The 130178-nt window shown below is 38.4% G+C and overlaps 4 protein-coding genes across 4 annotated transcripts; 2 read left to right on the top strand and 2 right to left on the bottom strand.

Annotated features, from left to right (window-relative positions):
• Positions 1 to 33452: 33452 nt before the first annotated feature.
• Positions 33453 to 54147, top strand: OSGIN2 (oxidative stress induced growth inhibitor family member 2). The gene is made up of 6 exons (XM_040070416.1): positions 33453 to 33588; positions 36526 to 36680; positions 41411 to 41547; positions 43207 to 43398; positions 44034 to 44125; positions 46118 to 54147. The coding sequence occupies exons 1-6, from the start codon at positions 33545 to 33547 to the stop codon at positions 47163 to 47165; spliced, it is 1668 nt and encodes a 555-aa protein (XP_039926350.1). The 5' UTR covers positions 33453 to 33544; the 3' UTR covers positions 47166 to 54147.
• Positions 54148 to 54785: 638 nt separating this feature from the next.
• Positions 54786 to 79087, bottom strand: NBN (nibrin). Its single transcript, XM_040083534.2, has 16 exons — positions 78896 to 79087; positions 77207 to 77340; positions 75483 to 75628; positions 74048 to 74207; positions 73532 to 73635; positions 69148 to 69265; positions 68675 to 68865; positions 67153 to 67253; positions 65560 to 65695; positions 64852 to 65115; positions 64124 to 64592; positions 62236 to 62307; positions 60852 to 61007; positions 59747 to 59860; positions 58704 to 58753; positions 54786 to 57082 (listed from the first exon to the last, which is right to left on the bottom strand). The coding sequence occupies exons 1-16, from the start codon at positions 78924 to 78926 to the stop codon at positions 57052 to 57054; spliced, it is 2277 nt and encodes a 758-aa protein (XP_039939468.1). The 5' UTR covers positions 78927 to 79087; the 3' UTR covers positions 54786 to 57051.
• A 2770-nt stretch (positions 79088 to 81857) lies between these two features.
• Positions 81858 to 96527, top strand: DECR1 (2,4-dienoyl-CoA reductase 1). Its single transcript, XM_040064079.2, has 10 exons — positions 81858 to 81962; positions 85155 to 85357; positions 86280 to 86337; positions 86493 to 86579; positions 88876 to 89023; positions 92217 to 92316; positions 93562 to 93634; positions 95712 to 95858; positions 96175 to 96237; positions 96333 to 96527. The coding sequence occupies exons 1-10, from the start codon at positions 81897 to 81899 to the stop codon at positions 96390 to 96392; spliced, it is 1005 nt and encodes a 334-aa protein (XP_039920013.1). The 5' UTR covers positions 81858 to 81896; the 3' UTR covers positions 96393 to 96527.
• A 6296-nt stretch (positions 96528 to 102823) lies between these two features.
• On the bottom strand, positions 102824 to 121104 carry CALB1 (calbindin 1). The gene is made up of 11 exons (XM_040063141.1): positions 120925 to 121104; positions 120545 to 120621; positions 115988 to 116062; positions 111297 to 111380; positions 111152 to 111208; positions 108157 to 108234; positions 105710 to 105765; positions 105570 to 105609; positions 105429 to 105482; positions 105225 to 105296; positions 102824 to 104813 (listed from the first exon to the last, which is right to left on the bottom strand). The coding sequence occupies exons 1-11, from the start codon at positions 121004 to 121006 to the stop codon at positions 104700 to 104702; spliced, it is 789 nt and encodes a 262-aa protein (XP_039919075.1). The 5' UTR covers positions 121007 to 121104; the 3' UTR covers positions 102824 to 104699.
• Positions 121105 to 130178: the final 9074 nt, after the last annotated feature.

The following is a 130178-nucleotide window of genomic DNA, read 5'->3' as shown; positions in this document are numbered from 1 at the left end:
AAGGACAGAAAGAGTTTACGCTGGGAGAAAACCTGCTTGGTGATGTTTGAGAACATTCTACTTACATGCAGAGACCAGAAGCAGGGAGGGGGGAAATGAAAAAGGAAAAGAGCATGCACTGGTTTAAAACTGCAATAAATCCTTCCTCTATGTAGAAGTGGAAAGAGTCATTTAGAGACAGAAGTAAGGCAAATTTGATAGTCATGGTCATAACTTAAAGGACAAGCTGCTGAACCAGATGCTTGATGTGCAAAAGAATTTCAAAACTATTGCAATGCACAGTGTGTGTTCAGGTCAAAATATGATCTTCACAGAGATATTACCTTATTTCTGATTAGGCCTTCCTCTTGCCCATATTGTACCATTATATGAGGAATCCTGCAAACTACATTCACCTTCCTTTTGCTATCTTACGACTTAGGTCCTGTCTGTCTCTGAGACTGGGTGATCAAGGAGGCTGAATTTGAATTGCCAGTGGAGTTATATTGGACTCCACAAGAGGGAGAACTCCTCTGCCTGAAGTTCTCAGGAAAAAGAGCCTGCTTTTTTTTAGACTTTCTGCTCGGAGCAGTAAAACCAGAGCAATGTGTATATTCCTGTCTCCAGCAAAAGACCTGAGATGTACAAGCTTAACTCCCATGTAAAGTGTCAGCTACATTTTATGAATAATTTGTATGTACAATAACCTGCTGCAGTCCAATGAAGACGAGGTTAAAGTTCAAATATTCCTCTTCCTTTATAAGATTGCCTTGATGTCTGTAGCAGCAGGCAGATTTTTTTTCATTCTGGCTATTTCCAGTATATGACAGCATGAATGTAAAGGATCAAGGACATCCTTTTCACAATTTCCACATTAAGCATAAATAATAAATGAGCTAATCATCACTAATAGATAATAAATTAGCTATTTTATGAAATTTAAAAAAAAAAAAGTTCTGCTTGAATGTCTGAGTAGTTTTCCATCCTTATACTCCCCTTTTTTCTTCTCTCTCTTTTTGTCAGATAAAACTTGTGAAATATCCAAGTGTGTCTGCTATTTGGTAGTGAAAAAATATTTATATATACTCTTTAGAAAATACAATGTTGATATCAGTTGCCTGTTATCTGCTGCCAATGTGATGTCAGTAAATGGGGAGATATGGCCTTTGTTCTATAGTTGTTGTTTTTCCGTATCACTCTGTTGAATTCACTTCCACTTTAACTGCCTTCTAGAGTGATCCCCTAGCTCTGCTCACTTAGTGGAATACCAAACCACCCTTGCCTTCCATCTAAGCTTATGACATTCATCTGCTGCCCATAATTCTCTTGATCCATGAAGATACTCTTAATCAGCTCCTCCTAGTAATATCTGCAAGTAAACAGTAGGCACAAAGTGGGCAAGATACCTGTAAGAGGTAGGCAGCAAAAGGTAGCAAGTGGAGAAGGGTATGTAGATTTCATTTTCTTCTCTTCATTTTGCTTACTTTACTCTCAGCAGAATACCTGTATTAGTTGCAGTGCTTACTACAAATCCACATGGTAAAGAGATGGGAAGGGTACAGGGATGCTTCCCAGTTTTGTATGGGCAAGGTCAGGAAGGCTAAGATGCAGCTGAAGCTGAACTTAGCAAGGGATACAAAGAGAAATAAAAGGATTGCTGCAGGTGTGTGTGCCAGGAATGAAGTTAAAAGAAAGCTCTATCCTGGAAACATTGAAGAGCAGCTTGCATGGGGCTCTGAGCAATCTGTTCCAGTAGAAGATATCCCTGACCATGGCAGGGTGGTAGGAATCTTAAAAGGTCCTTTCCAACCCAAATTATTTTATGATTCTGTGAGTCTGAGTCCATGATTCTTCATTATGGCTGAAAGTGGAGCAGAGGGTGTGCTGAACTCCTGCACTGTAATTTTTTTGTCCTGTTGATATCCATGGTAATATATTATTAAGTTCCAGGTTAGAGAAAGGAAGAGGACTGACAGCTCAGCCTCCTTTGTGACTGGGAAGATGTTATCAGCACAGGCTAGGGTGGCATAGTGCAGTCTCCTGAATACAGCACAGGCAATCCATTTCTGCTAATGGTTCAGAGCAGGGTGCTTTTGCAAAATCAGTTGCCTGGAAACAGGACATAGGGCAAAAGATTGTGACAGTGAATCATCTTCATGGCTTCAACACCCTGGGCTCAAGCCGTGCTCGTTTTCAGCTGCTCTGTGGCTCTACCACATTGCTTTGGTAGAACAAAATAGGCTGTAACACAAACATGGGCACTAGGAAACAATCAGCAGGGAATGATAAGGATAAATGACAGCTGAAGATGACAGCCAGGTAGACAGGGCAATAGCATTTCTGAGAACATGAAGAGGGGCACAAGTAGCTTTCTACACAAATGGGAAAGACACTCAGCATCCTTCAGCCAGAAGAGGAATATTCACATTCTGACATCTACCAGGATATAAATAATCCTAATGAAGTGGCTGATGCATTTATAGACTGGAGGCAGTCAGCCTTTAAGCGCTGTGAGCTCAGTGCTTCTGCTGTTCTCTCTGCAAGAGCAAGCATGCCTGGGCAGTACCTGTGGGGAACAAGGGAGGACAGCATGGTATTCAGGCCCTCAAATTAATAAACCAAAATAAAAACCCCTGAGATCCTAATAGGGAAGTGTTGAATTCTTTTCTGTCAGGCCTTTTAGTTTCTCTGCTTATTTTTTAGTTGCATTTCAAACCTTCTGCTGCAATAATGAGGCATGGAAAGGGCTTTTATTCAAGTAGGTTTCTTCTTTCATTAGTTACTTTTTGGTTTTAAAAGGAGAAAGTACTATAGAATTCAAAGATTCAAGTTAGGGTTTAACCACAAATATGGAACAGTTTAAAGCAGAAATGCAATTAACAATTGCAGAATGCAGAGAGCTGATATGGAACAAGGGAAGAAATCAGCAACTGGTGTGGAAGGACAACATCAACCTTCCTGCAACAGCTATGACAGCAGACAGCCCACAACAATTTTAGAATGCCATATGCCTGTGGGTTTTTCTGTTGAGGTTTTTGGGGTTTTGTTTTGTTTGTTTGTTTGTTTGTTTGTTTGTTTGTTCTTTTCTCCTTTCATATACCAACAGTTTACTTGTGGGGTTTGTTTTGGTTTGTTTTGTTTTTGGTTTTTTGTGGTTTTGGTTGGTTGGTTAGTTTTTTGGGGTTTGTTTTGTTTTGGTTTTTTGGTTGTGGGGGTTTTTTTTGGGGGGGGGAGTGTGGGGGGGTGGTGTTGTTGTTTTTTTTCATTGCTTTTCCCCTATTCTTCCTTTCCTTACCATTTCACTGCCATAACTAGAGTTCACATGAGAGTGATTTTACTCTGTGTAGAAGTATTAAGGACAGCAATTTCTTCTCATTGCCTCCTTTTTCCCCTTCTCCCCCTCTAGATTTGCTTTAATGACTTGTCCTAATTAAGTTTGAAAAAATTCTTTATTATGTTCCCAGATTTTCTGTGGTGTGATCACTTAACCTGTAAATTATAATTGAAGATTTGGCCCCATGCAGACTGATCATTTTGATTGGCACCTGCTACCTCCCACCTCCCTTTTAGTTTTCATTATATCTTTGCACTCAAGGAAGATGACAGCTACATTTTATAAATAAACAGGATACAGAAAAAATAATATGGTTGTCTTTCAAGTGCTTATTGCTTTCATAGAATATCGTTAACTATTAAAAAGAGAATCTCTTGAGTACTATCTGGGTATGGTAGAGAACCAGACCACAGTTTAAAATAAAAATAATACTTCTGAGCACATTAGAAATGGACCAAAAATGAAACCAATGTTTATGGGGTCAGAACATAGCCATACCATCTATGTTACCTGAAAATTTGACCAGATGTATTTTCAAAAGCAGCTCTGCCTTGCTGTTGCGTTGATCAATCTAGTGCTTTTCACTGAAAAGATGAGTGATGCATGGTACAGGTCCCTTCTTTCAGTAACTTAGCTTCCTTGCAGTCTTCCATATAATGAAGAGAACTGTTTGAGATCTGAGCTAATGATTTTTTAGGAATTCCCTGCAAAGCAGAAAAAAATCAAAACAAATTGATCTGAGTTTGGTCTAACAAGGAAAGGATGAAAAGAAAAATGAAAGAACGCTCTGAAATAGTCAAAATAGGCTGGTTGGTAAACACCATTAAAATTGCCACTCCTTTAGCATAAAAATTATGCTTCTGTATAAAGTGTCAGACATGAAAAATTAATCAAATTCACAGAATTTGACTAAAGTTTTAATTGGTGAACATTTAAGATTCTTTTTCCTTTCATTCACTCTGAACTTGGATAAAAGGGTAGAAGAAAAGTTACTGAATTAGAAGAATATTTTAAGATGTGATATTTTTTTTAATTACCAGCACATCACCGATGCTGGGTAAAAATAGGAGCCCATTTTCATCTGCTATAAATGGCAGAAATTAATACTAATTGACATTAATCTCTTGCCACCTAATAGTCTGTAAAACCAAGCCACAAGGACTTAATTTATAACATTTTTGATTTTGTCTTTGATTGCTTGTTGTACCTCTTGTGCGTTACCTTTTCACTCAGAATAGCACTTAGTTACCGGCTTAAAGATTTTAAAAAGTTATTGACTTTGTATCTGTATCTTTATTGACTGATCTGATTTAATTCCAAACTCTTTTTTTTATAAGTCCTAGCCTGACAATTCTGCTCTTCATTCTCATTCCTGAGGGTGTTTTACATTTCTGTCTGTGTTCAATCTTAGGAGATGCAGATTTGTCAATGCAATGGAGAGCTGCAAAGGCCTTCTATGGCCCTTACCAACACATTGTTTCCAGCATCAAGTTTCTCTTACTTAGTTCTGTGCAGATTTGATTCATATGGGTCTTTTTTCCTTAGAATGAGAGAATCACAGAATCATTTCTGTTGGAAAACACCTTTAAGATCCTCAAGTCCAACTGTTAATCTGGCATTACCAAGTACACCGTTGAACCCTGTCCCTAAGAACAATGTCTACCATCTTTGAAACAACTCCAGGGATGGTGACTTCACCACGTCCCTGGGCAGCTTGTTCCATTTTCAACAAATTAAAATGCAATGCATAAAATACAGAAAAATGATAAAAGAAGATAAATGAGAACTATGCTACTATAGATATGTCGTGCAAATAAGTACTGTTTTTATAAAAGAGAGATATAAGATATAGAAATACATTTCAGCGGCTATTGAGCAAGCCATTTAATCCTACTGGTGAAATAGTTCTTGGTACCATCACTAGCTCTGCCCTGTCTTATGCAGTGTATTCACAGGCTAGTACAGCTTTCTCTGTGCAATCATAACAGAGACATTCTGCAATTCATCCAGCACAGCCCAGCAAAGCAGTACTGTGTTCTCCCTTCCACATTTCCTTTTCTATGCAGCTATTCTCCCTTCCGAGAGAGCTTGTAAGGAAGCTTTACCTGTTTCTCCTACCATTCCCATCTTTGTTTCCCAATTCCTCCTTGCCCTGATGCCTGTCAGCCATCACATCGTTCTTCATCCAGCTGTATTTCAGCCCTCTCCTTCCCTTTCACCTAGTCTTGTTTATAAGCTCTGTGGGATGTGGAATTTCAGGATTTGCACAAAGTATTGCACTCGTGATTGTCTGCATTATAAACAACAGACTTGCAACAGTCTTCTTAAGCTATTTGCAAATTCAAATATCACTATATTGTTGTATAGTCACAAACTTTCAGCTAAAAAGCATTCCTGACTGTTGTAAGCATCAACTCACACCACAGAAATAATAAATCACCTAGATGAAGCAAATGGTTTCCACTGGTGATCATGCTATTTTGAAAGGATAGAGACCTGTTCTATCACAGAATATAGACATATTATGGACACACTATCTAGATTAATTTCAAGCTGTGATAGTATAGACGGTGTCAAGCTTTTCACAATGGGTAATGTGCTAAAAATTAAGAATCAGAGTTAAAAATTTATTTCAGCTGTTTTTACCTAAGGGGCAACAGTGTCCTAAAAAAAGCAGTGCTGTGGAGGGGGTTTTCCTACAACATCTGGCAGAGAGCGGAACGTTCCCTTTGCAGCCCAGGGAGGGTGACTGCTGGGACCAGATGAAAGGGAAGTAATGGCAGCCTGAAGTGGTGGCAGGGGAAAACCCAACTTCCAGGGAAGAAGGAGACATGGGGCTAGCAGGTCCCCACAAGTGAGCCACAGAGCTATACCAGCCCTTGTTGGAAATGGGTGGCCATCCCAGTCCACATGAGAGTGTGGTGGTGCAGAAATGTTTTATTAGATTTTTGTAAGAAGTTTATGTTATGGTTCGTTTCACTGTATCCCCAATTCTGTATCCCTTTTGTGTTGTCTGTATAATAAGGTGTTTTGTGTCAATCATCCCATACCTCACATGACATGTAACATCCCTTCTGCCCCAACCCCCCTCTCTGGGGCAGCTTGTCAATCACTCCCGGGGTCCCTCCCGGATTGTGAAATCTCCGTGAGAGGGCTTCAGGTGATAGGTAGCCTCGGGGAAATTCCTTTGGCTCTGGATTTTAGTGGTCTGAAGCTTGGGGGTGGGCACACCTTGTTACCCCTGAAACCCCTGATTTGTGGTCTTTTTTGTATCCTCCCTGGGACCCTCCCCCGCTTATAGGGGGTGGGAGGGAGGAGCAAACGCTCTCAGCCGCTGGGTTCTCAGCCTGGAAGCTCTCAGCCGCTGGGTTCTCCACCTAGAAGCTCTCAGCCGCGGGGTTCTCAGCCTGGAAGCCCCGAGCCGCTCGCCTCGGAGCTTGGAGATCTCTGCTAATAAACATCCTTTAACCTGCTAAGCTGAGAGCCAGCCTTTTCTCTTCTGCTGCTGTTGACTGTCACCTTTGGGTCCAGCTGCCAAGCTGAGAAGCCAAAACGAACTGGAAACTTTGTGTCTGTGTTGACCCGAGCTAGCTGGGGGTCAGCTCCCACCCGGAGCGGGGACACAACCGGACATGAGAGCATTCAGAATGGCTGAGAAAGGCCTGATATCCACTTGTCTACAGTACAGTTTCCTTCTGAAAGAAGTAGGCTGCTAGGTCATGGAGCTTGGTTTACTGATTGTATTGATGCTGGCTTACTCAACTAATTAAAATCCTCATTAGTGATCTTAACTGAAAATCTGCTATTTTCAGGTCAGGCTTCTGCCTGCATTCATTTGTCTGATCCTGGGGTTAAAGCACATGGACTCAATAGCAGAAAATAGCTTTTCCTAGCTACCTCACTCTCTTCTGGTGCGTCCTTGACAAGACACTTGATCTGTTTGACTTTCTTTGCCAGGTTGTAAATGTGAAGGCAAGAACTTCCCATTTGTCAGACACGCAGAAGCTAATTTCTTAGCCTTTGAAAAATAAGTTGCCTGATAAAAAAGTATCAGTTGTATTTATTCAGTCACTGACATTAGTCTGAGCAGTGTGTGAGCACAAACAAGGTGATTGACTAAGTACCCTGAAGACTTTGTGTTGCTGCAGACCTTAAGCTGTTTACACACAAGTTGCAACAGCACTCTGCAAACTCGTGACAGAGATACCCAGCAGTAATGTTGTTGTGTGCAGGTAATACAGACTAGCTTGGTTAAACAGAGAGAGTGAAGGATTCGCACACAGCGGTGTACAAGATTGTATATGAGCACTGTTGAAAGTCAAGTACTGAGTCACCAACTGCCCCTAAAACACCCTGATAAAATAAGTTTTCCATGGCTTACTATGTCTTTAAAGGTCTGAACAGCTTTTAGTTCTTCAGGTAATCAGTTCATAGTACAGTGTGGCTGCAGTGCACTTCAGGATTCCTGCCTTTAAAGAGATTATTCTGAGCCACTAAATACAAGGGCCAAGATTCATGCCGATTGAAATAAATGAATGCCTGTTAAAGGTGAATGTAGCTACATAAAACAGAAACGGTACACTAGAGTTTATGCCCTCTACCACCTCCTCATTTTCTCATGAACAAAGATCAAACTGGGTCAAAGAATATTTGAAAAATTTGTTTCTGTGGTGAAAAATCTTACCCTGTTATCTTGTCACCAAGGATGTTTTGCAGTTTGTTTCACCAATATTTGAATGTGTAGTCCACAGTTGCAAACACAAAAAACAAAATAGTGAAGGAATATTTCCTTATTTTCTAAATACTGGATGTCTATAGTGTGCAACATCTCTTTAAACTTTGCTGATTAATACTGTAATAGACTATGAACACGAAGAAAAGTTCCAATAGGAATTTATTACATTACAGCAGGCAAAGCAAAGGCAAATACAGCGCTGGACGGCAGGGGAGTCTCGCTCCACCAACTGCCGTGAATTGGTAGATTTTTCAGTCTTGCTTTTATCTTGCTTCTTTCCTCCGATGATGTATGTGTGACGTGTTGCTGGGAGGGTCTCTTTCTGTCCCTCGGTGGTCGCAGAGATGAAGGCTGTAGTTGTAAGCTGGAATTCCTGAAACTTAAAGCTGATTAAGCAAGTAGAGAAGGAATGAGCAAGGGTCTGTTTGCCTATCAGCTTAGATAGTGACATAGTAACTTCTTGTTATCTTGAGTTATTTGATCTTCAGTGAACAAAAGTAGTTAATGTTTATCACAATTCCCCCATTTCTCTTGTTCTTACTTATTTTTGTTCACTGTATCTTTGCAGTTCTTGTCTAGCTAACTCTAAAGTTTTTAAATTTTCTTCTTCAGGTATCTGATCATACTTAGTCCTAAGAAGCATAAGATGTGCCGCTTCCAGCCGGCTTTTCACTATAGTAATCAGTTTATTAAATATACATGGTCTAAAGTCTGCTTGCAAATATTTATCATGCCCTCTCCTGGGTGTCTAGTCAGAGGCGATTGTTTCACAGCCCTAATATCTACAAAAATATTCCTCAGGATAATTACAATATCCTTTACTGTGATTTGAGCTTGGGCACATGTAAAATTCCGTTAGGTTCAGTACTTTTTTACAATGATTTATGTTGGTCAGATCACACAATCTTACTCTGAAACTGGGTGCTCTTACAGTAGTTACAGTTTGCAAAATCTCATTGTCATCCTATCGCTCTAGTGACTATTTAAAGGGTTGGTGTGGTAGATTGTCTAGGGCATTAATCCCTCTCAAGTATAACATCAGCAAAAGAAAAGTAATCGGCTGGGTCACGTGGTGAGCATCATTGGGGGCATAGGAATGGGAGTATATCTGAGGATTGTTCTATTTTATAGACTGCAACCTGTCTCTCTGCCCAGGGTCCTTGCTCTTATTCCTATTCCTGAGGCAATTCCTCAAATATTGTTTTGTTGTCCTACCCCTGGGGTTTCTTTCCTCCACAGCTTTTTATCTCTCTGCCTTTCCCGTCGACTCGGTTGCTTCGAGCCACAGGGGGTACCATCTTCTCGGCAGCAGGGATATTCTTCAGGAGGTCCCCGGGGGCGACTCTGTTGCCTCTTGACATAGGAATCCCAGTTCCGATACTTAACCGGGGGTGTATCACACCGGATTCCCTTTAGGCGTGTGCGGCAGGTGCAGTCAACAATTTCAGCTATGAACGGGATGGGTTCATTAGGGTGATAACAATAATATTTTGGTTTAATCCTTAATGCAAAATTTTCCACCACTCTTCTGATTCTTCTACTAATCCCTCATATTTAACTTTATATTCTAGAATCTAATCAGTTATGTTCCGCTGCAGTACCCAACAGGGGCTGCAAATTCTTCTAGGAGGGGTTCCTCGCCTACAATGACTCCACCACCTGTCCCCGCAGATTTTACAAATATAACAAACAAAAGGATAACAATTGCACTCTGGGTCTCTACACTTTATCTTAACATCAGAGTTACAAATTAATTTTTCCTCCGTGTAGTGTGGTTCTGGTGCATATTCTACACGGTGTCTATTCATTGATGATCTCTCCTCTGGATCCGTAACTTCAGGTCTCCAGGATTGCTTGTTACCTGCTACTCAGGAGTCAGTTTGCTCACTGGCCTTTTAATTCTGCTAGCATGGGTCCCTTTCTTTTCTGCTGTTCTGACTGCAGTATCTGTAGTAAGCAATACAAGGTAAGGGCCCTCCCATTGTGGGGCTAAGGTTGCTTCTTTTCAGGACTTTATCATTACTTAATCTCCTGGTTGCACCTGGTGCAGTTTCAAATCTAGTGGGGGTCTCTGAGCTAACCTTCCCTTATTCTATAGATTTTCTTTATATTTTATTAGGCTGGTAATGTATACATTTATATTTTGATCCCTCAACTTTGGATGATCTTGCGGTTCCTCTATATTGTAGGGCATTCCATACAACATTTTAAATGGAGATATTCCCATATCCGATCTAGGTTGTGTCCGGATATTAGCAATGCTAATGGTAGGCATTTTACCCATGACAGTTTGGTCTCAATCACAAGTTTGGTCAATTGTTTTTTAATTTCTCCATTCATTCTTTTTACTCTTCTTGAACTTTGGGGGTGCCAGGGGGTGTGATAATCCTATTGTATTCCCATTATTGCCATGGTTTCTTTAATTATTTTGGATGTAAAGTGGGGGCCTCTGTCCGAGTCAATGGTTTCCGTGACCCCATATCTGGGAATAATCTGCTCTAATAGGGTCTTGATCACTGTTTATGCCGTTGCCCTTGCCGTAGGGAATGCCTCTACATAATGGGTTAGGTGATCCACTATTACTAATAGATATTTATACCTCCCAGTCTTTGGTAACTCAGTAAAGTCTAGTTGGATGTTAGCAAATGGCCGGTATGCTGTAGGTCGTCCCCCCCTATTAAGGTTTTTCTTAAATTGGCTTTATTTACTTTTAGGCAGGTAACGCACCCCCTCACTACCTGCTTTGCTAAGTTATCTGCCCCAATACACATATGTTTGGTGGCAAATTGATCTACTAATGCTTGTGCCCCCCAATATGTTTTGCTATGTATTCTCCTCATAATATCCATAGTTATGGATTTAGGCAGTACAGTTCTATTATCCTCTGGAAGTCGCCATTCCCCTTCTGGGTCTTCTCTCAACCCCATTCTTTTCATCTTTTCTTTTTCCTGCATAGTAAAACTATATATCTTTTGCAAATTCCCTCTGCTAGTCTCACGCTCTTTTCTTTCAGCCTTCGGATCTTTCTGGGGGGTAGATTGTGACGTCTGCAAAGCAGCCCTTCTTGCTTCCTGATCTGCTGCTTTATTTCCCCTGCTTTTAAAATCCAATCCCTTTTGATGCCCTTTCAGGTGAACAACAGCAATTTTCCTAGGTCCCCTCAAGGCTTTCAGCAGTTTCCTGATTAGATCCTGGTGAACTAGGTTTTTTTCCCTGGGAGTTTATCAACCCCCGTTCTTCCCATATTTTCCCAAAAGTGTGTATAATCCCATAGGCATATTTTGAGTCAGTATAGATGGTACTTGATTTATCCTTCAACAACTGCAATGCCCGCAGTACAGCATAAAGTTCACAGGCCTGCGCCAACTAAGATCCACTTAGAGGGCCTGATTCGATAACTGCAAGTCCTTCTCCCCCAACTATTGCATAGCTAGAGACCCTTTTTCCATTAATTACTCACGATGAGCCATCTACAAACAACCTACCCCCCTCTGGGGAGATGGGGTACTGTTTAACCCTTATCGGTGTCTCTGGATCTTTAATGATTACCGAGAAGGGGGGTATATTCAACCTTCCTACACTATCAGGAGTGTATCATACTTCTGAGTTAATTTTTTCCTCATCCTCTACCCTCAAGGGACAGAGTTTTATTTTGATTTCCTCATTTACTACTTCTATATTAATACCCATTTCTATAATTAAGTCTCTCCCTAACAAATTATAATCTGCTTCTGGTACTAGCAGAAGGTTCCTATTCTTATTTTGGACTTCGATTCCACCAGTACATTCTTAATAACAGGGACTTCAAAGGGCTCCCCCTTCGCCCCTACCACTTGAGCAGTTTCTTTTGATATCTTACATCTCTTCGGTAGTACCTGGACTGTCGATTGCCCAGCTCCAGTATCTACTAAAAACTCAAATTCCTGCTGCTGAGGACCTATTTTTAATTTTATCAAGGGCTCCTGATGTTTCTGTGTCCCCAGCAAATGAAGCCCCTGACTCCTTCAGTCTTCTTTGAAGACTCTCTCATCCCTCAGCCGCTTCTTGCAGTTTCTCCGAAAGTGTCCTTCATTCCCACAGTAGAAACATACGCCTCCATTTTTTTCCTCTACCCGGAGAACCCCTCCCCCATTTCTCTGGGCCACTTGACTTGTTTTGGGAGGGGCATCAATTCTCCTAGTTTCTCTCACTGCTGCCACCATCATTCTTACTTGTCTCTTGTGACTCTCTTCATCTCTTCTCACACATACCTTCTGTGCTTCCCTCAATAGCTCATCCAGGTCTCTATCTTGCCAATTATCTAGTTTTTCTAACTTCTTTCTGATATCTTCCCACGATTTAGCCACAAATTGTGTTTTTAGTAGTGCTTGCCCTAACGGTGTCTCAGGATCTAAGCCTGAGTACATCTGCAGGTTTTTTCTCAAGCGTTCTAGCCAATCCGTAGGTGTCTCTTCCTTTTTCTGTCTCTCATTAAATGCTTTGTTGATGTTCTGCCCCCTAGGCACCGCTTCCCGGATCTCCTGTACTATTATCCCCCTCAGATCCTGCATATTGATTCTGTGATCCTGCTGCTGATGATTCCAATTGGGATCCTGCAAAGGCCACTTGGTGTCTGCTAAGGGTCCTTGTGCATGTTGCGAATCCCATAGCCGCATCCCTGCTCGTCTAATCATATTTCTTTCCTCGGCCGTGAAGAGAATATTCAATATGGCTTGCAACTCACTCCAAGTATAAATACTGGGTCTCAAAAATTGGTCCAGTCTCTCGGCCACCCCCAAAGGATCTTCCAGGAGGCTCCCCATCTCCCTCTTAAATTCCCGAACATCCCCAGAACTCAAAGGTACTGAAACAAACCCTATCGCTGGGTGAGGTCCCTGGCCCCCCCCCACAGGCATTTCTCCTAGGGGATATAGGTTATGCTGTCTAGCCCGACCTCGGGTTATGGGTCCCTGCACTTCCTCGGGGGGCTCGGGATTACTTCCTGCTTCCTGAGGCTCCACTGGAGGTGCATCCGGAATCTGGGGGTTCTGAGGGGGTATGTAAGGAGGTGGGATTAGTAAAGCTTTTTCTTCTTTACTCCTGTCTTTCTTTTGTCCTCCCTCTTTGAGGGGAAACAGGAGCACTTCACCCCCAGGTCTTGTAACCCATACATTAGCATATTCACTTTCTTCCTGACTAACAGGAATTTTAGTGTTTACTCACAAGTTGAGTTTTTGCCTCACCCAATCTTCTGATGATCTAAAAATAGGCAAAAAAATATTCCAGGAAATCTCCTTTCCACCCTATACTACTACACAATAATGGATCATTTTAGCTTTATCTTTACCCCCTGTGTTAGGGTAATGTTTCTAATTGTCTAATATGAACCTCAGTGGGCTATCTGTTTTATGGGAGTAGAGGGCCTGCTCTTCCCCTGTCCCATCTTCTGGAGTGCCCTCACACAAGCGTGGTGCGGAAATCACTCGCTTCCCCTTGTTCGTGGCTCACGCCCTCTCGGGCAATGAGAACCGCACTACTGAGGGTCCACAATCACTTGGAAAATCCGAGCTGCCGGTTCTCCTCTCACTCACACACACACTCGCAGCACTCCAGGATACCCGACCCAGACCGAACGGAATCTTCCACACAGATACTCACGCGTCTTGCGTCTTCGTCCGGACCTTTGTGCACAAAGTTTATAGGGTCTGCCGGCTTCCTTTGCCTAATGCTTTGAATTTAGGTTCGTCGGTCCAACCGAGACAGGAATCGGGTCTACCAGGGCCGCCGACTGATCGGCGGAGCGCCCCCCAGGCAGAACCAAAAGTCCTATCTCACAGGTGGATCCGAGTCACGGCACCAAATTGTAATAGACTATGAACACGAAGAAAAGTTCCAATAGGAATTTATTACATTACAGCAGGCAAAGCAAAGGCAAATACAGCGCTGGACGGCAGGGGAGTCTCGCTCCACCAACTGCCGTGCCTTGGCAGGTTTTTCAGTCTTGCTTTTATCTTGCTTCTTTCCTCCGATGATGTATGTGTGACGTGTTGCTGGGAGGGTCTCTTTCTGTCCCTCGGTGGTCGCAGAGATGAAGGCTGTAGTTGTAAGCTGGAATTCCTGAAACTTAAAGCTGATTAAGCAAGTAGAGAAGGAATGAGCAAGGGTCTGTTTGCCTATCAGCTTAGATAGTGACATAGTAACTTCTTGTTATCTTGAGTTATTTGATCTTCAGTGAACAAAAGTAGTTAATGTTTATCACAATACTTCAATACTTTCTACTTTAGAATTATTATTAATAATTATTAATTATTATTAATTATTATTAATAAATAATGGCAAAATGCTAGTGCAAATTGTACTTCTCTGGAAAATAATTTTTTAACAGTTGCTTTACTAGAGAATTGCATTGTACTTTCAGCTAATAACAAAGCTACATGCTTTCTGTTGTCTTCTAAACATGGCAAAAAAGCTCTTTTCCAGGGGACAAATCCTAATACTTTATAAGCTTAAAAGGGGTCATCTGGAATGAAACAACTTTTATGCATCCCATGTAGGATATAATAACCCAGACATATTCTGAAAAATTATTTCATGTTCTGAATGATGATTTCATAAACCAAAGAGAAATATCACTCAGGGAGGTGATGGCATTTGAGCATGGAGGTGAGTGGGAGCTAGTGAGAGGACCCTCAAAGGTGTCACCCTGGGAGGGATCGCCTCTGCACTTCTGCCCAATATTTTAAAATCAGACTATCAAGTACAGGTTACAAGAGCCTTTATCCTTAAATTAGTATTCTCTAAATGGTGAGAACACCAGCACACTATGCCATTATTAAAACCTCTAGTTTTTTCATGTTTCCTGTGATTTTTTAGGATGAAAAAAACCAAAAAAAAGTAAAGGCATTTTGGAAACATATTGTTTTAGCTGCAAATAAGACAGTTGTACAGTATGAAGTGCCTTGGAACAGCCTGGCTTCTCATGAGAAGGAGACAGAGAAACAAGTTCAAGTTCAGGAAGCACTGGAGATCAAGAAATGTTCCACACTCCTTTTTTACTATTATTATTTTATTTTCCCATTGAGAAGTGCTACCTTTATCTTCTCAAAACTCAGGGACTGCCTGAATGTCATCACTCCTTTCCACTCTTTACCAATGAACCCTTTGAAAAAATTCTGCCCCATCTGCAACTTCCTCTGATCCTTCTCCCAGATGGGACACAGTGAGAACATTTTCACTACCCTTTGCCAAATAATTACAAGTTCTTTTCTCTTGTGCTTCACTGAGAAATATGATGCTTTGTGGAAGTTTTCCTGAAAAGCACTGTCATCTCCAAACCCTGAAGAGTTACAAGTACTCATAGCACCACTTCAGTACATTTTCCAATGTTTAATACTAAATAATATTGCTGGTATTATTTACTGTAGTAGTCATGTTACAAACATCACAAAGACCAATTACCCACCTATACTATGTACTCGATGAAACTCTGGAAACTTCCTTCTTGTGGAACACTTGGTCATGTAGGGACAGAATATACAGCTGGAGCTTTGGGGAACAAGGATTTGAGGGAAGTACTTGGCTGAAAGAGAAGATATCATGAGACAGCTTTATGGGAAGCCGGGGTGAAGTGGATTGTAAATCATTACCTGAATAGAGGAGGCACAGCTGTCTGGTTATTTAGACACAGAGTGGATTCCCTACAGTGAACAGGAGGGTGTTGGCTGTTCGCTTGGACAGCATGGACACAGTATTTCATCACTGTCACCAAGAAAGACCATTGGTAGCAGATGTGAAAGAGGTTGATGAAGATGAGGTTAACTAATCTTAACAAGGCTCATACACACTGATCATCATGTTGGACTCCTTCTTAAACAAAAAAAATTAGGGAAAAGGTTAAATGTAACACTAGTAGCAAACCCGCCCCCACAGAGTGATTCATAAATGTTGTTTTAACTACAATGCAATCAACATTCTTGACACACAGTGACGCAGACTGTTCAAAAGCTAATCTTAACATCATTTATCCTCTTTTTTTGATGTTGGGACCTGTTTTTTAAAAAGGAAGGGCTTATTCTTTAGGTTTCTATTATTAATAATATATTTTATTAGGCTGATTGCTACAAGTAGAAAAACAGGTCCAACTGTTGGGTATGCACAATGTTGAAAGAGCACAATGGTAGCAGATCATCAAGCCCTTGTACATCCTTCCCAGTTGTAATTTCATGTGCTGGAACACACATATAAGCATTGAAAGATATGTTAGAAACAATCTTCTTTTGAAATAGGGCTCTCCAGATCCTCTCTTCCAATTGCACAGGCCCCAACCTCGCTAAACCCACTAGGAGAGGCGAGTTGCCTGTGGCCAAAATAAATGAAATGTATTTAGGCCCTTCACAAGTACAAAACTTAACCAACATCTCTCCACTACCAGCACAACAAATATGTCTTAACCCAGAACAATGAAATCTGATGCCTGTAATTCTGGGGACCTTTTATCAGGTGCATTTAATGTTCTCAGTGTAACTATGCAGGTGAAACTAAGCAACTACTGGGCACCAGAAAGAATGAACATACACAAGTAAAGGAGAGAAGTTCCCCATTTATCAGGGAGAGAGTATTCCTCAGGAGATAATCACTGCATTTTAAATATCTTAAGCCAGACCCTCGAGGATTCCTGCAATATTTTCCAAAGAAAAACTTGTGTGCTTTAACAAATCCGCTGGATACCAAAACCCATGAATTCAGAGACATTGTTTCTGTGAGAGAAAAACCTCCCCACCTTCTTCTTGGTGTATCTCTTCCTCAGACTCTTCTTTCTCTTACTGTTCCTTCCTTTAATTTTCCCTTTGAGATGGTCTCAACTTGGATTTAGCTTTGAAGACTTGTGCTTCTATTTCAGACCTGGGAAAGGACTCACATGCCCAAAAACTCATCTAATTTTGCCAGTGATACAAGCTGTCTAATAAAAGATACTGCTTTCAACAAGAAAATCTGTCTTGATTAAGTCTTTAGGCTGTCATAACAACAGTGCCACCGCCATTATTTTTCATGTGACACAGTCAATCAGTAGATATTTTTTGTCTTTCCATAAGTGATCCATAAAACTAAAATAAACTAGGCACTGCTTTTTTTTTTTTTTTTAGACTGATGGCTCAGAGAAAGAAGGAGAGAGAACTGCAAATAGTACTTCAACCAGCAGAGCCATAATTCAGACAGAAAGTGTGTGTGGGAAAGGGAGGGGCAGATGTGGGGGAACTTGCAGTTTCAGAAGACATATACAAACACCAGAAACAAAAAAAAAAAAAAAAATTCAGAACCACAGTATGGTAATAACAGACAGATATGTTCAACCATCTAAAGGTCAAATAAACTCATTAATTAAATCAATATTATTTGTGGGAAACTATAATGTTGAATTAAACTGATTGTTACTCTTAATGAAACACTGAGGTTGAATACTACCGCTTCCAGTTTTCTTTTTATTCCTTTTAAAGACTCACAACTATGAGGAGAGTCATTTTGAGAAGAAACAGAAGAAAAAAAACCCAAAAACAGATGTAACAAGAGAAGGAGATAATTTGCCAAACAAATACAGGGCTGAATACAAGCATAGAGTGGAAAAGGACATAAGCAAAATAGGGAGTCAGAAGTGTTTGAATAAGCACACTGAGGAAAAGGAAAATGGTACACAGCTTGATCCATAAGAGAGGAAGATGATTCCTGTGGCAGCATTGTAACCTCCACAAAAGATCATACAAAAAGAAATAGAACCAATAACTTTACTATTTATGCAGCAGAAACAGAAATTCAAGAAAGCTGATTTTTTGTCCAACGTTTTCACGTAATTTCTGTTATAAAGTGTTAAAATCTCATCTCAAACTACAGCATTTATTATAAAACTCAGCTTTAAATGTGATAACTGTTCCATAAATTCAGATTACTTTAATTTATTAAATGCCTAATCTGCTAAAGGTAAAGCACTGTCCCATCAAACTTTTTTCACTGACAACTGAATTGCTTTCAGGGAGTAACAACAACCTGTTTCCAAGTATGTATTTCCTTGAAAAATATGTCTATTTAAAGAAATGAGTGGGGTGATCCTCACATATATTTTCAGACTTTCAGCTTGGATTCATCAGAGTTTTCGTCATACAATCATTCTTTAGCCTTCTCTAAGGACAGTCATAACAACCAGACATCTGAATTTCAGCATAAGAATTTATCTTTGCTCAGCATCAACTTCTACCCAGGTGCAATTATACTCAATTGTCAATGTTCTAAAATGTGGAAAAGTCAAGAATGCCTGTTACAGTGCTCCACTCCATAAAGACATGGAACTCTCAACAAAAGCTTTGAGATGTGCATTACCTATTGTATTTAATTTGTGCTCTTCCTCAGGGCATTTGAGACATAAGTCCTGAGCTCCCCAACACCAGCTGAGCAGCAGAAAGGGTGTTTAGAAAAAGACACTGAGCTGAGCAGAGAGAACATAGTATGGTGACAAAATTTTCTGCATTAGTGTTCTTCTGCAAAATAAGGCACCTCAGCTACCCTGTTGGGGTTTCCTCTCACTGTTTCACAGTGACCATTTTCTTTGATCTTGTTCCTTCTCACATATTACTTTGAACTATGAGGCGCTTACTTTCTTTTCTCATTTATATTTCAAAATACAAATCATGCTTACTAACTCTGTTGTATCCCATTTACTTTTTAAAAGTTTACATTTTTCCTGTTAAACAAAACAAAACAAAAAAACATGCAAAATACCTCAGCCTTAATGTCATGACTCCAGTTCTCCTGGGACTTGGATAATCATCAGGAGATTTCCTGCTGAAATGTACAGAACTGACATAACCACACCAGTGGGTTAATACAAACTGCTCAGTATTTTTCTCAAGACTCAACAATAAGATGCAGACAGGCATGTTGCAGTAAAACAGCTAATTTCCTAAAATAATGCTGTTATTTCTTCCATTCTGGTCTTTCTCTACTAATAGTCTACTTATGCAAGTATTTTCCATAAGAATTCCTGTTGGATTTTCTGGTCATGCTTTTAATTTTCTGTTCATATAATCATATTAATGAATTACTTGGGCAGCAGCTTTCCTTCTGAAGAATGAGAAGTCAACTGAGTTCATTCATAATTTGAAATACATGCACCTAGCAACCAAGCTTAAAAAATGCTGTATTCAAATTCCAAACTGTGTATTCATTACTTCCAGAATTCAGCAATTGTATCAGCTAATACAGAAGTGGAAAGTTTGATGGCATGATGTCAACATAAAACAAAACTATTTTGGTAATTTTAGTATTCAAATCCAGACAATTTTTTTACAAAATTTTCACTTTAAGTACCCTCAAAAAAAAAAAAAAAAAAAAAAAAAAAAAAAAAAAAAAAAAAAAAAAAGGAAAAGAAAGAAAACAAAAAAGAAAATATCAATTATTTTATTGTTAATATCTCTGTAAATGTTGAACATCTACATGCTGGACAGTTTTGCAATTTAATATTTATAGAAATTAAAGTAAAATTTAATAGTTCTGCCAATATAGTAAACTTTGTGCTGTACAGCGTTCATTTTTATAATCATTTATATCTTTAAACTGTGACATATGACCTAAATAATTCAGGTCAGGCAACATGGTAAAATCCTTTATTACCTAAAATTTGTTTATGTATGAGCTCTTTCTTGACTGACACACATTAAAGCAATTAACGTACAAAAGAATTTCTCCTTCCTCATTGAGTTTCTCATTTGTAGTAAGACTACTGTGCTTAGGTAACCAAGCCTCAATAATGAATTCACTGTTTTTAACAAAAATCAGATGTAGGTTTGGGGTTTTTTTGCAAGTAGTGTCTGTTCAAACGGTAATAATGTGGCCTCTGATGATAAGACCATTACAATAAATCCGTGATTTGCAGTGGAAACCTACTGCAAATACAAGAGAAAAAAAACCAACAAAATGTACTCTGCCGTGGAGTGTGTCCTCACTCTCGAAATTCATCACTTTCTGTTCTAAACAAGTATTTAGTAATACTTGCAGAAGAGACTTCTAAGTTACAGCTTTCCTACCTTCATTTTGATGAATTTGTTGGCATGAACAGGAGTCTTACATAAAAATAAGGCTTGTGGACTAAAATTGGAAAACATTTGCACCACCAGCATATTTAGGTATTAGCATTTGCACAGTTGCCATCCCATTCCTATTTCTAACCTTAAGCAAACCTTGCAACAATGCTTTCACCAATTAGATTATATTTCTTATTTGAAATATAACTCATGATTAGGCTCTGTTGATGGGTGCACACAGTTCACTGTTATCAGGTTCCGACCTGGCTGTGTGCAACTTCTTCACGTAGAAGGGTGTTGTGCTTCTGCTAATAAAGGCTTCTGGAGAGCAGTGCTTAGACACAGTCATTTATCCAACTGTTCTGCTTTCAGACCAGAGAAAAATCAAAATCTCACCACACAGACTATGAGCAGAGCAAACACATACCAGTTACCACCTGCCTATCTGGAGATACCATTTTATTTTTCTACAGTGACAGGAGATGCTTTATGCAATATTCATGTTTGGGGGTTTCCCCCCCACATTTGGCAAAGAATTAAAACTTAGAAGCGGTAAAATAATATTTTAAAATATAGAAAAATAGTGGAAAAATAGGAGCATAGTCAAATAATATCATAACTTCGATAAGGACATCTTGTATAAGCATAGTAAAAAGTAAGACTCATGAGGCCAATAAAGATGATAAGACAGAGAATCCTTGCAAAAATGTAGTTCCTTGGACTAGTGAATCTGATATGGACTTAGTTTTTATAACACTGCTCAACTTTACACAAATAAATTAAGTTCTGGCAATATTTTTCACCTAGCCAAGGGTGACTTTCCACCTTCAGCCCACTCTTTGTATCATGTACCCTTACCATCTGATTGAAAAAACAGTTTGAGTTATATATTAGTGGTAGTAAGTTTTGGTATGAAGCTGCTATTTACCACTAAAATGAGCTTGAATGTAACTTTTTCCCCATTGATATCTGCTCCAATTTGATAGCTTTTTTCAGCAGATGGCATTTTTAGAAAACAACCAGATTCAAACAGTTTTTACCAAAAGAATGTCTGGATTCAAGGGGAAGAAAAAAAAAAAAAAAAAAAAAAAAGGTTTTGCTAAATGCCAGTTACTACCAGTTCCAGATCTGGTAATTTAAGCTGAACTCAGTTGACTTGGATGAAACAGCAAATTGATTTACAGGCAAGAAAGAATTCTCACAACTCCCTGCTCCCCAGCTGCCTGTTAGCTACTAAAATAGGGTCAAGTGCTTTGGTGAATGGTTCTCCAGAGGAGGGAAAGGGAAGTAAAATGAGAAAGAATTATATAATTTTTTAGCAAAAGCCTTCAAAAAAACCCCCCTGAAACTCAACATACAGAGGAATAATGGCTGGAGCAAAGTATGCTACAGCTTATTTGTGAATTACATCAGACAACAGTAATATGAACCTAGATTTCATAACAGTGTCTACACACTGAAAACACTGGTGTGCTGATTGTCACCAAGAAACTGAAGGACTTAACAGTGTTAATAAAAAGTACACAAAATATGGATGAGAATGTATGTTCTGCAGTAACAACTCCACTGCAAGTAAGATGCTTCAATATGTCCCAGAAGCCTTGGAAATTAACAGTGTCCTCTGCATAAAAAGTACCTATTAATCTTGTAATAAGTGTTTTGTGCTTATTTTGCTGAAGAAATTAATTAAGCATTTAATCAATTTTGTGAAGTGTTAAAATGTTACATTAAGAACACTCTGTATTGGCAATTTGGTTTTCTCTTTCTGGGCCAAACACTACTTACAAGGTGAATGAGTGGTACTTATGGACCCATCTGTTGAATAGCCCTGTGATCATAAGATCAGAGATTTTCCAGTTATTTGAGTCACATTAGTAACAGCTCAGCTAATTAGCAATTTTAAAAGGATCAACTCACTAACAAATTTTAAAAAGTATCTGTATACAAAGAGAGATTGTTCAATTTGGCTCCAGTCTTGATAGTAATAAATAAAAGCATCTATTGTGTGAAAGCGGGGAAATGTCTCATCTGTAGTGATAGGGATTCATTTTGGATGACACAGCCACAGTTTCTATTTTCTCAGTGTTTTGTGGGGTATGTTTTGGTTTCTGCTTATTGAGAGTGAAATTTAAGGTCAAAGGCCAAATGATGTCAAAATGCTTTCTGATCATTTGATGTGACAAAGTAGCTGAGCTGTTCAGGATGTGTCCCGAATGCCACAAATATGTGGCAATGTTTAAGGGAACACTGTTGGCGGCCTTAATGTTTCTGCTTGCAGATAATTTTTGAAAAGTAAAGTTAACAAAGACGTCTTTGAAAATATTGCCATATCCCTCTAAAAGTGGAAATGCTTTTATTCTAAAACAAAGAGATGGCAATAGAAAAAGTGATTCTAGAGGCATTGGCTGAATGCCCCATTGCCCCAAGCACTGTGATGTCTTTTATGGATGCTATGAAACATTTCACTTGCCTTGGATTAAGACACTGGCAATACAGAGCATGTGATCCCAGCCTCAGCAAAGCATTCTTTTGCTTTGGGATACAGCTATGGAGTGATTTTTCCTAGGAGATTAGATGAAACTAGCCTGGGCATCTGCAATACTTTTTTCTTTCACATAATGGAAAGCTTTTAATCAGAAGTGCGACACAAGCCAGTAACAGGAGCCCTCTTGGTTTTCGCAAAGCAAAAGCGAAGACATCAAACAAAATAAAAAACTCCAGTGACCTTAAACTAGTGCCCTAAATATGCATCAGAGGCTCTCTTATTCCTTAGAGAAAACAAGGAACCACAAGTTCCAAAAAGAGGTTGTTACTGCAAGTTTAGAAAGTATTCTAAAGCAAGCTACTTGCTGGCATAACATTGTCCTTGTATCATAACTGAAAAATATTTGTTAAAATTACTTCAGAATTGCTAGTCTGAACATATCAGGAGTACTGTGAACACAGTGCTCTGACTTCCAGGAGGCTGCTATCAGGCACTATGGAAAGAATAGATGGCCAAAGCCAGAGGGGTTTAGTCTGTGACTATGAAGTCAATAGATTTTGTAAGTGAACGCCAGGACGGGATGCATAGACTACAGCTCAGCAATTTCTGAGAGGAAGTTTATGAAAATACATTGCTTTTAATGTATTAAAAGCTCTGGTGATCTTTCATGCAAAAAACTCTGTCATGATCTGTCATCTCCTGACATGAAGCCTTTCTGCTGGGCAGAGTAGCCCACTGCTGCCATAAGTAACACCACACCAAAAAAAGGTAAAATTTTGGCTGGTGGATCTCCAAGGATTGATTTTAAACTGCCCAGAAAGAGTCTAATGATAAATTAAGAGTCCTGTAGGTTTTGATTGTAGTTGAAATCATACACAATTGAACATATTCTGCTAAGATAATTTCTTATGGGGATGGAGTTTTGTTGTTCTCAGTTGAAGCATTTCTAAACAATATGTTAGATTAATCACAACAAATAAAAGCAAATAAAGGAAAGGTATTAGCACAAAGCCCTGTAGGAAAAGTGAGAGTTTAATACAAACAACTAAACACTGATGTTCATGTGCTGGTGGTCTGAGGCATGAAATGTTGGAGAAAAGGTTTGGAGAAATTGATATGGTTTTAAGAGAGAAGAAGGAAAGTTTAAATGACATTTAAAATAAAAACAGTTTCATAAGTATCTTCAAGCATTTAACTCAAAGTCATGAACAGCTGAAGCTAAGTGGATTTTTTTAATAAAGAACATAATTGAAGATTAAAAGAAAATGAGTGTTTATCAGAAAAAGAAAAATCATATAATAACCATATAATAACCATGCAATCAAGAAACTAAAGGCAACCAGAAAAACATCTGGTTTTCATACTAAAAATTATCAAGAGGAATTGTTTTAATTGTAACTAGTGACCCACACTCAGGGGAAAAAAAATGACAAAAATTAAATTCAAAACATATAAAGCATTGCTTTTCTCTTTCCCTTGTCCCTAATTTATTTTACACCCCCTTTACAATGTAGAATTTGCAAGCATAAGCAGGCCAAGGACCCAAAAGGGCAAGTGCAAATAAACAGACTCTACACTATTTACATCACAATTTGCTAAAAATCCTTTGCCCAGAAGAGCTGCAGAGGTCAACAGCAAACAGGAAAGATGATGCTTTTCCTTAAACTGTCTGATACAACTGTGGCAAGCAGACCTGACTGGCTCCAGCTGATGCAGGCTGCACCTAAGTGGGCTCTGCAGGTGGCAGCTAGAAATCATTCCTGATTCCAGTTGGGTTACAGGAGTCTCATACCTTCCTTACCCTGCCAGATCAGTGTAAAATGAGCAAGCCTAAATTCTGTCCTAGAGTCCCTGGAGTTTCAGAAAATTTAAAACAATATCTTCACTTTCATCTGAACATGTGACAGCAAAATTGAAATGTATAAAACACAGTTTTCCAAAGACGAGATCCCCAATATTGATCACTTGGCAGTACGAGTGCATCAGGGCTGAGTATTCAGATCCCACATTCCCAAGCAGTTCGGCTGAATGTGTACTGAAACGCTAAATGCTTGCAGTTGTTTTCTGTAATATGCAAGGGCCAGTTGGCTGGCATGTAGAACAGTTAAGCCTTTATTGTTGCTAGACTTAACATTTTCAGCAAGGTTGAATAAAGCTATTATCAGTGAGACTTCCATCTGTTTTTTCAGGAATATAGCATGGGGCTTTTAATGCAAATACAGAGACCTATGCGCATTACTCAGGCTGAGCCCAAAACAAAGGTAGCAGAAACACTAAACCACTTAAGGACATGCAAAATTAAGGGTTTTATCTGCTTCTGTACCAATTGTTCACAGCAACCTGTCTCCATAGATTTTGATGCAATCCCAGCTAGGAGGTAGATTACTTTATTTCGGTCAGGCATTCATCAAAAAAATACTCCTTGAAGATGCAAATCAGTACATCTGGTCACCAAGAAAGTATATTTCACTACTGAGATAAATACTTCAGGGGGCGATAATAGCAGCTGCTTTTACCTGGTAATGAATACTGCTTATTTATATAAAATATAATTATAACTATTTATTGGCTATTATATATTGTAGTATTTCCAATGATTACAATCCAGACTAGAGTATAACAGCACTGCATGCTGTAGAAATAAAGAAAAAAAAAAAAAAATCACTCAGATTCATAGAATTCAGTACTGGAGTGTCAGAGAAAAAGGACAGAGTGATGAAGATCATCCTATAAGAAGTAGAAAAATAGAAAATTTTGTTATAAACATTTTAAAGCATTATTATTAAATAGCCCTTAGATTTCATCTCCCTTCTTTTCTCCTCAAAGTAATTGCTATTGTTTTCCTTCAGACATGACTTAGGTGAAGCATGTCTTACTGTTGAGTTTGGGTAATGTGTCACGGTTCATTTGGATGGTTTGGATTTTCCTATCTAATTTCACAATCACTCTGCATGTTACTCATGCAGATTCCATGAAAAATTCAGATGGTGGGGTTTGCTTATACCTCTTTCATTTTTCCATAGTGATTTGCTTTTCCACTGTTGAAGACTCCCCAACTCCATAAAAAGTACACACATTTTAGCTGTGAAATACGTAGGAGGTGGCCAAATGTTTAACTTTGTTTTATGGCTTGCTCAAAAAAAAAAAAAAAAATTACAGTGGTGAAGCTGCTAATTTTGTAAGACAGAAATGCTCTTTGATGAATTAAAGCATATATAATAAAAAGCCTTATATAATAAAAATTATTATATAGTACCGACCTTAAAGCATCTAAGGAGCAGTTTCTTTTAAGCTCTCATTTTTGGAATTCATCACAGCTATTACAGGTGGTCTGTGACGTGATCAATCATCTGTTTCAGAATCAGGTGAGCTTAGCAAATATTTCCTACTATTCTACTATATTGAGGAGTTTGGCTCAATGATCCTAATGGGTTCCTTCCAACTCAGTATATCTATCTTCTTGTCTTCAACATATGGGTTCTTAAGCTTAAAAGCATGTGCTGCTCCTCACCTTTGATATTAAATGCCCTTTGGTATAAAAAACCATAACAATATTGGGTCAGGTAATTTGCTTAGCTTTTAACAGCTGTTGTAGAACATGAAGACTTTAAAATAAAGATAATAATAAAGATAAGATTTTATAAAGTTAAATTATTTCAAAAACATATATATATCACATCACATCAGATGTACTCATTACTTAAACACATACACACACATATATATATGACTTCTCTTTTAGAAATTGTGATGGAAATTTTTACTATGTAAATCTAAGAAGGGAAACTGACAATATTTGGATCCAAATCTTGATATTTCCTAAGGAGCAAAACCACATGAAAAAATTATGTCTCTTCACATTTCACGCCAAGAGGTCTGTGTTTACTCTCAAAATGTGTCCTTGAAGTTGTAATTCATTCTGCATTTTCTCTAACATAAAGAGGAACAACCACACACAATCCATCACATCTTATGCAAACTGCAGCAATGAGAGAGGAATAATCATAGATTCAGGCAAATCATCCTTTAGCCCATGTACAAGGAAATCAGAGAGAGAGAGAGACAAAGAAAAAAAAATTGTGGAGTAGTCCATTTACTCTCAGACAGGAAAACATATAGTAAGTTCTTATTTATTTATGTGCCTCTAATTGGTCCTTAAAAATGCCCATCTAGTACAATACATACTTTCTTTAGAAAAACAATCTATGAGTACAGTTATTACTGGCAAATACTTCCAAAAATTTTGCCAAGACAAAATGCCATTCTATCCTCAAGCTCATGTAAAACCAAATACAAGCTGCACACCATTCCTGTGGTCTGCACAAACAAGACAGAATGCAAAACAAAATACTGGGTTACAAAAGAATGAGAAAAAGTATGGTTAGGCAGGCTTACAAGAGGCTTGATAATATATTTAGTACAGAGCAGAAAATCCTGTTGTTGTTTTTAGAGCTTTCTGCAGTATTTGTGAATGGGTTGGTTTGCTTTTTGGGCTGGATTTTGTTATTCTTTTAGCACACATATGTGTAGTTAAAGCACACAGGCACATGTACGATAATAACACCTTTTGGTTCCCTCTCCTGTAACCTGCAGTCTCTGCTTTCCACCTACTCACCTTGTTACAGACTGATCACATTTTCTTTCACTCTTTTAAGTTCCAAGGTCTGTGCAGTCTCTTGCCTTTCACAGACAGGAAGCGGTTAATAGATGTGACAATTAAAACAGTGTGACTTAAAATAATGAGACGTTCATATGAACTGCAAAGTGTGGTTCAAGTGCTATTCCTACAGAGGTGCAGCTATAACCAAGCTGTCAATGGGTACTGAGCTCCTAGAATACAGAAATCTAGCATTTAAAGAGAGAAATTTTTTTGTGTGGCTGTTCTTTTGTCTCTTTTGGCACCTAATAAAAGGAAAGGCAGAAAGATTGAAATAAGCATATGGTGGGTGTTGGATACTGTGAGAAGACTTCCCTTAATTTTCAGCAGTTGCATCTCCCATTCTGTGACAAAGCTGCAAATCACTGGCAATAGAGGGAAAAAAATCCAACATTTGTCACTTTTAATTATTATAGGTCAACTTTAGGAAATGAGAATATTAGAAAAAAAAAAAAAAGACTAGCATTTTGATCATCTTGCAGCAGAATCATAGAAGTACTGCCTTAACTATACAAAAAGTGAGATTAAGTATTACATAAAGTTTAGTGAAATTCCAAATCAGTTGTAACTGTCATTTTCACCAAAATATTTTTTTTAATCTCATATTTTGTGGGGTTTTTTTTCTTTTTTTCTTTTTTTTTTTTTTTTTTTTTTTTTTCATTCTCACTTGTTGAATTTTGTTTACTGCACAAGTTGAAAGGCCTAATCAGAAACAAGGCTCCGGGACAGCAGTGCCCACCCAAACACACTTTGCTCTCCTAAGGACACAATCAGAAATAAAAGATTACAGAGAGACATGGCAGATAATAGGAGAAGCAGGAAAGAAAAAAAAAAGGCTGTTATTCTAAGACCTAGTAAGTAATTGCATTGTCCAGTTCAGTAAATTGAAGCCTTTATTTTCCTTTTTAATTAAATATCTTTAAGAGCTATTTTTGAATGTTCTCTCACTACTTGATATCCTCTTTCCCATAATCTTCTTCATTCCCAACTTGGAAAATACAACCCAAGTGTGATTTAAAGAAATGCGTGAAGTAGAAAAAGCAATAGGATATTTATGACAGCTGGATTTTGAATAGATTAAAAGAGGGAAGTATGCAGAAGCCACAACAAAAACCCTTCAGTCGACAGGAGTGCAATAAATTTCAGCCTACAGTAACTGAATAATTTCTGCTCTTTCAACCCCTGGGGGTTTGTCCTTGTTTTGAAAACTATTGTTATCATTCTTTATAATATTCTTCAAATTCCTTGGGCCTTTGTATATGCCAGCCTTGACCAGTTTGCTTGGCACACAATCTTCTCTTCATGCTTTTCAAACATCCAAGCGAGTACACAAAGCTTCCCCATGGATTTGGCTCTATCCCTAAGAGATGCAACCTGACTTTTATAAAAGGCAGCTTGAGCAGTGGCTGGGAACAATCTGTGCTTCAAAACAGAAGAACCGAGACACATGAAATTAACAGGAATTCAATTGCAATTTTGACACTCTTAGAACTGTGTTACCCTTTTTCCAACATCTCCTTTGACATCTCAGTGCCCTACACCGTGTGCTCCACTGGCTAGGAAGGCAGCACAACACATCCACTGGATACTGTCAGGAACAAGCTGTGCATTCTTACGTTTATAAAAAATGCTGTTAGTAACACAGCTGAACATTTAAAAGAAAGCAAAGCAACACAAGCGATAGGCCCATTTCTTTAAGAAATTACAAGTCAGACTTACAAAAATATGGATTTGAAATTAATTTATAGTTACCTTTGATGAGGTTTTTGCATAATCAGAAATATGATTGAGATACATTTTGCAGGGTTTTGGGAGATAAGAGGATAAAATGTAGCCTATATTATTATTTCTAGGAGCTGTACTTTGGCAAAATAACAAGCAAAAAAAATATCTTTCAGCAATTGGGAGGGGAAAATTCTCTTCTTTTAAAAAAGTACTTTTTATAAATACAAAACTCTGAGGTAATAGGAAGTCTTTCCTAATTAAAGATTGCAAATTGCTTCCGTAAAAATGATTGTGCTTCTTGATAGTTACCTGTGGTGTAAAGTAGAATTATTAGTTGCTAGCATCAATATCATCAGTGATCTTAGATGGGATTATTTACAGAATAAAACATTGGGCCACTGCTTGGGAACTGGCTTGGTATTGGAGAGCAATGGCAAACTTTTTTATATTGTTTTATAGTTATTATTATTATTGTTATTATTATTATTATTGTTGTTATTATTATTTTTTTTCTTTCCTTTTCTGTCCTGTGAAAGCATACTTAACTCAGCCTGAATTTCTTTACCTTTTCTGCTGATTCTCTGTCCTATTCCACTGGGGGCAGTGTGCAGGTGGTTATGTGGCGTTTTAGCTTCTGGACCGACTTCAGGCAATGGCTTTGTCTCTTCTTTGATCACAGAATATTGCATAGACACCTTTTGGGACGTTCAGGCAAATTGCACCCGGAGGTGCAAAAGGCCCATAAAACTGTCTTGTCAAAACTTCTATACAGGAAAGATAATTCTTTGACACAGAAATATCTGAATCTTTATTCTCAAGCAGGTATTATTTCATTAGCACTTAGTAACACCTGGAAAGGACCACTGAAAATAATTTTATTCACAAATGATAAAAATATCCCAAGAACCTTACAGACATGCTCCATTGGTCCCCCTTGACAAGCATCTTGACTTTCTGGCGGGATCTGTTACAACTGCAACAGAACTTCTTCATTGAGATTCCCCCATTTTTACTTTTTTTTTTTTTTTTTAACTTGGCTAGGGAGAGAGTTGTTTTGCAGCTAGACTGCCTAGTTGCCATCTTGCTTAACAGTATTGAGAGCAAATAAATTCAAACCTTCTTAATCTCTCCTGGCCTTTATTCAGCACCTCGTGCTTCTGGCTGAGTGCCACAGGCTTGTGGCAAACTTTCTATTTGTTCATCTCAAAAAGTGTTTCACTACACTGTCACTTGCTGGCCCTTGCAGTTCACACATCTTTTGAAGTCTTTTGATGTCACAGGGAGCAAGTTTGCTCTTGATGAGACATCTGTCCTGGGTAAGCTCCAGAACTGAGATGCTGCATTATTCATTCAGAGTTGACAATAATCCTGTAGTGACATTTGATGCCTTGCAGGTCTGTTTTCTACTTAGCTTGTACTTTAAGCTCATACTGCAGCAGGTGGGGGCCTGGGAACCTTACCAGAATGTTGCAGTCACTTCCCTTTTTTCCCATGCTCTGTTACAAGGTGCAGGTTGTGTTCAGCATACAGTTGGACTCATTCTTCGGCTACTCACTGACCGTGTCACTTCTACAGAAGAGGATGAAGTCCTTTATTTCCATGCTGTGTACCGTGATTTGACACAGCAGTCTCCTCTTCTCGTGCTCTCACCTCAGGCAGGATTTTTAAGAATTCTGCAGTGTCAAGTACTACACATATTTAGTTACCAGCCAGTTGATCAGGAGAAGCTACAAATTTTGATAGAAATACCCTTTCACTTAATAAAAGCTGTTTAGTGCATTTTCCAACATCATTAGTTGAGATAATGACTTACTGAATATTTGGGGAAAACTATTCTCAAATTAAATTGATTTTGAAAAAAGATTATTCTTGAACAAATGTGCAATTTTATTACCTAAATTAGTATAGTGAGTGCTAGCAAAAGAAAGGAGATTTAAATTAGCTAACTGGCTAGCATGATTTAAAAAGTAAAGATTTGGAATAACACTAACAGCCAATAACTTCCCGATTCTCTTTACAAAAATGAGCTCAACAGGAAATTATATCCCTTTAAAATGTGAGGAAATGTTTGCTTTGGCTTGACGTGTTTTAGTCTCTTCCTATTTCTTCCAACCTTAGTGAAAAAAAACTAATACAAAGGTACATCTAAAGAAAATTAATTTTATTCTGAGACATGGAATTGAAATAAATCCCAACCACAAAACTAAGACATTTGAAAAATCCCGGTTAACATGTAGAATTTAAAGGCAACAGAAAATTTTACTTCTGGGAGAAACATATAATTCATTGAAAATCAGGACATCTATGCAGAACATTATTTCCAGGGAAGCCCATTAGTACTTTTTCCAAACTACCTCTTTATGTCACAAACATAAGATCCAATATCATCTTAATTTTAAATGTGAAAACACACTGGGGAAAGACATGTCCTGATCTTAGACATGACACAAGTGTTTTTGCTTTCCTTCTCAAGTGTATATATACATAAAGATAAGAACACTAATAATAGTACCAGTATAGCTGAGGTTCTGTATTATACTCTAGATAGCCAGATTTGTTTATGGGAGGAAATAAGGGCAGTAATTAAAGCCAAATACATCCTTAATACATTGATTTTGAAGTCAATGTCATCTGATGCTGATACCAAGTAACTCGCAAAACCCCCAAAACTTTTGCTTGGTTATAGCTAGTTTCCTTGAAATGTGAGGTCTTGAAGACATGGAGTTTTGTATCTGGGAGGAGGTTGTCCTGACTCATATGAGCAAACTATTAGGTGAAAAAATATTAAATTTTTTTTTTTTCAATTTCTGCTGGATTTTTCTGCAACTCATGGAAAAGCAGAACACAACTTTAATAAAACAGTATGAATAATCAAATAGTATGTTATCTGGTCAACAACAACAAAAAAATCATTCATATAGTTTCCTAGACTAAAGGCAGTATTTTTGAGGACAGAGAAAGCTAAATGCAGCTTCATGTTGTTAATTCTGGTCTAAAGACATATTAGACCTGGTGCTGCACTTGAAGAACAATGTGTTTAACTGAATATGTTTCATCCTTTCAAAATACACATTTTATATCAATATTCTGTATTTCTTCAGTGGTTAAGTCAGATCCTGTGCTCTTTTACCTTAAGGTTTTACAGAGCATATATCTAATAAAGTCATCCTTTGTACTGAAACCAGACCAGATGTATTGAACAGTGATTATTCTCTGACTACAGACGTGGCAGTCTGTTGAATGAGCAATCTTGAGGTGAACTGGACTGTCGGCTACCAACAGCTGCTTCAGACACAGCAGCTCCACAGCTTTATAAGATCGTGGTATTGTGGATTTATAAACAGATTCACGATGAAGACATTTCTAATGGTCAAGTTTAACTCTGTGAGGAAGGCTGTAATTGTTTAATAAACAGTCCTAGATTTATTGGCATTCACTCTTACTGTTTGGTAGACTTTGAGAGAGAAAAGCAGTGTAAGACATGGATGTCTCAGATAGCAGCCTGACTACTATGAGCAGAGCCTCAGAAAGCTGGGACTGTTCAGCCTGTGGAAGAGAAGGGTTGGAGAGATCCTTAATCCATAAATACCCAACAGGAGGGAATGAAGAAGACTACATCAGAAGATGGGAGGGAACTCAGTGGCTCCCTGGGAAAGGATGAGAGACAATGGGCATAAACTGAAGAACAAGAAAACCCATGCAAACATAAGGAAGTACGTTTTCATTGTGAGTGGTCAAACACCTGAGCAGGTTGCTCAGGGAGGTCATGAATTCTCCATCCTTGGAGATACTCAAAGCTCACCTGGCCTTGGTTTTGGGCAGCTGGCTGAGGGTAGACCTGCCTGGGCAGGAGTTTGGACTGGGTGACCTCTGAGGCCCTGGCAACCAAAGCCACTGAGATGGGTGTGACTAGGGAAGGAATGCTTTCTCCCCAAATAAGCACTCCTGGAAAATATTTATGGTAAGACACAATTCGAAGCCACTAACTGATCCTATACGAAGCAGTGCTCCCGAAGAATAGGTGGCTGTTAGTCAAAAGGTGCGTCGAAAAATTTTTAATTGTTTGATTTCTTCCAGTTTCTCCCTGCGCGTCTCACGAGAAACCCGATGGGGCACAGCAGGAGGCTGCGGGCCGGGAGCCTCCCGCGACGGCCCCGCGGCGCGGTCAGTCCCCTCAGGAGCGGCAGCTCCCTCACGGGGCCGCGGAGCTGCCTGGCGCCCGCGCCCGCGCTCCCGGCCCTCGCCGGGGGAGGCGGCGGCGCCGCCCGCACCCCGCACCCCGCATCCTCCTGCGGGAGCGGGGGCGCGGGGCCGCGGCAGCGCCGGGAGGAGGAAGCGGCGATCTCCTCCCCGCTCTCCTCCGGTCTTCTCCTCTCCTCCTCTCCGCTCACCCCGCTCGTCCCTCCTCCCTGCCGGTGCTGGCGGCGGCTCCTCCTCCCGCGTGTGACCCGGTGCCGCATGTGAGCGAGGAGGAGGGACCGTGCGGCACGGGCTCCGCTGTAGCGGCGGCCGGAGGAGGAGCGGGAGCCGGCGTGCGGTGCCCCCCCCGCAGCCTCAGCGCTGGGCCCCGCCAGCGCTCCCTATGCCCGTGTGGTGCTGCCGCTGCTCCCTGGCCGGCCACTTCAGGTGAGGGGGCGGTGGGGCGGCGCGGGAGCCGGGCCGTGGGGCGGCAGGCGGCGGCGGTGCGGGCAGGACGGGGACGCCGGCGGGGCCGCGGCCTCCGCGGGGCTGCGGCGGCGAGCGAGGCGCTGCCCGGTCCCGCACGGCCCTGCCGGGGAAGGGATGGCGGCGGCGGGGCCCGGGAGGGCTCGCCGTGACCTTGGGCAGCGGCGAGGCGCAGCCGGGCCGGGGGCAGCCCGGGCCCGCTGATGCTCGGTGTTGCTCCGGGGTTCGCGGCGCCGCAGCGCCCGGGATGCCGGCCCGAGCGGCATCGCTCCGCCCGCTTACCTGAACGAAATCCAACAGTCTGGCGGTGGTAAATTCTCTTCTCCAAGTGTCAGCTTGAGACCAAATTCAGATTCCTTTTATATAACGAGTTTTCTGTTAACCGCCCACCACAGACCGACCCACCGTTTCTTTCTTTCCTTTTTTTTTTTTTTTTTTTTTTTTTTCTGAAAGCACGCAGCGTTTTCTAGCATCTTTCAAAACGGCTACCTGGAAAAGGTACCATTTATTTTAATAATCTGCAGAAAATTACGACTGTTTATCAAATTATTATTATTATTATCTTTTTCAAACGGGAGAAAAACTATTCTACATTTTTGCTCTTAATGGGTTTAAAAAAAAATAAAAAAGCAAAACCATGGATGCACATGTTTGTACATGTTTAGAATCTGGGCGATTGACAGAATGTAATCCCCCAGGTTATTTGAGTGACCAGTATAAGACAAATTAGGCACTAGTGTTGGAACTGACTCGTCTTGTGCCCACTTGGCTGTCTGCAGGTCTAGAGCCATAGGTAATTGCACCAAGTCCCTACCACTGCAAAGCTGTCTACTGAGTTTTATCAGTATAAAAACTGCTGGTACTTGGTGGCTTTCAGTGTTGTTCAGAGGTTAGGAAGGTGGTGGCCCCTAACTTCAGATCTTGCTGGGTTCTAGGATGATGTTTTTGCAAAGGAAGAACATGCTGCTGACAACAGTCCTTCCTATGCACTGCATTTTGAGTGCAGGTGTTCCCGTACAAGGAACGAGAAACTGCACATTGTGTGCAGATGTTCTTGTGCAAAATTACCAGTTTGGTAGTTTGTGGTACACTAAGCTACACAGAAGCAACATTTTGATTGTTAAAATATTCTTTTGTAGCTTACAGCATTGTGCATATATCTCTTAAAAGAAGTTTTGAAATGTTTCTTTTGGGTTTATGTTCCATCGAGCACAGCCAGTGTAATAATGACACATTAAAACATGCATGCTCCCCTTAAGGCTATCTTTTGCAAAACATAAGATAATATTGCCTTAGTCAACTTTGAGCAAAGGCTAGCTAATAAAATAGTCTACCTGCTCCTTTCTAGAAGCAGAGGTGAAAAAATCAGTATGATAATTAAATATCCCCTCTCTGACTCCTTGTCTTCATCTAACTCATACTGTTTAGATGTTAGGTGTCTGCAAGAGCTAATGCGCAGCTGTAATCAAACAGTAAACAAGTAATTTGCTTTTTTTTTTTTCTGTTGTACTGCAGAAAATAGTGATACCAAGTACTTTCCAAAATAAATGTAACCTCAGAATAGCTCTGCACCCTTTTTAACAATGCCATTAGAGAGATGTGTTACTGAGTGTGCTACTGCTGTTGTTACTGCATGGCTCTGTCTCCAGTTTACACCAGACTTCCCCATTGAGGAAGGGCTTTTGAAACAGAATCTTGGGTGCTGTGGGGGTTGAGGCAGTACATATTGTACGTGGCTTCTTGAAGGCCCTGCTAATTGGATCAGTATCTTACAGTTTTCCTGTGTAGAAAATTATTGCTGAAACACTAGAATAGCTTTAAGATATACAAAGTCTTAGGAAATAGATAAGACTACTTTTATTTATTATAGATAATTAACCATGTTTATAATGAGAAAATTTTTTAGAATTTTTTTCTAAAAAATACCCCCCTGTTGATAGGGGTATTTTAAATTAAAAGTTAGTTGTCCGTATTTTACAAAAGACTTGACAAAATAACTGCAGTAACAAACTATTTTTGACTCTGTCTTTCTAGCTAGACTGATGGTTTGTGTGCTTCTTCAATGACCTGGAAAGGTTTCTGAAAGGACTCCTAAATAATTAAACAGAAAACATTGTAAGACAAGTCTTTGTATTCTAGAGGCACATCTAGACAGTAAAGAGTTACAAGAGAAACTTAAGTGTATTCTTCAGAGAAAGAGCTGAGAAATCTAGGAAAATGGCTAGTGGTGAAAGCAGTCTGTTGTGCAGAGCCTGACCTGACTACATGGCAATTCCTTCTGTAAAAACTTTGAACAGTGGTAGGATGGGTTATGTCTAGGGCTTAAGTGGGCCACTTCCCAAGGATCCATCCTCACACCACTGCCAACTTTAACCAGCCTCACTTCTCTCTGGATGGAAGTTTGTTGAGGTGAAGTCCTGTGTGCTGCTCAGCCAGCAGGAAGGGATATGAATGCTGCTGTTGTACCTTAGCTGCTCCTTCAGGCTTTGTCTGGCCTTGATGTTAATTGGCTAGGCAGTGTGTATCTCCTCATTTGGTAAGGATAATGAGGAATGAGTTCTACTGTGTGTGGGATCAAAATAATATTTGTGGTTATACTTTGGCTTTGTATAAACTGAGATAAGAAATCTACACTTCTGCAGAGCCATCTGTGCCTTTTTGTTATCCTTCTGTAGACTTGCTAGGAGAAAGTGGACTTTTAAGAAATCTTCTGTTAGAAAAGCTGTGCTGAAGAGTAAAATTGTGTAGATTTAATAAAACATATCTGTTTTGGTCTCGATTTTGCCAGTTTTGTGGCTTTTAAAGTAAAACATCAAAAGCAACTATTTTTTAAGAGATTGTTCTGACAACAGTTCACTGTTTCATTTTAGTTTTCTCCCATCTGTCCTCCTTAATTAGAACTTACAGCGGCACTGAAACCGAAGGACAGCTTTTGAATTCCTTTGTTCAGTACTTTGGTGACAGCCTTGGGAGGAAGATTAAAAGAATGCCTTTAATTGAAGAAACTGTTCTGCCTGGGGACTCCCTTCTTACCCTGCCTGTAGTAATAATAGGTGAGGTTTTTTTCACTGTTTTAAAGATTCACCGTCACTGCCATTGCCTTTATAGACCTGCTGCATGAAATAATTTATCATTAAATAATTAATGCTTAAGACCCTTACAGTGAAGATGTTTATTAGAGTGATACAGTTATAATTAACAACAGTAGTATTATATTATATTTTATATTATATTATATTATATTATATTATATTATATTATATTATATTATATTACTTGTTGGACTATATTTGAATTTAATTTGTGCTTTGAAAAAATGAGCTGTGTTATTTGGCAGCAGATATGGGTGTATTAAAGGAAGAACTGTATTGATTCTGATGTTGATAACATAGGTTTTGATTAATGTGATATGTCTTTTTCTGTATGCATGGAGGTTGTCCATGGTACACCAGTAGGAGTCTGTGGGGTCATGTGGGAGAGTGAAAAGCATAATGTAAAGTGTGTGGTGTATATTTGGTTAGGTGCTAACCTCTCATTAATTGTCTTTTTCTCTTTGCATCCATCACTAATGTCTAAATATTCTACCATCCTTTCCAAAATTAATCCAACTCAATTTGGCTAGTTTAAAATAATAAATTGTAGTCTTGATTGAACACTTAAGGGCTTGTACATGTAAAATGATAGGATAATAGAGGGAGGAGGCTCCATATGTACACAACTTAATTGAGAGTGCCAGCCTAATGTGTATTGGGCCAAGGTTTTTCGACAACAGCTGGTCACCAGCTCAATATTGCCGTGACTTCATGAGGGGATAAAGAAAGGCTTGAAGTAAAGAAGGTTTTCAATAATCTAGTCCAAAGCTGTTGGGACAAGCAGAGATTTTGGAGATTGATATTGCAACATAATTGTGTTCACACTAAGTCGCCTCAACTTTGAAAGACTGGTGTTTGTACAGTGCCTGTTCTCAAAGCTCGCTTTATGATAGTTTAAAATAGTTCTCATGTAGCAGACTCACATGTATGTGACAGACACGAATCACTTGATGAGTTCTGCATCACAGTAGAAGAGAACATGTCCTGGCATTTTGTCAGCCTTAGTGTAGTTTTGTCATATGGTTTATGACTCAGTTTCCACTGTTTAGTTTTGCAAATATGTGTTATGCAAATACCTGTGCTCAATACTTATTTTGTCTAGTGCACCTTTCTAGGTGCTGACACCAAACACAGCTGCCTTGACCACTTCTCCATCATCCAAATTCTTCTTCACAGATATATTTGAGACCTTGCAAGCTGATCTTCTCCACTGAGAACCTGTTATCACTGAGGAGCCTTCAAAGGGATCTAATATGACTTGATAATATAGTAGAGGAGTATGAAAATAGTTGTCATCCCCCCTGCCCCCCCATATTTAAATACACTCTGTACTGGTTTAATAACTTCTGTGTAGTACCTGTGTTGGGAAGAAACAGATACATTCCATTGAGGTTGAACAATTTCCTGCTGAAACTCTTAAGTTTAGAATGAGTTCTGAGCTAAACATTTTCATCTTCTGCTCTAGTTTTGATCATTACTATGTAGAATGTTGTTACTTCTCATCCAAATAACAAGATTATGATACTTGAGGTTGAATATTTGCTTTGAATTTAGACACGTAATGTAAAGGTGAGTGTACTATAGTTTGCTGTGGATCAAAATAAGATTTTGCTGATATTCAAATTTCTAACCACTTCTTAAGTGAGCAGGGCCATGGCGTTTTTGATTATATTGATTGTACAGCTAAAGTTTGTGTAATAGTACTATCTCGTAATTGCAATCAGAGGTCTTATTTGGGGCAGTGTGTGTAAATAAAGAACAAAACCCTTGGGTATTAATTTGTCAGTTCAAAAAGATTTTTTTTCTCTTTTTCCCAAGAATTTCCTGAGAAAAATCATAGCAAGTCTAATTGCAGACCTTGCAGCTGAACCTTCATCCTGTGTGTTCTGGACAGCATATCCTCAAGAGATTTCCTTTCCCTTGGATTCAGTCTGCTTAAAGAATAGGAACTGGGTTTGAATCAGCTCTTTGGATGGTCCCAGAAAAGTTCAGGGAGCTCAGTGACAGTAATTCACCTTAACATCACAGAATCACAGAATCACTAGGTTGGAAGAGGCATTAAAGATCATCGAGTCCACTCCATGCCCCAACACCTCAACTAGATCATGGCACTGAGTGCCACATCCAGTCTTTTTTTAAACACGTCCAGGGATGGTGACTCCACCACTTCCCCAGGCAAACCATTCCAGTACTTTATCACTATTTCAGTAAAAACCTTTTTCCTAATATCCATCCTCTATTTCCCTTGGTGCAGCTTAACACTGTCCTGTTGTTCTGTCAGTTGGTGCCTGGAGAAAGAGACCAACCCCCAGCTGTCTACAACCACCCTTCAGGAAGTTGTAGAGAGTGATAAGGTCACCTCTGAGTCTCCTTTTCTCCAGGCTAAACAACCCCAGCTCCCTCAGTCGTTCCTCACAAGGTTTGTGTTCCAAGTCCCTCACCAGCCTCGTTGCCTCCTCTGGATGCACTCAAACATCTCAACGTCTTTCCTAAACTGAGGGGCCCAGAACTGGACACAGCACTCAAGGTGTGGCCTCACCAGTGTGGAGTACAGGGGAAGAATGACCTCCCTGCTCCTGCTGGTCGCACTCTTGCTGATCAAGGCGAGGATGCTGTTGGCCTTCTTGGCCACCTGAGCATACTGCTGGACTTCACTTCAACAAATTTCCATTCAGAGAAGTGAGGCTGGTTAAAGTTGGCAGTGGTGTGAGGATGGATCCTTGTGAAGTGATCCCTTTAAACCCTAGACATAACCCATCCATCCCATCCTCAGTAATCTCCTTGGCCCTTTCCAGTCTTTGTTTGGGCAACATTTGTTTTCCATTTAATTCTTTTAGCCTTATCCAGTAGGGAATGATCTTTAGTATGTCATCCTTGGCTATGGCACACATTTTTCTCTTTCCATTGTGGATGAGCTTTGTTTCCCATCAGGAAAATAAAGCTAGTCGTGCAATTGTAAAAGGATAAAAAATTCTTTACTGCATTCAAGTTAGAATTTTATGAACAGTTAAGAATTTACTCAGCCAGGGAAATGCTTGTAAACTGCTGGTATGATTAAAGTGTTTCCATAATTACATTTGATTTTGTTACAGATAGTTTCTCTGTGTTACTACAGTTCTCTCTCACATATATCTCATGGCAAATGGATGACAGGAGGGGCGTGCATCTTTAAGCTTTAAATTCCTGGACTGAAGCATATCCTGCTATCTTATGTTGATCTGTTTGTGGGAGAGCAGAACAGTGTGAGAGTAAGGAAGAACTTTTTTGCTGTCTTGACATGCTTTAGATGATCTTCTTGTAGCCTATGGCTGTGACCAGTCTATGTGCACAGCATTGTAATAAAGTATGGGATGTTCTGCCACTGGTGAGTATAGCCTGGTGAAAGAAGAGAAAGAGATCCAATGTATGAAGAGACAGGGAGTGAACAGGGCCTCGATGAAGTAATGAGGGATTTAGGACTGAGGAATCAGAAAAGGGAGAAGAGACAGGCATTGGAGAAGTGGGATTGTTAACAGGTGATGAAGATAGTGTGTGCAAAGGAGATGGGGTAAAGTAAATGACTTGTGAACTCTTGACATCAAGAGATGAAATGGTTAGAAGTAAGAGCAAACATCCAACAATGCCTGCTTTATTAAAGTACGAATAAATTAGTAACTTTAAACCAGAATTTGCATAGAGTGTGCTAAATACCATGTGTGCAAACAAAAACAAGTACTGACAAGTGTCTCATTCAGAGAACACTGTGCTTTTCATTCAGTTAATGAGTAAGAGGAGCTGTAGAAATAACAATACATAGCCACATATTAAAATTCTGTGTCATAGTACATACTTTCCTGATTTAGTTTTCCGTAACTTTTGATATCTGACTTTGCAACATGAATGTTACTTCTGGTTTTGCATGTGATAAGTATGGTCCCCCACTTTGTTTAATACTTGTCAAATAAATAGAAATGTTTACCTTATGGTAATGTTTTGGTGCCATCTATCTTATACCTTTAATAACATTTTAAAAATAACTGTCTATTAAAATTGCAGCAATACACATATACAAATTGAAAATGCTACAAAGCTCGTAAAAGTGTTTGACTTGATATTCTTCCTGAACAATGAATGAAGTCTTACATGAGTTTCCTGTACTATACCACTTACCTGCGGGAAGTCTGTGTTCACTTAGCTTTTATGTTGCTGTTTTGCTGTGTCTGTAACTTCTCATCTGACTTTCAGTCTTAAGCTTTCTGCTTGTCACTTTCTTCCTTTTATTTTATGGACAGACCTGAAGAGCTTACGGCCCAGATTTTCTGTCTGCTCTGTGCCAGTGAGAATACAAAGTTGTAAGATGTCAATAATATTCAGCTATCACTGTGACTGACAGGCAGACCATTATCTGTCAGGCCATTTTCACACAAGAATAGTGAATTTGATATACTAAATTTGGGAACTTCTTTATATTCATTTTGCTTCCTGGTGTAAAACTCACACATTTGTTTCTCTTTAACTGAAAAAAAAATTGCTCTGTTAATTTGGAGGATGGTCCTATAAAAAGCTCTATTTTACTGCAAAATCTATAAGCTGCTCTGAATCAAGATAGTCTGGCACTATACTATGTATTATTTTGTTGCTGTATATTTAGTGATTAGCAAACTGTAGATTATAAACATTTTTACTAAAGCAATGAATTTTTTCATTAATAGGAAATGGACCTTCAGGGATTTGCCTTTCTTATCTGCTCTCTGGATACAGGCCATATTTGTCTCCTGAAGCTATACACCCAAACCCCATCCTACATACAAAATTAGAAGAAGCTCGACATCTTTCCATTGTTGATCAAGTAAGCTTTGGTTGCCATCTTGTCTAGCTCTTTTCTACTGCGAGCATTAGTGCATTAATAAGTTATTTTGTTATCTGTTAATTTAAATAGAATCAACTCATGACCCTCAGATCCAAACCTGGGCTGTGTAGTGTTGCTTGTGGTTCTTGAAGGCTTTAAGTTTGTGTTGTTTTTAGGTTTTTCAGTCTGCTCTTTGTTGTATTCTTACTACTTGCCAGGAGCATCTAAAACATGACTTGGTCAGTGGCTGGTGCAGGAATTCCAGTTGTCATTGTCTTAGGAGGTTTGGGCACTATCACCAAGGAACCCATGCTACGAACATACATAAAGTATATGTAGTTCAAGTTAAAATATTCTTAAATATTACAGTGCTTTCTAAGATTTCATTTTTAGTTATATGGGGGACATATAGCCTCTATAAACACAATTGATTTTTCTTTTTGGAACGGTGTGCATCCTTCAGTGTTTGTGTTGTACTGAAAGTTGCTCTTGTGCTGTAGTTGTTACCTATATATACATCCAATTTTTCTGTCTGATTTGATTAGTTAAATCTCCTCCAGCATTTTTCTTTCCACTTGTCTGTTGGTTTGCCATGTTAACACTGTTTTCCACGCATCTCACTGTACTCCTCATGGATTACTGACAACGCTATCACTGTATTGCCTTTGTGACTAATTTATTTGAAATACAAACATGGATTTATGTTTGTAGGGGGTAATCAGGGGTTTGTTTGGTTTTGAATTTTGGAGGGTGTTTTTGTTTCAGTGCTATGCTATTTGCATGTAATGTTTACCCTAGTTTTCAAGGTCTTTTTCTTTTGCAGGAGTGTAAATTGCCTAAGTTTTGGCTTGAGATGTTTCATGTTCTTCATCTTCTCCCAGCCCTCTGATATTTTGCCTAATTAGGGAGCTAAGCTTGCTACTGACTTTGACAGCAAAAATTGGTCTTATGTCCAGTTCTTCCTTCAAATCTCTATTTTCTCTTCAAATATTTGCTATTGCATATTTTTTGCAATTATTGCAATTTTTAGAACAAGACTGGTTAATAGATGCTGAAATGTGAACATTTTACAAAGTTCTAGAAATTTTTCTCAACATTAACTGCTGAGTAAAATCATCCTAGTTTCTTTTTAAAAAATAATGCTTATATGATCTCTATTATTTTAAGATACAATACAGTTAGTGTTGGAACTAGCTAAGAGCTGTCAAAAGAACATTTTCTACTTGATGTTAAAAACAATGTTTTTGGATTCCAACTTTGCTTTATCAAAATGGAGCTCCTAGAAATATTAGCAGTCCTTTGTTAAAAGCAGTCTGCTGTCTATAAATATAGATATTACTAAGTTGCTCTGATCTCTGACTATTTTTCCCCGTATTTCTTGTTCTACAATGAATATCAAATACTGACTTGCCCCAGAATTACTGTAATTAACATGTAATTTTTAAATGAGTGAGATGTATTATTCAGAGTTACAAAGAACTGAATCATAGCAGTTATTTCTGAAAAGTGTTTTGATTGAATCTCTACATTAAATACCTTTACCTAAAATGCAGCTTGAATTAATTGTGTTTTCTGTTGCAATTCAACTTCTGTACATCAGGATAGCATGATGAACATTAAAAGTTGCACAAACATTTTTCAAAATTTGTCATCCTTCAGGATCTGGAGTACTTGTCAGAAGGCCTGGAAGGACGCTCCTCAAACCCAGTTGCGGTGCTTTTTGATACTTTGCTTCACCCTGATGCTGACTTTGGCTATGACTACCCGCCCGTTCTGCACTGGAAGTTGGAACAACATAATTATATTCCCCACATAGTGCTTGGAAAAGGACCACCTGGTGGGGCTTGGCATGTGAGTAAAAATTTCATCTCGCTCCTAGGATAACTTGATAACTCTGTGTTTTGGGATTTTTATTACTGCCTTACTCTAGGGCTGTTTCAGATGACAGTGCCAGTTGCAGTTTCAACTGCTCATTACCAAAACCCGGGTGGGGGATATGAGAAAGGAAGGAAGAAGTTGCCCTTTACTTGGGTGTTTGTGACCATGAGTGCTGTCTTATACTGCTAGGTTTTTTGTTTTATTATAAATTAGATATAATTTAATGAATTATAATGAAGAGTATTTTCTATAACTTTTTTTTTTTCCTTGTCTGCATTGTTTCCAGGTGCTTTCATATAAAATCTTAAATCTTGGTGTCTTTATATAATGCTGCTTTCACATGTTTTTCTTCCTCTTTTGTATTTTAAATAACTTGCTTTTAGTTTCCCTTTCACAGCCTCTCTCTTTGCCTTCTTTATTAGCTCATGTGGCTGCTTATTATCTAAGTGTAACACAGAAATAGTTCTTCAGTTCTTCATGTAATGTCCTGGTTTTATGTTGTGTTCTGGTATTTTCTTGCTCTAAATAAGTACGATAAGAAGAACTTCACTGGTTCTTACATGAATTTGAAATGTGTCTGATTGTACATCTTCATGTTTTCTCCATAGTCCATGGAGGGCTCTATGTTAACCATCAGTTTTGGAGACTGGATGGAATTGCCTGGCCTCAGCTTTAAGGAGTGGGCAGCCAGCAAACGCAGGTAAAGATACTGCAGAATCTATATGGGAATCCTAGTGGCTATAAAAGTCCAGATAACTGGAAAATATTCAGACTTCACTGTTCACAGGAGGGCTTCTTGTTTAGTTTTTTTTTATTGTCTGATGGCGCTGGAAATTCTTCCGCCGTGTGTATTCTGATGGAAAAACTGGACAATGGTCAGGCAGAATAATTGCTCGTGGGTGCACCGAAAGCAAACTTAGAGGCAGCAATGTGTTCCGGCAGCAATGTGTTCCAGCAGCATTCCAGAAAGAGGCACTTACTGAAAGCAGTTCTCATCAGAGGTGAGGGAAGACTGGGGAAGGAGTTTCAAATCCACTGGAGGAAGTATTGCAAGTTCCTCTTTCAATACTCATGCAGCTGAAGTTGCTGCGCACACCATCTTTCTTGCCATTCAGGAAGTTATATATTTCAGCATTTGCTTTTACAGGCAAAGCTGCAGCATCTGAAATCTATGAATTTTAATTTTAAGAGAATAATTCAGGATTTCAGGGTTACTTTTCAGGGTTACTTTGTAGCAATAAGTTTCTTGAAAAAACTTGAGCAGTTACTCTTGTGCAAGCTCACTGGTTTTACTTCAGTTCATAAAGGTCTGTGTCCGCAGAGGAGTCTAGGAACACTCTACCTGAGCTTTTTCTAATTTTTTTTTTTTTTTTTTTTTTTTTTTTTTTTACTTTGTTCTATCAAAATTAAAGGAAGCTGGGTTTGTACCATGTATGGGAAAGAAGAAGTAGAGTTGGTTGAGGATATCTCTTTAAGGGCAGACTATTACTCATTTCAGGACAACCCTTGCAGTGAGGGAACTGTAGCTTTGTTCTTTAATCCCTTTCTTAGATAAGCACAGCAATCTTGCCTCCTTATTAACTGAAATCCCATAAGCTGCTTATTATCTGAAGCTATGTATTATAGTTTTCAACAATGCTAAAACCAGAAGTGCTGACCTGTTATACTACAATTAAAAAAGCTTATTTAAAAAGATTGATGATAATGTAAAATTCTAGTTATGTAGAATAGTTTCCTAAGTTTCCTTGGAAGAGGTGTCTCACTGTCACATTATTCTCTTCCAATAAATATCTCATGAGGATTTTCAGAGTAGTAACCTGAGCATTTAAAAGAACGTATGCTATTATCTTGTTAGTCTAAGAAAATGAGTAGATTACTTGTAAATATGATTTTAAGTGCAATTTATTGGCAATCCTGTTGTTCACTGGAGTTTGTCTTCTTCCTAGAGCTTACTTCTAAAGAAGCAGCAAAATTCATGCAACTGTTCCAAATAATTACACTGTCAGCTATTTTTCGTATAAATGAGACTGCAATAATAACGAGAAAAGCGCAGATGTAATAGCAGGGTTGCAGTGCAAAAATGTTTTTTATTGAACACTTGAACCTCACAATCCTGTTTACATAGTTGCATTAACACTGTGTCATGTTTGCTTTTCTCATTCATGTGACAAGGAACTACTTCATTTGATACTTTGTGAACTTAACCCAAGGGAGAGCTCTTTTGTGAAGTATAATGAATGCTTGGTTCCAGTAATATATTGGACCTAGAGTTTCAAAATTAGCACTTAACATTAAACTATGACATTTAATTAATTAGTTCGTATGTAAACTGGGTACAAGTTTAGCCAATACTGTGTTGTTGATAGTTGTGATGCTAAACTTTGTAAAACATTTCCATATTGAGCTGCTGTGATACTCCAGAGCTTTGTTACACCTAATTTGTTAATCACCATAGCAATTTACATTGTATAAAGACTTAAAAGTATATTAAAAAAAGTTAGCCAGTCTTGTGTGTCAGGAAACAAGAAAACTAATAAATCAAATGCCTTTAAAGATGCTGAAGTCAGAGTCATTTACACTGAAAGGATTCAGTCCTCATAAATTTAACCTGTCATGTCATATATGTCATATATGATATTCAAATTACCAATAAGATCTATTTATTAACTGGAACCATTCAATTTTCTTTCAGAAATATAAAGAGTGATCGAGTAATGCCAGAGGAAATAGCTTGTTATTATAAACACTATGTTAAAGTCATGGGCCTCCAAAAGAATTTCAGAGACAATGTTTACATAACTTCAGTGTCCAGGCTTTACCGAGAAAAGGATGATGAAGGTAGAAGTCACCAAAATGAAGATATTTCAACACAGCATTTGGAAATGAAAGATGGACAGAAATCACTTATTAAGAGAAACTGGGAAGTCAGAGGTTATCAGAGAGCAGCAGATGGTTCTCATGTGCCCTTCTGCCTCTTTGCTGAGAATGTGGCTCTTGCAACTGGAACCTTTGATTCTCCTGGCCGACTGCAAGTTGAAGGAGAAGACTTTCCTTTTGTCCTCCACTCCATGTCTGACTTTGGAGCTGCAATCAGCAAAGGAAAGTTACGTGGGAAAGCAGACCCTGTGTTGATTGTGGGTGCTGGACTAACAGCAGCTGATGCAGTACTGTGTGCCTATAACAATAACATCCCAGTAGTCCATGTGTTTCGTAGAAGAGTTACCGATACAAGCCTCATTTTCAAACAGTTACCTAAAAAGCTTTACCCTGAATACCATAAGGTCTATCATATGATGTGTACTCAGTCTCACACCATGGACTCTAATCAACATTCTGCTTACACTAGTTTCCCTGAGCACAATGTACTTTCCTTCAAGCCTGAAATGAAATGTGTTCTTCAGAGTGCCTCCGGACTGAAGAAAATTTTGAAGTTTTCTGTAGCCTTAGTTCTGATAGGTTCTCACCCAAATCTTTTCTTTTTAAAGGACCAAGGCCACAGCATAGGTCATCACTCAAATCAGCCCATCTCATGCAAGGGCAATCCTATAGAGATTGATCCATACACTTACGAATGCACTAAAGAAGCCAACCTCTTTGCTTTAGGGCCTCTGGTGGGAGACAACTTTGTACGGTTTTTGAAAGGAGGTGCACTGGGCATTGCACGATGCTTGGCAATAAGACAAAAGAAGAAACATGAATTGATTGAAAGTGGGGATGGAGGAGGTGATGGGGTACCATAAACAAGACATTAGAACTCTAATATCCAGGATTACAGATGTAGTCTTAACAGAAAACTTACTGGCAGCAAAAGTTGATAGCAGTCACATTTCTGTTGTGTACAAGTAACCTGCGCTTGTATTGCTTGGTAAAGGATGCTGATATTACAATACTTCACTCTTTAAAAATACAAAAAATTGATCTGCTATTTCAACTGATGTCAACTGGAATTGCTTCCAGATAAACAGAAAATGAGACTAACTTATCTTGGCCTGCCTGTCTGTCATCTCTTGCTCAACTACAAGAGCAGACTTTGTCTGTGAAAGGCAATGCCTACCAGAGTGGCTTTACATTTTAGTGTCAAATGTGACAAAAATAATCTTACCATTAAATTGAAATAACTTCTAAAAGCAGAAAGCTAGTTTAGTACAAAGTGGTTCTTTGTCCCAAAGCAAATTTGGAGCCTTCTGCTTGAAACAAGGATTTTATATGCCACAGTAATACTTGGAATGAGCACTTAGTAAAATGATTTCTACTATAAGAAGGACTTTTGTAAGCAAGAAGTATTCCTCAGCAGTTTTAAATTATCCTGGTAATTGGAATAAAAGAATCAGCATTCCCATTTAATATTTAACGATTTGACACAATCCATTAATGTTTCTTCACACTATGCCTAGAGTTGGGTGAGTGCACAAAGACTAACATGAGATATTCCCCTACAGTGATATGTACATTTCTGAGAATACTCATTAACATAAACAATAAAGTACTGATGCAAGTGCTCTTATTACAGTGTCAATATCATGAATATCTAGTGTACTACTGAAAAATTAGGTACATGAGAAAATTAAGGGGGTTTTGCTTCCAAGTTCAGGAAGATGGAATGGGACTTGACTGATGAAGGTGGGGTGAGTGATAGATATTCTCATCTCCCATTTGACAAAAAATCGGTTCTTTTTTTTTTTTCTAGAGCAGCATATGATAGTAAAATATTTTAGCCTGCAGTTTTTGAAACTTAAGAAAGGTATATATCTTACAGCCAGCTAAAAAATAAACCAATCTCAAAATAAACATGCAATAGTTCCTTTAAATCTTAAAGCTTCTAATGAAAGACAAAGACTTAACTTGTACCTACCTCTGAATCCAAGTTTCATCTTTCTGCTCCATAATGTAAGACCTAGATTTCATTTGCTGGGTTTTACAGTAGTTAGTTTACCTAAACACACTCATAGGTTAAGTTAGGAAAGTGAACTCCCAGAACTCTTAATAGACAAAAATGATTGGTTTTAACTGGTGTTTTTTTAATAAAATGTTTTAATTCAGGTCCAATGTGATGGAAAATATGTTATTTTTCTGTTTGGGGGTTTTTTTTGTGTTAAAGAATGCTGTGTTAGTTCCAAGCATTCTGTTTCCATGATCAAGAATCTCCATATTAGAACTTCAACAGATTTTAAAAAGGAAGTTAGGCTTTGTGAAACAGTGAGTGGTTTCTGGTTTCCCCACTATCTTAACTTTCATAAGTAGTTCATAAATAGCTATATTCAATACATGCCTGTTTTCTGTGCCTACCAAATTACAGGGTTCTGTGGCTACTGCAGGCCTTTATGCATCTGAGTAAGTTACTCGGACTTCGGACATAGAAATTGAAAAGGTAAAAGATGCAAGGATGACTTAAAATTACTATTTTCAGTGGAAGTCCAAAATAATTTATGAAATTAAGTTACTACCAATAAAACATTTCACTCTAGAGCCACTTAACAGCATAAACACAAACAAAGGCGCATTTCTATCAATTTCTGCATTGCCCACATGGTTGGCTTTAGCCATGCATTGTCAGTACTAGTTAATGTACCTTTTTATACAGATATTAAGCTGATTTTAAGTCCCCTAAAATCCAGGCTTCTTTTCTTCATATTTTAATTGAGATTCTACAATTTGCCTTCTCTGGCAGAAACTGTGTATATAGAAACCAATTCTAAACCTGTGATACCTAATAATTTTAACTGTTGTAAGTGCTAAATATTTGATTATAGAACTTTATTGCAGTTAAGTTTTTCTGGAATACATCTGCACTGTGATTAAATTCCTGCAGTTTTGTATCAATATAAATGTCCAAATACAACATATGGCATGTTACTGCTTTTTCATTTGTCACAGGAGACATTTGAAATGCCAGCCAAAAAAAAAAAAAAAAAAAAAAAAAATTACTTAGCAGTTATTTTGCAAAAAGCGGAAAAAACCTTCAGCCTCTTTTCTAGCCTCAGCTGCTGCAGCTACTCACAAGCTGTGTGTTGTAATGACAATTTTGTAGCAGAGATCTTTGACCTATTATTACACAAATATCTTTCACTGCAATCTTGCAGCACCTTGAGGTTTAACTGGTTTTTTTGGGACGGGTTTTGTTTGTTTGTTTGTTTTGGGTTTTTTTTGGGGTTGTTTGTTTGTTTGTTTGTTTGTTTTTGTTTGGTTGGTTTTTCATCTGTCTTGCCAGTATTTTTGAGATAAAAAGTTGCATGTGAGACCCCCTAGCTGGACAGAGAAATCTCAGTGGTCATGTTCATTAAGCCAGTATAAAAATACTTTTTTCCTTTTTTCAACCAAAGCTTTGCTAAAAGATCTAGGAATTGTCTTCTAGGAATTGCTAGATTTAGAGTAGCTAGACTTCTTCATTTTCTAGGAATTACTAGATTTAGAGTTGTAGCTAGACTTTTTCATTTTCATCTTTTTGATTCTGAGAGAAATTTGTTTCTCTCCTCTTTAGTATTTTGAGGAACTAGGTGATAGAAGAGTTTGGGCTTTGCCTACAGCATTACATTTATTGTGTTCGATGTTGACACTGAATAGTTCTCTTTTGGGGAAACACCTTGTTTCTCAGATTAAAACAAAACTCAAGCATTTGAATTTCCTGTGTAATATAATAATTTGCAGAAGGGAGACTCTTTCAGCTCTTCTTTCAGTGTGAGGGATAATCTTTTAAACACTGTGGATTTTAAAAGGATACTTAAGATTTATCATGAAAATGCAGACAGGAAGAACATAATTTTTAGCTGAAGTAAGTTAATTTGGATTTACAGAATTCGTAAAGCTGTGTTAACCCATACTGTGGATTTTCTAACAGGCTAGTGGAAAAACAGCTTTTACATTTGGATTTGGTTCTTAATGCTGTGAATATGTCTCCTAATTAAATTATTGCTAAGAGTATTTCAAGTAGTATCCAGATGCTGAACTGGGAGTAAGATTTCTCCTACTAGATTTTCCTAACAATCTGCCTGTTTCCAGTGCCTCTTCTGACTGAATTGTACTTAAAAGTTTTTCCACAAAGGAGTAAGCCTAACTTTCACCCAAGTGAGTAAACATAAGAATCCTTCCTGCAAGCAATCCAGAGAGAGTGATGACAACACTACAGGTTTCTTCTCTCTTAGGAAAGTGCTTTGTCTTGGACTAACAGCCTGGGCTTGCCAGTGACTGCTTGAAAAGAGTATGGCTCCCAGAAACAGTGGTTACACAGAGAAAGGGACATCAAATTGCATCCCACAGTTCCAGGTCCCTAGTCCTCTTGGTGGAGTCTTCTTGTATTTTACTTCTGGCCTGGTGGATGTAGGCAACTTTTTTTTTAATAATTTCATAGAGTGATGTTTGCATAATGAAAAATACTAATTTTGTAGGAGGAGGTGGCCGTAACTTCTTTGACAACTTAAGAACTGAAAAGAAGGCTAGAGCCAGAAATCCAGAGTTATTTACTCAAAGCTGGAAGGAATCACACTAAAACTTCAACTTTAAGACAGGCCTCACCTGCATACCCAGTTGAAAGAAAAGGTGATTTTTAGGCCAAATGCTCTTAAAAGAGAATGAAGGGGAGTAAAATTTTCAAACCTGTAGTGAGTCTTTGCTGCTGACAAGGGATGACCAGCGAGGGATGATGGGAGGAAAGGTGTGAAGAACATGTGCAGGCGTACGGGCGCTGACGTGCCTCTGTGCAGCGTCACTAGGCCAGGGTGCCCCATCCTGGGTCGAGATCTGGGTCTGTGACAAGAGCTCTGCATGGCAGCTGTTCATCCAGCACCCTGCTGGGTGTTTGGAACTGGCCATTAACTCAATGCACAGAATGCAACACGTAGGAGAAATGGTCTTTGCTGACTGAGCTGTAGGACTGGATCAGGTGGTTTGCCAAGAGATAAGGCTGTGTTACTCCGCTACTGTATTTTCAACTTCGGAAAAGCAAGCAAGCATCTTCGTGTAACAGCAGGATCTGGGCTGTACAGTGCTCCCAGACATTTCTAAACAGGAAGAGGTAGCACATGTATGCCTTAAAGTCAGCTGATTTTATTATCGTCCATATAGTAATGATTTGAGTAAGTTAGGGGTACAAAAATGCCAGAAGGTTTATACTGTTATATCTTAATTTAGAAAATGCATTAGAACCTTACAATAACAATGTTCTGTCATAATTTTTGGACTCTTATTTTAGGGTGAGAGCTAGACAGGAGCATTCAATGGATGTGAGAGCTTTTTGTACAGATATTTCCCTCATTTCCTGTTGCCCAACCTGAAAGTTTTGTTTTGTTTGAAATAAGTGTAACATTTGATTTTACTTAGCAGAAAGGATGGAAATAGAAGCATCTTTGACAGAAAAAGGAAGGCTTTGGTGACATTAGGAGTACAAACCTGAAGTGAAGAATTATAAACAGCTCTTTTTCTGAAACAGAGTGTATTTTTGAGAATATGGTACACTGGGAGTTTCAGTTCAATTAATTTTTGAAGCTTGAATTACACAGAATTGTGTGGTCAATGAATTTGGTGTAAGGAAAAAGGATTATGTGCAGGGGCATTTCTAGTGTTACTTAGTAGCTACACTGAATCTAAGTGCTGTTTTAAAGATGGTTTTGTCTTTGTAGACACTGGAACATTTCAGCTCAAGCACACTTCGAACTTTAGTTCATATTTTACCTGTCTGCATGTTAGGTCATTTTCTGACTGGTGATTTTGTACTTTCAGGGCGTCATAAACCGACTCTTAAAACCTAGGTGTAATCAGTAGTCACAGGAAGCAACTTGTTCTGGAGACTATGTAACTCTAATTTGCACCTTCCTCCTTCATCTCTTTATTCTGAGATCACTGGCAATGTGTCAATACCAGCCTACAGCCTACAGTGGATGCTTCAATAAACAAAAATTCAGCTTTATGTCCCTCTGTAGACTTATATGCCAGTGTAAAGAAAATTAACAACTAGGTTTGCAATGTATTCACAAAATACTATAGAATCCTGGCATTTTTCGGTTGTTTTTTTAACTAGATATACAAATATTTTTCATCAGTTTGGATGCTAGGACCAGCTGCTATGTGAACAGTGAGCTATTGTTCAAGAACTGATTCTGCTACCTTACATCCCCTTGGCCCAATTTACTGAGTCAACACTCTGACCTTGCCCATTTCTGTTAGACCTTGTATGCTGGTTGTATGCTGGAATTCCAGTTTGAAATTACAATAAAGGACTATATTCATCTACCTATATGTTTGTTCACCCACGATGCACCTGGTCTTGGAGAAACTGTGTAAATATTATTTCTTTGTGTGTGGCAGTGCCTGTTTTCATCTTTCGCTGGAGTATGCTTGCATCATACTTCTTTTGTAAGATGAGCAATGTAAACACGTACAGAACATTTTCTGTAAGCAGCTTGTGAGCAAAGCCTCTCTTTTGATTAGGTAATAAATATTCCTGAGGTTTGCATGCTAGGATTGTTTTCTATTAATGTGTAAAAACATAACAGACTGAAGGCAAAAAATTTAAAATCGTGTCACTTAGAAGTCAGTTATTTTGATTTTGAGAAGTAGGGAATGCAAGTCAAATGAAAGCTCAAACTGCAGAGGAAAAGGCATTCAGAGAGCTGCAGTGTTCAGAATGAGGGAGAAGGTGTTGTTTTGCATGGGTCTGGTGCTGAAACCAATGACTGACAGAGATCCAGTACAAACCTGCAGCAGAGCAGTAGGGGCAGAGTGCTAAAGCAAGTGGTAGAGAGAGTTGCTAGTTAGGGATATCTGATAGTGTGTAGCATTTTTGTAACTATCTCACAGCGATCAAAGATTGCAAGAGGAAGAGGGAGGAAAAATGATAAGTCAGAGGACTAATTTTTTTGGCACACTGGGCTTGAATCCTAAGGAGATACCAGAACAACCTGAACACAAATGGAATTTGAAAATCAAGCAAAAAATCAATTTGTGAATTTGTGACTCAAACCAGATGTGGTCAAATGTGACAGGATTGAGTCCAGAAATGGAAAAGAGCAAGAGAAGAGGGTGCAAGACTCTCTCCAGTTTTATGGGAGAGGGAAAGACAGGAAAAAATACAGAATGAGAAATCATTTGTGTAACATGGACTGGAACAAGACAGGTGAGTGGGTTAGAGGTAGGTCTACAGTAGAAGCTTCAGTACTGTCTCAGTTAGGAATTAGCTAATTCTGGAATCAAATGATCCTAATTATGGAATAGAGCATATCACAAATCAGGAATGAAGGCAAGGAAGGGACTTGGCATTTCAGAGGAAGTTGATGGGGAGGTGGCTGGATGGAGGAACTCAAGCTGACTGCAAACACACTTTCTGCATGTAGCAACTGGTGCCATGACAAAGGAGAGGCCAGCCCTGATGCACAACCGCCACCATTCTGGGAGAAGATGGGGGACTAAGGGTAGTAGGAAAAAGGACAGGCTTAGAGGTGTGAATGGACAGAAATAACAATCACACTTCAAAGTGAGAATATCGTGTTAGTCTTCTCAAAAAAACCCCAAACTGTGGCTTCCCCAGCTGATGTAGAGAATGGGAAGTCAGCTGAAATTGGTGTGAGTTAAACTGAAAATTAAACATATTTTCATGCAGGGGTACAGCACCTATACATGGTTTTAGTAGTATGTGGAGTAATTCAATCTGCTTTAAACTGTTTTCATCAGCTAAGCTGCTGAATGCAAGACTGTATGTGAAGAACCTTGCTAATAAAAAGTATATTTACTTTATAGATTGTGTGTATCTCCTTCCTGTAAGCAGTGTGAACCAAGGTAACAAATGGTTACAAAAAAAAGCATCCCAAACAAACTCTCAAACTGTGTTACACATAAAAAATGCAAGAAAAAAGATCTGAAGTTTCTGCTTAGATGTATTCTTAAGGTGAAGAGCACAATTTTGTCAAAAAGGTGGGTATACTTGCAGAATGTGAGTGGGGCAGATGAAAAAAACCTTAGATATCTTCTCTGATTTACTGAACTTTTTTTAACCTTCTAAAGAAAATCAGCACCATACAAGCTCTCCCAGAAAATGAAGGGTCGAAACCATTCAACAAGCTGCACAGTGAAAACAGAGCACACAGCAAAATTTCTGAACTGCAGAATGCAAAGCTGATTGCCCTTGCTTGTGCTCACAGCTTTTGCTTTACCTATAAAAATGTCCCAACCCATAAGCTTTCTTTCTTTTCTGATTCTATAATTCTCCCATCCTGTTGGGGAAGAATGTGTGAGTGGCTGCATGGTGCATAGCTGCCTAATAGTTAGCCTACAACAGTATGTACTATACCATAAAGAAAATACCAGGTGAAGTTAATGCACTAGCTCCAGGGATAAGGCAGATACTGATGTAATTTACTGGATATTCAAATTTATTGAATCATGTAATCGTCCTTTATCATCTACCTCAGAAACTTCAGTAACAGAAGGCCAAACCAGTAAGTCAACAAGAATGTTACCTCTAATGTCCTCAGGTGAAAATCATGCCAAAAATAACTTAAAATGGAAGGAAGACTTCAGAATAATGAACAGGACTTCTTGTATGAGTTTGGTGTTACAATTCAAGCCATGGTTAAGGGGTTTGTGTGTCTAAGCTTTTTAATGCAGTCTAATTTCATACTGAAGTAGCAGAAGCTCAGGTGCACTAACGTGCAGGGTTTTCATCAACTGGACAGCAGCTAAAACTGAATTACAAACCAAACTATATCACCTACTAGGCATCCTCAAGGTGGAATCCTAGAATATTCTGAGCTGAAAAGGACCCACAACTCTTACATACTAAATTTGAAAAAAAAAAGTATCAAAACTGATAAAGTCGGCTGCCTGGGAAACTGGATTTGATGAGCCCTAAATCATAAAACATGAACAAAAAGAGCGCTTTCAGCTATACAGCCAGGGTTGCTTGAGCCCCTAGCAGATTGCAGTCTGAGCAGCAAAGAATTTAGCCTTTACTTTCTTGTAGAAGGCCCCCTTACATTGTGTGTTTTGTCCCTTCACCTCAGAAATTCTCCAGCTGTTTTTAACAACTGTAAATACAACCTTTTTGAAGAATCTTGAAGAATCTTGTCCATTGATACTCTACTATCCAACTTATTTTCTCGAATTTAGTAACAACAATCAAAAACCTTAGCAATCTACAAGAACTCTGTCGAACCAGTAGAACCAGCCAGAAAACCTGGTAATTCTCAGTGATAGCAGAAAAACTCAGCTGCGGGTGGAACAGTCAGTACCCCTCCTCCAAAAAGAATTTCAACTGCTCAAGAACAGTCTTTTTAAAGGTGTTTGGTGGATTAGAGTTGATGTGCCCTGATGCAAACACTCTCACAGCTTTTGCAGAGCTCTGAAGTATTGGGCTGCACTTTGTGTATCACAATGGACATTGCTGACCAGCAAGAAGATGCCAAGACAGACCTAAGAAAACACTGGCTTTGGAAGGCCAAATATTTTCTGCATGTTGTAACCATGATTGACTTCAGCACATCTGCTACCCTGACACACACAGATCTTGCAATGCTGTTCTTTAGATCTGATACACAACGGAGCAGCTTCAAATGGTGCAGCCCATCTTGCTCATACGCTCAGAGCTCTTGGCAGAGGGGTACTTTTGTGTCAATTCAATTATATAAACCAGATTACTTCCTCACATGAGGAAGGAGATCCTCCCTCTTGAAATAGGATGCAAGAGAGCTACTGTCCATCTTCATCTGTATGTGATGGCTTCATACAGCTGAGCAGGAAGTCTGGAAAGTTTTTAACACTGTACTCCCAGGGGAATTTCACAAATTGCAAGTTCTCAGATCATTAAGATGAGCTCTCCTAATCCACAAACAGGTAATTGTTTCATAGCTTTCTTTTCCTGTTAATTGAACTATTTTGAAGGCCACATTTTTACACAGTGATTGCAAAGAGTAAAGGCACGAGAGAAAGAAATGTGTCATATAATTTAAAATTCCAAATTGGAATGCAACAGCTCTTTAAGACTTGGTCTGGCTTGGAAGTAGGTTTTAACAAATGAGCACTCGACCACACTGATTTAAAGGTGTAAATGAAAATATGTTTAAGCAAGAGAAAAAGAAGCTGGGTTTTTTTTTCAGTTCCAAGATACTCTGTACCAGTAACAATAGTATATGCTTTATACAACAAACCACAGAGACGTGGTTCATTATGAATCAAATCAAGTTCATATCATATCATCATATCATGATCAATTACCAGTTGCATCTCAGCCTCAATAGATTTTCAGTTCTTAAGACAACACCCTTGAAAACACCTAATTAATAAAGCCTTTCTGAAAAAAGAAAAAATATCCTGATGCTAACTTCCTTTTTCCCCCCAAAAATAGTACCAATAACCAAACATTAGAAATAGTCTAAAATGAAATCCTAAGTATCTACAGTATTTTACTGAACACTACTCTGAAGTCAATAATGGGAAGGTCTTGACAATGACACAATCTGTAAATACCAAACAGTGAAAAGAACTTTTCTTTTTCTTTAATAAAAGCAAGACTTGGAAATCATGTCTTACAATAAGAGATATTCAAATGGTTATATATAGGAACATCTTAGACACTGTAACCAGGAAACCCAAGGAACAGAAAGCAGGTTTTGCCAGAGAAACACTGTAAATCCAGGTCACAATTTATCTTCTTCTTTTCACATTCGGATCATATCTGCAACAACATCAACAACAAATTTGTCACAAATAAGTAAAACGATGATATTCAAAGTTTATACAGATATATAATGAGATGCAAACACCTTTATTATATATTCATAACAAGGGAATGGCCAGTGTTCAGTCCTTTCCCTGACTACACTCCTATAATTACTACTATTTGACTGAAGGATGCATAAGGTAGAACCCGTGTATGAACTAAAAATAACCTTTAGTGAAATTTTCAGATTTCTTAACTACTTACAACCTTTGAATCTGATGCATGAACAAGCTTCTCCAAGCCTTAATGTCCCAACACTAAGCTCTTTACTGGAAAAGGACACCAAGAAACAAAAGAGGAGTGAGGGAAAAGGGGTCCTGTATGTTTACATTGATGTACATTTGGGCACAACTCATTCAGACAAAACCATTCTGCTGCTTCCTACTCCTATATAAAGCAGATCCTTGCCCTACCTTGTCCTTTATATAGCTTCTGATTGACTGTTAGAAATGAAGAGCTACTTTCTGGATATACTAGTTACCTGATTTACTGCAATATGCTTATAGTTTGACTCTACTTGACATTGCTATCCCTTGGCCTTCTCCATTTGCGCTTCACTTCCCAAAATCCTGTAATTTCTTTGAAATGCTGATGTGTTTCTTATTCATGCATGAATAACTTACAAGCAAATGACCAGGCAATTACTTCCACTAATTCTGCTTTCTCTCATCAAGACTTTTGCTTAGAGAGGAAAATGTGAACCAGATTACATCCCCACATAGCGAGAGAGGTATTAGAAGTCACTGTTGTTGCTATACAACTCAGACTTCAAAAATGAAATTCTACCCTTTGAAAGAAATGCTCCTTTATTAACTGTTAATGAACAGAGCAAGTTGATAATGCAGTAAGATTTTCTGAGTGGCTCTAACATGTATTGCTGTGTAGTATCATGTTTGTTTGATAATGATTCAGAGAAACAATCCTTCTTCACCATATACATTTTTCTACCTAAATGCACAACTTTTGCTGTTAGTCGAATTCATGACAGGTGAGAAGTCAAACAACTGGTCACTTGTTGCTTCACATAAAAAACACAGAAAGTAATAAAGTTTCTGCTAAACAAAATGAGCTCCCTACATTAACTCTCAAAATACTTATTTGATTTTATTGACATAGCATTTTAACATTTGTTCTAATGCTTAAATGTCTTTTGGACAGCAAATTCTATGGAAGATTCTATGGACTGGATATGGATTCTAGGGGCGGGGGGGAGTGGGGAGATAAAGCAGATAGAATTAAGAGATGATACATGATGGAAACCTTGTATCAGAACAACAGCAGCTTCAACCCTGTCAGTGACTGCCTACAGAGATGCTGACAGACAGTCATGAACGTCTTCTCATGTTATCTCCTCCACCTCGCCTCCTCCCATTTTCCAAGTTAAATGAAGCCTGAATAGTGCAGAGTTTTTTCAGAGAAATTGCTGAATCACTTTGACTATATTCTATACATGGGAATACACGAAATTTTGAAAAGAATAGTTCAAAGTAGTCTTTTCCAAAATGAAAATTTGTCCAAAAAAAAGATGTTATGCAAAAAATACACATTTTTTTAAGTACAAACATAAAACTCTTACCTAAAGAGATCATCAGCAAGTGATTCTTCTCTTGCTTGTCGGTCCTGTTCCTGAAAAAGTTTATTTAATATTTGATTGTTAAGGATAATTCTAAAGAACCATCTAGAAAAACAATATTCATGCACTAACACAGTTTTTCCCAAAGAAGTAAGTTTTCTCTAAGTACTCCATTTAGTGCATATTCACATTAAACAAGTTATTTCACTACCCAAATTTAGCCACTGCTACCAACCAATGAAATGGAATGGTTTGTGAAAGGTGTCAGTTTTGGTCAGAAATGTGTTTTTTGTGTTTTAAGCACCATTATAGAAATATAATTTTTTAATCTGGTTATTTGTGTAAAAAGGGAATTTTAATTAGCATTATCTATATTCAGATAATGAGATAAGAAGTGTTGATGCAACTGGATCTCAATCAGGCTGTGCAAACAATATGACTCATCAGCAGGTACTTTTAAGGAAACTATCAGAAAACATTAAGTGCTAGAGAACTGCCACGTATTTTCTTAAGAATTTTATATCTAAATATGCGCACAAAAGAAAAAATATTAAATTTATTCTTACTACATCGCTAGTATACTCCAACAGAGTTTTGCTCATGCATTTTCTGTTCAAGAGTAGAATATCAACTGTTCTGTACAACCATTTGGGCGCAGTTAGCCAAACAGAAATTCTTTCTAGCTCCCTGTCACATTTTTACAAGTCACATAGAGCTTATTTTACTCATCAAAATACTGTCCTCATTTAGGTTACTGATTTTGCTTTATATAAATATTTCTGATTATATGAATGTTGTATGCAAAATGAATTTAAATAACCAGAAACAGATGAGTGTTACCACTGACCTCTGGCATTCAGTAACCTGACTACTGCACATGCTCCCATGACCATGTGTGAACAACTAACCAGCTGAGGTTAGTTATTTATTTATACTTTTATTTAAAAAATAAAATCCCGAAGTATTCCAGTAATGATCACAGGTTGGTATGACCAGTTACATTAGTCAAGTTTTTATCTGATCATGTTTAAAAAATAATTTCTTACCTCCACTTCTTGCCTTAACCAGTCTTCTAGCTCTGAATTCTTTTTAGCATGGTGAGCAATCAAATCTGATCCTCCAATAATGTGTGGAAGTTGTCCTGCCCCAGGGTAAGCTACCTGTTGGACAATAAATTCTTACAACTATAAGGCAAGCATAGTGCAAGTAAAAGATCTATTTTAACAAATTCAGAAAGCCCATTCAGATATCACAGAAGAAAGTTAGGCAGTCTCTCTTTGAATAACATTCAAAGATCATATTTAAAATTGACTGGAGTCAAAAAAGCATTTACCGAAAGCTGTTAACTCCTTCCTTTTACCAAAAGAAACAAACAAAAATACATCCGGTAAATTAAATATGCTATATAAATTTCATAGTGCATTAAGTGGAGTTTGATAAAAATCAATTTATATTTTTTTATCAGACTGCATAAGGACCTGTTACAAAATGGTGGAAAAAAAAATATTACCAGAAAATTAAAACATTATCCAAAAATGAGAGCATACTCCTAGGAAACAGTATTATGTAACCACAGTCCATACATAGTTATTTTACTGAAACGCCTTTCTAGTCATCTTATACCATATGATATTATTAATTATTTTATTTTTAATATAGGCTGAAGTGGTACTTTTACATTGAACACTAGGAATAATTTTGCAACTGTCTTCTGGACCCAAGCAAGTAATCATCTTTACTTTTGTATGCTGTAGATTTAGTTCGATTTAGAAATCTAAGATTTATTAGTTAAAACGGAAAATTCTGAATATACTGTCTATACAGTCTTTGGAGAAGTGGAATTGCTAGCTTTTGGAAGTACAACCAGAAGTTATGGTAGCTATCACTTAATAACTTATTCCAAGTAACAGCTTGGAACAGGGAGTACAAATGTCTAATCTGGCACGAGGTTAGCCTTTGTCAACCTGGTACTTCTTCAGTCAATTAACAAAATATCTGTTTACAGTATAATATGGTATTTAAATTGTGTCTTTCTTTAGTTCTTATCAATTTATAAAAAATCTTTAGTAACATATTTGTACAATCTGAAGGCAACACTTTTTGGTATTTTTAAATAGTGCCATCTTGTGAGCATTTAAAAAACACACTAACCTTTTTGAACATTTTGAAATTTTTCTTTCCCCCATAGCTGGTATTTCCAGGAATATGACTGTTCTGTCTTGGATGGCTGACAACCAAGGATCTAAACTCTGTCAACAGAAGCCTGCTAGGAAGATTGCTGGAGTCATCTTGCAGATTGCTGTGGTTCTTATGTGGGAAGAAAAAGGAAGAAGCATCCAAGAGTGTGAACAGACGTACAGCATATCTAACAGTACAAACTGTAGAGAAATAATTGCGAGCAGAGCTAAGCAAAAGTTAGGATTACAAAACAGTGAGTGGAAGCAGCAGCAGTACTACAAGCTAAGAAGCTGTATGAACTTCTCAGCCTTCTTATATACCATGAATAGGGTAAATTTGTTTCTCTTGTGTTTAAATATGAATTTAAATACTCCATGGTAGATAAAGTTGAACATCTTCAGCTCAATTCTAGCCCACGGACATATACCCAGCTGTAGGGTTTTAAGTTGAATTTGATCAATGCATCAAATCTTTCTTGTCCATGAGAATGCTCATATGCCAGCAAGTCTGCATGCACACTTTGGTACCTGGGGCTACATCTATGTGGATTCCAAAGGATGTCTGGGAGGAGGAGGACAAGTTCACAGTAACATTAAACTATGTTCAAGGACAGCTCCAGCCCAGATGTAGTACGGTTTTATACTAAAATATAACTAAAAGTCCTGTAATCTGAGCTAACCCTGCACTTTGGTATACCTGCTCAGCATTCCCTATTCTGGGGCTGTTTTTTGTATGTAGGTAAAAAGGTATTATTCTGTCCCTTGTTGACTGGCTACACTCTCTCTCTTCAGAACTTATTTCAGTTTCATTCAGCCCAGTCTCCTATTCCTCTGCCTCAATGCCACTCCTAGCAATTCTCCTCTCCTTCCTTCATCTCACCCACAAAAAATCAGCACACTAGCTACTGTTAATCAATGTACAGTACATCTATTCTCCCAAAGCTCCATCTCTTCCACTCTAGTTATGGTCTTAGAGCAGACAAGATTATATCCTTGGCAGGTCTTTAAGTAGTAATCTAAGAAAAACATCACTACAAGTATTAAGCACATCGAAGGCTTAATACAATTAAATACAATTACATGTAGTTTCAGTCACCTTAAGTATCCACCCAAATGCCAAGCGGCTTCATTACAGAAGCACACAGATGAACTACAAGTTCTCTTTTTTTCATAGTCCACAAGCTGGACTGTACAACTCAAATCTACATATAATTATGTTAAGGAATACAATCTTCCAAACCTCCTTTACCCTGAAAAAAGTTCAAAAAATACTGTGTTTTTAAGAGCAAAATTTTGATGTGCTTTTGTAATGCTTCTTAAAGTTTGCTGTTCAAACTTAAAATTAGCTGGCTCCTTACCAAGACTGGTGACTCTTGCTTGATATCACTTTTCATTTCTGAAGTTAGAACTGATCCAAGTTCCTCTTCTTTCTGTTTGATTAAAAAATATTTTAAATATAAAACTGAAATGAAATGAGAATTTAATTACATAAAATTGTTTTCTGCTCTTTATGACAGAATAAACATATTCAAATCAATATAGATTTTTAGACAGAAAAGAAACTGCCCTGTGTTTTATGATTTTATGCACACTGTAACAATTGTTGGAGGTCTTCTCTATTAAAAAAATCACTATTATTTGTTCACTTGGGTTTTTTTCTTTCTTTATTATACACTAGGAAGTTTTGCCCATCTGTACAATCTTCAACGTCCTGACAAGTTCTGGAAAACCGTAAAAGCTTTTGAATATAAAAAGTAGCATTTTCAATTTCATATTTCAAGTGTACATGTGTGCAGAAAGGACATTTCATTACCAAGACAAGAAAGTATTCTGCACATTGATTATGTCCTGTAGTTTAAAACCAGATTTGCATTACATAAATTATTTTCAATGGTTGATAAAATACCAAATCTGTAAGTTTTGAGTCAATTACTCACATTCTTTGTCTTGCCAGATACACAAGATGCATTTATACTTACAGAAAATAGTTATCAAATTTGCCTGAGGAGCTTTGTCATGAAATCTTCCTAGTCCACTGGAGATATATTTTGCATTAATAAAGTAGGTCATTATAAAATGATGAGAATATTTCTTTTCTGCAAAAATCTTTAAGTGTGTATCTGCTGAAGTACCAGTTTAATTGCACATAAGATTTTTTTTTTCCTTCAGAATCCTGACAAGGAGTTAGACTAGAAAAACTTTCCAAGCACCAAGCAACAAAATTCAATAGACTATTCCAAGCACCAATTTTAGCCTGTAAGTATGGTCAGACCTAATAAAAAGTACCTACTTGCTGATGGTATAAAAAGCAAGAAAATAAATTCTCTAAATTATAGGACTTGTCTTTTAAAGTTTGCCTGTTAATAATACACACACACAAAAAAAGAATTATCATGAAGTTCACACTTTGCCAGCAGCACAAGGTGTCAAGCTGCTTTGACCTAAGGATGCACAGGCTACTACTAATTCTTACATGGTCCAAGGAATCTTGCAAATTCCAGTTAATCATGCATTCAAACTTTTAAATACTTAAACACTGCCTACACTGTAAATGGACTGGACAGTAAGCATTAAAATATATATTTTAAATAAATCAACTTGTTGTTTTCTTTATATCTCTTAGAAAATTTCCTTAGTGTCAAGAACAAAACCAGAAAAATAACCATGATGACACAAACTGCATTTTGGTTTTCCTGTTGTTTTTGTTGGTTTTGTTTTAAAATTACTCATACAGGAATTTTAATAATCTTTCACTCTATATCAAAATACTTTGACTTAAAAGATGTTGAACACTACTGCAGTATTCAACAGGGCAACTAGAATTTTCTTTAGAAAATTAATTACATAATGATGATTGAGTATTATCTTAGAATAAATAACAACATTATAATTAACACAGCAGCAAGTAATATGAGAAGATTTTCTTGGAACAGGAATATATTCTCCTATACTACATACAGTATATGAAGTTTAAAAAAAAAGAGAAAAGTTCAGAATACAAGTAGCTTTCAATTCACAAAGAAAAAAATGCCCAGAAGAATGAAAAAACCATTTAGGTACATGTAAAACCGTAATGTTAACATGTAAAACATGAATCATTCTGAACTCTGATGTACGAGATTTAAGCAAATTTTACAAAGCCACTTCCTGTATGCAGGCAGCCTTCTCCTTAAAGGAACTAACTGCATCCTTCTAACAAAGTCAAAAATTTCAAGATTAGGCACATGAGAAGAATATAAACCTTACCAACACTTTATTCTCCTCTCTCTGATTTACATTCACTTCTTGAATCCTGCTTCCTTTGGCTTCTAAACATAGTTTTTTTCGTGTATTTCCTTGAGCTTCCTGGTCATGATCTGCCATTTGATCTTCCCAGTCTGTATCTCTGCTTTCAAACACAATTTCTAATGCTTCTGTATCTTCAGATAAATCATCTAATTCCTTTCTCTTTTTTGTTGTATGATTTTCACTAGAGGTGGTTTTAGTGTCTGTTCTATCACTTGATAGTTTGACACTTTCTCTCATAAGCTCTATACCCATGTCTTCTGCAAAATTTGGGTTTGGGTCCAGGATATTATTTTTCTTTTGATACTGTTTAGTTTCACTGTTGCAGATCAACAAAGCTGTGGATTCAGTGCACTTGGGAAGAGGTGATGACCTTTCCTCCAATTTTGCTAGTTTGGGTACAGATGTTTCTTCTTCTTCAGATCTTTCCCTACAAAAGAGAGAAATTACAAAAACATTTTTGAGTATGATTAACTGTACCGACAACGTAACAGCTTCTGGGATTTTAGGGAATGCATTGTGAAATTTAAAGTACCCTTGAGGAAAAACCTTCCATTCTAGGAATTTGATCCAAAAATTACCTTTTTAAGTTTGTGTCAAATTTAAAGTACATTGCTTGAGTTAAAATTTTCCAGAAATGGCATGAACATACCAATAAGGGAAGTAATGTCAAGAACATTTCAATGTACCTTTTTCTAGAAACCTGGAAGTAATTTGTAATTGAGTTTGACTGGTGACGTGAAGCACTCTCACGAGGTTTGCCAGCTTCTGAAATTTTAGGTGGTGAGACAGGCTGACTTCTTTGGCTGAAACCAGATGTTCTGTTCCCTCTAGGTACTGATGTTCCTGCACTTACACTGCCACTTGTGCCACTGGGTTTTTTTATGGCAGTTGCATCCTGGAAAGCCATTTTCCTTTGTCTATGCACCTGGGAAGTATTCTCTATCTCCATACTAGATTAGAGAGAAAAGAAATACTAAATGACACACAGGAGGTTACCAGAGACACACCGAATCAGAGATTCACTTGTTTAAAAGCTATGCCTGTACTTACAATAAATTTATAAACAATGTGCTAAAAGCGAACTGTAAAATCTGCTACGATCAATAAAATTTTATAATTGTGAAATGGCTTGAAAATTTTTAATACTTCAGACAGTCAAGACAGATATGCAGTATCTACATGTGCATTTGAAAGTCATCTAAATCCTACGGGATGCTTTCTGTAATCTAGTACTCAGAAGCAGAAATTATCTCACTGCAGACAAGTGACAGTAATTTAGTGAATGGCATTTCTAACCCTGTATATCTTTCCCCATGGCAATGATACAGTTCCTCCGCCACAAAAGACTGCTTTATCTGCAAGTACTAGCTTTGAAATTTCCATGAATACTTTACCATGTGTGCTCTTCCGTATCAGCTACGTACAAGCTGTTGCTATCTGCAGCAGTTGGCATTATGGTTTCATCCACAGCCAGACTCTGGGAAATGGCTCCGCCTACGGCAGCTGATGTGGGAGAACTTTCACCTACAGCTGCAAGACACCAACACAAGAGAAGAATTAGAAGGTTAATATCAAATCTCTGTTTCTTTGCATATGCTATCACACATTACTACCAGATCATGTGAGATCTTTGTAAAATTATCTTAAAGCAGTTTTAATTAAAAAATAGGCAGATTTATTAATAAAAAAACCTGACAGAAATAGTTCTAAAGGACCATATTCTGGAATTCAGATTTAAATATTCTACTAATGAAGTAATGTTATTCTGCTTAAATAAAAATGAAGCATAATGGGAAATCATATACCAGCATGTACATAACCTACTTAAAAAATCATGTGGTATATATTTTAAGCAAAAAATAAAATATGTATCACGCAATGTAAAAATTCTTTATATTTACTCCTTTATGATGACCTCTATAGATGACCTTATATAGATACAAGTTTTTCAATTTTAAACACTGCTCCCTTTAAACTCTGCTGTAGAGTCTGTTTTCACAATTTCAGACAACTTTTATCCAGTTGAATCATTCAGAATGGAAACAAGAATCACCATCTCTACCAGTACTGCATATATGTCATTCTCTACTCAAATATATTTTCAAGTAAGTAATGTTCCTACATGTAAAGACAAATTTGTGAGGTTTTTTTTCTTTGATTTTTTAAATAATGGTAGGGTTTTCCACCTGATACAACATTTTGTAGAACAAAGCAGAATCTCTAAAACATAATTTGAAAATTACAGAGCAACAAATATAGAATAACATGAAGAGGCATGAAGAAAGAATTAGACAAACAAAACCTCCCTCTGTCTCTCAAAGACATTAATTATTACTGCATTAGCAAATACAAGCTTCAAGTCAAGACTTGGAACAACTACTCCCAAACTACTACTTCAGCAAATGTGGCAATCATCTCTTATTGTCTTAATTTATGGAAAGATTATTTTCAGTTTTGAATTATGTGGGAGGCGATTGTATTTTCCTAAAGCAAATTCTGTTTTGTGTAAAGGGCAAACAAGAAAAAAAAAAGCAAGCCTTAACAAATTATTTCCATTCTTAATTCTCTTGATTTCTGAGATTCATCTTTTACTTCCCCATTATCCCAGTCTTTTATAAAAGACAGAATAGCATGGAATTCAAACAGCCATATACATATGAATTCAGTGGTCACTAAAAAAGATAACTTCAGTGTTTTTAAGTACCTTTCCTTTCAAGGTCACTGTTCCATGTGTTTGCCTTTTAGGCTAGTTTTAGATCTACTTTTTTATTTACATCTAAGAGTCATATAATTTTCATTGCAATTTACTGCACAACCATTAAAAACCAATTACCTCTGGAGTCATATACATTTTTCATAGAAAGTCACTCTTTTTTAGTGGTCTTGCAAAACAGAACAAGTAGAAACATCATAACTGATGCTCCTACATAAAAAGAAATACTGCCTCTTTGAGGCTGTTAACTTATTACTACCCTTCATCCAATTACCTTTGGAAGCAGGCTGCTTTTGAGGATTGCAGTATTTTTCCGTGGACATGAAGATAACTGCCAATCCAATTTCTGCCTCGGGAATAGCCCTAAGATTCTTGCTGTTAATATAAAAATTAAAAACAAAAATAAATTCAGTACAGATTCAAAGACAAACAAGCAAATGTGCACAGGTAGAGCAAAGTACAAAATATTCCATTCCTCAAAAAAAAAAATCAGTCTACACTACAGTTTTTCCCAACAGACTAAGTCAGCACAATTATCCTTGATTTTAGCCCTGTCGTACAGGTATTAACTCCCCTGTTTCCTGCTGCTGTACCCACTGGCCAATACATCTCTCCTTTCCTGAGCTTCAGGCGCTTAAACAATTATGCCCTACCTCTGATTCAAAAACGTGTGAAAAGAGACTTGAAAGATTTGACCACTGCTTACAAGTTAGGCACCCTTCCCTTTGCAATCTTCAAAGTCATAAGGAGAGATTGATTACTGCCTTCTCTACTTAGCAGGAAAAATTAGGGGAACTAGGTTTACGTGTTAAGGATTGAGATTTTGTTTCGTTGTTTTAATAAAATGACATCATGATAATACTAACATCTATAATGTTATAATGCAGTCTGCCCTCTCAAACAAAACCTACCAGCAAGACAAAAACTAATTTTTATTAAACAGAAGCTGTTCTTCAAAACTCCTCTATACAAAAAATTACACAACAATGAACCACATGACCTAAAGGTGCCATCTCATCTCCTTTTGATGAAATACATATAATCAGTGAAATATCATAAATTATCTATTTTGAATTCTTAGAATATATTCATTTTAACTTCTTTTAAATAGTAGAAGAGAAACTACTTGCTCTCTGTAATTTTAAAGCAGCTTCATTACAATGAACTTCTGTAGAAATGAGTTTTACTAAAAATAAAAAAAAGAGAAGAAAACAAAATTCCATCAAATCCTCACTGTCAAGTTCTTTCTTTACTGCTTCAAGAAGTTTTAGTAACTCTGCTAAATACAGAATTACGGAATCACAGAATCACTAGGTTGGAAGAGACAATAAAGATCATCGAGTCCAACCCATGCCCAACACCTCAACTAAACCATGGCACCGAGTGCCACATCCAGTCTGTTTTTACACACATCCAGAGATGGTGACTCCACCACTTCCCCGGGCAAACCATTCCAGTACCTTATCACCCTTTCTGTAAAAAACTTTTTCCTATCCAACATTGGCGCAGATTGAGACTGTGTCCTCTCGTTCTGTCAGTTGCTGCCTGGAGAAAGAGACCAACCCCCACCTCGCTGCAACCACCCTTCAGAAAGTTGTAGAGAGTGATAAGGTCACCTCTGAGTCTCCTTTTCTCCAGGCTAAACGACCCCAGCTCCCAGCTCCTAAATACTTAGAACAATAAAAAAATGCCCTCTTTATAAGCAACCTCCTTGAATATGTATGTAAACACCATGACCAAGTCTCTGTAGAAGTTCTGAGATTACCCTACCGCTGTACAAGAGAACAATGCTGCACCTTTCCAAGACAGGCAGAATGGAATCAGTCCGGTTTGTCATAGAGTCAGATCCTGAGATCTGAGAGTTTGTCAAACCCACATCAACTACACAAACTTCAGGAGACAGTAGTAAAGGCATTTCTTTTCTTCCTTCTGTCATCAACTTTACTTCCCCTCCTCCAAGAACAACTGCTGGACCCAGTTTCTTGTGCTAAAAAGAGAATGCAAATAATAAAAAAAATCTTAGAATGCAGTTAGTTTATAGGTATCAGAATATAGAACTATCAGCATAGTGCTTCTCACTGATGCACTACTGCAGATGTACTATCTTCTGTTCTTCCTCTACATTTTATCTTGCTTAGGTCACTGCACTGTAGGATAAATATATAGGAATCCTTCTTTCCGGGTGAACCCAGAACGAGTGTGGTTTCAGAGAGAACAAATCCATACTTAGTTACCCCTGCAATATTTTTGCAATGTAAAGCCTAATTACCTGCCTGGCAGTTAGAAATACAAAAGTTTTTCCACTGAATATTTTTTTCCTTTCATGACGCTCAGATAAATCCAGGTTTTCACTGACAATGGAAGGCTCATCAACGGGAGGATAAAAGCTGCAAGAACAGAAAATGAAAGTAAAAATTCAGATTAGCTTATCAGTACTGACTCATAGTCCTTTCTGTTTTAGAGTAAAGTTCTGAAGTTAAAATCCTGCATTTTTCTATTAAAACTATTTATATAAATAATTTTTAAGAGACTGTTAAACAGAGCCCCTAATTTCTTGACATCAAAGATCAGACCAACACTTTCTACTTCAGTAACTAAGAAAACACTTTTAGGAATGCATTCAACCAAACTGCTTCACACATATCCACATTCTTACTAACAATACTGACAAAAGGGACTGCAACTTTATTCTGCATTTACTCTACCTAATAGTAAAACTCCACACAAAATTAGTCCTCCTGCTTCCTCTACCCTCAGTGTGGGGACAGTCACCCCTCATTCTCTTCTACTGTGTCAAGAAACTGTGTACCACCACACTCAAGAACAGCCTGTAATATGACAGCAGACAAGTACACTTCCCTTGCTGGTGTGATAGAGAATTGAAGGGATTCACTCTGTAGATTCTCTATTATTTTGTCCAGTACAGGTAAAGTGAGCAGGAGTTTAGCTGGGAAATATATTAAGCAAAAATAAAATCCTACCCTGAAGCCCTAAATTTTGTCACAGCCTGTGACTTCAGCTCCAGTTAATGATGGCCTGCCCAGAGCAAAAAAAGCCTCTGGAGTTAGGACGTGCATCTAACGAATAATTTCAGGATACTTACAAGATCTTTGAGCCACATATTCACTGCTACAGCAGTTCTGACAGAGCAAGGTGAAGGCACATGTCAGAAAGAAGGGAAACTGTAAGTCAATTTTAGCCAAACTATATCACATCTGTACCCAAACAGCTGTTTATGTGCATAGTTTGGCTGATCACAGAACTATTTATCTTTAGTCTGACTGCTGATTATGTATCCTTTTCTTACTACTATGCAGGAAAAATAAGATGCTGAAATGCACCAACAAATTCAGTTCAACAGCAATGATTGGCAGATTCTAAGGAAAAAACATAAAAAATGCTGAAATATTGATGTTTTGGGAAAAAATCAAGCACCTGTAAACAGAAAAACATCCCTCAAACACTGTGAACATTCGTATATTTCAAGCTGAATATAAAAAGAAGATCATAAATATTCTACTTCACCCAAATAAGCAATTCAATTATGATAGGCTAAAATGTGCTATATAGTTACAGGTGCTTTTATATAATCTCCATTCTTATGTGTTCTTCACAATCAATTCTTCCAACTTTATGTATACAAGGAAAATTAAGGAACCTAAATCACACCAGTTTTGAGAGGTATTTGATCTATTTCAGCAGCCTGTTCAAGTCTGTTTACAAAAGTATTGTTGCAATGAAACTGAATAGATATGATAACGCCTACTAATTTGAAGTCAAAATAGGGTCATTCAGACTTTAGTTATTATGCCAGAAGACTTCTGATAGCAGTTCCCATACAGACAGTTATTAACCTACGATAAATATAACAGACTAAGTAATCTTTAAATATGAAAGGATAAGCAAAAGCCAAACAGTTTTCGCTACTTTGAAACTGGGTTATAGGTTCTTCATAAATATATTTAAAAATCTCTATTTTTTAATTTCAGCAAACAACTTTAATGGATGATTGGCTCAAAAACCCACCCCCCACCCCCTCCAAAAAACCACCAATGCCTCCTCCCCAAACCAAAAAAACCCGAACAAACAAACAAACAAACAAAAACCCCACACAAAAAACAACCATTGATTTTCCTTAGAAACTCTTATCCAGTGGTGATCTAGGCTCAAAAAGCAACAGTATTTTGCAGTCAGGATTCTTAAGTGTTCCTCATATTTGGCCTCATAAGCTTTTAATAGTAACACCATTATCCAGAAAAGATCCTCTACAGCTTTGAATCTCTCAAGAAATAGATTTTGATTCTTGGTGAGCTTCTGTTAAAAACTCTATTACTTTTCTTCCTTTTAAAGCCCTGCATTATTCACACTGGACTGCAGTAATAAAACAAATTATTTCATAAAGAACTGCACTCATACAGCCATTTGTGAAATCTTTGGTTATTGTTCTTCCTTGCATAGGTTGTCAGAGAATACCAGAGGACTGGGGTAACACCATAAAAAGACTCAAGTCTGAACTCACACATTCATATGGGAACTGCAGGTTTGCCATGACATGAAGTCTTACTATCAACAAAAAAACCCCCACGCTTTAATTATTTTTTTTTTTTAACTTTAAGACAATGTATCCCTAGATTTTTTGCAAGGCACCAGCTCTACAATAAGAGTAAAGATTTAATTAACAGTATCATACAGTATTGCCATCTCTGTTTCCTGTTTCATACCCAAACCAGTATTAACCCAAGTTGTCTGGTATCCTGTGGCTATACCAGCTCAGGTCAGCTCTATCTGCAATGCACAATATAGAGATTCCCAGTCAGAGTTAGAAATATTTCTGGAAATTTAATGAAAATAGCTGCTAAGTAAATTTTCAGCATGTTCCCACAAGCTACATCTCAAAAACATGGCCTATTTAAAATACAGCAATTATTTTAAACATAGATCTGTGTATTACATCAGCTGTTTCATTTAGCTTGATGCAGAACACTCTTTGAAAGCTACATAATGTGTATACTGCTAGTGACACCACCTTTTAGCCAGTTCAGGTCCTCTCAGCATCTTAAAATTGAGCAAAAATATTTCAGAAAGGTAAACATATCCATCTGCTTCTTTTTCAGGGAGCACTTAAAAGCCAATTATACTGTCACTTTTGTATTAAATGGACACACACCCTGTTTGCAAGACAAAGACACTTTTTACTTGTTCCTGTAACAGACAGGAACAGCAGCATTACCACCAGGTAATACTCAACCAAACAAATTTCAAGTTGCACAACCAATCACTAGCTTTTGATGGCTTGTATGATCTGTACTACAAAAGAAAAAAAAAAATCTTCCAGAATTCCAGAAAAGTATTTCAGAGAGTTCTAAATAGTTTGTTTAGTTTTCTTACATCCTCAGAAAGCAATGCAGAAGTTTAAGTAGAAAGGAAAATTACAATTCATTCAGATTCTCCTTTTCTTCTGAAACTGAAGAACAAATGAGTTCTCCACTCACAGATGACAGATTTGAGATTTTACATAAATCCTGCTAATGTAATGCAGTGTCTAGAAACCAAGGAGTAACTCCTACCAATTGCTCCAGACTGGTATCAGTATTCTTCTGTATTTTTCTAACTAAGTAGTGTCATGTTCTGTGAAATATATTTTGCCACATATCAAGCACTGCCCATTGTGAATCTGCTCGGGTTTTTTTTTTTCTATTTCCATGTGTGCACCAGAAGTTTTTTTAGTATCAACCCAGCTTCAGTGTTCAAACTATTCTCCCAACGCTACTACCATATTCTACTACACCTACTAAAGAAAATAAATTGCCATTTCCTAAGATATATGCATATTTATGCACATATGAATGTATATACACAGTGGGAATTTCCCACCTGTAGAAACCATGTGTTCATACAATAAAAAAGCAACAACGACCACCCCAAAACAGAACACAAAAGTCTCCCTTTTCAAGGAAAAATGAGTAGCAATATGGGCTCAGATGAAATTATCACATACAATATTCGGACTATTTTACATTTTCTCACATCAAGAAAATAGCCAGAAGAGCTATTCTGCAGCAATTATTTATTCCAAATTAAGAATTCCCTTTTGAAGTTAATTTAACCATGAAAACAATGAATATTTTATTCTCATTTAGTGAAGGCCAATGCACATTAGTCTCGTTTCATCTCTCAAAAGATAATTAAAAACCTCTTCTATTTCAGAGAATTCAATGGTCAGTTTAACTCTGTTCTGACCAAAGTTTACCGTAAACTCAGTAACTAACAGCACACTGGGAAAAAACATAATGAAATAAACTTGATACAATTTCTTTTATAAAAGTGTAACTTCTTTATTTTTATGTGTCAATTCCCAGAAGTGTACGAAGCAACATATAAATATCAACAAAAAAAGTTCCTTTTTAGGGACAGTAACACCTCTAAGCATAGAGTCAATTCCAGAGCTCATTTTATAACTCTAGGGATGAGAACAATATAATTGCTGGAATACTAAACTGTTAATCATAATATTAAGCATTCTTCCACAAATAAAATTACTGTGAATTGCATATTATGTCAAAAATTATCATATAAATGTGTAGTTATTTGATAATCTAACTCCCATAAATTTCATTCTGCAACACAGTAAACACGATGATTTGGCAACTTACCTTTCATGATTTGGCAACTGTTGCCTGGACTGAATAGCTCTGATTAATTCAGAAAAAAACTCTGGTTTTATAATTGGTCGAGCACAAATCAAAGCACATATAGTCTGAAAAAACAGAAAGTACATATTTACTGCATAGAAAAAGTTCAAATAGAATATGGTTCAACTGAGATTAGCTTTTTAAGATCTAAGATGTGTAAAATACCAAACAAATAAAACAATACTGATTCGTGTTTCTAGGATTGTTTTGCTTCTAACAGCCTAGCTTTTAATTAGTGTCTTGATTAAAATTATGAAAATGTAGAAGGCAACTGATAAAAATCACTAAGTCTTCAAAACTGGCTTTTTTTGTTTTCTTTCCCTTCAACCTCCTGTTGACATACACATCTTGACTTGGAAAAAAAAGAGTTGACTACAGTTTTGTAGAGAAGAAAAATCTTGAATGGGTTTAGAATTTAATTAGCATTTATGGGAAAACTGCAAAGCAATGCTGTCAACAGGCAAAAGCTCAACATACCTTAACAGTAACTTTTACTGATACCATTACAAGGTGGGTACACTCTTTTGTCCATTCATTCACTACAAGGCCTCCTAGTTGCTGGATGGCTTGATTTAAAGCATTTTTCTGAGTTACATCTAAACATGAGGAACAGACAACCAAAGGCTCATATTCCACTCTGCAAAGAACAAGTAAAAGAGAGTTGCTTAAGTTAATTCAGCCAATCATTATGATGACCAGAGCTGATTTAACTATCACATTTGTATCTCACAGAAATCTGAAGGAAAAAAAATAAAAAACCCACACTCTAATCTAGATCAAAGTAAAATCCTCCTGCTTTAAAATTTCCTGAAGAAACAACATACTAATTTTTATTCAGAAAAATTACTGACAACTTGACCTGATGTCTGAAATATTTCTATGGACCTGTGGCTCTTTTACAGACATCACACAGAATTAGTGCTTCAAGAATAGTGCAAGATATGGGATTATCAAAAGAAATTTGAGTGAGTGCCTCCAAAAACAAAAGTATGTTCAACATGGGAGGCCACCAACAGACCAATACTTAAAAATACAACTGTCATAAAGTGAAATTTCAAGTAACAGTTTCCTAACATTTCCATTATCTTTGATCATAAGCCTTTATATGTATTTTAGATCCTCCATATCAAATGATATTATTTCATTTTTAGATTAAATTTCTTTCTACTTTGTAGACTTTCTAGTAGAACAGCCATTATGTATACAGTCTCGTGATGATTCCTGTATCATGGGTCAGGTATGTTTACCTAAAATATAAAAAAATAATTTGTTGTAGCCATTGGAGGAGAACGCCAAGCTTTTCCTAACAATAAATAATACCAGCAGTACTGATAAAACTGAATAAAATTTTAAGGCACAAAGCCACCTTCTGGCTACTTTAACATTGATTTTAATGGTCACAAGACTTTCTATTTATCTGCTACTTCATTTCCAATGCTTCCATTTCCAAGTGCTTCCAATAAATAAACAGCACTGGCTACCATGTTAAATTTGGAAAAAAGTATCAAGCTGGGTTCACATCCTCCTGCAACCTGAGTTCTTTTCTCATTACATTATGAACAGCTAACAAGGGCTCTGACAAACTCTAAATCCTTCTCCCTTCTTCTCATTTGGTGTAGGATTTTGTTCTTTGCCTAAGAGAGCCTGAAAATACTCACTGCACGACATGTCTTCTAAAATGCCAATGCCTTCTTATCTACAATTTTAATCTCCTAGTGTCAAAATAAAATATGTAAAAATATAATGGAAACTATTTCAGAAGCAGGTGTGGAACACAGGCAAAATAATACTCACCTCCTTTGCTTTCTAAAAACTCATAATTGCTGTATCACTTGCAAAGTAGTATGATGTGCTTAAATACTCTTCTAAAAAATTAATTTTCTACTTGATATGTTATAATCAAATCACTTACCTAAACTTGCTCTCAAAGACTCCAAAGTTGATTCTGTCACCAGATTGTAAAGACACAGAAGCACCATTGAGTTTTGATCCATTAACGAAGGTACCATACTTAGATGTATCTCTTACTGTTAAGATAGGTACAGAGTGAGATTGACTCTGAAAATAAACATAAATAAGCCATTATAGTTTATCAGAATGAGACAGCTTTATCAGAAACAAGTTACTATCATTGTGGATCAAAGCAATGGATAAATGAGAAGCAAAACACCATCTTAAATAAAGACTTTGGACAATGAGGCTTGCTATATGCAATTATTTATCTTCTGTTTTTCACTATAAAGAAAATATACATGTTTTTAGCTTTAGAACTTTTGTACTTCTTACACTCAGTCTTTTTGGAGATTACACTTCATTTTTCTGGAGACTGCATGGCAGTCATTTCTTGGCCCATAGCCTGAGCTACTGCAATTTAGCAAGGCTCTGAGATTTATTATGTTTTGACCTACAACTCAGTTCTATCCTGGGCATTGGGCTGAATAGTAAGTAAAAGCCTAAGGTCACTTGAGGGCACTTTCTTGCACTCCCTTCCATGATGAATGCTAGTCTTCCCCAAACTGCAGGACATGGGAAACACCAGCATCTCCTGAGAAGAGGTTAGATACTGTCAGATTTCCAGAGTGGTTCACAAGCCAATGAGAACACTGACAGCTTATTTTTATGAAAGTCTGCCATGCAGTTATATGCGATTTCACAGAATGGGTAAGGTTGGGAAGGACCACTGGAAGTGATCTAATCCAACCTGCCTGTTGAAGCAGGTTTCCTCATAGCACGCTACTCAGGATTGTCTCCAGGCTCCTTTGGACTATCTCCAGAGACAGAGACTCCACAGCCTCTCTGGGCACTCTGTTCCAGTGCTGAGTCACTCTCACAGTAAAGTTCTTATTCACGTTCAGGCGAAACTTTCTGTGTTTCAGTTTCTGTCATTGTCTTTTGTCCTATTGTTTGGCAGCACCAAGAAGAGCCTGGCTCCATCCTCCTGACACCCTCCCACCTACTGATAGACATTGATGAGGTCCTTCTCAGTCATCTTCTCTTGAAGCTCAGCAAGCCCAGATCCCTCAGCCTTTCCTCACAACAGAGGTGCTCCAGTCCCCTCATTATGTTCATAGCCCTCCACTGGACTCACTCAATAGTCGCAGTATTAAAAGGATAAATATATTTTACATATTTTATTTTAACACTACATAAGGTTACAAAAATGAAATTTCTGCTGACTGGCTTCAAAACATTCAGAGATGTCACAACACTTAGTCACAGTAAATAGCTGATTGCTAATTCTCCTTGGTACATTTTTCTTTTCTGTGCCCTAAGCAAATACAGAATTAATGATGTGAAACGAAACAGAAACTAAGTCTGCAGTAAAACAACTAAAGCACTTCCCAGAACCTAAAATTTGTCTGTGTAATGAAACTTAATTGCATAATTTTCCTGCTATGATTATTTTAATACAAATTTCTACTGAATCTTTGCTCTGAGATAAAAAGAAACTTGGACTATTAAACATAGCCACTAAATTCCTCAACAAAAGCAAACAAACCTAAAAAAAAGACAGGCTGTCAGTGGTTCTACTCCAAGCATAAAACTGGTGGGAGCAAAATGAGAGTGGGCATGGCCATGGCAGCCTGAATTATGCCCACAGTGCACTGATAAAGCAGTAAAATGCTGGTTACTTACAGGACTTGTTTCAGGCCGACTAACGGTCAGAACTGCATGACTGCGGCTGATAGACTGATCATCCTGAATTAAAATTGTGCAGTTTTTCCGTCCAACAACATATTCTACACCACTTAAAAGCCGATATGGCTCTCCTGGAAATAAACAAGAGACAGAAAAATACCAATTTAGAAAAAAACACCAAAATACCTGAAGCACATAGGAGAGACACTGTTTATAGTACCTCTACATCTCAGCTTTGCCATGCATCATTTATGGTCAGAGCATGATACTAATAATGCCAAGGTTGTGGGTTCTATCCCCAGTGTGCCATTCACTTAAGAACTGGACTCAATGATCCTTGTGGATCCCTTCCAACACAGAATATTCTGTGTCTCGGAATTCTGTGATTCTGATTAGGCTGATTAGAATTATGCATTAAGCTTACAGACAAAACCTCTTTCTTTCTTGCTTGCTCTCTTACTCTATTACAAAAGGATACACTTTACGATAAACAAAGCAGTTTCAAAAGTGGTGGCATGCTTTTGTCAAGGACAATATATTTTTACTTTCCTAAAGATTAAATGTAAAATTTGAAGGAAAAAAAAATCACAATGTAAGACAGGTTTTCTAAAACATCTTCATAAGCGTACATAATTTTTTGAGGTTACATTATTTATTCCCATAACTGATTAAGAGGTTCAGAGGAAAATGTCCTCCTAACAAATGTAAGGAGATCTTCATGTAAATCAAATTAATACTAAGTAAGTTCAGCCTCTGACCAATGCTTATGCTTTAGCTTGTGCTTTCTACCTGTCACCTGGACCCCATGGTAGTTTCTCAGTGAATGGCTTGACTCTCTCCCAAACAAAGGTGTGCTACCACTGGTCAACAGAGCCAAAAATGTTTCTTGATGAATATAAGTAAGTACAGATATACTCCTGTTATCAACCCTGGAAAATAATTTTCCAAATATGAACTGTGCAGAAATTATCATTTTGAATAGAATGAAGAGTGTTTTGATTCACTCAAGAGCTCTCCAGGCAGTAAGAGGAAAACCAGTTCATTTCAATGGGATTAGGTGCTGTATCCACCAGGAAATAAATCAAACATCCAAAATTTCCTCCCAGTGAACCAGGAAATAGAGAGCAGATGCAATTGTTGTTAGTTCTGTTCCTTTTAAGTACTCAGGAAGAAATGTATGTTTATTATGTGATATCTATTACTAAAGCTCCTATGGACAAGAAAACGAAGAAAAGTACAGGGGCGATTTAGTTTCAAAACTCTGCATGCAAGAGATACCATGACGTTCAACACTTGGTCCTTGTAACATCAACACAATATTTAAACATCGTTGCTGAGGTTGCTGCCTCAGAGTTCAACTCTCAGGTATTCAAAGCAGGACTCTAACCTGCAGCACCCTAAGACATGCCACACAGGCTCGAAGAGAAGCCCTGCTAGATTTAACAGGCGCTGTAGTCGGCAGTGTTCCAGAGAAATACCGAGGCTGCGCCGTGGATGACCGCCCAGAGCGACGAGGACCTAGACCATCACGGTTCCGAAGCAGCACGGGCACGCCAGCCCGGCCCTATGGAAGCCAACGCGCCTGCACGCCCGGGACATGCGTAGGCGCCGGTCGGGGCGGGGAGGGGGCCCGCGGCTCCCGGGCCCAGCCCGACAGAACGGCAGCGGCGTCTGGCGCTCCCTCACCTTTTCCCGAGGCGGGCACCAGCCTCCACATCCTGGAGGTCCGCCCGGCAGCCGCTGGAGAGCTGGGATAAGGACGGGCCGAAGAGCGAATATGCAGAGATCCGCCGCCGCGATCCCGCGCGCTGGGCCGGAATGAGGGGAGGGCGGCGACCGGCAGCACCGCCTACCGGCCTCGGGCAACCTCGGCAGCGGTGGAGCGGCGCGCCTGCGCGGGGTGGGGCGGGGCCGCGAAAGGGGCGCGGCTGGGCCGGGCAGGGGCGGAGGCGGGGCGCAGGCGGGGCCGGGCCGGGCCGGGCAGGGGCGGAGGCGGGGCCGGGCAGGGGCAAAAGCGGAGCTGCGCAAGGGCCCGGGCGGAGCCAGGCAAGAGCAGAGGCGGGGCCGCCCAGGGGCAGGGGCGTGGCCGGGCAAGGGCGGGGCCGGGCAGGAACTGAGGCGGGGTCGCGCAGGGGTCCGGGCGTGGCCGGGCAGGGGGCGGAGGCGGGCAGGGGCGGGGGCGGGGCCGGACAAGGACCGAGGCGGGGCCGGGCAGGGGCCGAGGCCGGGCAGAGGCGCGGCCGGGAAGCGGTAGGGGCGGGGGCGGGGGCCGGGCAGGGGCGGAGGCCGGGCCGGGCAAGGACTGAGGCGGGGCCCAGCAGAGGCAGGGGCGGAGCCGGGCAAGGACAGAGGCGGGGCCCGGCGGAGGCAGGGGCGGGGCAAGGGCTGGGGTGGGATCGGGCAGGGGCGGAGGCCGGGCCGGGCAAGGACCGAGGCGGGGAAGGGCAGAGGCAGGGGCGGGGTCGAGCAAGGGCGGGGGGGGCCGGACAGGGGCGGAGGCGGGGCTGGGCAAGGGCAGAGGCGGGGCCGGGAAGAGCCGGGGCCGGGCGGAGGCAGGGGCGGGGGCGGGGCCGGGCAAGGGCCGGGGCCGAGAAGAAGCAGAGGTGGGGCCCGGCAGAGGCAGAGGCGGGGCCGGGCAGGGGCGGGAGCCGGGCAGGGGCGAAACTGGGGCGGGGCCGGGCAGAGGCAGAGACGGGGCCGGGAAGGGTCAGAGGCGGGGCCAAGCGGAGGCAGAGGCGGGGCCGGGCCCGAGCAGGGGCGGGGGCGTGGCCGGTAAGGGGCAGAGGCGGGGCCGGGCGGAGGGGGGGCCGGGCAGGGGCGGGGTTGGTCAAGGGCTGAGGCGGGTCCGGGCAGAGGCAGGGGCGGGCTCGAGCAGGGGCGGGGGCGGGGGCGGGGTTGGTCAAGGGCAGAGGCGGGGGCCGGGCAGGGGCAGAGATGCGGCCGGGCAGGGGCAGGGGCGTGGCCGGGCAAGGGCAGAGGCGGGGCTGGGCGGAGGTGGGGCCGGGCAGGGGCAGAGGCGGGGCCGGGCAGGGGCTGAGATGGGGCCGGGCAGGGGCAGAGACGGGGCCGGGCAGGGGCAGAGATGGGGCCGGGCAGGGGCGTGGCCGGGCAAGGGCAGAGGCGGGGCTGGGCGGAGGTGGGGCCGGGCAGGGGCAGAGGCGGGGCCGGGCAGGGGCTGAGGCGGGTCCGGGCAGAGGCAGGGACCGGTCCGGGCAAGGACCGGGGCGGGTCCGGGCAGAGGTAGGGGCGGGGCCGGGCAGAGGCAGAGGCGGGACCGGGGCCGGGCAAGGGCAGAGGAGGAGGCCGGTTCGAATCTTCCGGGGTCTCTGACTCCGGGAGCGGCTTCTCACAGGAGTCATCCGGTACCAAAATCCAGGCCGTGCAAAACCATTACATTCAGTCATTTCATCTTGTTCACTTAAATTAAGACTCCTGATCTTTCTGGTAAACTTTGTTTCACACAGCAGTCAGCCAGTGCTGATGTGAGCAGAGGAGACAGAATGGAGCCTCTCTCTGCTGCTCAGGAATGATCTGTGAATGCACAACGTCACCTCAAATCAGGCCCTAGGTTACCCACTCCATTTCAATTCCTAATTGGCAGACAGCTAATATTCGCAGCTACATTTTTTCTCATATTTCTTTAATCAACAATTCCTCTCCCCCCAAAACACATGACAAGAACTGGCCACCATACTATGGGTAAAGGGCACAGCAATTCCTTTAGATACCACAACAAAAACCTAACCCCCCACCAAACAAGATAGTTATATAGTGTCCTTTAAATAGCATTTAGTAAGACATTTGCAATAAAATTCCAGCCCAGTGAAGCAGATAGACTGAACCAAGTCTTCTCCAACTCCCACAGCCGGAACTGGAGGCACCGGGGTGGCGGGAGTGGCTGAGAAGGTGCCCCTGTGTTGTTCCAATATAGATTCTTTCACCTGGTGTGCAAGAGGCCAATCCACATTTGACTTACAGTTCTCTGCAGAAAGGGGTGTTGGGTGACGAATCCACAAAGCCGGCACAAGGACTACCAAAACTTTTTAGTATTTAAACATTTTAGCAAACATGGGCATTCATATCCATTGGCTACCAGTTACCTAGTTCTCTTAATTAGTATTCTATCTTCTATTGGTTAATGATTCTCTCCTCATGCTGTTTAGTCCATATGCTCAGTCTTTCTCTTCTTTTGGGTCAGCAGGCAATTCCCCCCCCCCCCCATCAGAAATACCTTTTACCCAGTCAGAGCTGACTTGAGCAAAGTTGCTGAGTTGCCTTTATTATTTTTTCCTTATCTTGGGGATTCTGCCAAATGCCCTTGTACCCCGTAAATTTTGCATTCTTTGTGTCCAATGTCAGTGGTACATCCTTCTTGCCAAGTTTTGTTAATAACCATCTAGGTCTGAGATCATGGAAACCTGTCAAGCCCTAAGCCTTAACAGGGCAATTAACAGCGACAAATAATTTGTCTTTCACCTGGACATCGCTTAGCGCTTGTTTGCTCCTTTCTCGTTGGTTAGGCTTGAAAGTATGCAAAGATCAAACATCAAAGAACGTCCTTTTTTAAGGTTCTTTTTTACATTTTCTGTGTTTTGGAACACCTTGGGCGGGGGCGGTCTCGCCGGCTCCCCGATCCCGGCGGCCGCCGCTCCTCCCCCGCGGAGCAGGCGCAGAGCGCGGCGGGAAGATGGCGGCGGCGGCGCGGCTGTGGCGGTGCGGGTTGCGCGGGCCCCGTGTGTCCGGCGCCGGGCGGGTAAGGCGCTCCCTGTGCTGCCGGGGTGAGGGCGGACGGATGGCGCTGCGGAGGAGTTCCGCCACCTCCTGCCCCGCCGCCCCGCCTCTGCCCAGGCGCCGTTGTCCCGTTAGGAGAGGGAACGGCGGGGCTCTGCGGTTCTGGCTGCCGGGTTGGGAAAACAGCCGGAAAGGGAGCATCCCTCGGTTCTCCTCACTCCCGAGCCTGTCCGCCGCGGAGCCCCCGCAGAGACGCGGTGGAGCTCCCGGCATACGGCCTGCTGCCCCACTGCCGGGCGCTGCCCTGTCTCCTGCTAGAATGGTGTCGCCCTTTGGCCCCGATAGCGCAGCTGTGCGGGGCCATTTAGGTGAGCGGCTGGAATGTTGCTGTCCGAGCCGTGGCTTGGCTTGACCTTTGACCGAGTTGGCCTGGAGCCTGCAGGAAATCTGGAGGAGAACTTTTTGGAAAGGGCACGTAGTGACAGGACAAGGGGGGATGGATTCAGATTGAAAGAGGGTGCTTTAGGTTAGATTATGGACACATTGCCCAGAAAAGCTGTGGAAGCCCCATCTGTGGAGGTGTTCAAGGCCAGGCTGGATGGATCTCTGGGCAACCTGTTACAGTGGAAGGTGTCCCTGCCCGTGGCAGGGGAGTTGGAACAAGATGATCTTTAAGGTCCTTTCCGATCCAAACCATTCTGTGATTCTGTGACTCTGTGGATGTTGCTGGAGGCCATTTCTAATGAGTTTTCCATGAGCATGGTGCTTCTTTCCCATGACTACTTGTGTGTTTCTGAGATAGCTTGCTGCAGTAATTTCACAATTCACTTCCACCCCTTAGGTGAGGGTTGTTTTGGGGTTTGTCAGTGATTTGTGTGTTTGATGTTTTGATTTTTTTTAAGCTGTTTACGGGCTTCTTTATATCTTTGTTTACACCTGAGATTTAATTTAAAACTTCAGCCTTAAGTAGTGGAATGATTAAATTGGATGGATGCTGTCATAAAAGCCTCTTGTGCAAGCCAAGAAGGAAGGAGACAATAGCGGTCTGACTAAAAGATTGCTCAATTATACCAACTTTACTGGCTGGTTATCATTACCATACTTTATTAGTCTTGGTGCAGTCATCTGCTTTCCTCTGGCATGGCATGTCCTAATCTTCCCCCCTCGAGCAGAGGGAAAAGCTGCTTGCAGTGTTCCTTTCATGTAGATTGAGAAGACTGGACTGTGTTTGTCACTAACAGAGCACCTGATCAGGAAGTCTCAGGAGTTATCTCAATATCCTGAAGGAAGGGGGAGCCCAAATGCCATCTTGATATGCAGTCTCTGCTGTGAGCTGAAATTCTCCAGAGGGAGCTTTTTTTTTCTGAAGAGAGATGAGTAGGGTACTACTAAGAAAGTCCCAGAAGAGAACCTTCACATTTCCCTTTCCTGGAGGCTTAAGACAATTCTGGTACTCTGTTAAAGCACGCAAATTTTATTTTCAGTGGGAGAATTAAAAAACAGTAGTGTTTTACAAATGTGATAGTTCTAGCTTTGGTTCACACTTCGCTTTCTGAATTTGTCCTTTGTAGTGGCTCCATCTCTTCAATTCAACTCAATTTTAGTTTTTCACAGAACATTCTGGACATTGTAAAACAGAGGGGTCAAGTCCAGCTCCTAAGTGAACATCCCGTACAGGGATGGAGCCTGTGACCCTGGTGTTATTAGCACCATGCTTTAAGTTGCATTAAATTGTCTGTGTAATTCCATGATTTTTCTGTCTGCTTTCACCGGAGTTACTTACTCATATGTATTACCACACAGAAAGATCCATGTGCACACTTCTGTGGGCCAGCTTCAAGCTCTGTGGAATCCCTGATGCATTGTAACTGTGGGAAGTACAAAGTATTCATCCACCACTAAATACATTGTCTCTTAAATTTAGTGTTCAAAATGTGAATTAGTAAACAGAATAATAAGTCGTAATACTTTCACTATTTTAAAACTACCCTTCTTCTTCAGTCTGTTGAACAATTGCATGGTTTTATTAACGGGATCATACAAGACTAACCATTCAGTCTTCTTCCACAAAATTGTATTAGATTTTTTTTTTTTTTGTATGAAAATAAACGCATTAGAGGCTCAAGTAGAGGGTAAAACCAGAGAAAATAAGTATCACTTAGTCTTCTAATTGTTTTGCACATGAAAAATAAAGTAAATCTAGATTTGTCATACTTGAAAGCATTTGCAGCTTCAGGTTAAGGTAACTTTTATATTTTAAATAATAAGGGAATTTTTGAATTATTACTGTAATGCTGCTGCCCCAGGGCATTGAATTCAATATTTGGATTAGGGCTTGTGTTAGTTTAGCATATTAGGATGCTAGAAATATCCTATTGGCTATTTTTACTGCAACTTTCTTAGTGACATCACAAATTTCTTATTACATTAGTGGGGTATTTTCTTACTAGCATGGTTTTCTACATGTAACACTGAATTTTCTTATTTTTTCATGTCTGTTTTTGAATGTGTTCCAGCTATGTGTCTTTATGCAGGGACCAATCCTTCCAAGGCTAATTTTCTGTAGATGGTATTTCTGCTGGGACAGAGTGTGATGCTGATAACCTAACCCTGCCCAGTTTTGTCTGAGAGGTGGCATTGGTTTCCTTAGCAGCTCCAATTAGGGCAGGTCTTGTGATGTTTGGTGTTGTCCTGTTCTCCAGTAAAGAAGAAGGTTTGGTTGGATGCAGTAGTAAAGGATCAAAATCATGAGTCTGTTACTGAAGATTTTAAGTTTGCAAATACATACGTATGTAACCTAAAATCACAAGGATTTGTTTATGCATAAATTACAGTGCATATATCAATCTGAAGCCCAAGTCCTTTTGTACTTAGTTGTTAATGGTTTGCCACATGCTTTAGTAAAAGTGATAGATACAAAAATGCATGAAGTAGCAAGAAGCATGAATGAAGTATTTTTCAGTAGCTCTCTAGTTGCACTAGAATGTATAAAAATAGCTCAGGTGCTTTCCTAGTCTAGTGATAGCATTTAAGTAAAGGCCCGTGTGTGTTGCTATAATGCAGTCTAGTCATTCTTATAGTCATATATATATATTTACTTACAATAAGGGAGTTATGATTATTACCTCCACTGCCATAGGAAAACCTGATCTTGCATAACAATCCTGCATACAGAAAGGAGAAAAAGCTAACTTTTCTGGGTTTTTTCTTTCAGTTTTTCAGCTGTGGGCCAAATGTACTGTATCAAGACAGCAGTGCACCACAAGCTGCATTCTTCTCACCTCTTCAAAAAGTGATGTTGCCACCAAATACCTTCCAGGGGAAAGTGGCCTTTATAACTGGTGGAGGTACTGGGCTTGGCAAAGGGATGACAGCAGCTTTGTCCAGTTTAGGTGCCAAGTGTGTTATAGCAAGCCGGTAAATATTAATGAAGGTGTTTTAAAACTTGTATTTAGTACTGACTACTGAATAGATCTGTTTTCTTCTTTACAAACCAGAAAAAATATTTTATTTATTCTGTTGCAGTACATTTTTAAATTACAATGTCATATTGTGGATTCTAGAAACTTGCAGATTTATCTGCAAATGTTTGATGGTATAGAAAATCAGTAGGAAGAAATAAACTAAGCACATTTTCATGAAATGTAGCAGCAAAATAAACAGCCTCAAATAGTAGGCATAAATTCAACTAAAACCTTAAAGAGAACAAATCTTTGTGGACAGTATTGAACAGTAATAAATATTATTACAGGTGCTCTTAATACAGATTTAAATTACAATAAAGAATTAAATACATTCCATTTCTTCAACAAGAGCCCTGATTTTCCTTTGATTATGATTTTTTTACAGTTCTCTTAAGTACTGCAGCAGTCTAGAAGCACTTCAGTAGTCTAGAAAAACAATCTCAGTTTAAATCAAAATAAAGAGAAGTGTTGTGCCATTCATCCTAACAGTAATTTAATTGTTTAGTTTTAAATGTGAATATGTATGTCTCTTATAATACTAGTAGAGTAGTAATTAAAACTAAGTTTGTTATGATCATGTATGTTTTTCTGGCTTGCCACATGTTGATTTGCTTTAGAGTCTCTTACCATTGTCACTTCTGAGTTGCTGTAAAGTAGCACTAACCATAAATTACTTAAAGTTTTTTTCTCAGAAAGTTAGTGGTTAAACATAGTCTTAATCTTAAAGCTCCATTTTCCTGAAAATCAGAAACTTGCATGTGCACATGCATATTTTAAGTTTTAGTTCATATTTGCCCACGAAGAAAAGAAGTTTTAGTAATCTGAATTGTAATTGCATTTTAACTGACATAAGGGATGTTAATACTTCTTTTTAGGAAGCTGGATGTTTTGAAAGGAACAGCAGACGAAATTTCCTCTAAAACAGGGAATAAGGTACGTTTTTGCAGAATTATGAATATGTTACGTATTATACTCTAGATTTTATTGATTTTTTTTTTTTTTTTGTATTTGTGTGCTTCTATCGACTTGTTTAATTTAACATTGATACAGTTTTTAAGTCTTACAACTGCCTTTCCATTATTCTCTAGGTTCATGCCGTCCAATGTGATGTGAGAGATCCAGTTTCAGTTAAGAATGCTGTTGCTGAAACAATCCAAGTGGCAGGACATCCTGATGTAAGTCTTCTAGGAAAGGAAAGAACTCATTCTTCCTTACTGAAAATACTTTGCAGAGTAGGTATGAAGAAAGTTACTGAGACAGAAAGTTAATGGTATGTAAAAAGGCACTAGACAGAACAATGGCAGTACTTCAAGGTAAAGCTAACATTCATAGTTACTCTATACCTCATACCAGTTACTCTCTTCCTGTGGTTCTTAAAATATTTAGTGGCCAAGTAGACAAAACATTTTTATCCTTACTCTGAGGACTAACATCTTGTTTTAAATGATGGGACAATTCTGGAGGGATTCTTTGAATTAAGGAAATGGAGTGTTGCCCTTAAATCCTCGCGAAAAGGTGATTTACCGGTGTGTACTGAATTGTATCTTAACAATGCCTACAAATTAGGAATGGAAGTAACCATAAATGTCTTCTTTGGTCCTTGCTTAGCTTATTAATGTACACAAAGAAAGTTCCAGCTTGGAGATTACTTCTCATAAAATGGAGAAAAATGTCTTCAGTCAAACCAAGCATCTATTTTTTAATAGTTTGGCACAAAGCAGCAGAGCTCTTTATATCAGATTGTGAGGAGGGTGATGTAGTGGAGTCTGAAGGGTGATAATCACCAAATTCTGATTTGCTTGTGAGATAACTTGAATTCTGCTGGCTGTTAGAAAGTGATGATGTAGCATCATTGTAAAGGATAATCAGATTTAAAACTCTTTACTGTAAATTTAAAACTGTTGTATGTGTGTTGTAGACAATTTGCACTCACAAGGAGCTTCCTATAGATGTGGTAGAGAACCTACTGAATTTTAAATGTTGTAAGAAGTAGAGAAATTTATGCTATATAGCTGTATAGCTGTATGCTGTAATAGTGCTAGAAATAAGGCAACTCACTGTCCTGATTTGTAGACAAGATTCTCTGGATGTTATTTTGACTACTAGTTAATGTAGTTTTTTTGGCCAAAGTCAAAATTATGATCTTCAGGTTTTACGTGTGTGTACAGAGGGAGGAGATTTCTTCTGGTATAGTACATTTTCAGAGCACAAATAATTTTCTGAATAAATGCTTCCCATGACTTTTTCTTTACAAGCATTTACCTTGTCTTTAATTTAATGTATTTTGTGTGTTTAAGATAGACTGCAGAGTAAATTGAATATTCAGTTTTTCTCTTAGTTGCAGACATGAGATGTCGGTTTATGAGTCCTGGGTATCACTCACTGCCATACTGCGTGTGAGGTGAGATTGCAAAGACAGAAGTTAATGGCAGTAACTTGAAAGTCCTTCCAGCTTTGTTTTGTTCATTCCATTCCCAATAGTGTTACTCCCAATTAGAAAGCAATCATTCTTGTGTCATGGTTTATTTTGGCAGTCCTACATACCTCAAAGATCATATTGTACATATTGTTTGCTAGTTTTATTATTGTGTCTCTCCTGTATTTATTCAGTGATTCGAGTAACCTCCTCAGTATCTCAAGGTGTTTGGATTTTTCTTTTTTTTCCCTTCAAATTTCAAGGAGGCCTTTAAATTGAATTTGCTGTCCATATGTATAATTTATGGCTGTTGTATATTATTAGTTTTACATTCATGTAATAGTTACTGTGCTGTGTTTCGTAATTGAAAATTCTAATATCTTCATTAGGTGCCGTTCCATTAATAGTACATCATTTTATTGCTTCAGTACATTATATTATTAAATACACTAGATCTGGCTACACAGTTTTTGGGTTAAATGCAGCTAATGTGATGCTTAGTTCGTTGAAGAGAAAGCATCCTCTACCTGATGATTGTTCATAGGAAGGGATGGATGTACATCTATTCAACAAAAGTCTTGTAGTCGTTGTTTGCAGTACACTGTATCATAATGCTCTCAGCACAACTGATTTGAATTCCTGTAATGCAACAGTCACTTCATCCCGACTTTAGTTATCAGGTTGCTGCCTTTTGCTTCTATTCCCATGCATCCTTTATATTAAATAGACATGATGCTGGAATTTGATGGGGGCAAATTTTTCTGTTAGGATGCATTTGAGACACTGTGGAAAATAGTGACTTAAGTCAGCCTCTACATCTTACAGTACAGTAGTTTGGAAATACAGCTAATTTTCTATAACTGATACTTTATCTATGCTGTAGATGTTAAAATTTCTTATGGATTATTCTCCCTCTTCCCCTGCCCCCCGTACATCATTCGATGAGGATATTTTTACTTTTGTCCCTAGAAACGCTAAAAAGCTCCTTGTAAATTCTTTACTATTGTCTCAAGAAGAGTTATTTTTAGTTAACTCTTTCCCTTTGTGTGTTTCAGGTTGTGATAAACAATGCAGCTGGAAACTTTATTTCTCCTTCTGAACGACTTTCTGCTAATGCCTGGAAAACAATAACTGATATTGTACTTAATGGTACTGCTTTTGTAACTCTGGAAATTGGAAAGGAGCTCATTAAAGTAAAAAAAGGTATTTTAAGCATTGTGACATAGTATTACTTGCTTTCCTTGCCTTACTATTTTTATAGCCAGTTTTGAGAGTCCATGTGAGAAGAGGTATACAATCAGGTGAGAAGTGAAAGACAATTTTTAACGTCCTTCTAGAAAGGAACTTCTTCAGTGAAAGCTGGACTTATGTATCACACAGTAGATCTGGCTAACAATTACTTCATCATAGTATCAGGCCTTACAACTGGACTTGGAGTCAACTGAGGCTAAATATAAAAATCTAATTGCAGAGTTGTAGATGTAAAACATTTTTTAAATTAAAAAAATAAAGCTTTTTGTTAAAAAACCACCCCTCTTATTTTTTCTGAATTTTCTCTATGTTTGTTAATTTCATTGAACTGAGCATGGGATATTTCTTTAAATGAACAAGAAGTCAGAATTTCCCTTTGAATTTTCCTCCTACAGTAAAATAAAATTTACAGCTGTCCTATTTGACTAATAGTACTAGAGAATATTATCTTTAAGATAAATTGAAAGATAGTTTTGAAATTGAAATCAGTATTAGATTTTATTTTCATGGGTTTAATTATTAATTCTGGACTACCTAGAAATTTAATTCAATATCACAGCTTCACCTTAAAGATACAGCAGTTCTTTTAATATACTATTTAGTCAAAGATTTATTGAACCAGATTATTGTCTTAAAAGGAAAGGTGATGTATGCCCTTCTGTATTATATCATAGATTATTTACAAGGAACTGCTTTAATTTTACATTCCAGTTATAAATTGAAAAACAGTGAGTTTATTTTATAAGATCAGAATAATATAATGTCAAATTCATTTAAAACCAGTAAGACATAGTTACGGTTTTCCATGTGCCCTCACTTCTGAATCCTGTTTTCTAGGTACAGCCACTGTGTTGAAATACTACTTTTGTATTTACACTGTATTTCTTTAACCTCTGAATTAGCTGACTTTCTTCAAAATCCTTTCCAAAAAGTACTCCATGAGCTTACACTATTTAATATAACAATATGAAGTTAATGTCATTTTAGTGGGTCTGTAACAGTTTTTGTTAGTATACAAGTATGTCCCCACTATATTTTAGCAGCACATGAAAAATTAATTTCCACCATTCTGGTGCTGGTATTCCCTCATGAGAAACCCATCCCCAGCTATGACTTACTATATCATTGTTGCAGACCATTGAAATAGGTTGCCTTATGGTCTTCCACATGCATGTAGTGTGCCCGTATAGTAATGTGAAATACGAATTCAAACATGCTCTTGTTTTTGCTCTTGTTGAATAAAAAGCTACTTTCCTTACTTCCATCCCCAAATTTGGCAAAATCCAGATGTCATTCACCTTCATGTTGTCTCTCTTCCTTTCACTTCTAAGCTTCCAAAATATGTGAATTTCTTTTGCTATTACTTGCATGTCTTCCTCTAGGGGAGTCCTTCTGTAAATAAGACTTTTTGTTTAAGGCTTTCTTTAAGACATGTTTTTGCATGACAAGTTTGTCATGTGTTCCTGTTTGTCATCTCGCCTTCATTTTCTTTTTACTTGCTTGGTTGTTTCTAGTTTGAGCAGGAACCTTAGTTTCTAAAGTGATGCTACCTAGTGCAAATATTTTAGATCAGTCTGTGAGGATGCTACAAATCTGACTGTTTCTAGAACACTGGGATATCCTTTAGGTCTGCAGTGTGACCTACATTAAGTCTAATGTAGTAAATAGTAAAAGTTCATTGCTTTTAGACTGCAAGTTTGTGCTGGTATTTAAAAGGAATTTGCAATCTGCTAGCATGTTACTTATTTCTGCAACGTGAGATTGATCAGTTATTGTCCATTTTATGAATACAAGCTTTAGAAATAAAAGTTGTGTGTGAGCTGAAGTGTTCTTTAAATATCAGAGCTGTAAATTTGTCAGTTTCTGTGTTAGGCTGACCTAACTTGCCTCTATTAACCCGAATTTTAAAAAAAAGTCAGTGGTTTAATTCTACACAATGTGGTTTAATTCTACAATGATCTGTAGATAACTTCAAAGTTGTTCTGTGCTTTTTTGCCTGTGTAGATTTTTCCATTCAAAGTCTCTCAGTGAAGACTCATTTTTTATAAACAGGGCCCCCAGTTTCTGGGTATCTGTTGGCATTTCAATTAGTGCTTGTTTATGGTTCTCTTTAGTTTCTCTTGTGTCAACATTACTGTATTTTTTTACCTGAGTCTCTACTTACGTGCAATCTATCAGTATTGTGTATTGGTTTAGAAATACTCCCTGGGTAGCTATTCTAATGAAATTATTTCTAAAATATAGTAAGTGGAACAGTTATTTTAGTTACTGTGACGTAAGCAGTGAACTGTCATCCCTTGTCCTTCATTTCCCAGCTACAGTAAGCTCATGTCAGTCATTGATCAGACATAATTTGCAGGATTCTATAAAAGAAAGGTTAAATAACTGCACTTGCAATTTCCATTATATTCCAGAATGTTTTTTTCTAAATCTGTTATAAAATATAGCATATAAAAGAAAGGAGTTCTTTTATAATGGAGTTTGTTGTGATAATAGCACGAAAAGTTATGCAGGTTCAGTCTGTAATTGGCTGTGCTACAGAAAAAGCTTCTGAAAATTTCATAAAAACCTTTGTTTTTCTGCATAAATTTTAACTCAAACCCTCAACTGTTGATTTGAAATTATGCCAAACCTAGCTGTTAATGCTGATTTTTTTCATTGTTTGGGGTTTTTTTGTTTTTGTTTGTTTGTTCCACACACACACACACACACCCGCCCCAGTAATTGATGAATTTAGGGCAAAGTATTTGCTTAGTGACAACTAGACTGGGGCAGCTTCTGAAAAAACACTGGAAGATCTTAGGCCTTCACTCCAGTTAGACTAATTCATGCATTAAGTTCATTATCAGAAGTCTGGGGGCTTAGACCTTCAAAGCCTAATCGATAGCTGTTTGCACTTATCTGGAAGAACTCTTAAGACGTGAGCAAAAGAGGGAACTGAAATAAAAAGGCTTGAAAAGGAAGTTTCAAAGACTGTATTTTTAAAATGTCTTTTCACTGCTCAGAGTGAAAAGGCATCCCTAACACTTGAGTTGAAAACTTCTCTACCATTTAGCTTGCTTCTACCTGAATTTGAGAATTTGATATTCTGAGTTGTTTGGCTTCTCTGTTATGTGTTGTTTTTAAATGTTTTTGCACCTTCTAGGAGCAGCATTCCTGGCTATTACAACAATTTATGCCGAGAGTGGTTCAGGATTTGTGTTGCCCAGTGCCTCTGCCAAAGCTGGTGTAGAAGCAATGAGCAAGTGAGTAATACAGCAAAATGTGTGTTTTGGTTTTCAAGTCCTTAAGAGGGGGAACCTGGTCTATTAAAATGGAGCTCATTAGTGTAGTTCCCCTGTTTCATTGTACCACAAGAGTTCAATCCATGCTCCAATATCCTAGCAAGAAAATAGTATGCTGACAGCTTCTTATAGAGGGAAGTGTTAACTGCTACTTTTTTTTTCCACAAGACCATGATAAGGACGAGTAAAACCACGTATTTTGGCAATTGCAAGTTCCAAAGTTTGTTTCACAGAGTTTTGATAATCAGGTTCTCTTGCATTCTCATACGTGAACCAGCTATTAGGGGAGCTGTTTGAGATCTATTGCATTTTGCACGTTGTTTGTCTGAGGAAAAGACATGCCTGTTATTTGGGTGCAGTACACTGTGGCTTCAGCTCTGTTTAGATTCATCAGCAATTTTGTTTCCTATCACTTTTTAAAATTAAGGTCTGCAGTTCTGCTTAGGTCAGAACAGTATCATGTTGATGTATCCATGGTGTTCAGCAAACAAAAGGATTTCTCTCATTTTTGATTTCAGGCTAGTCCTTCATAGCACATAGGTCTTCTTCTGCACTTCAGCAGAAAGAATTGAATAGATTGGCAGCCTTTCAATAACTAGAATTCTTTTTCTGGAAAAAAAACGAGGAATTGAGTAATGGTCTTGATTTCTGTTCTATAGAGCTGTAACAGAAATGTGTACTTTTCAGAGACTTTGACTCAGCTAATTCATTCACTGTAGTAGATGCAGAGTACCCATCATGCAGGGAAAATGTCATAAAGCAAAACTATTCTAGTGGTACTGTTCTAGAATGTATCCTCTATTTTGTGTTATTTCAAAACATAAAATGTGAGAGCTATGTTGCAAATGTTAGAAATGTATACTCGTGAGATAGTCTAAATTACCACAGAAAGATGAATGCCTAACAGTTGTTTGTTAAGGAATTCAGGTGCCAACACCATCCATGATTTGCAAGGGAGGAAGAATTGCTCCTTCATATTGCTTTACCTATGATTCCTCTAATAAATCAGTATCCCTCTGTTGTGAATGAGATTTTTTTCTGCTTCTTTGAAATTATTTTGTTAAGTGCAAAAAAATCCCTTTAAGTAGCAATTGTCTGTTTCAGGAATATTCTAGTATTTACACATTTGATTAGATTTATTTTTTTCTGAATAGGATTACAATATTGTGTTTAAAATATTGACATATTCTGTTAATGAATTTTTAGGTCTCTTGCGGCTGAATGGGGTAGATATGGCATGAGATTCAATGTGATTCAACCAGGTCCCATAAAAACAAAGGTACATGGCATGAAGTGAAACACAGCCTTGGATATGCTTTGTAGTACAGACTTAACTTTACAACAGTCTAACCTTTCTGTAGCTGTAAATTCTAATATGATTTCCTTGATAGTCAAGACTGTACTGGAATATTGACCACACTTCCCTCTTAGTCTTTTGGTAAAATAGAATTTTTTGAACTTCTGAGACCTGCCACTATCCACTCTACTATACTTGATATAATTTTTTTTTTTAGTGTTTCAAAGAATTGATATATCAAAGTACTTAATACTGATTCTGTATACTTGGTTTGTCAAGTGGAGTAAATTCTTACACTTGTTGGAGTAAAATTCCTGTTTCTGTCTGAACCTTTAATTTTTAAGCAAAACATGTGATCAGTTCCAAAATCTTAGAATCTCTTAATACTGATTCTGTATACTTGGTTTGTCAAGTGGAGTAAATTCTTACACTTGTTGGAGTAAAATTCCTGTTTCTGTCTGAACCCTTAATTTTTAAGCAAAACATGTGATCAGTTCCAAAATCTTAGAATCTCTTTTAGGTATATGAGAACAGAATCTCACTAGTTTTGTTGAAAATCTCAAAACTAGAAAGAGAAAAACTAAGTTGGCAAGGAAATGAGAAGCTTTGGAGTGAGAAGGAGGATTGGAGGGTTTGAAGGAAGTAATCCAGAGCAGCTGGAGCAGGAAGAATAAAGGAAGCAGTACTGCAAGAGGAGAAAGGAGGATCCATTTCCCATTGAATCAGATTAATATGATTATGAGCACTAACAACTAATAATGGTATTACTTCTTCCTGTAAAATATTTCACAGTTGGTTTTGCTGTTGTTTTGGGGATAGGGGTGCAGAGTTGGTTCTTTTTTTTTTTTCTTTTTTACTATTCTTTCTTTTTTCCCTCTTGTCAGTTTTAGATGCCACACTGGAAAATTTAGTTTTGACTCTTTTCACTAGAAAGAAAAATAAGTGGCAGAATTAGCAGGATTATAAGAATGTTGAAATATCATTAGAAAATCAAACCAAAAGTTCTCCAGGCCTTGTATCTTGTGTATTTTTAAGTAAGAGTAGAGGAAAAACATTCAGCAAGTTATGGGATTTAAATGTCTATAGTGCTACCTCCAGTTAATATTCCTTTTTTGAACTAATAATGTATAACCTGCTTAAGATAACGCACGTTCTTTATAAAATGCTACATTTGGTGTATGGTTCCAACTTGAAATTTCCCTGAAAGCACAAAAAGGTAGACAGCATATTGCAAAATAAAGATTTTCTGCCTTAGGGGCAATATCCATGGCCTTAAAAATACTGTTTTGAGTCATGGTGGGAAAAGAGCAAGGCCTACAAGTGCAACACTGTTAGGCTTACAAACTGGCAATTAAAAACATGGCAATAGAAGAATTAAATGGCATGCTTACAGCCATGATTACATGAATACAGAGTGCTTTAAATCTTAAGTCCAGTAATTCAACGTAAGTGTTACTGATACATTTCTGATTTTGAGTGAGGAGGAGGGAAGAAAAATCCTTGTGGAGGAGCAGGGAAGAAAAATCCCCTTTTATTTCCCATGCTTTTAAGCTATTCAAGTACTAAAGCTTCTGGTGATTTCCTTTAGCTTTAGCAGCTGCTGCAATTTAACTGAACTTGATGATTTTTTTTCTTTTCCATTTTATGTACTCTGTCATGTATAATTTATTTTTGGTTACTTTTCTGTTCCTCTTCTTCCCTTGTTCCTCTCCTCTGTCCATGCAGCAATTTCGGGTCTTGGTTATTTCCTCAAATGTTTATCAAGGGTGTTTGAGGGAAAAAAAGATGGTTAAGTCCTTTTGTTTTTCACAGATAGATGGTGGGTGACTATCCCAAATGTGCTAAATTCCGACTTATCATCAGTATATGCGTATCAGTGCAACAGGGATAAATTACTTTTTCTTTTCCACTTCCTTTATCGTGCTACTGACAATGAGAGTGCAGACAGCTTACTCACAAATGCTAACTTCCATGTTGTATATGTGGAGTCAAATCTCTGTTGGATTTTATTTTCTGATGTAGTTATACCTTTTTTTTTAATGTTTCTTTTAATTCTCAGGGTGCTTTTAGCCGCCTTGACCCAACAGGCACATTTGAGAAGATGATGATTGAGAGGATTCCCTGTGGTCGTCTGGGAACTATAGAAGAAATTGCAAATCTTGCTGCCTATTTCTGCAGTGACTATGCAAGCTGGGTTAATGGAGCAGTGAGTTTTGGTTGACCTTGTTTGTATAATTAACCTGATGATGGTGTGAGTATTGATGATGTTTTATTAAAGCCCTGGTTTCCGAAATGAAACCAAACGTCTTACTTTAAAATTCTTTACAACCATTATCCATCTTTTGAGTGTAGTGCATGGTTGTTAGCACCTTTGAAAAGAACTTATAAAAGTGGTTAAATTGCATTATTTTGAGTACAGGCCATTCTCTCCCAAATCAGTAAAAGTTAATTTCACACTTCATAACAAGGGAATACTACAGAAACCCCACTATTACTAAATACACTGTTTGTGCTTTTTCTAGGTTATCAGAATGGATGGTGGAGAATTTGTTTCTATGGCAGGAGAATTCAATGACTTGAAGAGGGTATTAATTTCCTTGCTTGCTATTTTACATTCACAGACACTTTGATGTGTAGTTATTATATGAAATTTCAATAAAATTCTCATTTCTTTTTTTAGGTTACCAAAGAGCAGTGGGATGTGATGGAAGCAATGATTAGAAAAACAAAAGGCTCCTAAAGTACATAACTTTGTGGTGGAGGTTCTTAGAAATGAACCACTACTTTTTCATTAGTATTTAAAATAACCAATTGAGAAATAGCCTTCAAAATATTTTTTATGCTGATTTCAATAAAATATTTTGATATTGTCGTATTTGGAATATAATTTGTATATTTTTCCAATCTAAAATCTGTTTGTTGCAATAGTGAACAACAGTTGGTCACTAAAATTTTGTTGTTCTTTATGTTGGCTCACATAGACATACCATGGTCTACAATCAACCTTTTTTTTTATCTTTCTGAGGATTTTTTTTCTCAGATATATGTAAGTGTATCTCAATATTGTAATACCAGTGGCATTTCAGTGCTATTATAACTGAATGTAGTCACTAATCTGAAAAGAGAAACAAAGTCCTAATCTTCACACTTCAATAAGAAGTTCTAAACTTGCAAATACAGTTTCACATTATTAGGACTACATACGCTAAGAAAGAATAATTCCTGTGGTTACTTAGCAAATCTCAAAATGCATAACCATCTTGGTCTCATCTTTTGTGACATTTTCAGTCTGGTAATTATCTTATTCTGAACTTTAAAATGGCATTTAAGGACCTACAGTGCCTTTCTAAGGAGCTTGCTCTTTGTCATGATGAAGTTAATGTTCCTGAAAATGAGAAGCTGAAAATCATTTGCTATTACATATGTGTGACTATGGCAGCTCTCCATAAAAAGTGGTTTATTTGAGGCTATTAAAAGGATGTTGGTAAATTGGGACTGAAAGTGTTGGTACCTCATTTGTTGAAATTTACAAAAAAACCCAGGATTTTGCTTGCATTCACAGGCTGGTACTAAAGGAACTTGAAGACACCATAACCACTGAATCTAGTCAGTTTATCCATTCCAGATAGCAGGTGATAAAAAAAAAATTGCTCTCCCTCTTTTATCCAAATTTAGAAAGTTGGTAGTTTTTGTCCCTCCTGCCTCAGACAATGGCTGAAATTATTCAAAGAAGCTATCAATCTTTGGCCTTTACAACCTGAAATAAGTGCGGGTTTTTGGGGGGTTTTTTTGGTGTTTAACTAGAGTTCCAGCATGTCCCCACATACAAGCATGTACATAGTTTTATGTGCTTTGCGACTGATACAGTGATTTAGGAGTCAGGACAATAGAATCAATTTAAGGATGTCTTCCTTCAGGTGCTGGTGGCGGTCATGTATTTTTCCACACAATCCAGAACATACTTAACATATGCCAACAGCTGACTTTGAAGTCACTTGATTGCCTTATTACAAATCTGAAGCAAGCTGTGTTCTGCCGAAACTGTGGACTGTGTTAGTGTGGGCTTCCATGTGCCTTTCTCCTGTACATGATGGTCCTGTGTGGGATTGAATAGCCACTGATAATAAATCAACTGTGTTTATCATACCAGCCTTCAAGGTGTTCTTAAGCATAATGTAAAGCTTTTTTATGGCAACTTGGGTTTGGTAGGTGTGTTGTCAAGATCAAATTCTGACATGACAGCCATATCTTTTCTCCAAAAAGTGATTTAATTGAGAAGTTAGGCCCATATATACTGGTTTTTGCTCGTCATCCTTTGCATATAATTATATTGCCTCCTTGTATGGGACGCAGTTGCATACAAAACTTTGACATTTGAAAAAAAGTGCTTCAAAAAAAATTTTGAATGTATGTTTGTGAGATGTGGTAACATCAAGTATTTCTCTGGAGTGTCTTGTAGGTTATCCTCTGGTCACAGGCTGTCAATAAAATTATATTCCTATCAGTCTCTTTCATCTGTGGGTTTCTGTGACTTAAGTGTGTCATGTGATTAAAATATTGGACTGAGTCTGGAGATAACCATGCTGAATCTCTGAAATTGCCATAGACTTCATGTGACCTGAAGTCATTTCTGTTTCCTGTTAACAGCAGGACAAGTGTACTTTGCAGTATTCCCTCTGAGCTGGTCATGTGAAGCAAGAAGACTGGCAAGTTCCTTTCAGCTCACAAAACATAGGTCCTGTGTGGGACACAGGTAGAAAAGATCAGGAAAAGAGGCATATTCCAAGTTTCAACATGAAGTTGGGATCCAGTTAATGCTTGGTTTTGGGGGCTAGGAAGCACTTCTGCCTGTCATATAGCTCTCTTCCCTAAATTAAATAGTATAAAATATACTATAAATATAGTATAATATATAAAAATATTATATATATATATAAATATATAAAATATACTATAAAATCATAGTAACTTAGGATAGCAGATTTTGCTTCATCCGATAAGTCAAAATATTGAAGGGAGGTCTCTTGAAGCCTGTCTTGTAAAGACATACCAGGGTTTTATTTACTAACAGTGTTTGTTGTTTGCAGAAATAGGTACTGCTTCTGAAATATCGTCTTTTACCTGTTTACTGTTCGTAGCTAAATGAATTATTAATTGTAAAGTGACAAACTATTTTTAAAGCAATTGAACCAGAAAGCACATTTGAAGTTTTAATGAGCTTCTATAATAATAGGATTTCTTTTATCTTGCCTATGCCAGTGACATCCATCTCAAACTACACAAGCTAGTTGCTTTTAGATGCTGAGCGTTTTGTCCTGACAAGATCTATACAGTATGTTGATGCAGGTTTTAGAAATGGCATATAATGTTTTAAGAGGTATATGTTACTTAACTTATGAAGTATTTGCTAATATATAGACTTAGTTAACTGAAAAAAATGTAATTCTGGTCTTGTCACTGCTGCAAGAGAATGGAGTAGTCCAACTGGGATGCATTTCCTTTAGTAAGAGTTGTTATACTTGGAAAGGAACATTGCTATGAAGACATGAATCCTGAAAATCTCCAGTTTATGTTTTGCCTAAATACAATGTAATTGATGGTGAAGTAGCAACACATGGTATCTGAACTCAGGAAAAGAATAAGAAAGGAGCATAATAGCTACTACCTACCTAACCCAGGCAGTGTCGGATTTGGAAACTCCAAAAGAAGCTGATCTAAATGCTGATGAGGATTAGACTGTCCTGAAAAGGGCATAAAATATTGCTAAAACCCAAGAGGTGTCCAATCCATAAGCATGCCCCACAGCTCTGTATTACTCACAGACTGGCATAAAGCACAGTCATCACAGCTTCTTTATTCTAAACATAGCTGCAATGGCAGGAGAGATAGTGTCCATGCTGTCTTAGGCTGGCATATTTGCCCTGAGATTATTACATTCCTCACCCTGCCTGAGATTGCCAGGGAGCCACAATGTAAGGGGAAGGATGAAAAAATGTATTGCTTTGTGGCCTAATCATTTTATGAATGAGGGACAGGAGGGTGAAGGAATGAGTCAGAAGAGGTGATGGTGTACACTGGTGTTTGCAATGGGATTCAGTAGGGTTGCAGAGGCTGTTTAATTTTCATGAATCACAAGGATACTTTCCTAAAATCCAAATATCTTTTTAAAAATTACTTTTGCATGATCCATCAGTGAAAGGTGTTATCACTTCCATGGACTCAACTTGGAGACATCCACAAAGGGGATTCACTGTCTGTTTTCAACCAAACAGTGCATCTTGTCTGTTTAATTAAATCTTGAAGTTACCCTTTTTATTTCTGCTGCTGATTTACTGTCTTTGAACCTGGTACAATTTATTAGATTAATTCAGTGCTGCAAAAGTGGTATTGTGCTTATCACTTGGTAGGGGCTTATCAACAAGTTATGAAAATCATTTAAGATTGCAAATGAGAGAAATCTGTTACATTACCTCTTCAGTATGATACCAGAACTGCTGTCAGTCTTCAGTTCTCCTAGTTCCGGGAACTCTCTCCTCTTGAATATTTCAATTATAGTTGTGAATATTGCTTGTATTTCCCAAGTTGAGAATTTGCTTTACAAACAGAGGATACTATCTGAGGAAACAGAGTTTCTAGCTGTCAGTACTGGCTTCCAAGTTCATAGGCATGTGAATTGCTCATTTATATATATTTTTCCCCATACTGATAACATGTAACTAAAGACACTGAATTGCAAGAAAGTTTGTACTATTGTCTATGGAGCATCTTGTGTTGTAACTGCTAAATAAGTAATGCCAACTGAACAAAGGTAACCCCACAGTCTTTTATGAGATCATTTAATATGCAATAAAATAAAATAGTCTTTGGGATTTGCATGCACTGACCTGCTTTTATTTGCTGTAGAACAACTTTGGTTGATTTCAGAGGGAATTGGAGGTGCTCAACACTTCAGAAAATCAGGCCTTATATATTCAGGTGCCCAAGTATGCATTTTGTTTCTTCCCAAATACACAGCAAGTAGGAGTGGATTTCAGTTGCCCTCCATAACCAGTGTCTATGACCATGATTATGATGAGGGCTTAGTATAAACCAGAAAAAGCAAACCTTATGTAAAGAAACAAAGCCTTAATTGAGATTTAAGGGGGATTTAGCAGCAGTGTGTATGTATTTTATTCATTGACAAGGTTCATTTTGCATAAAAGTGCTGATGACTGTCAGCGCCCTGATCTGTATTTTACATTTGCCCTTGGAATATGGTGTTTAGAAATTTCATCAGCTTGTGTGAATAATATTTTCAAAGGTGGATAACCAAGTTCTAAACAGGGAGGATTAGGTCAGTGCTATGATACTGTGCATGAACTGCTGATGATAGAGCAGTGCAGCAGTGAACGCAAGAAAGCCAAGGTACTTGTTTCAAGAGTGTGTTCAATCCTAATTAAGTTGTTGGTGAAAATTCACATGATATTCTCCATACTGGTCAGCTGGGCAGTGTTACTGGGCCCTGAGGTGCCCTGATGGACAGTGGTGTGGGCCTAGGTGGAAGCAGGCACTCACTCTGCCTGACCTGGTATTGGTAAGGTTTACTTCTGTCAGCAAACTCTGCATTTATAATGCCAAGGGTTTATGAAGGGCCTCATCATTACTATTGTTGTTCTTTAGTTTGCTGATTTTTGCTTTAAAATTCCTAGAAGATCACCTTCTTTGATTTGAATACCATGTTAAGTTTTAATCTGTACACATTTAAACTAGAATGGGCTAAAATATTTTACGGCATACCTGTAATTTGTAGGACAGTGTTTTTTGGTATTTGTTAGCTTGAGTGATTCTTTGCGTGTTTATTCTAATAAACAGTTAATAGCTTCAGTAAAGGGGATTCCACGTCGCTGTCTCAGTTTGTGTGGTTAGCAGGAATATGGCATACCTGCACTACATCATGTAATTCATCTTTGTGCCTGCTACAGTTTTACTTTTCTTTGGTCACCAGATGTCTACCAGAAGAAATTAGAAATCTTCCCTATCATCACCTCTTTTATTATTATGCCTTGCTCTGCCCCAACCCTAACATTTAAAAATCAGTCTGCCCAGGAGTGATTGAGAAGTTTAAAACCTGGAGGTTTTACAGGAGTTTGGACTTAGCCATTCTTGTCACAATTTGCCTTGCACTGACACTAAGCAGCTTTGCCAGAACTGGGTTTTAAATTGCTGTCTTTTAATCCAAGTTTTATTTAAGAGAAATCCTGCCTGTGGGTGACTGAGACCTGCTTTCTGTGTTGTGCCCTGCAGCAGAGCCAGCTGGTGAGCAGCAGCAGTAGCACAAGGGTGTTGGAGTCCAGGGCATTCCTTTGGCTGCCCTGGAGGGTCAGAAACCTGGACAGGGGGGTCTGGGACCCTGGCACAGAGCCCAGAGGGACATTGGCTTTGATCTCAGTCCATGGGAAAGGCTTCCTGCACTGCAAGATGAATTACAGGCCACAAGAGTGTGAAAGATTGTAGTTTAGCTTATCACAGGGTGAAAAACAGTAGGTTTGGGTTTTTAGTATGGAAATAGATGGGAGCAAGATGGAGGATTTGGGGTGTTATCTCTTGCTTATTCTTTCTTCTTCCCTCACTCCATTTTCTGCAGTGATGGTGGCACAAAGTAGTTTAAGGAGGTTGGGTCAAAGTAGGGATGACCTGTTTAGTATAAGTGATAGGTATTGGCAAATAATGATAAATAAAGAACACGTAACAATTAGTATAAAAGATAGCAACAGCCCAGTGCAGGAGTCACCAGATGCCTGAGCAGCTGCACAGATCTTAGTTGGGCACTGAGAAATTTGTAAGATAAGAAACAATAAACAAAGCGTGCAACCTTGAAAAATCAGAACCTGAAGTCTCCGTCTCTTTCTTGCGTCTGGCTCAGGGCTTTGCAGAAGGCAAAAAGACTCTAAAACCACCTGAATCTTGGAAGAGAAACCGAGACAAGGGTGGCTTCAGAACGGATCTGTTACAGTGACCTTTACTTATGTTCAGGAAGACAGATTTCAGTTTCTGTGGTGACTCTGTCTAAACACTTTAAAAGCTTTATCTCTCACTGTAATGATGTAGCAAACATATTTTTACACACAAGATCTGGGTTTTCTTTTTCTTTACACTTTTAAAATGTTAAAATAAGGCAAAATCCAGGGTTTCAAGTGCACAATATGAACAATATCAATCATTTATTGTACTGATAGGCAGATTCACTGTTCCTTCACTTAATGTACACAATCGTATTCCACATTGCATAGAGAAAAGAGGAGACAAGCAGGTAAGACGTTAAATCACAGTGCATGGAGTGGGAGTAAAACAGTGAGAATGAGCTGGCTTAAACTTATTTTAGTTTTTTTGTCTGTTTTTTTTTCCCAGCAAGACCCCATCCAGCACCACCTACCCCTTAACTTTCCAGGGCTCATCCTGGAGAGAGCCCAAGGCCATTAGGCCATTCCTGAAATGGCATTTAGTTGCTTGAGTTCACCTGAGGAATTCAAGAGTTTGTTTCAGTGGGAGTTCATAGAATGTTGGGATTGAGCCTCATTGTTTGAGACACGTTTCAAATAAAATGCATTTGCTTCCATTTGTTAAATAAGACACAGAAATGCATCTGAGAAGTTGTATATAGCTAATCTGCTAACCATGAATTGCTTCCAAAACAGATGTACATGGAGGCAGCATAGGTTTATTGGCTTTAAGACACAGCCCCATTTCCTTCCTTCTCCAGTACTTACTCGGAGCAGTGACCTGGACATTCATGAAGTTGTCTGGCATAAAATTGGTGTAAAGTAAAAAGGGAGCCAGGCCAAAAAAACCCCAAGGATGCAGGAAGATAGGACTGCTTCATAGTATAGTTCCCATTTAAAAAATACATCTCTAAGATAATAAAAAGCAGAGCCCACCATGTAAACTAAATTACTAAATCATTATAAAATCTGTACTATTTTTTCCTTCCTTTAACGTCAAATTTTAATGCTAGCAAGATAGACAAGTAATGCAGTGTAAGATCCAATGAGGCACATTTTTTAAAATAGTCAGTTTGTTCTTTACATGGTACAGGTACAAGAATCCAGGAGATACACAAACTAGACACCAATAATCTTAGGATATTAAATTTAATTATAGATTACACAGAATATGATGTAAAAACAGCAATTTACTAGAATAATTATAACTTGCAAAATGTGAAAATAGTTTAGAAAATGGATTGTCATATTCTCTGACACAGCAATAGTCATGAAAGGTACACTTATAGTATCATATGTTAATCTCTGTATTAACTATACTACCTGCCATTTAGCCAGGATTTCAAGTCTGATTAAAGGCATTTATTTCTGAAGTGCCTATGTTTAAATTCAGTAAAACAGCTAGACCGAGAACACTATATTTTTTATCAACTACTGCATGGAAATCTATTCCAGATAAATACTTTGTCTATATGCTATGAATTTGTAATGAGAAGAGTAATTGTTAAGACTGCAGAGAGTACAGACCTGTAAGTGGGTGGTTTGACAACTGAAAACATTTCCTAGTGCCTTATTAAATTTTTGAAATCAGACATGCCAATGTATCTCCTACTTCATACCTACATAATTTTTAATCTGAATTCATGTTTTATATTTAAAACACCCACATTTATTTGTTATGGGAAAGATATGTGTAGATCTTTTTGTTATGTAGTTTAATGAAATCTTGCAAGTGTCAAAGGATATGATGACCACAGCAATGTCAGCAGGTTTAATTTTTCTCCAGCCATGTTTATGAAACCAAAAACCCCAACCAAAACCAAAATCAACCCTGGCATATTTAGTTTCTTTTTGAATATACAGACTGGCCCAAACACTGACATTCTCTTTATCAATCTTATTGTTACAAAAACTGTACATTACAAACAGTATAGAAACAAACTGAAAGGAATGTGCCACACATCCTGGCTAATTTTCTATATGCAGTTTAAAAATACAGCCTACTCCCTTATAGTGCACTGTTATTGTGTAGAATACATCACTAGTTAGGTGGACATGATAGAAGAGCTCTAGTTTTCCTCAGCACAGAGAATGAGAGCCAATTCTGCTCGGTAAAGCTTTCCTCCATCAGACAAGGCCATGATGCTTTTCTTGTATGTTGCAAGGTTGGTAATGTCTAATTCCTATTTAAAGAACAGATAATGCTTTATAATTCCGTTTAGTTATCAGTATGAACAAGTTTATTTCCAATGGCAGGAAATGAGAAAAAATCCCAGGTATTCTCAGCCTATCCAACAGTAACACACTAAAATGTTTTTATATATTTGTATGTTATCCATATGATAGCCATATGTTAGCTTGCTGCTGGCTGGTGTCTCAGAAGCAAGCAAGCTCTTGACAGTGTAACTGTATAATCACAAGTCCCCTGGTTCAGGATTTACAGTGCTATTATTTCCACCACAATTTTTAGTTCTACTTTTCTTCAGGAATTATGACTTAGAAACTCTATATTTATCTTATTAGGATGGATTAAAGTGTCCTTAAAATCTAAATTAAATCTAATCTCTAAGGGGAAAGAAGCCCTCTAGGATTACCTTTTTGTTCTTTTCACAGAGATCCTTCAGTAGGGCATCAAGTTCATTTTCATCTATATAGCCATTGCCATCCTGAAAAATGCCATTAAAGATAAGTTTAAACATTTATTTTTAATTCCAGAGGTTATGGCTAGTTTTCCAAAAATGCAGAAAATAAGTGCCAATGAACAACACCGTTAATAAAAACATTTTTTTAAGACTTACTTGATCATACATCTCAAAGGCATTATTGAATTCTTTTGCACACATTTTGACACCCTAAATACAAAAAGGAAAACAAACCCATTAATGACACCAGTTATGTGTGATGGTAACAGGTTACCTGAAGAATATGAATATTCATACCTGAAATTTAATAAGAAAATTTTCCTGTACGGGGAGTAGTCTTTGGAGAGAAAAAAAACAACAAAGGTTAAGATATTTAACTGTTCCCATTACAGTACTTGGTGTATGATATTTGTTGTGAAAAGAAACAGAAGACATACCTGGCCAGTTCAGTAAGCTCCAACTTTCCATCATTGTTTGCATCAAACATCCTGAGCTGAAAGAATATATAAATTTACATTGCTATTCAAAGTTAATCAACCTACTGAAGAAAACACTTATTTGGAAAACTTAAATCCAATTAACTTTGTCCTGAAATGATGTCACTAGGTCACATTTGCTGTGTAATATGTTGATTTTAAGTACTAAGTAATTTATAGTAACTAATTTTACTGCAAAATCTTGATAAGAAACCAGATGAGCAATTCTGATTAACCTGTGGTAAGGTAAGTCTTAACCTGCCTACACTGATGAATGAATGTCCTGTATGAGAAATGTGCTTGTAATTATTTATAAATGACAGGAGTGTTGATGTGATAATATTTTACTTTTGACTTCATGTCCCATGATTTGGTAATAGAATCATTATTCTCTATTCATAAAGATGAAAAACTGTTAGGCTAAGTGCAATAGAATCTAAGGCATTCAATTCCTTAGACAGAAAACAATAGATACGCCATTCAAAGAGGTCTAAGTATTTAAGTAAAGACAATATTGTGTCACTGTGATATATTTTTTTAAAAAAAAGAAGTGTATGGATGTTGCAGATGATCATATTTTCTTGATGATAAGCAAATGGGAAAATAAATATCTCCAAAAAAGCATAATTAAATTATAGAAAGTACTGTGTTAATATAATTTCACAAAATAAGTGATTATTAATTCCAATAATTTTTAATATCTCTACTATTAAAGTGTTTTCCTTTGAGGCCTTGAAAGGATGAGCTCTCCTGCTACCTAAGAGGCAAAAACCAGCTTATAATAACTATTATAAGTAGATGAAGATACTGCTCCTGTATAAAATTTTCTCTTCCAGTATTTATGTCTGCATTGTTCCATTTTTCTACTTTCAAACATTATGTTGCACTTGCTATATAAAAGAGTCACCAAAGCAGCAGACTACAAAACATTGTATTGAAAGCACCATTACCCACATGGCACCCCATCACCTGGAATCACAGTAATTTTAGATGTAATTTATAGATAGGAGGAAAAGAAACAACCTGTACTGACATATATACATAAACATATATCCTCTTAAAGAGGGGACTAATTTAATGCAATGAAAAAAACCTGCTTTCACTTTGTTAATACACAGTGGATGACAGAGTATACCAGAAGAAAGTGGCAAATTCTACAAATGTTTATTTCTACAACACCATGGTTCCTCTTAACACTTCCTTCCTTTGCATAAAAGCAGCTGCCTTGCCTGCATTTCCCAGGAAAACAGATTTGCATATGGGGGAGGTAAGTAGTGGCAGCTGTGAACTTATTTTGTATTTTGATGAGTTGTTAGGGGCTGACTCTGGCTGCCAGCAGCTGCTCAGGACTGCGAATTTTCTATTATCTTTCTGAGGAGATGATTGGAGAGCTGGGCTTATTTTTTTTTTTTTCTCTCATTCTTTCACTAAATTCTTTGTCAACATGTGTCTCTGTAGAGGCCAGAACTTACAGGATGGAGGTCAAAAACTCCCCAAATGAAAATGTTATCTTCAGCAGTGAATGAGCAGTGACAATTCTATGTAAAGGGTTTATACTGGTACAACGAACCAGTAGATTTTTCCAGGAGAAACACAAGTTTTGTTCATTCAATCTTAAGCTAGTTTGATGGCTCGTACATCTACCTAGCATATTTTTTATTATTAAAAGCATTTTAGGATGAAAACAAGCTGGTAAAACAAAAAAATGTAGAGTTATACACTTCCTGAAGAACAGAATTCTGTCCTTTTTTTCTTGGAAAGCCCACGCAGAAGCCAGTACTGGTCCTTACCATGGAGTACCACAGCAATGGGATGGATGGATTGTTTCAAGAATGGGCTGATTTAAGGCCAGGGAAGCAACAGTTTTGCTGTAGTATTTATCTAAAACATTGGTTTATCTTTCTTGGAGCAATGGGAGAAGGAAAGTATGAGATGTTTGCAAATCTAAGGAAGCCACCACGCAGTAACGGCTTTTAAGACAAGGGACAGATACCACAGCACTGTAAGAAGGCAAAACATAGAAAGTAACACTAAATTAATTTAATTTAATTGAAACATAATAATATAATCATGACAACAACAATTTTGCTCCTATGAAATGTGAAGACTGATTTTACAACTAGAGGCACAAGGAAGAAAAACAGGGAAAATACTGTGGTATGGCATATTATATAAAAGCCAAGAAGGTTAAAAATTCCTGGGCTTTTCTTTTTAAGCAGTGCTGAAATCTGCCCGTCAAAGCTCTGTAGTTACAGAAATACTTGCAGGGCCATGTGCCACAGTTGTCTCTGTCTTGCTATAGCATAGTCTGACTGGGACCTGGTGGATCTCAAAGTCATTTGGAGCCTTCCAGTGGCTAAGGATAAACAGAGTTTGGATTAGCCCATTATGCCTGTAAATAAACTTACCATTATTTCTGTGTATTCTGTTAGCTTTGAGTCTTCAATCTGCTTATTTGCTTTCTGTAATAAATCTTTCAAGAAGCTCTGTTAAAATAAATAGAGTAATAGGTGAATATTTATCTAAATGTAAATGTAATGAGTAAAATGTTAGACTAGCTAACTTCAGATTAAAGTAATGAGAAATACTATTTTACTTCCACTATAGTATTTACTACTGAAGTCCCAAATAAATAGGAAAAAAATAGTTATTAACAGCTAACAATAGATGTTTCTTTTGACAAGTTCAAGTATATTGCATTTTATTTGGAAAAAATAACTAATAAAATTTCCTGCATTGTATGTCATTTGTTGTATTGTGAATTTGGAAATTTGGCTTTCAAGTATACTGGTTCTCAATCAGCTCTATCAGTAAACTAAACTAATTAACCTTGGGTGTCCTTGAAAACTTGTTATGCCTAATCACTTCTTGCAACATTGGAACAATGATCCTTGCCTATGGCAGTACCTGATGCTAGAAGTGAATATTGCTTCCTCCTACCTTGTGTTTTAAATGTGTGCAGCCAATTTCATTGCATTTTTGAATGAGAATTTGATGTCACGTGACTTGAAACACCAGCCATTTTTATTTTAAAAAATAAGATGGTTTCCACCCATTCAGTGTTTCAAATTTTTGCACTAGATCTGTGACATCAAAGAAAGAAAGACACCAAATTGTAAAGCAAGGACATTACAAGAACTGATGAAGGACCTAATTCCGGTCATCAGTTGGAATGTTATTATTTTTGTGCAAGTTTTGGCCACATTTCAAGATAGAAAATGGTAGAGCTTATAAGAAAATATACTTGTATTCCTGAACCTGAATGCAACCATGTCAATAGCTGTATGACTAAAACCCACAACAGTTATTTTAGCCTGGCCCACTCCATGCTGGAGGGTCCTCCTGGTAGTTTGTAAAACAAAGAATACAACAGAAATGTTGTGAATGGATGTTATGGAAGCATGTTTAATCTTGTGTGCTTCAATGGAAAATAGAAGTGGAAGGGAAATTAAAAAGCTCTTCAGTCCATGTTTCAAGAAAGGATTTTATCAATCTAAACTTCCTGAATTACTCTTCGATCTGAGCTATTGCCAAACCTTTCCTAAATACAGTCAGTGATGAGGACTCTACCTCCCCCTTAGACAACATATTCTACTGCTATTACTATTGTTAGAAAGTTTTCCTGATTTCCAGCTTAAATTTCACTTACAAAGTTGTAAGTGGGCGTACTTCTCCCATAGCAAAAGCTTAAAAATATTTGGGCTTGCCAAGAAATACTGATCTAAAAATAAACCTGGACATTTATGTCTTATTTTCAGTGTTAAAATGGCCTCTTTCTCTGAGGCAAAAGGAAACTCATAGCACAAGAGATATGAATTATTAGAGATTTAGTTAAAATGTCTTCATTCTTCAGCTGGCCCTCAATCAGCCCAGCCTTTTACAATCTATTTTAAAATATAGCAGTCAGCAGGCATCGCCTAACAGCTGGAGAGTTCTCAAGTGCTACCTTTTCCTGATCCTACCAATTTTAAATACACCAACCTCATCCAACCAGTCAGCAGAAGAATGGGCTTGTCTGTCTGAGAGTTACCCTAAGCTTAGATCCTCAGCAAATGTCACACAGATATCAAACTCAAAAGAGAAAAGGAAAAGGAAAAAAAGATTTTCTGTCATGAATTCTTTTTCTGAGCAGAAGAACAGTAAAGATTGTGAACAGTTTGATCCCCTGGTGCTTCATTTAAAACTTACATCACTCTTCTTTATACCACATATGGACAAAATAGCCCAAATTAGGTGGATAAACACTGCTCGATCTTTCTCTTGCTATGAATTGCTTTGATTCCTTTGAATGTAAAGCTACAATAATGAATCAAATGCAGTTGAACCATGGAAAATGGCACCTTTCTACTCAGAAAGCTGTTGTATATGAGCATCACTTCTATGAAGAAAGGTGGAGAAAATTGGGACGCTCAGGCTTGGAGAAGAGGAGCTTCAGAAGAACATCATCAAATATATAAATACTTCAAGGGAAGGTGCAAAGAGGATGGAGCTAGGCTACTGACAGGACCAGAGGCAGTGGTCACAAAGTGAAACACAAAATGTTCCCTCTGAGCATCAAGAAATACATTTTCACTGCAAGGATGACACAGCACTGACACAGGTTGCCCGTGGAGGCTGTAGATTCTTCATTCTTGGAGATATGCAAAGGCCATCTGAACAGGGTCCTGTGCAACTGGCTCTGGGTGGTCTTGCTTGAGCAGAGGGGTTGGACCAAATGACCTCCAGAGGTTCCAAACAACCACCCTGTGATTCCATGACACTAACTCAACATCGACAAATTGATGTTGGTTGTATGACTAAGGAATAAAATCACTCTTGTTTCAAGATTTCTGAACTGCACAAGGCTGAGATGGCTAATGGGATAGCCTTGATCCTGCTCTTATTTGTGCATATTAAAGCAGATACCAAAATCCTACTATGTTAACCAAGCAGATGCAGCACGATTCCATTTTTTAGTCTAACAGTATTACAGTAAGGAAATTATAGGGTTACATGGTACTTGGGACAGCATCAACTGTCCAGCAACATAGTGATTAATAGTAGTGATGCTCTTAAGAAAAAACACAACAAAGCTGCTCTTTTTCCTAAACGGAAAAAAAAAAATATCCAACATAGCTGTCAGAGACTCATCTTGCATTTTTAATCTCTCTTACTTGTAAGACACTTGGTACCCTAAGTCATTTGATCTGAATTAAAACATGGCTTAAAAAAACATTGATCAGATTAGAGTTTCACTTTAAATAATTTACCGGCGACAAAAACATCAGCTAATAGTATTGTAAATTTTGTCATGTTTGAAATGCAAAAACATTCACACGTGGGTATCTGGAGAAAGAGATAGCAGCACAGGCTGTAATATAACACCTATTCTCATGTTGTGCATGCTCATAGATACTGGTTTACCTTAAGTTCCTCAGAATCAATGAAGCCACTGTGGTCACTGTCATATTTCCTCCATGTCTGCAATCAGAACGTGAATGCTTTAATGATATGCTTATGGCAAACAAGTCCTCAATGGTTTTACAACAGGCAACTTTTCATACTGTACCTGCATGAAATCTTCACTTGACTTTAGCTGCTGGCATCTGAAGAACAACAGGAAATTCTCTTCTGTTGGCAATACCTGAGCAAGCTGTAACAAAATTTAAGAAAGATCAAATTTTTGCTTTTCATTAGGCCAGCTGAGCCTGAAATAGAGCATGAAGGTTTTTAAAATTGTATGACATTTTGTTCATACTGCCGCTGCCGTATTGTGACCCTCTTGGAAGCTTCATCCTGCTAGCTGAAGTGTTTGGAAGATGCCTCTGAAAGGCCTCTGGCTTGAAGCTTTGTCGCAATCATCAAGGTCAAACAGAACTTGAGGTATGAGAGAAGGGAGTGAGGTAGCACTTTACCAAAAGAGTAGCTGGGGAAAGGGGAAAAAACTCACCCATGCAGAGTTAGGATCTGTATCCATTGAATCAGCATGAAGGGAAAGCATAATAACACAAGGATTCACAGAGGAAAAGTGTGAAGGACCATGAATTAGGAAACTGATAAATACAGACTACTCAGATACCAAGGAAGAGAAAGAAAGAAAGGAACACTGACATGAAGTACATGTGTGTAATGTAAATGGTTAAATATAAGGAAAAGCCAGGAGAAAGAAAAGAAAAAAAAAAAAAAAAAAAATAGGGAGGATAAGGGATGGCAGTTCCTATTTGTCAGTCGCAGAGACGTGTTCAAAAAGAGCTATAAATACCAGAAAGAAATCAAGAAGGCTTTTAGCCCTGCTAAACCAGGGATGGTTCTTCCAATGCCTTTTCTCTACAAAAGGCTTTTTTAAAATCAGACATTATTGTACTGATTATTGAAAATGTTCATTTTCTATAACTCAATTTTGGCAAGTGACAAATGTAGAAGATGGAAAGTATGCTGTATAATTTAATGTAAAATTATGATTTGTTTTTAACAAAAGCCCAATTTTTTTTCTGTCCTCAAAATGTATGAAATATGTTTTCATTAAAAAAAGCCAAAAAACTTTTTACTTGAAGAATAGACCAGCTGTGCTTACTATGGAGAAAATGGAGAAAGATTTCTTAGCTGCATTCTTTTATGTAAAATGACATCTGCAGACTTTCTGGAGTTCCATCTTAAAGTTTTGATTCAAATTTTTGGTTTTCTGCCTTCATTCCACACCCTCGAATATTTTGTTCTGCCGATTTCTGTGCTATTGCCTAATTGCTGAGGTTTTTTTATTGGGAACCAGCAGAGCCATAAGTGACTTCAACTTTCACCCCACAGACGCAACAAAGTTATGGAGACATATCTCTTGTTTCTCTAAAATCATATATGCAAGGAATCAGTTAAATTCTTTCGGCTGAAAAGACACATCAGAGCACTCTCCTTACAGAACTGATGCAGCTGATGACAGGCTGTCAGGCCCATCAGAGCCTTCTGAGTGCTTTTGGTAGGCTGAACATGAAATCAAAATCAACCTAAGAAATGTGTTTTTGTCAGCAGCTTTCAAAACCTACTCCATTATAAATAGCATATACACGTATGGGTGAGTTTATATTTAAGCGTATGCAATAGCTAAATATGTGTAACTTAGTCCTGATTTATGAAAAAATATCTTCATTTTGCTCATGACAGAAAAGCTTTGATTTTTTAGAGTACACTCCTATTTAACGGCAAATGTTGAATGGAAGAACTATTTAGAACAAAAAAAAAGTCGTTTGGGAGAAGTGAGTGATTATAACAATGGCAAAGGCTTTGCTTGTGTGAAAAATATAAATAAGATGTCGTTCAATGACCTAGCTAACTCCTGTGAATTTTGCAAGGGCACCATAAAATAGTAACTGTCCAAAGGATCATTAACAGCTTATTAGCAGTACCAAACTGTATTTGAGGAAGAGAATATATTACCTCTGGAAGAAAATTACCTAATTTTAAGCTATACCTCTCACCCTTTGTAAGTCTCAGGAGAAAGCATTAAATTGCTTTTTGTGGAAAACTCTGCAGTATTAAAGGGATGAATAGATTATGCGGAAACTGGTTCAGCTTCCCAGTCCCAGTTTTATACCACTACCAAGAAGAAAGGTGGAAACCTGGTTTTATTTTAAGTGATTACTTTGTGGGGGTAAGCATACAGGGACTTTGTATGCATGCTTGAGTAAGAGTGCAGACCACTGCAAGTCTGTGTATGTCAGCAATAGTAGTTTAGTGAGCCTTGAGCTTTGCTGCTTTTATGGAGAAGGTTGGTTATCTCTGGATCACAAATAATAGAGGAAAATTACAAAGCCTGAGACTAGCTTGACTCCTCTCTGGTCAGCTGCAGGCTGAGGTGTGTCTTTACAGGTTACCTAGCAGAAAAAATACTCTCAGTACCTAAAACAATATCAGAACTATTTTCTAGACATTGTTCTCTAAGTAAATTCCATTGATATTTAGTGCTATTTAAAATTCCTTTCACCTGATAGATGGAATTTGCTTTGTAAAATCCCATAATAGAGCATGGGAGTACAAAGAGTATTTTAGGCTAATAAGTAGTCGATTTTATGTCAGCAGTAATCTTCAAATAATTTGAATGTGAAATTGCTGCAATTCTGAGTTTTGAAACCTTGAGTTTCACAGCCACATTTTAGTAAAATCATTGGTCTCAATGAGTACAAAAGGTCAGTTAAAGGTCTCTTACACAATGGCAAGAGTGTGGGCAGGGCAGGCTCTGCCTTTAGCTGGAGGACACTGGGTAATAGCCAGCGAACTAAATGCAGAGTGCTTGCAAAGACAGAACCAACACTTAATCTGAGCTGAAAATCCACTTCTTCCTCTGTGAAGTCACCCAGGCCTCCTCTTTATCTCAGTCAACAGACCTTTCCTGAAAACTCATTATTGGCTGGCACGTTCTTTGTCAAATGCTGTTGAGGGCTGGGAATCTGAATGGCTTTATGTAAGCTTTCTTAAACAGTGTTCACCCAATTTTCAGAAAAACTATTTGGTCTACTATGTAAATGAGACCAATCTGGAATTACTGGATTTTTTTTTTTTTTTAATATATAAGGAAGGAGAATAGAGTCCAAATACCCACTTTAATATACTGCTCTGCACATACCACACATTTCATGAGTCCCATCAGCAGTTTCCAAAACAAGCTTCATGCTGATGTAAGGGAAACAAAATATAGCTATTGGGTTTGGAAACTGCTATATTAAGGGAGAAAGTCCCTTCAGTCACTGAACTCCATACTATCGCTATTCAGTTGCTTCCGTGGATGCTGAGCATGCTTGGCACTTCACTGGGGGTGGTGAGCCATATCAGACCCTATTGGATTTGCTCATCTTCCTTCATTAAGACAATATCAGAATCAGAAATAGAATTTGAAAGGTAAACCTTCCAGTTATCTTTCCTAAGTGAAGAAACACAGTCTTTTTCAGGCACTGTTCACACATTCTTCTTGCATCAGTGCTTGCTATACAGATATTCAAAAAGACTAAGTTAAATAAAATTCTTCAAAACCAAATGAATTAGCATTTGTTAGTCCAAGCAACAAAAAAAGTGTCATATTAAATAAACACACTTCCTTCTAGTTGCAAAGCTATTTGATCAATGCAAAGTAGTGTTAAAAGACGTACATTTAAAAATCAATTGTGTCTGCAAGGTAAACAATTTGTTCATAATTATGTGGTAGTTTAGTCATAATTACACCTGTCTTTAAATAAGTATATAAAATTCAGACATATGACAGAGGAGAAAAGGTATCTTGAAATGATTTGTTGTATCAGCAGTGATACTTTCTATTGACTTCTACAGATACTAGTCAGTTCTCTGTTTTAAAATTAGCTACTGACCCAAAGCTGGTCACTGTAGAAATTTTGCAGGCCTGGCTTGTTTCCAACTGTTTCTTAATTAGCTCTCTAGGTCAGATTTCTTATTATCCAGAAAAAATTATAATAGCATTCAATAATAAAACCAGACTCTCAGAGTGACATAAATGAGTTGTTGATTTAAGCTCAGAGAAATGACTCTCTCAAACTGTAATCCTATAACCCCACAAACTCTCCTTTCTGACTTGCAATGCTGAAGAGTGAAATTTAGAGAAAACACAATGGTTCCACCCTTCCTAGCAAGTTGTCTAAGTTATACAATTGTTGAGCAGCTGTATGAGGAGGAGCTGGTTATCTTCCTTCTCTTCAGGAAAAGGGAGTAAGGAATGTGAGAATTTTTGGCCTGCCGTTCTGTTAAAGTTCAAGAAAGGAAATCCTACAAAATTCTTCTTTATGTCATGATTAACATGCTGACTTACTATATTTGGGGTTCTTTTAGAATAGACTACATACAGAGACTGCCCAATTAAGTTCACTGGGATGTTATCATCGCTATTAGGAATGGTGACAGAGCATGAGTTCAAAATCACAGGTAGCACTACCTCACATTACTTTTCATCAAATTACATTTTTAATTTAAATTTCTAAAAAAGAACTTTTATCTGCTTTTTGAAAACTTAAATTGCTGTTGATGCTTATTTGCATTTGAATAAACAGAGAAAAGTGAAATGACTTGTGGGGAAATGTCTGGAATGTTAATGAAAAAATTTTGTTAATGAAAAGGTTTTGTTGGTGAAAAGAAAAAATAAAGATCTTAAAGGAGAGGAAGAAATATTCTGTATATCTAAAATTCCGAAGTATTGGTATTTTATGCTCACATTGTTCTGTGCTAAATGTATTTTCTTCAAGTAATGTCACAAAGTAACTGTCTTACCTCGACTATACCTATTTTGCCATCAGTAGACTTCCCGTATTGGTCCACAAAAGCTTTCATTTCAGGTGTTAAATCCTACAAAGTTACAATGATAGAATTATTACGTTAAAATACATGAAACATACTTGAATAATCAATTATTTGCCAAATAATATACCACATTTATTGAAGTACTCACACATTGCAGCTACACTCGCCAAGTTTAAATGAAAATGAGCATTGTTTTTTGTCTTAAATAATGTCATTCTGATAAATTTTAATTCCTGGGGAATTATAGCTGGAATGAATGATTGGCATCTAAATACTTAGAACGCTATTTTAGTTTGCAGAATGAGAAAATTATAAGGACAGATGTGTTGGAAGATGTGTCTAACAGTTCCTTTGTTTAAGATGCTGACAGTGAAGTTCATAGGCAATTATTACTCCATTTTCTCAGTTTTCGTTTTTAAATTAGTAACTTGAAGGCAGTGCAGAATCTTTCAAAATAAGAAAAAAATTTCAGTATAATACATCTGAACACCAAAATAGTCTTTCCACGTTTTTGAGTGGATTTTTTCCTGAACAATAGATGCTATTTTAGTCTTAAAAGATCTCATCACAATATTATATTTTTCACTGTTTAGTATTTGGTTATCATGGAAACAGAGTCGAAATGTCACTGCTTAAATGTAGGAAGGGAGATTTAGGCAGGCGAATACTTTAAGCAGTACCTTAAATCTGACAGAATAAAGCCATTATTGTTGTCCATAAAAATTATGGTCCCTGCTACACATCCATTCTCTAAAGAGTATTCTTATTCTAGGCTACGGCAGAAAGTGCCAGCCTTGGGGTAAACATCTAGACATTTGATTTCACACTTCAGCTTGACCTACCTTTCTTTGATATGAGATGTCATCAACCTTCAATACTGATTAAACTTTTAAATTTTGTTGTATTTCTTAGAGGTGGAAGCTTGTGAAACCATTCAGCAAGAATAGGGTCACAGTTATATTGAAACAATGGGCAATTCTACAGTTATAGACGAAGTTACATCAGACTTTGGAAATTAAAAGTTTAGTTGTTATAACAGATCTGATTATATAGGACCTAAGTGATTTTCTCACTGGAGATACAGGGACTCTCAGCTGTACAAAGTCCGTTGTAGCTTGTCCCAAATTTCACCTGTCAAAGCTAACTAAAATGTCAGTTCCTTGTAGTTGACACAGTCACGGCCTAGTATCCTATTTCTGTCAAAGTCATCCATAGCAGGTTAGTAATTTGCCGTGGCTTTAATTAGAGATGCGGTTATTAATATAATGGACTTCAAAGTCACCTTTCATCTAATGATCCCAAAGTGAGGACAAGTTTGCTTAGCAGATAGAATGGAGAATTAGACACTTGGATTTTAATTAGTCCTGGTTAAATATTTTACTAATCTTTCTAATAGCAGCTCTACAGTGCCAGACAGTGTCCAGCCATTGAAGGAGGCACAACTGATTACAGGTTAAACCGAGCAGGAAGCTTATCCTCTAGCTCATTATTCAGAAATTATGGTGAGTTTTTTGGTGTTCACCTCACCTGCTCATGAGCTTGGAGAGTTATTTGAGTTATGTCATTCAAATATATATTTTTGATCAAAAAAACTTGTCTAAATTTAACCAAGTCTAATCCTAAACTGGTGCAGATGCAGCGCTCAGTTTCTGAAATGAAAAAATTAGCCCTTCACAACTCACTCAGACACCTCAGAAAAGATATTTTTCCAACAAGCAGAAAAAATTAGCTTTTTTTGATAAGATTTGAAAATGTAAGGATAGTTGGCATGACAGAAAAACTCACGTAATTGTACTCAAAAATCACGTATTTCCGAGGAGAAATATTGTGATTATCTATATGGGCAGAGAAAGTGAGAAACAGATGTGAAATAGCTCAGACGAGATCCACTTATTGACACTTCCTCAACCTCTGCGTTGGCCACTTATACCCCAGAGTTTCTTTCGGCAGTTGGCACACTCAGAGAATGTATTGCATAAATGTGGGTCACAATAAATGGAAGCTATGATTATACACTTTTGTAGCTTCTATCTTTAAAAAAGAGTTCTTTTAACTTGGCTGAAGTTATACCAGATCAATTCAGTATCTACCATAATGCATGAAGCAAAAAGACCTACTGTTACCAAAGCCCAAGCACTAAAACTTCTGAGTAGACATTCTCCCCTTTCAGAGGGGCTAGCCGGAATCAAGCTGCATGTTACCTCTCTGTCTGAGAAAAAGCAGCTGTGAAAGTACAGGCTTACTAAGTGGATTAATACAAGGATTAGCATCAGAACGTAATTAGAACAGTTCTGTAGTTGGGAAGAATATTAGGAAATATTAAACCATCCTATTCAATGACAGCACCAATGCGATTCTTCAATGCATATGGCATGACTGATGTAAAATCCAGCTATGAAGAATGCATAATTGAATATTTCAAAAATAGTGAGCAGAAGAGTGACCTGAAGTGCAGAAGTTAATGATGACAAAGAAGCTTTGGGCTGTTAAAAGAAGGACAGACAAGGAAATGACATATAACCTACACTAGTTTCTCAATGTGTCCCTTCTGGCAGAAGTACAGATAGTCAAAGATACTGAATTAGTATCCCGTGAGACAAGAAACTAACTAATGAGATGCTTGTTTAGCAAATGAGCCTTCAAATGCAAGAATCGGGTTAGATTTGAAACCTAAGATGACATATAGCCACACTCCAGAGGTCACAGACCAGGTGCTGAATTCGGTTTTGCTACTGTAGATTGCACTTTTCAGCAGAACACTCCAAAGCTAGGTTTGAATCAGAGAAATGGGACAGAAAAACTTAAACATCTGAGCATTTTCAGAATATAGTGTCAGATACTGGCAGGAGTAATTTAAAACAATCCAAATGCATTATAACATTGTAGCAGATAAGAATAATTCTGCAAGGGTTTCTGTGTTGCTTTGACTAGGCTATGTTTTGAAGAGATGCATACTTGCTTCAAGAGAGAAAAGATCCTGACCTTAAAATTATAAATATTTTTTTTCTTGAGCTTCTAATTAAATTTTAAACTACTCAATAACATATTAACATTTCTACTAACAATGCCATACATACTAAATATAAAGAGGCTTTGATATCTTCTTTCTATGGAGGAAACTTAAGTCTCCTGCACTTTAGCATAGAAGAGAGATCTGTTCTGCTGCAGTACCTGAAATGTATTGAAATTGTTTAATTTTTCTATGAAAAAACCATAGTTTTTTTTCTTCTAAAGATCCCACATTCCTTTCCCAAATTTCTGGTTTTTTTTTTTTTTTTTTTTTTTTTTGGTTGGTTTTTTTTTTTTTTTTAACTTCAATTTGGCTTAATTTTATTTTTAATTTCAGTTTGAACTTACGCCCAGGAAAATTAGAGCCTACACTAATGTCTGTAATAAGAATTAACTGCTACCTAGACTACAGTAACATTAGAGGCATTGCTGGGAGACAGATTTTCATATGTGTAAAGTTTGTACTCATACAATTTATATGATACAATTTCCCACAAAAACTATTAAGATTCATATTATTTTTTCTGCATTTATGTCTAAAATACATAGGAACTTTCAAAGCAAAGTTAATTATTGAAAAGCTATTTCTCAGTTTGGAAGCATTCTTATTATGAAGTATTAATCTATTTCCTCCATGCACACGTCATCCACTTAAATTACTTTTTTTGTGTGTGTGTTTCTTTAGAAGTCTTTTAGCATAGATTCATTTAGACTAGTTCCGTTAAGTTATGTATTGGGTTTTGATGCCAAAAGTGGCTATATGGAATCTTTAATTTCTTTCTTTCTCCCTTTTCTTTTCCCCCCCGCATGGGTATAGTTTGGAGGAACCGAATAATTAATGTTTCGATAACTCATACACAGAAGTATTTTGACAACACTCTCAAAACCTTTGGTGTCTCTCTGAGCCATTTAAATAGTCAGGATTTGGTACTCGTACTCCCGGTGAAGAGCAGTGTTCAGGAGTATCTGCAGATCTATCTAGTGACCACCAAGGGGCAGAAACGCATTTCAGCCCGTGCTGCCCATTATGTGTGAAATTAGGAGTCCAACTACCCTGAAGTGTTGGGGTTTTCTCTTCCTCTTCCTCTTTTTCTTTTTCTTTTTCTATTTTTTTTTTTTCTTCCCGCTCCCCCTCTCTCCGCCAGTTTTAATGAGTACATATCTGGATCAGATAAGATTAATTGCAATGGGATAAGGTCCCATCCAAGACAAAAAGACAGCATCCATACATTCCTTGACTTTTCTTTTAAGCGCTGTCAGAAGTATCAGCTTGTAGCCTGGCAAGGCGGGAGCGGGAGCCGCTCATCAGTGAGGCGGACCCTGTTTTCACCTTTCCAAAGCAGATGATTTATCTGATTTGCATCATCTGCTCATTTTTAACCAAGCTATTTTCCTTTGCCCGGTGCGGCAGGCACACGAACCGTGCGATGACAAGAGAGAACCGGGGCACCGGAGTTTGATCAAGAAAACTCTTCTTTCCCGAAGAAGACGTAAAAGTGGGGCGAAACATTAACCTACCAAGCCCGCCTTCTTCCGTGCCTGCTGCAGCTCCTGGATGAAGTTTTGTAGCTCCTTCCCGTCCATGAATCCATTGCCTACAACAGAAAGAGTTACGGTTGCCGTCACAGCTCCCTTCAAACTCTCTCTCCGTTCTCCAGCGCCGGCAGGGGCGACTCCGACCCGGCTGCTCCGGGCCGGCGAGCGGCTCCCCGAGCACCCCTCCCGGCAGCGGCCCCAGCCCCTGACGGCTCCGGGGCTGCGCCCGGGGCTGCGGGCGGCGGGCGCCGGGCGGGGACCGGGCCGGTGTCGGGCGGGCAGCGGTGCTGTCCCCCCAGCCTCCCGCGGGCTTGCCCCCCTCGCCCCCCGCGCCCCCGCCGCCCCGGAGGGGAAGGAGTCACCGTCGGAGTCGTAGTGGTGCCAGATCTCGAAGAACTGGGCGGCCGAGATCTCCACGCCCTGCAGGTGAGTCTCTGCCGTCATGGTGGGCGCGGGGCCGGGCGGGGCGGGGGCGCTGTCCGCGGTCCTGACTCGGCTCTGACCGCGGCCGGCGCGGAACGACAGCGGCGGCTCCGACGGCTCCTCCCGCCGCCGCCCCGCCGAGGGCTATTTATGAGGCCTTCCCGGCCGGGCCACTCCCCCCGGCGCTGCCCTCCCTCTCCGCGGGCCCCGGCGAGCCCTCCCCGCCCTGCGCGGGGGGGCCGGGGTCTCCCGGCGGTGGCACCGGGGCTGGGGCCGGCCCGGCGGCGGAGCCCTCGGGAACCGACGCCCCTCGACGCGGGAAGGGTGTGTGGGTGCTAGCGGGGAGCCCCGGAGCAGAGAGAGCACCGCTGAACGACCCACTCAGGAGTTACTGTGCATCCCTTGCTGCGGAGGCCATGCCCATGAGACGTGGGGACGGAGGGTGAGCGCAGCCTCCCAGTTTAGCCGTGGGGTTTCCATGTGGAAGAAGATCCTGAATTTTGGAGCGTGGCTTGCAGCATCTCAGGATGTCCCGGTACAAGAAAAAAAAAAAAAAAACAAAAAACCAACACTTGGGGCACCATGAGGGGTGTTCACTGTTCCATCCCCAATCCAGACGCGCAGACTGCTTTGCACAGAGCTGATCTCTGAAGAGCCGCAACCCTTTACCTGGCATTCTTTCTGAGATATAGTGGGATATTGCGCTACCCATATTGAGACAGCATAGAAACAGTGCAGAGGCATGAGGGTCTGCTGCAGTCTGCTCTGACTGAGTGAGAGGTTTTTATTGGTAGACCAGCTTTGGAGACTTGCTCTCTTATAAGCAGTGAGTTGGGGGAAGGGGACAGAACAGCTTACAGAAATCTTCCTCTTCCACTGGGGAAACATGGTGCTGTGCTGGTAATGCTGCCTAAGCCCCTTTTGGGATGACTACTTTTAGTCATTAGGGCTACCTGGGTACTCTGAAGCACTGAAATTGCATTTCTCTTTCCTGCAGTATCCTTCAAACACTACACTGAGTTACGATGGTTTGATGGTCAGGATGACTGGCTGACCGGACATTGCCAAATGCAGTGGGTAGTACAGTAAAGATGAGAGATGCAAACAGCTGGGAAACCCAGAAATCTCCATGCATAAAGTGATCAGCATGACTAACAGTAGGACAATAGTATGTTAAGACTCACAAATAGCATGAGCATAAAAGAATAATGGGATAATGCAGAAGACAGCAAAATGCCAATGGGGATGGATAATCCATCAGGATGAGAGGGGGATGTTTCGTTAAAGGCTGACATGTTGTGAGAGGGATTTCATTAGATTGGGTGGCTGAAATCTTGTATGCATTATGCAACAAGATGTGGACATAGTGATTAAGTAATCATGAGACCTTATACTTGATTCCTTCCATCTTTCCATTCTCCTGTTTCTCCACCTGTTATGTGCAGCCCTCTCTCCTTCTGGTACTGCTGTTTGGCTGTGAGTTCTTCAAGAGGTGCACCAGGCTGGCCTGCGTGAATTTAGCTGCTGAATGAAGAAGCAGCTAAGAGAAAAGACAGAAGAAACTTCATCTCTTTGGTTCAAAATATTTGTATTAGTGAAAAGTGTTCAGACTAGTTTTTCCGTCACAAATACCCATTATGCTTGCAAAAGGGTTGAAGAAATTTGAATATTTCCTCACAATCAGGCTCTGTGTTTCACCAAGTAAAAAAAAAAAAAAAAAAAAAAAATTAAAAAATCATGACTGGGTCAATTTCCCATCTAGGAACCACTTTTCAGGCATGACTTTCTCAGCGAAGGAGACTTCAGTGGGAACCATATCACAAAACTTTTGTAATCTGCGTACATCTTTTCTTGAAAATAAAAATCTGAAACTAACACATTTCCATAAAGTAGCAATAATGACCAGAAAAGGGAAAATTCGTGAGGCTTATTTTCACAAGGAGCAAGGACATGGCAGAGCTCTGGCCTCGACAAATGGAAGCACAGTGAATCAAGCCTGGGATTATTCTTTCTACTTTGAAAAGACAATGGGGTGCCAGTGACGCAAGGACACTGGAAGGAGACAAAGGTAGAACCAGCATTTCCTTCATTTTTAGATAGAAGATGTCTGTGCCAGTGAGGCAACTTCTTATATGCCAAGCGTATTGAATTACCCTGTCCAGTGCAGAATTTCAGCTTCCAGCAAGCCTGCAGGAAAAGAAACCAAGTACTAAACCTGTTTCAACAGACCTTTAACTTGCATCTGATGTTGATTTACTCCTTGCTGCCTGCCATTTTCCAATGGCACGTCACATCTTGTTCTTTTCCCTGACCCAAAAGACTGTAGCTGAATGGGAGCGAAGAATTTAGCATTGTTTGGGGCCAGCTCAACCTTGTTCATCTGACTGTTCAGACTTTTAAACGAATAGGAGATGCAATGTTTACATTTTAAAAAGTTCTCAGAATAAAATATTTTACATAGGTCATATGTGGCCAGGAGGATTTAAAATAAGTCCCACATGAACTTTTGCTACTTCTCCCTGTAACTGTACAATTGAATGCAGATGCTTGGACACGTTGACCTCTCATTATGCTAACATCTACAAAATCTGTATTGGCTCCAGAGAATTTATGCATCTTTGTGTGTTCTTTATAAAACAGTATATCAAGGTGAATGGGTTTCTAAGTCCTCTGCTGCGCTTGACATGATCCTTCTGCACAAGCATAAAAGTAGCAGATATTTCCGTGCAAAAATAATCACTTACATAACTAACTGTACACCGTATTTTTATGATTAATGAATAACCAAGCCAGCATTCATATTTAATCCCACTGGACTCTGCTTATGCAAAACTAAATTGGAAACTGGTCATTTCAATTCAAGAAGCTATTAATTTCCATTGAAAGAGGAAGCACTGGAAAAGATTTAAAAATGTAGATATATACAGGATGTGATCCATAACCCAATGAAGTCCATGCAAATTTTCCCAGTGATTATAGAGGGCTTTATGTAAAGACAAAACTCTTCTCATTTTCAGAAATCGTATGTATGGTGATAAGCAGATATACGTATTGATTAATGAATTACTTTACTGAGAAGCCCAATCCATATCTGGCAGAAATCAGAAAAGCTGCAAGCCAGCTAGGAATTTGACCCAGTATCTGAGTGGTGATGATTTTCTTTGAAATTTTTGTTATTCAAAATTTTTTTTTTTTTTGAACGTCGCTTTTCTGAGACTTCTTAATTCTGACTACCAGGCTTCTCTCTTCACTCTCAGGAAAGCACCTAATGAGAATAGCCCAAGGATTTCTCAAGATGTGTGGAAGTCAAACATGCCAAGTATAACTTAGGATATCCCCCAAATAAATAACAGGACAATTCTCAGTCAAAAAACACAGAAATTTAAGCATCATGTGAAGCATCACAAACTTGATTTTGTCGAGCAGAGATCAAAAGAGATGCAAATGTAAGAACTTGTCCAACATGAGCGACACAAAAGCTCCACAAGGACCACAGAAGTTGTTTTCTTAACTATTCTCAGTCCATCATCAGAAGTTATATCAAAGGCATGGACTGTTTTGTCACCTCTCTTTTGAAAGGCCACATTCTTGTTTGATCCTGAGTTTTGGCTAGATTTGCCTTATGAATTTCTTCTTTCCTGTTAGCTCCTTAGTGACTATTAGTGCAGTCATTCCTGAGAGATGTGGAAGGAAATCCTGGTCTTTGGCTGAAGTTGCCAGCTTTTCCTTATGGAACCGTAAGAGTAAGAAGCATTTTGAAGCAATTGATTTCAGAGATTTTAATTATAACCTTTTCATAATACAGAGAAGGTCTCTCTTGCTCTTATACACTCTTACATTATCTATTTACATATTACATATCTGAAAAATATCATAACTGGAAGCCTTTCATAAGAGAAAAAATATGAAGGTTATGCTAATTCTGAAAAGGGGAAAACATCTGTACCTATACAGAGTAGAGCATAGCATAGCAAAGTATAATTTATCCTGCTATTGTCAGTCTTAACAGTGACAGATGTACAAACCAGATGATAGATAAGGGCTAGGACTTTATAAAGTGGTCCTTGGAACCCAAACAATGGAAGATTTTTTTCTTTTAAATTTTTGATCCAGGTCATGAAATAAGACCCCCAAGCTCACACCTGACACATAAACCAGGCAGAGAAGCTGGAACAGTGTTGTTACCTGGTCTGGGCTGTGGCAGAATTTGCGGAGGTAGTGTGGGGCTCTAGAATGCAGCTTGAGGTGTGTGCAACTACCCCCAAATATAGCTGCCTGCGGGTGGGAGAACAGGTCTTTTCAGAATATTTGGCTAATACTACAGAATAGTTTATTGCTTAATTTTTCTTTATCTACATTTCAATCAGCATTTGTATTCTTTAAAAATGAAAAAGACTATGCAGCATTGAAATGCACTCTCTATGTTAAGCTGCCCTTGGATTATACAGTCATTATGGTAAACCACTATTGGCACGGGAAATATATTATGTAAATAGTGGAGTACACAAGCCTTTGCTGATCTTTACAGATAGTATTATATAGAGACAGAAATATATTTTCCATGCACAAGAGAGAATTTTCCAAAAATTTTTTGAGGACTTAAAATATATTTTAATAGAAACTGAAAATTGATGAGTCACTTGTGATTTCAGATTGTGGCATAATCCAACCCTTAACCTTTTGACAGGTGAAGCTAGGGCCTAATTCATCCCTTTCTAATCTACTTTATATCTTTAAAGTCTCGTCTGTAGCCTTCCAAAAAGAAGCATAATGACAAGGCAATACTCAGCAGTAGTTTTGTTAGCATTAGAAAGCTAATAGTCTATGCAACCATGCTTTGCCATGTCTTCCCACCCTGTAAGATTCTCAGAGACATCAGAACATTACATTCTTTACTTTGCAGCTCCTTTACTTCAAAAACTAAATGGATGCCCAGCACAGAAATCATAGGTGGCACTGACCTGACTCCAACCTAGCCATCCCCAAGACCTGGGAGCATGATAGCCTCTGGCTCCAGACATGGGAAAACAGCTTTTTTGTTTGAAGGAATACACCACCATGTTCATGCATGAAAACTTGTACTGGGTGGTCAGAGTATCAGTACCACCAGGAATAGCACGTGATTGGATGGGATCTGTTTGATGACTGTTTGATGATCTGTTCATTACTATAGACCAACTATAGCCAAGCAGAAAACAAGTGAAATCATGCAGCACTCTTGCATTTAGCCTCAGCTTTCCCAAGATAATGCCTAACTTTGTATTGTCTTGTATTTTGTTGCTAAGTTCCTGGCTAACTATGAGATTTAAAAGAGCCTTAGGGATGACCTAGCTCATACCAGTAGAAAGCAGCTTGGGGGTGACCTACCTCATGGCAGGAAAAGCAGCTCCTCTTGCCCACCTGCCACAATCCCCTAATACCTTTACCCTGGTGGCCTGTGAGGTGTTGTGCAGTTACTGCTACAGCCAAAGCTACTCCTGCCACAAGGAGCTCTTGCCTTGAGTTTTCTCCATGGCACAGACTGGCTGGGGATGGACTGCAGATCACTGGACCCGGTGCTATCTAGGAAAACCTGATCCAGTGTTCATTCTTGATTTTCAGCGACTTTCAGTGGGATTTTTAGTGGCTTTTATTGCTATATGACAGACTGGATTTTTATATTCTTTTTGTTTGGATTTTCCTCCTCTTCCACTGGTTGGATAGCGTATATTTGCATGCAGTTCCTAGCAAATCCAGCAGAGTTTGTCTAGCAAGTACTTATCTGGGATGTTAATGCTACTTATAGTGGTGGTAGTTACTAAAGCTTTCAGAGATCCACCTTGTGAGACATTTTACTGGAAGACAGCTGGAAATTTAGGATACTCGTTTGGAAGGTTTGCCTGCCTCTTTGGAGAATTTTAGAGCTCCTTTGGAGTATTCAGGACACTTTCACTTTACATCCCGGAGAATTCAGACTGTCTAGTTTGCATGCTTTGGCCAAGCATTAGCTCTGCAGTGGGAGGAGAGCTGGGTGTGTGTCAGTGGTCCCTGTTCCCAGAGTCCTCACTTCCTGAGCACTGGCTTCCTTTTTTTTTTTTTTTTTTTTTTTTTTTTTTTTTTTTTTTGCAAAGAAACTTGAGCTGACAGCTGAAAGGAAAAATAGTACACCCACAGGTCCTGCCATTCTGGTAAGAGGGGGAGCAGGGCAGTGGGGAGCGTCCTGGGCCACACCTGCCCTGCAGTCCAGGCACATCCACAGGGCACTATTCTACTTGGAGGAAAAGCAGATTGTGTGGCTGAAGGCATGGAACTTAGGGGTACCTCAGATGTGATGGGATCCATGTAGAATGGAAACCCCTGGGGACAGAATGAGAGACAAATCTTCCTCTCTGTTTTCTCTGCATCATCTGAAATGAACTCAATGCTCCTTAAGAAGAGCATGAATCATGAGAAACACAACCCGTGTCCCAGAGTAGTTATGTAGGATGATCACATACTGTTAATTTGTAACTAGGAAATGCAGTGTTCTTTATAAAGGTTGAATTAAAAACATAAACTACAGTGTTTTCTTGTTAGGGTTCACAGCACAGGCCTATCCCATGCAATCTATGTGCTGCAAGGGTCTACCACAACGTAACAGTTGCTTGAAAAAGTATTCATTTTGGCAAAGTTACGAAATATGAAGTTGTTTAATAAGTAGCTTCAACCTTTTCTAAGTAATGGAAAAACTTGTGTTATCTCATTCCAAATTCTTTTATTACAGTTATAGGTCAACCCACACAACTTCAAAGCCATAAAATTGCACAGTGAGAGTCTCAAAGGGTAATATGGAAAAAAACCCCCAATAAATAAAACAAACAATATTATAAGGTGAATAGGTTCATCTTCCAACAGTGTTGAACTCAAAACTAGCTCAGCAAAATGACGTAAGTGACATTGTAATAAAAAATTTCAGTCACTTCATGCTGCTGCACACCATTGTGAGTTTTTGGTATGTTCAAAAATATGTATAATCAATTATTATTGCACCTAGAAGTCAACAGAAGCAGGCATGTAACTCTGTTTAGTTTTCCCACAATTTTTTCCACAAATACCGTAGCTAAAATTCAGCTGTAAAGTCCATTCTTATGCACAACTCTCACTGAAGGTCAGTGCATGGTAATCCTGCACATCAAAGGGAGAATAACTCTTCTACATTCTGTTTATCTCCTGAATTATATGAGTTCCTTTTTCATAGATTTTTGCATTCTTCTACTTTAAACCTTTTTCTACATTTCATATTTCCACTATCTTATCTTCTTTCTTATCCACAGATTAATATATGTGTGTGATTTTATCAGGAATATAAAATATTTCACTGTGCAAGGAGACTTTAGAACACTGTTTTCCACCCCCCGATATATTAAAAAAAAAAAAAAAAAAAGTTCTTTAGAAATTTAAATAATTTACTTTGTAGATGAGTTCAAAATTAGAAAAGAGAAATTTAGTAAGGAATCTCTTTTTAAAATTCTCTTAGGCATATTACTTCTGAAGGGAATTGACAGCTTCTTCTAAGTAGCTCCTGGAAATGACTGCAGCATCTGATAAGCACAGCAGCTTCTTGGAACCTTGTAAATGATACATTAAATAGCATTTATTTTGTTTTATTTCAAAATTCGATCCATTCTGCATGCCTGCACTCAAGTTCAAGATTAGAAGCTTTCCTTCTACCTATTCATAACATAACCACTGATCAAAATTGTCCAAGGTTTACAGCAAAATTATGATTAGAAGGTCTGATATAAAAGCTAGACCCTTTTTTGAGCAAAGATCAGAGCCTCACCGCATGATTGTGGAAAGAAATGACATTTACAACAGCCAGAAAATGGAAAATGTTAGCAAGTTAAAGCAAACAGAAGCTAAACATTAGGCTTTCACAACACAACAGTGCAGTGTGTCCAGCCTGTTATCAGTTTACAACTTTAGCCTCACAGTCCTCTTTCCAAACTCACTAAGTTCTTTGTTACTTTTTGATTGAGATCGACCTGGATTGCACGGCCATTCCCACCATGCCTCGTGCAGCGCTGCTGCTGTGGGAGCCAGCAGAAATGTAAGGGCTGTGCAGACCAACCTGCTGCATTACTTCTTGTCAGTGAATGTGAGTATTTAGTACCTTCCATGCAAAGATTTTGAGGAGCTTGCTTTCTTTTCTCTACTAAGGACTAGCTGTGGCCACCAGCAGAGCTGCCGGTTTGACCAAGTTGAAGCAATGTAAATAAGGAAAAGTTCATCCTATATTTAAATAGCTATGAACTAAGCAAAACAATGACATTTTGCACTCAGTCATACAGGAAAAAATGTGTTGGTCTTCTTACTTTCAGGGTACAAACTTACTTGCCCAGGTGTTTTTTTCTTGGTCTCACCAATTGCAACACAAGACTGACCTCAGCTCCAGGTTTCTAGTCCCATGTCAGTTTGTGTGAGAAGTAGAGAGACACTTCCAGGAAGCCTCTTGTCTTCCACAGTCCCACCAGCAGGATTTTTACACAGGTTTTCTTTGTGTTCCACCATTAGCTGTAGCAGGGCTCTTCACATGAAGCATGGGAATCCCATATATTTGGGTGCTTGGGCTGCCCCTTAAATGCCAGCTTGTCTGCAATGAATCTATCCCAGACTTGCTGGGAATAATATACAGAGATTTCCCACAACTTTTCAGCAGCATCTAACTGGCTGTATCTGTCACTGAGGTTCAGAATGACAGTTTTGAAATGTTTGTCTCTCTACTTCTCACCACATTCCTACTCTTCCCACAGCCTGGAGGAAGGTAAGGGAATACTTGCTGCTGTGCCATGGAAAAGCATGGAAAAGGCAAAAGTGACAGATAAAAGCTGTGAAGCAGCTTGAAACAATGTATGAATCTGTGGCCAGAATGGACAGGAAAATATCCCAGAAAGGACAATATCCCAAAAAAGACACAAAAAATGAATAAACCCACTGATAAATAGCGGAACTTCTGAGCTTTAACACCAGCATTGCTGCAGCCTGACAGAGCACAAGTTAGACCTGAAGGAGGACCCAAGAAAGGATTATTCTTCTCCCTCCACTTGTATGGGGGGGTGACTCTTTCCAGCCATGCATAAGAAGATGAATTGTTCTGATGCAGAGAGTTCTAGCAGCTTCTCTTGAAGTCATTCCAATGAATAAAGAATAGGCACACCAGAAAGTAAATATTTGT

This window comes from Hirundo rustica, chromosome 1 (genome assembly GCF_015227805.2).
Source record: "Hirundo rustica isolate bHirRus1 chromosome 1, bHirRus1.pri.v3, whole genome shotgun sequence".
Lineage (NCBI taxonomy): Eukaryota > Metazoa > Chordata > Aves > Passeriformes > Hirundinidae > Hirundo > Hirundo rustica.
The sequence above is the reverse complement of the archived record's forward strand: the minus strand, read 5'-3'. Positions and strand labels throughout refer to the sequence as shown.

Excerpts from the sequence above, each read along its gene's own strand:
- OSGIN2 (XM_040070416.1), top strand. The coding sequence starts at position 33,545 with ATGCCCGTGTGGTGCTGCCGCTGCTCCCTGGCCGGCCACTTCAG. Across the intron at positions 33,589-36,525 it reads TCCCTGGCCGGCCACTTCAG|AACTTACAGCGGCACTGAAA; the intron begins GTGAGGGGGCGG and ends CTCCTTAATTAG. Across the intron at positions 36,681-41,410 it reads CCTGCCTGTAGTAATAATAG|GAAATGGACCTTCAGGGATT; the intron begins GTGAGGTTTTTT and ends TTTCATTAATAG.
- NBN (XM_040083534.2), bottom strand. The coding sequence starts at position 78,926 with ATGTGGAGGCTGGTGCCCGCCTCGGGAAAAG. Across the intron at positions 73,636-74,047 it reads CAGTAAAAGTTACTGTTAAG|ACTATATGTGCTTTGATTTG; the intron begins GTATGTTGAGCT and ends CTGTTTTTTCAG. Across the intron at positions 61,008-62,235 it reads AGCAAGAGTCACCAGTCTTG|AACCACAGCAATCTGCAAGA; the intron begins GTAAGGAGCCAG and ends TTCCCACATAAG.
- DECR1 (XM_040064079.2), top strand. The coding sequence starts at position 81,897 with ATGGCGGCGGCGGCGCGGCTGTGGCGGTGCGGGTTGCGCGGGCCCCGT. Across the intron at positions 81,963-85,154 it reads GTGTGTCCGGCGCCGGGCGG|TTTTTCAGCTGTGGGCCAAA; the intron begins GTAAGGCGCTCC and ends TTTTTCTTTCAG. Across the intron at positions 89,024-92,216 it reads GCTCATTAAAGTAAAAAAAG|GAGCAGCATTCCTGGCTATT; the intron begins GTATTTTAAGCA and ends TGCACCTTCTAG.
- CALB1 (XM_040063141.1), bottom strand. The coding sequence starts at position 121,006 with ATGACGGCAGAGACTCACCTGCAGGGCGTGGAGATCTCGGCCGCCCAG. Across the intron at positions 120,622-120,924 it reads GCACCACTACGACTCCGACG|GCAATGGATTCATGGACGGG; the intron begins GTGACTCCTTCC and ends TTTCTGTTGTAG. Across the intron at positions 111,209-111,296 it reads CAAGTGAAGATTTCATGCAG|ACATGGAGGAAATATGACAG; the intron begins GTACAGTATGAA and ends TTCTGATTGCAG.